The sequence below is a fragment of the Xenopus laevis genome, chromosome 9_10S (assembly GCF_017654675.1).
Source record: "Xenopus laevis strain J_2021 chromosome 9_10S, Xenopus_laevis_v10.1, whole genome shotgun sequence".
In the NCBI taxonomy this organism is placed as follows: Eukaryota; Metazoa; Chordata; class Amphibia; order Anura; family Pipidae; genus Xenopus; species Xenopus laevis.
In genome coordinates, this window is record NC_054388.1 from 81,198,975 (window position 1) to 81,343,153 (window position 144,179).

The 144,179-nt window shown below is 37.1% G+C and overlaps 3 protein-coding genes and 1 pseudogene across 6 annotated transcripts; 2 read left to right on the forward strand and 2 right to left on the reverse strand.

Moving 5' to 3' along the window:
• Positions 1 to 4,127: 4,127 nt before the first annotated feature.
• cryga.3.S (crystallin gamma a gene 3 S homeolog) lies at positions 4,128 to 26,183 on the reverse strand. The gene is made up of 3 exons (XM_018239022.2): positions 26,139 to 26,183; positions 6,445 to 6,687; positions 4,128 to 4,455 (listed from the first exon to the last, which is right to left on the reverse strand). The coding sequence occupies exons 1-3, from the start codon at positions 26,142 to 26,144 to the stop codon at positions 4,180 to 4,182; spliced, it is 525 nt and encodes a 174-aa protein (XP_018094511.2). The 5' UTR covers positions 26,145 to 26,183; the 3' UTR covers positions 4,128 to 4,179.
• Positions 24,974 to 41,554, forward strand: sgo2.S (shugoshin 2 S homeolog). 3 transcript variants are annotated; one of them, XM_018239021.2, is made up of 9 exons: positions 24,974 to 25,106; positions 28,062 to 28,225; positions 29,036 to 29,211; positions 30,007 to 30,081; positions 30,772 to 30,863; positions 31,679 to 31,857; positions 32,309 to 34,474; positions 37,218 to 37,365; positions 41,194 to 41,554. In XM_018239021.2, the coding sequence occupies exons 2-9, from the start codon at positions 28,090 to 28,092 to the stop codon at positions 41,297 to 41,299; spliced, it is 3,078 nt and encodes a 1,025-aa protein (XP_018094510.1). In that variant the 5' UTR covers positions 24,974 to 25,106; positions 28,062 to 28,089; the 3' UTR covers positions 41,300 to 41,554. The 3 variants fall into 3 exon arrangements, with proteins under 3 accessions (XP_018094510.1, XP_041434355.1, XP_041434356.1); XM_041578421.1 differs by lacking the exon at positions 24,974 to 25,106 and having other exon boundaries at positions 28,087 to 28,225; positions 28,932 to 29,211; XM_041578422.1 differs by lacking the exons at positions 24,974 to 25,106; positions 29,036 to 29,211 and having other exon boundaries at positions 28,089 to 28,225.
• Positions 41,555 to 45,238: 3,684 nt separating this feature from the next.
• Positions 45,239 to 62,106, reverse strand: idh1.S (isocitrate dehydrogenase 1 (NADP+) S homeolog). Of its 2 annotated transcripts, XM_018239024.2 has the most exons (10): positions 61,949 to 62,072; positions 59,946 to 59,982; positions 59,474 to 59,596; positions 55,580 to 55,871; positions 53,889 to 53,994; positions 51,500 to 51,677; positions 49,687 to 49,838; positions 48,783 to 48,923; positions 48,040 to 48,202; positions 45,239 to 47,949 (listed from the first exon to the last, which is right to left on the reverse strand). In XM_018239024.2, exons 3-10 carry the CDS (start codon positions 59,593 to 59,595, stop codon positions 47,856 to 47,858), a joined length of 1,248 nt encoding a protein of 415 aa, XP_018094513.1. In that variant the 5' UTR covers position 59,596; positions 59,946 to 59,982; positions 61,949 to 62,072; the 3' UTR covers positions 45,239 to 47,855. The 2 variants fall into 2 exon arrangements, with proteins under 2 accessions (XP_018094513.1, XP_018094512.1); XM_018239023.2 differs by lacking the exon at positions 59,946 to 59,982 and having other exon boundaries at positions 61,949 to 62,106.
• Positions 62,107 to 70,275: 8,169 nt separating this feature from the next.
• On the forward strand, positions 70,276 to 129,017 carry LOC108702294 (annotated as a pseudogene).
• Positions 129,018 to 144,179: the final 15,162 nt, after the last annotated feature.

Below are 144,179 nucleotides of genomic sequence, written 5' to 3' on the forward strand. Positions count from 1 at the left end.
AAAAAGGTCCCCTGCCATTTGTCTATAATGTCCTCTAATGTACTTGTAAAGTGTAATCATGTCCCCTCGCAAGCGCCTTTTTTCCAGAGAAAACAACCCCAACCTTGACAGTCTCCCCTCATAATTTAAGTCTTCCATCCCTCTAACCAGTTTAGTTGCACTTAGTCTCTGCACTCTCTCCAGCTCATTTATATCCCTCTTAAGGACTGGAGTCCAAAACTGCACTGCATACTCCAGATGAGGCCTCACCAGGGACCTATAAAGAGACATAATTATGTTTTCATCCCTTAAGTTTATGCCCTTTTTTTATGCAAGACAGAACTTTATTTGCTTTAGTAGCCACAGAATGACACTACCCAGAATAAGACAATTTGTTTTCCACCAAATTCCCCAGATCCTTCTCAATTAAGGAAACTCCCAACACACTGCCATTTAACGTATATTATTTATACAAAAGTGCATAATCTTGCATTTATCAACATTGAGCCTCGGCTCTATAAATTGTTCACCCAGATCTTCTACCATGGCATTTACTCCAAAAGCTAGGTGCTAGTGCCAACACCACAGATTTATGAACAGATGTTTGTGAACATACAGTATTTGGTGTAATATGGATATATACCTTTTAAATTATAGCCATAAGAATAGAACAAACCTTCTGTTGGCACTAAGACCCACAGTGTAATGACATTGAAAGATCTGTCAGTGTAATCACTTCAGATGAAATGTGCTTATTGCCATCATACTGTGCACAGTGTAACAATAGACGGCTCTACAAAGCTAACAACGTTTTAGTTGAGCAAAATGTATTGATTCCAGATAAAATGATTAACAGTTATTTAAAGTAATAATCAAAACTTTCCTGTAGCTACTAAATCAGGTCTGTTTTAGCTGGTATAAGATTTCTACTTTGCAAGTTGAACTTTTTCTGAAATGCAACTAATGTTAATAACATTTCGGCACATTAGATGAAAAAAACACACACACCTCAGATATAAGTGCATAATTGATATTAGACTACCAGTAATGAATTTAGGTAGTAAGGAACAAATCGCTCACACCTGGAGCTGACAAATTTTACTGGTCGAAAAAGCTCTAAGGCCCTAATGGTAAAGTAAAAGAGTTGAAGGAGTGAACATTTTTGAAAAATATCCCCTTTGTCCTCCATCACAGTCCTCAGCCCTGCAATTTTAAAAGAGAATCCAGATCTGTCTAGAAAGGCTTAGTGCACTTACCACAAATATGGTGGGACTTACTAAGTAAATGTATTTAATCAAGCATGGAGCAGCTACAAAGGAATTTTAAAGACTTAAAACAAAACAGCACATGATGGAGCAACTTTTTCTTTTCTTGCCTTCCTATCATAGGCTTCTATTGAATTCTTTGCTAAAAAACAAAAGCATTTTATTATATTAAAATTCTTCCTTAGTCTTTGTTCCCTTTTTTTCTATAAAAGAGATTTTAAAAGTTTCTCCAGGATCCATTAAGAGATTGTATATCTTTGCCAGACCTTTTGTAATGTTCAAGTTGTGTTTGACTTTGTACAAAATTAGATAATGGTCTTATCTTTGCTAATGGAAGAGACATTAAATAGTTCCGTATTTGCAAGTATTTGTAAAAATGTTCCTCGTTTAGTTTTATTTCTTCTCTGAGACATGTATATGATTTGAGTTGGTCATTATCATATAGGTCTATGAGTCTTAATAAACCTTTCTTATTCCATGATTTAAGGTTTATGTTTAATATGGGTTCCAGATTTGTGATTGGTGCCACTGCAGAAGGAAAAGGAGAATTCATTAATTTCTCTATTAAGTCTCTCCAGATTTGTATTGATGTTCTTACAGTAGCAGGTAAGTTTGCAATAAGTTGTATTTTTTTTGATGGTATTGTAATTTTGTTTCCTGCTAAATGTACCCACACGGTGGTGCTATTATCTGTTAAGTCTGACTGTAGCTGTGGATAAAGAGCTGTTGCCCTTGATGTAAAATAACGGTTTTTCATTTAAATGGAGTGCTGCATGACAACAATGCCTGAACAGAGCTAAGCATGCAAGGCGGCCGAGAAGTAGGCAAACATGGCTTTGGCAAATGAAGCACCTTGTTTAGGGATTGCATATTTCACCAACCCATTTGTTATGTTTTTGGTAGCTGACGATGAGTAGGGATAACAGTGCTTTATTAGAAGGTTCATGCAGTTATTACACCTTAACTGGAACTTCAACACACTTAGGGGCAGATGTATGAAGGGTCGAATATTGAGGGTTAATTAACCCTCGATATTCGACTAGGAACTAAAATCCTTCGACTTCGAATATCGAAGTCGAAGGATTTAGCGCAAATCCTACGATCGAACGATCGTAGGATTATTCCTTCGATCGAACGATTAAATCCTTCGAATCGAACGATTCGAAGGATTTTAATCCAACGATCGAAGGAATATGCTTCGATCAAAAAAACATAGGCAAGCCTATGGGGACCTTCCCCATAGGCTAACATTGACTTCGGTAGCTTTTAGCTGCCGAAGTAGGGGGTCGAAGTTTTTTTTAAAGAGACAGTACTTCGATTATCGAATGGTCGAATAGTCGAACGATTTTTAGTTTGAATCGTTCGATTCGTAGTCGAAGTCGTAGTCGAATGGTCAAAGTAGCCCAAAAAACACTTCGAAATTCAAAGTTTTTTCAATTCGAATCCTTCACTCGAGCTTCATGAATCGGCCCCTAAGCAATATAGCAAGTACTATGAATACACAGTATAATTCTTGGACACAGTGACATCTACAGGTTATTTGTAAGCACTACACCATTACATTTGTGGGGACATTCTATAGGTGTTTTAAGTGCATGTTTCTTTCCACATCTGGTCTCTGGCTTCCACAGAAAGCTACTGTGTAACATATGATCTTAAAGCTTGTTTAAAGCAATTTTAGTGCTGCCTGAAAACTTTGCCCAATAGGACAAATAAAGCAACGTGTGATTCCTAATTGATACATTTGATCAAGTTACATTTTTTTACAAACACTTAGGGGCAGATTTATCAAGGGGTCGAAGTGAATTCGAGGGAATTTTCGAAGTAAAAAAATTCAAAATATTTTTTTGGATACTCCATCGAATAGGATACTACGACTTTGAATTCGATTAGAAGTAAAATAGTTCATATATTCGACCATTCGATAATCAAAGTACTGTCTCTTTAAAAAAACTTCGACTTCAATAACTGCCAAAGTGCTATGTTAGCTTATGGGGTAAGTTTTTTGAAGTCAAAGTAAAATCGATCGTACGATAAAATCATTCGAATCGTTCGATTCGAAGGATTTAATCGTTCGATCAAGCGATTTTACTTCGACCGCAGAATACCCAAATTCGATGGAAAAAGTTCAAATTCGATATTCGAAGTATTTCAATTCGATGGTCGAATTTCGAAGTATTTTTTGATTCGAAATTCGACCCTTGATAAATCTGCCCCATACAGTAAAGTAGTGTTACACAATCACTCTCACCGCTCAACAGAACTCATATATGTGTAACAACACATTTATGTTATTTGAATGTCAACCATGATCATCATAGCACTGTGAGCTTAGATCTAAATTTAAGTTAAAAGGGACTGCCCATGAACCTGAACTTAATGAGCCCTTCTGCCTCCCTTGCATCCATCTTTATTCCAGTTGTAAGAGGAGTATCTGTACCTGATAAGAGTGGGAACATGGAGCTATACAATTTTTAAAGGTGTTAATGGTCTTGCAAAATACATGACTCCCCATTTTGCCTTTATATTACTTCATATTGTAATAAATAGCATAGGTTCATAGGGTGCTGCTTTAGTAGTATCACAGCATTATATATGCATAACTACAGATTTTCAAAGTGATCTGTGCCTTTTGTTTAAAAAAAAAACAAGTTACATTATTTTATACATAAAACCATAAAATATTATTCTTTGAGTGGTGCGTGTTGGCTGTGCCTTTCTTTTTACATCTTCTTACATTCTTTTTCTGGTAATAGTTTCAGTATAGCTTATCCAAAAGAATACTGTATGTATTCTGCAAAGCAGTCAATGAGGCAGACGAGTATCACAGAGGAGGAATTATGAAATAAATACAACCCAAGCACTATACATTGATTTATGCACTTTAATTTTCAGTAGGAGCAACTGACATTGTTTAATATACAGTAGGAATATTTTAATAAAAGTCCATAATTCTTTTTAAAGAACCAACTCTGGAATTCAGTGACCCCCATTCGCTGAATTTCCTGTATTCCCCTGGCCTTAGAAAGTACTGATTTCCTTGGAAACCAGGATTTTCATAGAAGATCCAGTAACCCTCCAGAACATTACAGGAAAGGATATCACTGACATGGAAGCTCTTGTTGATGTTAGAGCAATCATTAATATACTCCTTCATTTGGCCATGGAAATCCTCTCTATCATAGAGCCTGATTCGGTAGGAGCCATGGTGCTGAAAGTAAAAATAAAAAGTAATTGTGTGAGATATTCTTGCAACCATATAATAATAATAATATAATGTATAACAGTGATGAATGGAATTTTTTCGTGTCCTTCATGATTAGCCCAGACACTCTCTACATTCTATATTTCATATTTGTACGAAATTACTGTGCAGTTAAGTATCTACACATTCGCAGTAGTATGAAATAACCGACTTTTTAGTTAAAGATCGGCTTTTTATTCTACTTTGCATGTGCAGCCACATTTAGAAAGAAGTCGATGGAAGAGGATCGCTCTGTGGTGCTCACTGGTATAACCCCGGGCTGGTGCAGTTTTCTGCTGATAGGAGCACCTGCCGGGGTTTCAGGTAAGTCAATACAATCACTTGGGGGTGCCTAACATTTTGGGCAGGATGAGGCAGCACACAGACCATCACAAAATGGTGGCTCAAGGCAAGAGATGTAAAAGGGCAATATTTACTTAAATATATATTCCAGTTTGATAAGCATCTTTAATATGCCACTTAATCTGTTGCTTAAATATTCATTTAGGGGGTAAAGTTTTCCTTAAAGGCTAGATTGTATTGGTTTCATTGGCAAAGGTTCAGTTGTAAACATGTATCATTTGCGCAGCAGATTCTTTGCCAAGTGTAACAATGTATAAACATTAGCACTTCTACATTTACCAAAAAGTTGATAAATGCATCTGTCCAAGTTTCAACATTTATCACAGTACATAAAAAGCATACAATTCAAATTGAACATGCATACACCTATTCCTGGATATAAACCCATGTTTGTGGTAGGATGTTAAATCACCATTACAGTTCAAAGTTATTCCTCAAAAAGATTGTAATGTACAGATGCTAATGCCACCAGTTGGGCATAGTAGACTTGATAGTGTCTGAAAAGGTAACCCCCTCATTACCATATGAACTTGTGGTCTCTCTAAATAAAGTAAAAATAAATACATAAATAAATTAATATGTAACTCATAGTCCTCATAAAATATAAGGAGTTTATTCAAAGCATCATATGATAAAGTTTACATACAGACCCCATGGTATTCCACCTCAAAAGAATATTTTTTGGTTTTGAGGGCTCTTTCTGTACTCTTTGGGTTTTTGGCAAACAAAACGCCACTTATAATTTTGTTTGGGTATCTCTAAATAATACTAACACTGGCTGTAAAAATACTTAGTGCCTAAAACATCTTACAACGATCCTATCCCATTTTCCAAACTTTCTGAAGCAAAGGAAAAGCCGAGGCTTTCTTACCAAAAATGCAAAAAACTTTTTATCCCACAGGTAAATCAATTATCTCCAGTATTGGTGGATCTGTCATGGGGGTCCACCAATACGTAGAGAGTTGTTTGCATCCTTTTTTTTTGTACTCTTTCCCTTGCAGGGCACAAGATATGTTCTGAGATGGTTAGTTAATGCTGGGCCAGAGATTGTGCTCCAGGCATTAAGGGGCATTTATCAAAGGTCGAATTTCGAAGTTATGTGAATTTTTTTAACTCTAATAAATTTAGGAAAAAACTTAAACGTCTAACATTCGATCGAATAGGAACAACCCAAAAATTCAAATCGATTTTGAATCAAGTTTTCCTCTGAATGTCAGGAACGCTATTAATATCTTTAAATGGTTCAACAGACCTCTGCCATTGACTTCTACATGAATTTGGCAGGTTTCAGGTGGCGAAGTATCGAATTAAAACTGTTTTCATGGTCAAGGTGCAATAAATCTGACATTGGAATTCAAACTCGAGTTGGTGCTTTTGAATTTCGAAATTGTATGGCATTCATAAACTTTTCAGTTGATATGAACAGCACATTGCAGCATGATAAAAGAAGCTTTTAGAAAAGCTTGGAAACATTACACCACAGTGCTGCGCTATATGTTGGCGCTCTATATATACATGTTAATAATAAATACATCAGCTCAGACAGTGCTTCCTAGAAAAAGGACTGTGTAAAGGTTCAGATTGCTTACATACATGAGGAATTGAGTGACATGATCTAATGGAGTCATTAAAACCGGACCAGCTTTGATAATTAGGGTATTCACCACTCTTCAGGTAGTACTGATGCCCCATGTAGTTTGGGCGTTCATAGACCACCCAGCAGCCATTTTCAACCCGAATGGAGTTACAGCAAGTAAGGTGGGAATGTAGATCAGCACAATCTCCTGAACTCTCATGGAACTTCCCCTGAAAATTGCTGTCCTCATAAAAAATAATCTGCAGAGATAAAAAGAATTTTAATTTACTAGTAGTAATCTGATCTATACTTACAGTACATCTTTAATATACATTAAATTGAGGATGATAGACGATAGAGCTGTGATGAAAAGAAACAATTTTAATATGTTAAATTTAACGCAAATCCCAAGCATTAAGAGGGTTATTTACTAAAATCTAAAAATGTCTCAATATTTTCTTAAAACCGATTAGACTAAACTCCCTTCCACATTTTTACCGTATGAATCAATAAATTATCTTGAAAAAATATGGCGTGGGAAAAGACTCGATATAATCATGAAAAAATCCGAATTGCGCGATTTGACCCCTGAAAACTCAGATTTTTCGGATTATCGTACGACAGCCAGAGCAGATTGTGATATCTTTCAATTGTAAAGGGACATCTGCCATTGAGCTCGGCAGGTTTGAGATAGAGTCGCTTTTTACTGGAACTTTTAACAGCATTTGGGATTAATAAATTACAAAACATTTGAGTTTTTTCCTAAGAAAAAATTTTGCTTTTCCCTTTAAAAACCTATTAATTCGATCAAATTTGATTCGAGTTTTTTTACACCAAAAAAAAATATATATATTTTTCAAAGTCCACCAAATGACTCCTAATTGGATGTAGGAGGTCCCCCATAGGCTAAAACACAAATTCAGCAGGTTTTAGATGGCGAATAGTCAAATTCAAATTCTTAAAGAGACAGTACATGATAAATTTAGAAACTCTAATTTCGAATTTGTTTTAACTATGAATCGAATTTGGACTATTCCCTAGTCGAATTAAACTAAAATAAACTCGAAATTTGAATTTGAAAATTCAAATTTTCAATTTGACCCTTAATAAATCTGCCCCTTAATATCCTGTGAACTGAATTTCTCTAGCTATTTTGTTTGAGAAACTGGCAAAACAAAGCATCATACACAACTGACTTTCCCCTTCTGCCTGGCTCTGGGAAAGGAACATTTGGTACTAGAAGAACATTAGAACACATTTTTAATGAAATATATATTTTATGGATTAACATGTTTGAGTTTAATTAATGTTGTTGACGTGTATTGCTCCTATTGATGGGCTTTCATTGGAACATATCAAACCACATTAACTATTGTCTTCGATTCAATTTTGATTGCTGGAAATATGATAATGTGCAATAATGAACTTTTCGAAGGCTTCACTTTTTTTTTTTTTTTTTAAAGTTTTAGAATTTTAGAATTTGTTAGCATAATTAAGGAAGCACATATAGTGAGCTGATTAATGAGCATAGGTGCTAAATTTTTTCACATCCTTGATAAACAGGGGATGTTACTATCATTCCCTAGCATGAAAAAGTAGCCATACATAATTATTTATGAGTATATTTTAAAAATCCCTTAAACTTTTCTTACATTCATTCAAAATATTGTTTTGTTTAGAAAATCTTTTTTACCTTTCCCATACTGACGAGCCTTGCCAATGTCACAGTTCTGGCTTGACAGTGACAGGGTGAGTCCTTCCCTTATATAATGTAAAGCTTGTGTGCACTTTGCATAAGCCATACAAAAGAATATTTTTACCCAATGGCAAGAAAACAGCATTCCATGTGCTCATGTGTTCTATTGTGTCTTTTGTGTCATGCTTTGTCACGTTTTTTTTTATTTGAAGACCAGTAAAAATCTGGCTTGCAGCAGGGTTAAGCACTTGCAGGGTTCCTATTTTGACAGAAGGAAATTAGTTTAATTACTTACAGCAAGATATAGGCAAATAAAAGTAATGTTAGCTGCTGCCTGTTAAATTAGGATATCAGCCCTGTTACATATGTTGTTATGGTAATTCATGATAGGGCTCACTTGCAATGATCCACACCGGGCACAAAGTACAAGAAAAGGCAGCATATGGGCATGCAAATAGCCGCAAGCAGGCCTGCGCCCGTTAGGAAATTGGCAAAGTTCCTGAGGGCGGTAACACTAGCGAATTGACTCTAGCGTTAGCCACTTCGCCCTTTAGGGAATCTGCCCCCAGGAGTGCAGAAACCAGTGGAATGTGTCTTAAATTGAGTGCTACCTGCGTTAGACGTAAGGAACTGAATGTCAGGAGGTGCAGCTCGTAAGCACCTTACAGTAAGAACAGGGCTAGATTCACCTCCTCTTCTATTAGAATTTTCATCTAGTGTTCAGTGCAAAGAGCAGCAGGCACATGCACTCCTTAGTTCTCTTGCACTTGCTCCCTCCAGAGTCATAAATGACCCCTTACGTTGTAATTCATAAACTATATGAGCCTATGAGGACATGCCCCGATGGGCACGAAACACATTAGGCTGTTTTTGTCCTAATAACTTATTTTCTAATTTGTTATTTACTTTCATTACTGTTTCTAATTTTGATGGTTCTCACACTTTAGCTGTTGTTAGTCACTACCGGTAACATACAGACTGGGGTTCTGTTATTTAACCATCAACTCTTTATTCACTGAACATCTTTAACTGGAACTTTTTTCCATATATTGGAGGGCCTATACACTCCGTTCACTGTTACTGAGTTCATAAACTATAGCCAATAAACTATGGATAGTGGATATTTTATAATCCTTGAGTCTGGTGGCACAAAAACTCTTTTTAAAGGGTACAATATACCCCCTGCTGCATATGACAAGGATGTTATAAAGTCATCGAGGAGCTTCATGACCATATATACTTATATGTATACATAGATGAAACACTGGCTATCCTGGATGATTTCATGGTTCCCAAATAGTTAGATCTTTTAAACTATATTTTCCCGAGGACTTAATATTATAAAACAGTTCATAATATTTTAACATATTTCATAAGCTTATATCTGATTAACCCCTGTAAACCCAGCTTAGAACCATCTAGGACAGGGGTCCTCAAACTTTTTTTACCCATGAGCCACATTCAACTGTAAATATAGAGTTGGGGAGCAACACAAGCATGAAAAAAGGTGCCAAATTAGGGCTATGATTAACCACTTGGTAGCCCCTATTTGGAATGGCAGAAAGCAGGAGACTCAGTTTAGCAGTAAAGCAAAGCTTGCCCCAAGGCAGGAATTCAAAAATAACAACACCTGGGAGCAACATGTTTCTGAGAAGCTAATGGTTGGGGACCACTGATCTCGGATATCCCAGTAAGAAATTCAGAATTGGCTATGCTCCACTCGGCAGGCTTGGTTTTTTTTTACAGGTGACTAATCATATCCTCTAATTTAATGTAGAGGATGTATTGATTCTTATAGTAAACAAATTAGACATGTAACATCAAATACGGATGAAATAACCCTGCTGTAATATATCATGATATTACTGGTTCATATACTAAATGCAAAAAATGTTTGGCAGTGCTGTATTCATGAGGGGCGAGTGTATTCAAATGGTGAACTGTAAAGTTTAACCACATATGAATAAGCTTCTAAAAAAATAAAGTTTTTTTTTTACGAAAATTTCTCATTATTTTAGCTAAACCACTTGAAACAAACTCCCATCCACATTTTTAACTTATTTATCAATAAATGAACTTGAAAAAAAATCTGGTGAGGGAAATGACTCAATAAAACTGAAAAAATCTTTTAATTTAATGCCTGAAAACTCTTCAGATTTAGACTTTTTCAGATTATCGCCTGAAAATCACGATTCCTACGAAACACAGTGCATATCATGATATCTTCCATTGTAAAAAAGGGACATTTGCCATTGACTTCTATGTGACCTTGGCAGGTTTGAGATGGAGTACTTTTTTATTAGGACTTCAAAAAAATGTAGGTGTTTTTTTTCTACAAACATAATTGTGTTTTCGCCTTTAAAACTCTGACTCAAACCAATCAGACTTTAGTAAATAACCCCCTTAATCTAACACTTGATATTTCTGCCACTAAATTTGTCAAGAATGCCTTATGTTCCTCCCCACCATCAGCCCCTTATTTGAATCCTATCATTAACAAAATATAAATACGTATACACCTGGTAAATTGTTAGTTACACAATAAATTTCCTTTAGAATATACATTTATGGACTTTTTCAGAGAGCATTAAATGCAGTCCTAGATTTGACCCATTGTCTATTAAATACAGAGCTTCACTAATCTGGACCAGCATGCTTGTTTTTATTAATCCATATCAATTGTTTACATAGTAGAAAAGGGTATGTCAGCTCTGTTATTGTGATATTATGTAAGAGAACATTCTAGTTCAATAAAGGGTTCCCAGCTGCATTTGAAACAATGCACTAATGGGCATATCAACAAAGTTAATGCAAAAAAAAAAATCATGTAAAACATTACTTAAAATAAGAGAAGTGCACTCATTGAAAATGCATTATAAATTGGTGGGACCACAAATGTAAAAAAAATGTAAAATGTAAAATTGAGGTTTCACTGTATATTTCCTATGTTAAGCGTTTTTCTTAAGTTTGTGTGAACTAACTTCTTCTACACTTTTATAAAAACATAAATGGTTCTGAATACAGTACATAAAGAAAAAAAAGCACAAAACAAAAATATTACACAAATTCCTATTACCAAGGTTCGTGTCATATTTGGCGAAAAATCGAAATAAAGAGTTTTATAAACAGGGTTTACTGACTGGTAATATTGATATGTCTTTGAGTTGTGGTCTTCGGGTGCTTTTGATACTGGCTTTTGTGCGACAATACGATAAAATCGTAGCCATCTTGTGACAAGTTGCTGAAAATGCATTAAGCTTAAAAAATGCTAGCGACTTTTTACAGTGAGCTCATGTGTAGGTTGCTGTTGACAAGTCGCCCTTTAGTAAATCTTTCCCATGGGAGATGGCCTTCCCATAACTCAGAGCTTTCTGGAGAACAGGTTTCTGGATAAGTGATCCCATACTTGTAGCAACAGAAAACAAACAATGAACGAAGTGCATGCAGAACCTACTTTTGCTGTTTTGTGAGAACATTTTTTTTTAACTTTCACCTGACATCCAGTATTTTTGGCGACATTGAGCTATTGTGTCACACTACTTTTTATTCCAGCAACGAGAAAGCTGATCAGAAAATCCGGCATGATAATCCGGCATGTTGAGGTTGCATATAAGTCAATGGGAGAAGTCCCAATGATTTTTTGATGTGAGCTGTGTTTCGTGCAATACCCAGAAGATTTCTCAGTTTTTGGGAAAAAAAGCATACAAAATCTGAGTCTTCGGATGAAAAATCAGAAAAAATGGGGGCAGCCATTCAAAGCTGAAAAAGGAGAAAGGCACAGTTTACAAAGCAGATAGCAGATACCCTTGTCTACCATACAATGGGATTCTACAGAACGTATCTGTTATTTACTGTGTCCTGTGCTTGAATGGCTGTCCCCATGGCTGTCTTTATATAAACTTTAATAATGTTTCTAAAGCAAACTCACCAGTTTTACCAGTGCATGGCAACTGTATATTATATTGTGATTCTTTTAAAATGCTCTAATTTTTTGGCATTATTGTTCCTTTAACAATGATGCAATGGTTTCAACTCCAGACGCAAATTTATTTTGTAGATTTATTTCTATACGCTTACTGTTTCCACGATGTCCTGCATCTCTTCATGAGTGTCTGAATTTTGAAGCCTTGTAGAACAGCTGGCATTTTTATGGCTTGACTTTTGCAATTTTGCACCTACCATGCAAAATTTAAATAAACATATCATGCTCCATCAAGTTAAATTATTAAACGTATTAAAACAATGAAAAATTGAATAACAGAGATACAGTAACACCCTCACTCGTAATTATTTTGGGTCTGCCCCATGTTCTTTTCATGGTTCTGAAATTGGTGGGACATCCCATCTAGAGATACTGCAACAGACAAATGCACAGAAGTGCATGTTATGAGCTCCCCTTGGTGATGCCCAAAATCAATTTCTGAACTGACTATAAACTGACTATAAAAAAGACCTTGGAGCAGACTTTGTCTGGAGATCTCTCTATAAGTGAGCACTAATTGCTGCCTTGCATGTAACTAATTGAGAAATCAGGAACAAGTAAGAAACAATACTGGAGCCAGTAACCTCTTAGAGGACAAACATATCTGTTGACATATGTTACATAGTTAAATTGGGTTGAAAAAAGAACAAAGTCCATCAGGTTCAATTCAGTGTATGCATTCATACATACACACACTGACACTGATCATTCTATACACCTACATAAACTATAAACTGTACACCCATATCTATACTAACTGTAGATTTTAGTATCACAATATTCTTGGATATTATGTCTGTCCAAGAAATCATCCAAACCACTCTTAAAAGCATTAACAGAATCAGCCATCAGAACAACATCTTGTCGGGCATTACACAACCTCACTGCCCTCACTGTGAAGAACCACCTACGCTGCTTCAAATGAAAGTACTTTTTCTCTAGTTTGAAGAGGTGGCCTCTGGTATGGTGATCCTCTTTATGGGTAAAAAGGTCCCCTCATATTTGTCTATAATGCCCTCTAATGTCATGTAATTATGTCTCCTTGCAAGTGCATTTTTTCCAGAGAAAACAACCCCAACCTTGACAGTCCCTCTACCCTCATAATTTAAGTCTTCCGTCCCTCTAACCAGTTTAGTTGCACGTCTCTGCACTCTCTCCAGCTCATTAAATACCAAAACTGCACTCCATACTCCAGGTAAGGCCTTACCAGGGACCTATAAAAAGACATAATTATGTTTTCATCCCTTGAGTTTATGGCCTTTTTTATGCAAGACAGAACTTTATTTGCTTTAGTGGCCACAGTCGCAGACACTGCCAACTTGTTATCCACAAAAAAACCCTAGATCCTTCTCAGTTAAGGAAACACCCAACACACTGACATTTAGGGGCACATTTACTTAGCTTGAGTCAAGGAATAGAATAAAAAAATACTTCGAATTTCAAAGTGTTTTTTTTTGGCTACTTCGACTACATCGAATTGGCTACTTCGAGTACTGTCTCTTTAAAAAAAAACTTTGACCTCCTACTTCGCCACTTAAAACCTACCGAGCATCAATGTTAGCCTATGGGGAAGGTCCCCATATGCTTTCTAGCCAATTTCTGATCGAAGGAAAATCTTTCGATCGATGGATTAAAATGAACGAATAGCGCTAAATCCTTCAACTTCGATATTCAAAGTCGAAGGATTTAACTTTGAGGGTTGAATATCGAGGGTTAATTAACCCTCGATATTCGACCATTAGTAAATGTGCCCCTTAGTGTAGAACTTGCATTTATATTATTTTTGCCAAAGTGCATAATCTTGCATTTATCAACATTGAACCTCATTTTCCAGTTTGCTGCCCAAAGTGAAAGCATCCTGCATGGAACCTATAGTTCTGCACAATTTTGTATCATGAGCAAAAATATAAATAGTACATTCAAAACCTACCTCCTAGGGGTCTCACATCTCATTAATCCTCCATGGAAGCATAGCACTAATCACAAACCAGCTACTTTGACTTTTCCTCTGACGTTGAGTGGCCTAATTAAGATTGCTTGAGCCTACAGCCAAACTTTACCTCATGCAGAAAAAAATTAAAATTTTCAAGATTATGGGGCCCTCGTCCAAGTTCTATTAATTCCTATGGGAGTTTTAGAAGCGTATGTAACAAATAGTGAACTCTAACATTTCACTCATTGATAAATACAATTCTATTAATTATTATTATAATCTATCAATACAATTATCTATTATTACAATTCTATTAATTAATTCTAGGAATTAATAGAAAGTGGGTGAGTTTTTGATAAATCTCACATTTTGATAACCACACCTTAAAGGTCATCAAAATGTTCCTCCCTATCTAAATGGAAATACATTTAAGGCACACTTTACATTATAAACTGAATTTATTTTCCCCTTAACAAGCACTGGGTTCTGGCTTTATCCTGCCAAGCCACAACATGAGAAAATGTATTGATAAATGGCCTACTTCTCTAGAGGATCCAGAAATCCTTGCAATACTTTAAAAAGTACTTTTAATTTAGAGAGGTAATCATGCACCTGTAATTGTGTTTCCTCTGGATATATTTCTGACTGGTTGACTATATTACTTTTATTTTCACTTTATTGGGTAATGAGCAAACATTACTCCTAATCCAAGTATAGTTAATAAAGGCTTGGCTGCATGCAGAGTCTGTAATAGACCTGTCATGAAGAAAAATATGGTTTTATAATCTGGCAGATGAGCAAACAACTCAAAGACATTGTATGCCTGTGTAAGAAAGGCAGTTGACAGCACCTGTATTAAGAAAACTACTCATCAAAGTATATATAATATATATAATAATTCCTTATTCATGACAGGTGGTAAAAGTTAGAAAATCTGCAGGCTTTTAGTATTTTCACAGTATTTATGTTATAATGTAGTTTGTATCTTCCTTTGACTGTTCGGATAGCCATCTTGGGCCCCCCCCCCCAAATTGGAGAGACTTCAGATTATTTTTTTATCTTCCTTTGGATCAGCTAGCAGCAAGGCAGGCTTCATTTAGACCAAAAAATTGGTGCAGTTTATTTTGGTGTACTTACAATGTTTACAAGCATGTTCTGAAGCTTTTGGAGTAGATAACATTGCAAATGGATGTAAGGAAAAATTTAAGGGATGTGTCCAGTGATCCTAAAATCAAATTGTATATGATTATGATAGAACCATATCACATTATGTTAGTATAAACACACTAAACAGATGCCACAGTTGTTTCAACTGTAGGACTGTGAATGGAATAGACAATTAATTTTTTTCTTAATGATATGTTAAAAAGTTAATCTCTGACAATTCACTCAAAAATTTGGATGCACAGAACAAAGTGTTCTACAACTAGACCACTATTGGATATTTTAAGACACTTCCATTTGCTGACTTGTATGTATAGCCCATTCTTTAGTTTGATAGAAAAACAAATATTATGACGTATGAGATCAATTTCTTCTTATCAAATTAAATCTGGTCCAGGACATGGAAATTAAACAATTAGAATTAATATTCAACTGTAATGTTCCATCAACCTGCACCTCCATGCTTTGGCAAAACAAAGCATGGAGGTGCAACAAAACTCGAATGAAAATAAATCTGAAAATAAATCTGAATGTTATGAAAAAATAATTCTGACCTTGGTGAATTTAGTCATGTATTAAAAATGACTGTTTTATGTAGGCCTTTACTGTTAAGATTAACTACATGTATGCTAATTTACATTGCAAGACCACAATAGTTTAAGCGGAAAACATGCTTACATTGCAACAAACTGCTATTCACACGTACAAACTAAATCTGCTGACATTGTATATGATGCTTGACATTCTCCTATTGTTTTTATAACCCTACCAAGCGGATTTTGCCTAAGTGTGAATAGTGGAAAAAAATCTCCAATAATGTGTGAGAGTCTGTGTCTCTGAATTGTTTATGTCTTTGTTGCTGAGTCAACAACTTTTTGTGCCCACCCTTGGTCTCATAGAGGACTATATAAGAGATCTCAAAGTTCCCAAACATTGTTTACCGAAGCTTCTGCTGAAAGCAGAACAGATAAGATGGGAAAGGTAATGCGCCGTGGGCAGTGAATTACCGGCTTGTGTTACTAATCAGAGGGTAATATAAAACAATATATTTATATAAATATAAATATATTTCCCTGTAATATATTTCCCTGCAATATAAACTATGTGAAAAATGAACATGTATAATGTACCACTTAATTCCACACTGCATTATAGCGGAGGGAAATATAATTAACAAAAGCAGATACTGATTAATAAACCACACATAAACTACACATAAAAATGGATATTGTATCTGTGGTATTTAGTCCCTGTCAAATGTATAAATGTAATTACTATTACTATTCCAGTTCACTGTAGGGTCCGTTAAATATAAGATAGATGCTTTTTTTTCCCAGTGGTTAAAACCATGATGTGCTAATACTTACCTACAGAAGTATTATTTAATACTTCCTACCTTTTTTTATTGTAACGAAAGAGAAAGAAAATCACCTTTATTGTCTGTTCTTGAAGTGCTAATGGTCTTTTGCAATTTTGTCTTTAATTCCACCAGACAAATAAATGGACCACAATGCATACATCTGACTGTTCACTATGCAGAATGAACTTGTTGGTATCCATCATTTTGGAATCCACTGAATCCATCATTTTTGGATTTATCTGTTTCAGTGAAGATTTGGCTGAATCTAAACTCAAACTTTTATATTCACATTTGAGCCCCCCAAAAATAACATCATTTGAAAATAAATTACTGCCTTTAGTTTATAGTGCTTCAATGTCATATGGTTTCTGGCTTAGTGTTAAGGTTTGGGCTAAATTTGAATCCTAGTGCTGAGATTCAGATGAATCTTGGAATTAATTCTGGATTTGGTGCATCCATAGTTTTCAGGCTACTACAAAAATGGAATGCTAACAAATAGCCCTGTGTGCCTTTACCATCAAATTGTGCAGTAAGATAGTAAAATAAAATGGTACTCCTCTTCTTCAAAAACGGGCAACCTCAAGCACAGTACCAAATGTTTTACAAAACTTGCCAAAGGGAAGTTCCAAAGGTAATTGCTGAAGAGAAGCCCGGGAGAAGAAAGAAGATATTGCACAAAGCTTTGCAAACAGGGCATTTTTTGAAAATGAGGAGCACAAGCCCTTGTTAACAGGCAAATGGCTACAATTTGTCCACTATCAATTGCTTGTCTGTTCAGTAGTTGTTTTACTAGCACATCATTAAAAAAACTAAACAGTTTATTGTCTGGTCAAATTAAAGAAAAAATTGTATAATTTGAATAACACTTGGAAAGTAAAAAACAGCACCATATATATTAATGGACAAAGATCTGTAATCACCTAAAATGTTCTTGATTTTGATACATCATAGCACAGTATTAATGATTTATAGATACGGCAGTTATATAAAATTACTATGTCATAACATTTTATTTCATGTAACTGTTTATTCATCAAGCTTTACATTCAACAACAAATTCTCCATTTATCAGTGTTTGAAGACATTCAGGGGACATTTTAAAGACCTGTAACTCTTCCCAGATGTGCAACTGGCCTATAGGGCATTTTTCTCTGACCATACAGTGAAGCTCTTCCTACAGGAGCTCAATGGGGTTGAGGTCTAGTGACCACAGGGGATGGTCGCTAGACCTTAACCCCATTGTTGATGTTCTTGTAAAAAAGATTTAATCATCGACTACTAAAAAAGATTTAAGCATCCACTACTAGGAGCATTTTTATATCATAGATGGCCATTTCTGAGTTGGATGAAACTTACCATGGATAGAATGTTTATGCTAGCCCATCTTCATTTGCCCCTGTCTCCCAAGTATGCTGGTTAAAAGCTTTGGCAATCAGGTTTATGGCAGGAATATTGACGATTATTATATAGTCTGCATCTCCCTTTCCAAGCAAAGTCAAATGTTTAGCTTGGCAAGAATGGCACTTGTGCAGACTTTCTGTCCTAAACAATGTGTGGATTGGTTACACAGGACTTGGAAGGGAGGGGGAGTAGGTGCTTACAAAAATAAATAACAACAATAGCCTGCACAGAATGTTATGGATTGAAGACTGCATCTGAATTTGGTTTGTAATGTACTTTACATCATGGGGCAGATTTATCAAGGGTCGAATTTCAAAGTTAAAAATACTTATTCTTATTAAAATACTTCAAATATCAACGTTTTTTTCAGCGAATTTGGGTATCCTGCAGTCAAAGTAAAATTGTTTGATTGAACGATTTAATCCTTCTAATTGAACAATTCGAAGGATTTTAGCGATCGATCAAATGATTTTACTTCGACTTCCAAAAACTCACTCTAGAAGGTCCCCATAGGCTAACATAGCACTTCGGCAGGTTTAATTTGCCGAAGTATTGATATCGAAGTTGTTTTAAAGAGACAGTACTTTGATTATCGAATGGGTGAATATTCAAACTATTTTACTTCGAAATCGAAGTCGAAGTATCCTATTCGATGGTCGAAGTATCCAAAAAATTACTTTGAATTTCGAATTTTTTTACTTAGAAAATTCCCTCGAATTCACTTCGACCCTTGATAAATCTGCCCCTATGTGTATGTGAGACTCTTTAAAAAATTCTGGTGCTACCAACTGTATCTAGAAATTCTACAATTGAGTAAATGACTACATTAAGATGTCAAAGTGGGCTTTTAGAAATAATCTTGTGAAATGTAAAATGAATCACACATTTAAGTGTTTGGCTGGGATTTAAAATACTTTTCATCTCTGAAACTCAGATTATTATTATTAACTATTCAGGCCATCAGTATTTTCTGAAGAGAGGAGAATACCCTGACTTTCAGCAGTGGTATGGCTTCAATGACTCCATCAGATCTTGCCGTATTATTCCTCAGGTATTGCCACAATTTTAATTGATTAGCAAGAAACCCTTACCATTTCATGTTTTATATGTTTTAAGAGGCTTTCTTAGGTTTAATGTCACATATTAAAATACAATTTAAAGGAATAGTTCAGTGTAAAAATAAAGATTGGGTAAATAGTTAGTATGTGAAAAATAAATGTTTCTAATATAATTAATTAACCAAAAATTCAGTTAGTTTGCTTTTGACCGTTAGCATGCAGGTCAGATTCAAAAGCAAACATTTATGACCCATATGTCCCTCTTCAAGTCACTGATTGGTTACTGACTGGTAACCAATCAGTGGAAACCAAACGAGCTGCAAAGCAGGAAGGTGGGTTCTGCCTATTATGTTAGACATCTGGTCACTGCAGCCTTTATAGATTACATTTTTGGCTAACTAACTATATTGAAACCATTTTTTATTTTGCACAATCTTTCTGTTTACCCAGTTTTTATTTTTATACTTAACAATTACTTTCAAGAGAAAATGTAACTATAATGTATGATGCTAAGTTTATACACTGTATTGTAAATTTGAGGGTAATATGTAGCAAACAGAAACTTAAAGAACAAGAAGTAGCTTGTGGCTTTTAATTTTAAGGTTACTTTAAGCTATACCGCAAAATATCAATAGTATGCATTCATTAATAGGCTATTAGACAAACAGAATTTACTTAGACAGTAATAATATAAATATATTTTAAATAATATTGCATCACAAATTGAAAGAGTTACAAACTAAGCAAATATCCACACAAACTGCAAAATAAATCATTACTTACAAGGTTTAGAGTATACATTGATAAATCCTATGTATACCTTATTATCTTGTGGGGAACTGAATTATCAATGATCCCTTACAGAATGTTTATCTTTTAGAAATGTTCTGAAAATGTAACTAACAACAAATTAAACTAACAATTTGCTTGATGTACACTGATACTTTAAGATAATTTTTTGCTGGTCTTGAATTTATTTGTGGTTTTTAGTTAACATTATCTTCTAGTGCTCTTCAGTTTGGAGTTGACACTGTTATGTACTTGCTTGGGTTCCAGTCACCCTAGCAGCTAGGACAGGGTGTAAAAAAATATACCATATGAAAGATACAAGATGATGCTGGCAACTAGATAGGATTTTAAAATTCAAGCTGGAGAGAGGCATAATAAAAAGGCATACAGTTTAAACACAAATATATAAATAATAATGACCACTAGAAAATTGTCTCAGAATATCAACTTAAAAACATACATATAAGATAAATTCGTTCTATGCTTGATATTTCTAACCAAGCTTTAAAATAATATTGAGCATTTATGTAGTTTGGTCAAAATGATTAATCCTCACTTGCAATTTGCATCGGGCATTAAGGATTCGATTGTTTTAGAGCTCAACTGCTGCATTGAGCTCTAACACCCCATATAACAGAATGATGTTCAACAGTTAAAAGCAAATGTAATTGCAAATATATTGTAATTCTTTTTCAATATAATCTATTTTATAATCTATTTTTATTGTCCTCCAGCAACGAGGAGCCTATAAAATAAAAATCTTTGAGAGAGAAGATTTTAGAGGAGACAGCATGGAGTTCACCGATGACTGCACATCTGTTCATGAGCATTTTAAATACAATGACATAAACTCTTGCAATATTTATGATGGCCAATGGATATTCTATGAGCTGCCAAACTACAGAGGGCATCAGTACTACCTGATACCAAGACAGTACAAGCGATACAGTGATTGGGGAGCTATGAATGCAAGAGTTGGCTCCTTCAGATGTGTCAGAGACTCTTATTGAGTCAAAAAGCTGTAAGCATGAATGCGATAGCTTTAAAATAAAAATCTCACTATTTAAAAAAGATTCTCCTAATTATTTCTTAATTCTATATTTATTAAAACAGTGTCATTTCATTATTATTCAAATATTGTTTGGTATTAAAAGTATGATTTATTGTGATAGTTCAAATTAAATTAACCTGCTTGGGCAATAAATGGGAGTTATTCATTTGTTTGCTGTCACTATTTGCCATGAGCAAAGTTTCCATGCTATCTGGTATTTATACTTCTTTAGGCCATGCCAGCAATGAAATCGCACACACCAGCTCTAAGTGCTAGTCTGTGTCTCCAAACTGGACAGTGAAAAGTTTACTGCATATGATCTATGGTGGCCATATAAGGCCAACCTGCCTATTACCTGAAAAATCAGCCTTCAAGCCATTTAGTTTGATACTGTCTTGGAAGTGGTCATGGCTCACATTAACAGAGCTGAGCAGAAGTGAGAATGAGTTGCACCATGCACTGATTTTCACTATAGACAGATCAACTTCAGTTCAACTCAATTCAGCCAACCTGATTAAGGGGCAGATTTATCAAAACGTGGGATTAGAACGCACTGCAGAAAAACTCACCCATGTTCTATTCATTCCTATGGGATTTTGAGAAACATATTTGTCAGTGGAGTTCGCTTTTCAATTTGATCCCTCAGTGTTTCAGCCATGGCAAGAGGGGGAGCACCATTTGGTGGACCCTTACCTGATACATATTATTCACATACCTACGCTGTCAATAGCATTCTTCTCTGCCTGCAACCAGAACAATCGTATCGACCTGGGTGCAGGCACGCAAGGCAAATTTCAGAGCGAGAATACAAACTCCTTTCTTTGCCAAAATCAGCTGTCCGTGTATGCACCCAGGCCATCACAATCCTCTGTCAGTGGAAATGTACATTGTGCACAAAATGAAATTCTACAAAGAATAATGTGTATGATACAATGGTTAACATAATCAGGCAACGTATTGGCTCCAGGTGTTGGGAGATGTGAAGGCTGATATGAGCGTAGGGGCTAATTAAATGCAGGCAGAGAATCAGCCCAGTGTGACCATAGATTTAGGCACACATTGTGTTAACAACATAAAGAATAAAAGCTTTCTTTGCATTTAAAGGATTTAAGGTCTCATTTGTTATGCCCCACAAGTGTAAAAGAATGAGACATACTGCATAGAAAGGTTCTTTACTTTAATACTTAAAGCCATACTGGGAGGGCTCCTCATGGTGATAGTAATCATTCACATTTCCCGACAGACCCCCAACGACTCAATGAAATCTGGATAAAAATGGTTCATATGAGGAACCTTCCAGTTATGTGGATGGGAGATTTTCAAAAAACATTGCCCTGGCAAGGGGGATGAGGCAGGAGTGTCTCCTCTGACTCCTGTTGTTAGCCCTTGCCACTGATCCACTGGGCAAAAGATTAGGGCTACAAAAGGGCTATCGACAGAAAAAAATCTCAATATACGTGGATCATACCTTGGTGTATCTCAATGACCCACAAGATTCCCTATCTGCACTTCTGAGAACGGTAGAGGAGCCTGGCTGCTTCTCGGGACTGCAGATAAGTCAGCCATTTTCCCCACAGATACCCAGTTGGGACAGGTTCCTATCTATAGGATCCAAACTAGGGACAATATTAAGTGCCATATGTACTGTGAAGGTGAAAACTTTAGCCACAGCCACTTTTTAGCCACACCCTGAAAATACCATGCCCAGTAAACGCACCGCTTTTTACATACCTGGAACAACATACACACTCTGACTCCCAAATGTAGTTACCATAATTCTCTTGAGGAAGATGTGTTTCCCCATAGAGGCTAGAGTATAATGCACAGCCAGTGGCAACTAAACCTAGGGCAAACTCTCCTTCTCTACATGCCCAAAGAAGTCTTTCTACCTAAGTCACCTGGCTCTAGTTTGGATGAAAACGCTATACTTTTTGGTCAAATTGGGAGAAGAAGCTCTGATGGTGGCAGGTCCTGTTGGCAACCAGGAAAAAATGTCTGGGAGCCTCTGAAGCTACCATAAATAAGAGATTACAATCTATAGATTACTATTTGGTTTCCATTAGATTCTCCAAAATTAGCCCATATGTTATCTTCACATACTCATGGGTAACCTTGAGTGACAGTCAGCGTGGTTTAACTCCCACATGAAATAGGGGAAACTCCTGCAGCACTAGTCTTCATGGACACCCTTTGGGGACCTGGAATTTTTTGCTGTAGAACTTACAGAAAACATTCAGTTAGTTAAAACTAGTAAAAACAGAGCAAAATATTACTTTTGGTTAATTTCAACCATTGACTTCTCTTAAATGAGCCCTTTTCTGTCCATGAATTGTGAAAATCTGCCTCATGTTTTGGGACCCTCAAAGTACAAAAATACCAAAAAGATGACAATTTCAAATGGCCCTAGTCAGGTGAATCTCTTTCCTTTTTGGTCAAATTTGGAAAAGGGACTCTGATGGTGCCAGGTATTGTTGGCAACTTAGAAAAAATTCTGGGAGCTTCTGATGCCACCCAGGGTCACTTCTGCCATGAGACAAGGTGAGAACCTTGCCTCAGGTGGTAGTGAGTGGCCAGTTACCAAGAGCAGCAAAAAGCCACCTTTTGTAACTTTAGGAAGCAAATTTCCGGTTTTCAAACTGTAATTTCAACTCCACTAGTGCAGAGTGCTATAGTACTCATTGCACTAACGATGCAGCCCCCCTTTGACATGCTCTGATGCTAAAGTTTTGAGCGCAGATTGCAGCAGCCCCAGGATCGCCCCTGATGCCACTGTAAAAAAAAGAGCCTAAAATATAAAGATTACTGTTGGTTCTCATTAGATTTCCTTAATATAGACCATGTGTTGTCCTTTAACTGTAAAAAAAAAATATTGTACTAGTCTTCAAATGACACACCAGTGTCGGATTGGCCCACTGGAATACCAGGAAAACGCCAGGTGCGCCCAGGTGTCAGTGGGCCCTCTTGATGTGGTGGGGGTGGTGCGCGTGGTGATTGGCCGATCGCCGCATCAATCATAGGGAATCCTGCCCGGTGTTCCTAATTTGTAACACCGGGCAGGTAGCTTTGACCCGGACAACCGTTAAAAAAAAAAAAAAAGTGCTGTCAGGGTCTAAACCAGACAGGTGGCAACCCTACATGGTTGCAAGGGTAATTGCAAGCTGAAATTGCAAACAGTTGAACGTCTGAAAAGATAAATAACTTAAAAACCACAAATAAAAACCAATTGCAAGTCGTCTCAGAATATCACTCTCTACATCAGGGAACCTTTTGAAGCCCTGAGTAACATTCAGAAGTGGAGCATGAAAAATGTTCTTGTGCAGAAGCCACATAAGTGCTGTGATTGGCCATTTAGTAGCCCTTATGTGGATTGTCAACCTACATTAAGGTTCTGTTTGGCAGTACATCTGGTTTTTATGAAAGCAAAACTTGCAGATATAAGCACCTGCTTTGAAACATTGAAGGGGTTGGAGAGCAACATGTTTCTCTTGAGCTACTGGTTGGGGGATCACTGTTCTACTTTATACTAAAAGTTAATTTAAAGGCAAACAACACCATGAATGTATCCCTTGTGCAGTCCACGGATTATAAAAAAGATTTAAAAAAAATTCTGCCCCTTGTTTGGAACTTCGAATTCCACCATTAAAGAGAGGCCTCAAACACGCAAAGGTTACTTTTACCGAATTTCACCCATTGCCTAAATTAGCCATTGTGTGAAAAATCTAGCCTTTATTTACACAACCGTGGGACCCTCAAATGACACAAAAATACCTACAAATTTTAACTTTTTACAAAAGTGTGTTGCACTAGGGCAAAGACTGACTCTTTAATTGGCGGCACAACTTGGATTATACTTCAGAATCCATGGGCAAGACCAGGAAGTATTGAACCAATGGTGCAAACAACTCTTTGTTGTGTGGTCGAATGAACCAGGCAACATGCGAGCTTTCAGTTGCCTGGAGCTAAGGGGAGCCCTAAGCAGATGACATAGAAGCAGCCAACCAAGTCAAAAGTAAAATATTTGTCTTTTATTTATTTTTGCGAGCAAAGGAAAAACAGATTGAGAGCGAACGACCACCAATACTAGCCGCTCCCTATACTGTAATACAGAGTAACGCATACTCAGCGGCTACGTATTGCGTCACTGCGTTGACGTGAAGTCTTGACGCCACAGTCTCGCGTGATGAGAGTTGTGGCGTCGGGGAAATTTTTGAAACACGGGCGCTAAGGAGTTTGCAATTCACAGCTGTAAGTAGCCATCTGGGACTGCGGGTTGTGTTTGTGCCTCGCGAAATGTGGGGCAGTTAAGCGACCCTGCCATTGCCCAGTCCCCACAAAACAATATTTGCTAGTGAGCTTTGCGACACAAATGCGCCTTTATATTGGTCCCCAGAGGAACGAGTGCATTTCTGATAGTAAGTTAGTAACACCGCCCACCAGATATGCACACAGCCAGATAAGCCCACTCATTAGGATATTGTGAAAGCCCTACTATTTCTATTGCTGCCCTGGGTAAATTGTGTCTTGATTGGAATAGTAATATGACCACATAAGTACTGTATCCTTTAGGGCATAAACCATTTGACTTGTAGTGCTGGTGGGGCCAGTCAGGCATAGCTGTCACTAGGTCCTGCAGGGTTCTGGATGTTTATCTTGGGGAAATGGTGGGTACAAACATGGCTAGCATAACAATAGAAATGGCATCCAACCTGTGTCGGACTGGCCCACCAGGATACCAGGAAAAGTCCTGGTGGGCCAAGGTGTCAGTGGACCCCTCATGCCGCTAAACATTTGGCCTATTTCATGGTCATTCCCTATTTCTATGAGGACAAAGAGGCTAAATAGATGGAATAATAGATTATAGTGTGTAAAGAAAAGAGACAAGAAGAATAGAGGTATTACTGAGAGTGGGCCCCTGGTCTAAGGTTTTTTGGTGGCCCCTGGTGTCCCAGTCCGACACTGCAGCCAACAAGATAATACTTCTCTATCATAAATTGCGTGCCAAGTGTTAGTACTGGTGCTGATTGCCTGGAAACGCACGCCAATGCTGCTCCACAATGCTATTTCACTGGGGTCAGTTCTAGTCCTATGGAGGGGCTGTTATAGGTGTGTTTTCAGGCTACTAAGAACAGTGGGCTTTTTCCCTTAAAGTTTAAAGTGACAGCTGTTACACTTAAAGAAGAATGATCGGTACAAAAGTGGTGTTATTGCTATATTGAGAGGGTGAATGGTGTCTTAACATTAATAATCATTCATATAAAATCATAAAAAAAAATGTACCATCATCTTGCCTTCCCTCCTTGTCACTTCCTTATGCCTGCAACACATTCTGCACAGGCTGCATTTGTTCCTCCCACTGGCATGATATTGCATAGTAAATATATTGGGGTGCTCTGGGACACCAAAACACTTAGGAGAAATTTACAAAAGCGGAGGAAGCATTTTTCTTGTCTCAAAACTACATTTTAATGACATTTTATCCAATAGGTTTATAAACAAAAAAACAGTGTATATATATATATATATATATATATATATATATATATATATATATATATATATATTATTCACAGTCCATGAAAGCACTCACAGCGAACGCCATCCAGCGTGTATCAAAAGGTTATTTATTGGTGCACGGTGTATCAACGCGTTTCGGCTCACCTGGAGCCGTCGTCAGGATAACGACAGGAAGTGTAGTACATCATTATATCATCCCCTCAACCAATCAGAGTCAATCCCTCATTACAATTTCACATATGTGTGAACCATTCATATATCCAAAAGTGCATCTTTAAAGTGGCAGTGCTCATCTCAAATATATACTGTGATTGAAATATCTAGGCCTCTATCGAAAATCTGTGTGTTAGGCCATCAAGTGAGAATCTATAAATACATATAATAGTACATATAAAAATGTGTAAAAATTTTTTAAAAGATTTTATCTAATAAACTTTTCTTAAAAACACACATTGACATCCACAGTGTCTCATAGAAATGTATCAAAAAGCTTATCTATTGAGCAATCAACATTGCCAGCAAGATCTTAGAAAATGTAACAAAATACAACTCTTAATATTATTATCTAAGTCAATATATCTAGACACATTGTAGAAAAAGAGTAGAAATAGGGGGAAAGAAACCACAGAACTAAACACTGGCAGGATTAAGTAAATCTCTATATCGACTGTGGTAGTCCATATATACCCATTAATGGCATTTACTACCACCCCATCAAAGGTATGCCAATCCTATAGGGCTAAGAGGGCATTACCGCTTCACTATCCATGTGAATAATAAGTATTGATTGGTTAGCACCCAGCAACTGGCTAAGTGAATGGTGAGTGCCGATTATCTCTACGTATATATATATATATATATAGTTCCTGATGATGGTCCTCTGTGGACCGAAAACGTGTAGACATGTGGTCGGAGGAATAAAGGTCTTTTAACTATTTATGAAGATTATGCCGTGAGTGCTGTCTACTTGTGTACAAACAGTATGAGGCAAATGTACAGCTGAGAGTCACCTAATGACAGACTGACAGGTTCAGGAACTGCTTAAGACAAATTCACTGATACGGATACCGTTTAAAGGAGAAGGATAACTTAAACTAAGTAAGCCTTATCCGAAAGGTCCGCCTAAATATATCCGTAAACCCTCAAAGTAGTGCTACTGTGAGTCCTCTGTCAAAAGAAACACTGCATTTGCTTCCTTCTATTGTGTACACATGGACTTCCTGCCTTCACCTTAAACCTCCTTGCCCCGGGCGTGAGCATGCTCAGTTTGCTCCTCTTCCCCCTCCCTCTCTTCCTTAATCTGAGCCCAGAGCTATAAGTGAGCAGGGAGAGACTCGGGCAGGAAGTGATGTCACACCAAGCTAATACTGCAGCTGCTATCCTAAACTATGCTATCCTAAACAAACCGAGAGCTTTTAGAGCTTTTTACTCGGGTATGGTAAATCATTCTACAGAATAAATATAGCATTGTGGCTTGCAATTGCAGCTAATCTTTTGGCAATAAAATGCCTCAGTAGCTTTCCTTCTCCTTTAAAGCTTACACAAGGTAAGAAATCACAGCAGGCAAACTTGCATGGGGGGCCGCTAGCTGGACAGCCCTGATCTATACTATTTGTCTGTTAATTATTGATTCTGAAGGTATAGTTTTTTTTTAGTAATGAATGTTTAATCTTTTTTTTTTTCCAGTTTCTATGCATTCTGTGTTCATTTTATCATGGCTTTACAACCAAGTTCATCACTTGTTACCCTGCAGACCGTCAAGGAACGAATGCGAGAAAAGAAACACGGATCCTTGAAAACTGTAAAGCTGAATACTACTCTTGCAGCAAAAATTAAAACAAAAACCTTAAGTAAGTTTCAAAAAAGAAAACTGAAGAAATTTGTTAATTCTTCATCACATTTCCCTTTATGTCCTGTTTGTCTGCATTACTGGACTAGTTGCTTGTAGAAAATAGCACTCCCTCTATCCCCATCCTCATTCTTTGCCTCCTCCTCTTTTAGCTTTTCCACAAACTTGGTGGTCATTTACCTTGCAGCACTTTAATTCTAAATTACTATAAAAACACGTAATAGGAATCACATAGAGCTTTAATGGAATATTTGCCAGTCCATATTCGTCATATCCCTTCCTACAATGAAAAAGAAAAAATGATATATGTACAGTACAAAAGGAATATATACGTTTATCATCTGACATCATCTAAATTGTGTCCGAACCACAAGGTGAAAACAAATGCTGCTTTCAGTTGGTTACATTTACAAAAAATTTTAACCAATAATTATATGGCATGCAGTATTTCAGAACAGGATCAGTTGTCCTAATTCTCCACTGAGCTACTTAATGTTTAGTGTGGTATAAACTTGTAGAATTGGGTCATAAGCCAAAATTTACTAGATTAGTCTTGGTGATTTTGATGTGCAAAAACACGCAACTCTTTTATTAATACGTGCCAGGAGAACTTGCATGGTCTTCATTTTCACAAGGAAACTTTTTAATGAAATATGGATGTAATCATTAGGTTGATCAATAAAAGCAAACTTTTATGCATTTTTCAGACACAACAGTACCGAAAAAGAACCCGATGAACCTGAAAAAGACATTTTATGCTGCAGATCTGGCTACTTCCAATTTAAATTACGTTTTCCTTTTAATTTTATAGATAACTCCTCTATTCTAAAGATTTCATTAAAGCACAACAATAAAGCTTTGGCTTGTGCACTAACTGCTGAAAAAGAGAAAGCAAGGAGACTGGAGAATGATAAAATGTTTTTACAGAAAGAAGTAAAGATGCTACATTTCCAAAATGCGCTACTCAGGCAAAACCTAAACCTTTTGGTAAGTTTCTGAGGGTAGGCTAGACAAGGGCAAATCAGTAATTCTAATGTAAACCAGAATGGGTAAAGTTCAACTGCCCATTTATTTTTTTTTGCACAAACTAAAGACAGTTTTTCTTGCCTGCTGATTCAAGTTAAAAAAGTAGTTGCTAACATTCCCCATTGAGACTATGTAACCAGGTGGCTGGATAATCAGTCCTATGCCTAAAATAATGTATTCACAGGTGAAAGACTGTGCCAGATATAACAACCATAGCTACCAATTCGATGTTTATTTCAAACAACAGGGCAGTGAATGCTGTCTATGTTTGTTGTGGTTTACTGAATCTGAAGAAAAACAAACATTGTCATCGTTATTACATTATCCCCAGTTGTACAAGGTGTGGTCTCTAACGGTTATAACGCATGGCAGCAAAACCATGGATATAGGGGCATCAAAAATTGCTGGAAATAATAATAACAAGATAAGAAATACAAGGCTATTGGTATAATTTTTTAGTATAATGTTGATCCGTGGGTTGGTCTTTGCTTTCTTCTAGGCTAGGAGCTAGTTAGGAAATATTTGCTCAAATGTTAGATTGTATAAGTAGCACTACAAAAATAAGTATACATACAAACATTTAATTATTCATGTAATCGAGGAATAAGTTATTTTGAATTTTAATTGCCACATTTTAATCTTCCTTAATTCATAATATCCTAGGCACAACTGTAATTTATGTTATATTGCTCAGTGGAAGATGCGGATAATGTCACCTAATTTTCACTAAATAATTGCATGTCTGTTTTTTCATAGAACAAGATGCTAAAGGACATTGATCTTTTCATGAACATTAACTTGCCTGCTGCTATTGAAATCAGCAATATGGAGGTAAACATAGAGCAAATAATATGGACAAACAATGGAATAACATATAGTTTGTATAGCTGAGGAAATTGCATTTAACAGGAGATAGTGAAAAAGGGTTTTACAACCCTACAAGACATGTTGTATGAGCAGTAAAGTACTTACCAAGCAGTTTTGCTAATGTGCTGTCCTTATATTGTTTACTGTAAACCATAAGAGCGTGATTTGCATTAAAGTGCAGCTTGGAAGCCCACCCTAAACAGCTTAGGGCTGCATTGTATGAGGTAGATACGTAGGTTTTAAACCAAGTGAAAAGAATATTTCACAGATTTTCTGTAAAGAATGAATGTAAGTCAAATTAAGTAGTCGTGTTTGGTCTATATATAAGGTATAATAATATTTAAGCTTGTGTTTGCCAGCCTTTTTGGTTCCATGCTGTTTTGTCAGTAAACCCATGTGGCATTATAGATCAAAAAGAAACCGTAAAATAGAGTCTACAGTGCCGCACAGTTTTGTATTGGTGCCTTAGCTTTTATGTATTTAAAAACACATTTCATAGAAATGATCGAAATTATTGAATTGATAATACCCCACACCATACCTAATTGGGTAATGACTTGCATTCTGTTGCATAATAATGTTTAGTAAATATGAAAAATGTAACATCTTGAATTTGACATTTTCACACACATTTTCTTTTTTTTGTTGTTGAAGCATTCAACAGATGTTTCATCTTTAGAACCGAGAAAGAGTGAACGGTTTAGCCACCATAGTGTGTTTTCTTTGGATGATGATCAAGGGTTTAGGTAAGTTGGCACTGGTTTGATAACTGGAAAAAATATGTTGTATATTTCATACATGTTTATGGTGGGATGGATTCATGGAATCTAGGGAGCTACCCATTTGCGGAAATTGTTTATGAAACCGTGTTTGCAGACATAAATACTTTACCAGCAGCCTACAAAGGAAATGAATCCCTACTGATCACCATTCCCCATTACAACATGGAATCAACTGCTACATTTACCCAGAAGCAAGCATAAATCCTCATTTTTTGTCTAACTAATCATTCTTTTGAATGGTGTAGTTGAAAATTTGTATGTAATGCACATGGCCGCATGGAGTATCTGACCCACTACATATACAATTTACACCAAAGTAGGGCTTACAGTAGAATAGAAAAATTATGAGTAGACTTTATATTGGTAAGTTTTTTGAGGCAGGAGTATGCAAACTAGCACCAAATCCACTATTTTGGATTCGGCCGAACCCCCGAATCCTTCGCGAAAGATTTGGCCGAATCCTAATATGCATATGCAAATAGGGGTGGGAAGGGGAAAACCATTTTTATTTCCTTGTTTTCGGACAAAAAGTCAAGCAATTTCCCTCCTGCCCCTAATTTGGATATGCAAATTCGGAATCAGTTCAGCTGGGCAGAATGATTCGGCTGAATCCTGCTGAAAAAGGCAGAATCCCAAAGCGAATCCTGGATTCGGTGAATCCCTAGTTTGCAATGCTTTTCATCTTATTGCAATTTCCAATAAGGTATGTTACTATTCTTTACTTCCAGAACTGTGAATTAAGGTACAACTCATTAATTATTTGCATTTTGTCCTTTTAGAATGACAGGTATGGCTTTAAGGGTTCCTTCTAGCTCCATAGGTGACAAGAGAACCATTATACCAGCAGATCCAGTGGTTGAAGCACCAACAGATATTTCTATTCTCGCAAACTCAAGTTCTTTGAGAGAGAAATCACTCTATAAACCAACACCTGACAATCTAAATGTGCCATCCAAAGGTAACGAAATTACTCTGCATTTTGTTTAACTTTTTCTGTTGTTGTTACATGAAGCCAAGTGGTAGCCTGACAATCGCCTTTAGTATAAAATTTATATAGACAACAGCAAATTGACCTTTGAAATAAAAATTAGTTCTATAAGGGGCAGTTTGACATAGTATTTGCTTATTATTTTTGAATTCTTGGCTTAAAGGCAAGCTTGAGTTACATAAAAACCATGTGTGCTGCCAAACAGAGCCTCCTGTTGGCTGCAAGTCCACATAGGGGCTACCAATAGTCAATCACATTCCATATTTAGCACCCCAGGAACTTTTGTGTGCTTATGTTGCTCTCCAACATTTTGGTTGGGGACCCCTACTCTAAAGGAATTTTTCTGACCCTCCACAAATTTAAGTTTTTGGGTATTTATTTTGCTTTTAGTGTTTTAAATTTTTATAAATTTATTTTGCAGAAAGACTTGCAACATCTAATAATGTTATGCCAAACATACAAAGCATGGAATTAGTTCCCCGTGAGGAATTTAGAGTATCAGATGTTCTTAATTCAGATATTTGTGGATTTGTTACAATGAGAAAGAAACGATCAACAGCATCTCACTCAAGTATACAATCTAATAAATTGGACTTAAACCAAAATAAGTATTCAAGGCAAGAAAGCAGCAGTAGGGTTCAGTGTGAGCAGACCACTGATGGAAGCATTGCACCCAGGCTAAGTGATGAAACTCTAGCAGTTTCTGAATATGAATCACAAGTTGGTGGATATGAGCTGCAGGAGATTAAACGAGCAACCATGTCCTTTGAAAGCTCTTCAAACCTGAAAATAATTTCTAGCCAAAGTGAAGGCAGCTCAGATTTTGTTTTTGAGCAGCATGATGAATCTATCAATCTATTTCCTGCTGACCCCACCCATTCTGCAATAGCGACTGAAACAACTGAAGACAAAAATGTTGGACAGGAGAAAACTGTTTATGATGCTGATATGCAGCTAACCTCTAGTGACTCTGCTTCTATAATCACAGTCTCATCACTAAGCAGAACACATACGGAGAAAACGAAATCTGGTGTACCTGTTAAACAAGATGTGTCTTCATTAAGAAAGGTTAAACATGCCAGACGTGAAAAGGCACACAAAAGTAAATACAATGAAACGGTTGCTATTGATAAACCGTTTAAAGGCAAACGAAAAAAACCACTTGATTTAGAGCATAAACATCAGCATTCTGAACACATCTCTGATAACATTCAGGAAGATGATGACATGCTGTCTCAGACTAACACAAAATTAGCCCTTATTCCACAATCAACCAGAGAAACTCTTGATATTCGAAAAACTTACGTTTTAACACCGCCAATTAAGCAAGAGGAGGCTGAAATGAAATCTGAAACTGAAGAGATGCAAGTTCTGAAACACCACTATGAAGGAAAGCGAACAACTCCTTCAAACAACTGTATTTTGGATTGGGAACCTTCAAACAATATGCACATCTTGCATAGTGCACATACAGAAGTCCCTCTTTCCAAAGAAAATGTACTATTCAAGGAAATAAAGTGTGAGTCAGCGCATCTATTCATTAAACCGGGTCAAGTAAAAAACAGTGGTACCACTGTAAAGATTACGGAGATCGCCAAAAAGAGAGATACCAAGCCTGGCAAAAGAAAAACAAATTCAAAACAGCAGGAAATATGTTTAGAGATGAGAAAAGTAGAATTGAATACAAAAGCTGATGAGTTGGTTCATCTCGAGAAAACTAGGGACGTTTCAAGCAGTCTCCTTAATAACATGGCATGTAGCCAAACACACATTCGGAGGGAAACGTATTTTGTGAACACTGGATTAACTTCTGCTGTGGAGTTCATTCCTAAAGATGTGGTGCATTACCGAAGAGAAACGAATGTGATCAACAAACCAAGTGACATGGCAAATTTTCAGACTGGGACTTCTGTCCAGTCTCTTAGTCCTCTCGAATCTCCTGATACCATGGGCTTGTTTCAGAGCAATAAAATGAATAACTTTCATAATTTACACAAGACAAAGCCAAAAAATCAAAACCTGGAAAGTGCCATAGATGCACCAAATATTAAAGGCTATAAAAGTATGTTGGATAACACAACCTGTAAACCTGTACATGAGGACAGTACCTTACATTCTTTAAGTTCCTTTTCTCCAGTAGACAAACGGAAAACTCGTATTTTACCTGCAAAAGAAGATGTTGGTCATAAGCAAGGCACACTGGTCCAGGAAAGCTTGATAGACTTGGCAGTTACTCAACCATGTAAAAAGTCTAGATTCTTGAGTGGCAATTTGACAAATGATCAAGATTCTTTTATGCTTGATATGGTTAGTGACTCTATTCTTGATTCGGTGGTGGAAAGTAATCGTTTTCTTGAATTTCCATCTGCCAGAAACACCAAGGATGCTTCATTTAATATAGAAAAGCCTTTGAACAATAACCCAGAACTAACGACCTTTGAGGAGTGCAACCCCAAATGGATGCTTCAGCCTCCAGTGAACTTTAGTGTTTATAATGATAACAGCAAGACGCAGGAAATTTGTGAAGAACAACATAGTGAGCTACAGTGTGATGATCAAAACCAAAGTATTGATGGGCAAGGAACAGGTATGTTTTATGTTTGCATGTTTCCCCTTGCACACAATTCTGATTGTCAAGATGTTTTTGTTTGGTAAAGTGTTCAGTGCTATAATAGAATAAATATCTGCATTAATTAATTAATATAAAGGAACTTCTCAATTAATACACTTTTTAAAATGACAACTTTTTATTCTTGCCCAAAATAAATAATGGTAGTGTTTCGTAAATCAGCATATGGTGTTATAAAAAAAAAAGTCCGAAGCGAGCAGTGAATGAAAGTACCAATTCTCTACCATGAGTATGATGAAAGTGAACACTTAAATCAGAAAAATGTATCTTGTTTTTTTTGCAGAATATTCCCTCCACCGTTATTGGTAATGATCAGCAGGAATCATCTTTTCTTTGTCTGCAACAAGTCAGTTGTGGCATATACATCACTTTATCACTACAATGGGTCCATTTTTGGTTTAAGGGGTTGTTCACCTTGTTGTTGTGATGTAGATCAGGGGTCTCCAACCTTTTTTGGACCAGGGACCGGTGCCAAATTTTGTTGTTTTTTTTTGGGGGGTTGGCGGGGGTTGGCAAAAATTTGGATACGCCTGCATCCAGTTTTGGCTCGCCGGCGTTCAATTCAGGGCGCAGGCGTCTAATTCAGTGCACCATTTTTTTGCGCACTGGGCTCATCGGCCCAGTGCGGGAGTGTCCGCGGCCTGCTTCTGGGCCGCGGCCAGGCGGTTGGGGACCCCTGATGTAGATGGTCATATTTATTCTAAGACAATTTGCAATTGGTTTTAATTTTTTATTATTTGTAGATTTTGAGTATTTAGCTTTTTGTTCATCAGCTCTCCAGTTTGCAATTTCAGCAGTCTGGTTGCTAGCAACCATGCATTGATTTGAATTGGAGGCTGGAATATAAATAGGAAAGTTTTTTTTAGATGCAGTCAGTGACCCCCATTTGATATTTAAAAAAAAAATGTAAATGTAAATCAATTAAAACGATGCTTAGAATGGCCATTATATAACATACTAAAAGTTAAAGGAACGGTAACATCAAAAAATTTTATTTTTAAAGTAATGAAAAAAGTATTTTAAAGTAATAAAAATATAACTATGTTGACCTGCACTGGTAAAACTGCTGTGTATGCTTCAGAAACACTACTACTGTTTATAAGCTGCTTTGTAGCAGTGGGGGCAACCATTCAATGGATAAAAGACTTAAACAGCAGATAAGCTCTGTAGAACATAGTGTTATCTGCTATCCACTATTTAACCTGTGCCTCTGCTTTTGCTACACAGCTGCTTGTTTATATGAACTATAGTAGTGTTTCTGAAGCAAACACATCAGTTTTACCAGTGCAGGGCAACACTACATGATATTTTCATTACTTTAAAACACTTTCATTTTATGGTATAACTGTTCCTTTAACTTAAAGGTGAACTCCCCCTTAAATAATTGTGGAACATAGGCTACTCTATACCCTTGTATAACTCTTCCAGTTCATGTTCTGCTACTGTTCTGTAGCATTAAAGAGAAAATTGCTGGAATACTAGAAAATATACTTCCTGATTTAATCTTTAACAAAAAAACACATGCATTCAATTAATAAGACTTGTTCTGAATATTTTTTTAAAGTTACAGAATTACAAAGTTTTTTTTTTTTTATTCATTGAGCCAAACAAGGCAAATAAGGAAATTGAAGCTATTCCATATTTTGCCATTGCAAGCAGATTACAGTATTAAAGAATCTTACCAAACTGGAATATATATTTAAGTAAATATTGTCCTTTTACATCTCTTGCCTTGAACCACAATTTCATGATGGTCTCTGTGCTGCCTCAGAGATCACCTGACCAGAAATACTACAACTCCAAGGGGCATATTTATCAAGGGTCAAATTTAGAGTTTATGGGAGTTTATATAACTGATTTGACTTATGCTCCCCTGGTTAATATTCCCCATCAGTGAAGTATCCGAAATGCCATATGGAAAAGGTGATTTTTGGAGCTTTTCTACTGGCTGAAGTATACAGCAGAGTATGTACTGTGTGTGTGTCATTAGTTTATGTATTAGCATGTATCTTAGGAAGAAAAGACTGTGGACAAAATGTTTGTATGTAGGAAAGTATTTCTAGAAAAAAAGAGGCTTTCTATTTTATGGGAATTCCTGTAGGTTAAATGGGAGGTTAACTTTTTCATTAACTTTTAGTATTTTAGAGAGTGGCCCATTCTACTCAGTTTTTCAGTTGGTCTTCGTTATATTTTTGCCTTCTTCTGACGCTTTCCAGCTTTCAAATGGTGGTTACGACCCAAATGCTCTGTAAGGCTACAAAAGTATTATAATGATACTTTTTATCACTCCTCTTTTTATACAGACACTCTTCTATTCATATTCCAGTCTCTTATTCAAATGAAAGAATGGCTGCTTGGGTAGTTTAGACCCTAGCAACCAGATTTGTGAAATTGCAAACTGGAGAGCTGCTGAATAAGAAGCGAAATAACTCAAAGCCACAAATAATAAAAAATGATTAATAGCAAATTGTCTCAGAATATAATTTAAAGATGAACAACCCCTTTAATTCTCACTCATCTGAGTTGTGCAGTCAAGGTAGATGTTGGAAAGCAATTTCTGCCCCAAACAATTAGTAGAGATCAAAACAATATGCTGGCATATCTCTAATAACTGAAAGGAAACCATCATTAAATTGGATTCTATGGAGGTTTCAATAGATAACAGATTTTAAAGTCTTTACATTGTGTTTTTTTGTTTCAGCTGGTAAGCCATTGCAAGATCTGACAAATGCACCTCTTAATTCCTTTAAACAACCTCCAAAGCCTTGCTCAGTAGAGTATGATTGTTCAAAAACTTTTGGGAGGAGAAAACGAAACGCAGTTAACTACAAAGAACCAAGCCTAGGGTCGTAAGTACGATTTTATTGCTTATAGGTCTTTTTAAACTTGTGTTGTACATACCTTTCTTTACTTTCTTAAGAATGCTGGACAGAACAGGGAACATACTGCTGAGGTTATTTGCTACCATTTTAAAAGAATACTTTTTCTAAATGCATTTAGAAATATCCTTCATAGTAGGGAACTTTATCCTTATTTGCAAATGCAAATTAGAATAGTTTTTTGGGGGGCAGGAATGCATGCACAAAACAATTGCGGTTTTAGTTAAGTCTAGTTTAGTTTAGTTTAGTCACATGATCTAAATTAAATTGATGTTAATTTATGGGACCCGTCACCCAAAAAATTAATTACAAATCCTATCTTATCAAGCAAAATGAAGTTTGCTTTAATTACACTGTCTGGGTCTGGGAATTCATAATTATAGCAAGCAGGCAGTAGCCATTTTGTGGACACTGTTATTAAGGCAATTTTTGCATCATCTCAAAATCTTGTTTGTGCACTAAAGGTTAGGGTTTGGGCAAAACGAGCAAAAGAAAAAAAAAACATAGCCCTGTGTAAGTACTTTCAAGCTGCAGTTTAACAACAAGTTTAAGTGAGAGGGTGGAAGGTAGAGGGGATATTTAGTATGTTTGGGAAAGGGGAGAAAAGATTGGCACTTTGGCAAGGCAGAGTGATTACAGCTGTATAATCATTTTACACTACCTGTAGGGAGCATTGTACAACAGAGTTCATGCATCTCCATGCTACACACAGACCCATATTTTTTGGGTTTAGTATCTACACATTCTTCTGACAGTTAAAACTATGCTTTATCAGAAAGTTCTGTGTAAAAACACCCATAATCACTTAAAGTGCTGCTGTTCTGAGTCCTCTGTGAAAAGAGACACCACATTCCTTTCCTCCTATTCTTTAGGGTCAGGGCACACGCTCAGATTTGGGGATATTAGTCGCCCGGCCTCATATCTCCTCTTCTTCAGGGCGACTAATCTCCCAGAACTGCCTCCCGCTGGCTAAAATGTAAATGGCCAGGGGGTGGCACTCGGAGCACTTTGTTTTCCGAAGTTGCCTCGCAAGGAAAACTAAACCCTCCGAGTGCCATCCCGCTGGCAATTTACATCCTAGCCCCGAAGAAGAGGAGATTTGTCGCTAGGCGACTAATCTCCCCGAATCTGGGCAAGTTCCCTGACCCTTACACATGGGCTTTGGTATCAGATTTGCTTCTCTCAGCTCAAACCTCCCTGCCCTTGGCAAAAGCCTGTGCAGCTTCTCCTCCCTGTAATCTGAGCAAAGCCAGCAGCAAAGTCACACAGAACTGATATGGCAGCTGCTATCTTCTTAAGCAGAGAGCACTTTTATGGCTTTTTATTCAGGTGTGATAAAGCATTCTACAGAATAAATAAAGTGTTCTACCTTGCACTTATAGTGCTGCTCCAGCACTGAAATACAGTTTTCAAAAGAACAAATAAAAATAAAAAAATCTATTACATTTTGAAATCTGACATGAGGCTTGACAATGCTGTTAGTTTCTCCGGTATCCTCAGCAGTTTTCCCTCTGATTTTGTGCACACATTTTAAACTTTTTTGTGCACTAAAAACTGCATGCTCAGGTCAGAATTGATACAAAATTCTTTGTGCACACCACAATTTGTTGTGTGTGCACACCTTAAAGAGTCCCACTGTGACTCATCTTATTACATTTAGTAGGGGAAACTATAGCTGGCTCTATCTGAAAGCACATGACCAGGCAAAATTACATGAGATGGCTGCCTAAATTATGTTACTTGTAATATTACAACTAAAAAAAATACACTTCATAGCATTTTAAATACTAGAATGAATTATTTGTAATGTGAACAGTGTAATATAGAAATAAAAACTACACCATAAAATCCGTGACTAGCAGAGCTAGTTTTCCACATTCTAGCAATAAGTGTTTTGATTGCAGAAACTGTGGCTTGGAATAAAGCCTTCCCCTTTTTCCAGGTTGGAGGCACTCCCTATTTTATAGTGATACTATACTGACTGGAGACAGTGAAGCTGGGCAAACATGGTGGATAAAGAAGAAACTTATGCTTACAAGCCTTGTGCTGCAGTTGCTTGTATAACTGACAGTATAAATATATGCAAGAACAGGCACATAGCAGAAGGATAGGTACTTTAGGTTGCCTTTTCTTTACTTTAAAAATAAATACATTAGGTTGCTACATAGTATTGAATGAATTTATAGTTGATGAATTTGCATACACTCTTTGGGTTGTTATTCCTCTATGCCCTACCTTAGAGACAAATTAGCCCTGCACATACAGAGATTATTGTGCTATCCAAGATGCAAGTTGGAACAACCTAAAGGTGGCCATAGACATTACAATTACGATCAGTGTCAGACTGGCCCACCGGGATACCAGGAAAACTCCCAGTGGGCCCAGGTGTCAGTGAGCCCTCCTGCTTCCAAACATTTGTTTTATTTTATGGCAATTCCTTATTTCCTTAACAAAGAGGCTAAATAGATGTAATAATAGATTATAGTACGTAAGGAAAAGAAGAGAATAGAGGTTGAGTGAGAAGAGGCAGAAAATAGTACTGAGAGTGGGCCCCTGATCTAAGGTTTTTTGGTGGGAGCCTGGTGTCCCAGTGCAACACTGATTACGATCTTTCCTGGAAAAGATCTTTTCAAGAAAGATCATTTGTTTCAATACATACGTGTAGAGCTGACTCGTCAGGTATACGGGTAGAAACAATAGAATTGTACCTGTATCTGATGATGGCGATGTGCGGGTGCCTTCAAAGGCGCTGGATCAAAATTTTCCGATCGACGAGCCAACCGTTATCCAAGTCTTCTGCCGATCTCGGTCGGCTCGTCTCCCACCATACACGCACCGAATAACGTACAAAAATGTGTTTCATACAATATTATCTGTGTGTCTATGGCCAACTTTAATGAGTACAGTTGTATTCTCTAGAACTATATTCCTCTCTGTCTATTGGTCCATTTTCTGCCTAGTGAATAATAGAAGCTGTGTTTTGGAATTAAAAAAAGGCATTCATGTGACAGAGATACTATAACTACTGTATTGTAATTTCTTAATGACCTGGCTCTCATGTTAAGAATCCATCTATTTTTAATTTTAAATTGTGGTGACCAGGTATGTCCCACTTGGATCACTAAAGGATTGCTCTAATTATCGGTCTCAAGAAGACCACAGCCACTGAAAAAATGTTTGCTTAGCAGTTAAAATCATATTTATTGACCATCTTCCTGCGTGTGTTCATGTTACTGCTGTGCAGGCAAGAAATAATTGGAAACTCTGACTGTGTGAATTTTACACTATTATACAGCAGTCCAAAAAACTAGGTTTAAAGTAGAAAAAATAAATCCAAATTCTCTGTTTATGGGACATTCACTTGGGGACATATGTATACAGTATATTTGTGTTTTCATTGTGCTTGAGTGTGTATTTTTGAAAAATTATTGGAGAGAGGGAAAGACAGACCCAGGACAAGCACACTGCATGGTTTTACAGTTCTACTTTTAACAAATGTCATTGTATATTGACATTGTATTAACACTTAATAAAGGGCATAAAGTACTGTAATAGCAGCACAACACTGCTTGTCCTGGGTCTGGCTTCCACATTTTTCTGTTGATCGAACTAAGGTGCAAAATATGGATCTCAGGAATAGGCCAGGTTAATTATTTGCATGTTAAGGTCTAATAGCTGAAGGTTTAGTACAAATCTGTGATTCATTTTTTGGAGACTTTTTTTGTGATATGACATTAAATATCCTCCATGTTAAAGATGTAACTGATCCGTTTGTTTCCCTTTACTCTTTAATTACAGTAAACTGAGGCGAGGGGACACTAATACTAGTACAGAATTCTTGCATTCACCTGTTGACAAGGAAAAGAAGAAACGCCGGAAGATAAAAGTGAAGTCGGAGAAATGATAAACTTCTAAAACCAGTGGAGTGCTGTATTATATTGATGGGAAAGTATTATTTATATTGTAAATCATAAGAATAATGCAGAATGTGATGCAATTGGCCAAGATACATATCACTCTTCCCTGTGACCTGCCCCTTTTTTTTCCTCCTGTATATTTCATTTAACTCACAGTTAAGCATTCTAGCATTGGTCAAAAAGACATGGAACATGGGTCATTTTAAATTTCCGTAGGAAACAAGTCAATTTAGGCAACTGGGCTAAAAGGGTATTTGCGTGTTTTTGAGGGCTTTAAGTGATGCTTTTGGTTACCATTGCTGGGAAACAATTTCAGCAAATGGCAATGCCACCCACATGCAAATTCCTCAGGTTTACTGAAAAAAACTTTCTTTGATATAGAAATGATTCTGCTGCAACAAATTTTATGGGCAGAGACAGACAAGAAGATTTGGGGCGATTTAGTCGCCCGGCGACAAACTGCCTCCCTGTCAGTTAGAATCGAAATCACTGGCGGGGTGGCACTCGGAGCGCTTTGTTTTCCAAAGTCGCCTAAATCGTCGGCGGGATGGCACTCTGAGTACTCCATTTTCCAAAGTCGCCTGAAGTTTCTTCAGATTCCAATTCTGCCAGCGATTTAGATTCTAGCCGGCGTGTAGGCAGTTTGGTGAGATTAGTAGCTACAGCTACTGCTCAAAGAAATTACTTGTAAGTGCTGACTACTTTACAAAGATCCATACACTCACTCCATAATTGTACATATATACAGACTACAGCACCACTATGTATTTATTCATGGTTAGATTTACCTGTCAATTTCACACCACAAGACAAGGGAAGTAAGCAGGTATCTCAACCTAAGCATGTTTGGATACTAAAGCTGTCCATAGATGTTGAGATTTTTAAAAGATCCGATCCTCATTGTGAGACAAAGTTTTTCTCGGAACAATCGTACGATCATACAAATTGACCATCAACTAAAAAGACCAATTTGGCAGGAAAACAAAGGGGAGCTGCCTGCTTGGCCCTGCAAACATAGATAGATTGCACTGGGACCGACAAAGATTTTTTGACCTGGCCGATCAATTTCCTGACAGATGTCGGCCGAAAAATCGTAAAATGTACGATCGTTCCAATCCCACTAACCGCACGATAATTTTGAAGGATTGGTCGGACTTCCCTAAAATCGTTCGGTCGGCAAGAAGAATCGTCGCGTCTAAGGGGAGCTTAAGCGTGGTTTGGGGCATTAATGGGCCTAAATCCAGTTGGTTGTAGGTAGTTGCTCATGTCAAGCAGGTTCCTTCACTTCTCTATGTGGCCTTCCTTACAGAATTGGTGGGAATTGCTTTTTGTTTTCAGTTTAGAATTGATACACGTTCAAATCTTATCTTAATAATGAGAAACCGTTTCAATTAACTGTATGGTTTTGGAATCTCTCTGAATGTTGCAAGTAAGCAGTGGCCTTTGGAAGCTTAACAAGAGCATGGCAATCATGTGAAACATTTTACAACTGTTCCCCTGAAAGGGAAGGCCATGTTGTGTTACTTTACATACATGATAAATGAATATTCTACTTAAAGTTGTAGTACCTCTGTGTGAACACTGTTTAAAGCAAAAAGTGTCTTGTGGCGGCCACAAGCTGTAAAATTCTTGGAGCAAAGATAAATCCAAATTAACCTCTTTCTCTTATATGACTGATAAACCACTTCGTTTCAGATGATAGACAGCACCAATCGCAGATGTCTTTTCTTAAAATGCCTTTATTAAGACATGGGCTATGACACGGATAATCCAGATTATGGGTCATAGCTCATGTTTTAATAAAGACGTTTTAAGAAAAGACATCTGCGATTCATCATCTGAAATTCTAGTAATTAGTTGGAGGTGGAAACTGTGACTTGCACCAGACAAAAAAGCAATGAGGGGGTATGAGTGCTGCCTAAATCCTTGCTGATAAACCACTTAGTACCATGCATAGTTTCATTTATATAATGTAACCTTGCATCATATCCTTTCACTGAAAAGCAATTTATATGTTTTTTCATTGCTGTTAAGGGCAATCATGGGTAATAGTAGCTCCTGCGGGAGACAGCCCAAAAATATATTTCTAGACAAATCCAATGGGGAATCTCTTGGCTGATAATAGTATCTTATTCCCCTTCTGCAACACACACAGAGAATATAATTTGCAAAATCATCAAGGTCACCATCAGTGGTGTAACTTGGCATCAGCATAGCCCACATTAAGAACGATTAGTATCAGCGTTGGTATCACAGGTACAATTTGTCTGAGGACTGCAGGAATATATTGCTCAACATCTGTTCCTGGACCATCAATATGACCAGACCCGGCCTCATTACCTATTGAGTGTTTGATGATGTTCATACCATTAGCTATTCTAAAGCAAACACCTATTTTTTTTCATAGCTACTTAAAGTGGACCTGTCATCCAGACATACAAAGCTGTATAATAAAAGTCCTTTTCAAATTAAACAAGAAACCCAAACTTTTGTTTTTTATTAAAACATCCATACCTGTCATAAATACATTTAAAGATTTAAATATATTGCCTGCCCTTCCTATATGCCTAAGGTATAGTGGTGGGGCAGGCCATTACTTTAACTTTCCATTTTGCATTTCCTACATGTCACTGCCCTCCTCCCATTTCCCCTGCCTGCTCACACTATAATTGTCTCCCATTCTGGCACATAAACAAGATTTTAACGGTGTTACAAAGCTTATCTTAAATGTCCACAAAATGGCTGCTGCCTGCTTGCTGTGGTTGTGAATTCCAAGGCAGGTGGCAACAAAGATTTAAATAATTAATATGATGTAAGAAAAGTTTATTTTGCTTTACAAACACAATAAATAAGAATTTGGAATTATTTTAGGGTGACAGGTCCCCTTTAAAACAGGCCGTGTTCTCTCTTAGAGCAGTAAACCCCCCTTCTTTTCAACATGAGTTGAATGCATTGGACTTATTTAAACATACCTTTTGTTTTAATACATTTTTGAGCTAAATGGACAAAAAGAAACTGACATTTTCTAGCTTTTCGAGCACCAGTAATTTAACTGCCTTCTCCTATTACAGATACTACTTTACTTAATTCCCTTCTGCTGATCTGTGAGATAAAACAGACACAACAAAAAGGAAGGTATACAAAGCTTATTATGTCACTTTAAACTTGCTCAGCTTGATTAGTGAGGATAAGTAATTAGTGATCCTTTTGAATGAAATATTCAGCAGAAGTTCTATTTATTTTGATGATATTGAAAACAGGTGTGTGTTTATACCACTATATCTTCTATCAAAGCAATTTTCCTGCTTGGTGGTTGGGTAGGTCAAACTACTGGGAATACACAGGTTTTTATTGTATTTGAGACTTTTCAAGATTTCAATGTCCATTTTTTCAAGTGGGGTTTGTTACATTTACAAAATGCTGCGACGTAGCGAGGAACTGTGTTATTCAAAAGCTTTCAGTTGTAGCATAACCTGTTAGCCACACCTGCATCAAGCATTCGTTTATTGCCAATACTACTTCTTTAGTATATTTAATGTATTTGTATATATTTATTTCCTGTATTTGAGTTTTAATAAAGTTTTTTGTAAAATACGTGGCATGGAGGTTTGTTTAATTAAAAGGACTATTTACTTGAAAATGATTTTCCGTGTGCTATAGTTTTAATCATCCAAATATTTTACTACTTGTTTTAACACTTTGCCTGCTAATCTTATATCTAATACATTCTTTAGCTGTGCCATTTCATTCAGTCACACTACTTAAAGTCTATACACATGCATACACCCTTTAAAAAAAACAAGTTAAACGTTCATTTTACCATTGTCTTTTGTTTTTCACCTAAATCACGTGTAGCATGCACACACTTATTGAGGTTTCAAACAAATTATACAATATGGTTGTTGTAAAGATAAGGCCACACAGAATTACTGCATAAAAAAATTATTTATTAGTATGAAAAATTAGTAAGTGTTTATTATGTCAAAGGCCTACTTTTCAATACATGTGCGTAAAAAAATTAGACCTTTACTGACAATCAGGCTGATACCATATTGTAACTTAATGATTCTGTACAGATAAATGATATGTAATTTCAATAAAGCTAAACATGTGAAATATACTTCGAAAATGTACTTACACACTATTGGCTGACTGGAAACCTTAACAATGGTCTCTAAAAAACTGACATACCTGAGCCAAAACAGCTTTGTTTATTTTGTTTATGCCAGTAAAACAATAGCCTGCATTATTTAGGAACAATTTTATGCATCTCGCCCACAGTGATTAGTAGCTTGAGAATATGATCAGAACCCCTAAAATCACACCCACATTCCCTTGTATAGTAATTGCTTGCAAGGAAGTTGTTGCATTATGGAAGTCTGCTGTAATAAGCAACATTTGCCTGGAGATACATAAGTCAATGGGGGTGATTAGGATAACGAGGAGAAGATAAAATGCTTCAACTCTTTGCCTTGTCAACATAATGTTTGAAATTGGCCTTAACTATACGAACAGTCGTAAAAAAATGTACTGTTTACCCAGAATGGATTAGAGCCAGTCTGTCTTGTTGGATTAATAAATAGCAAAATGGCTCCACGTGTGACATGCAGGGAGCCCCTAGAATGATATTCACCACATCTCTGTTGGAGCTAAATGCCTTGCAGTGCCAGGTTAATTACGACAACATTTAACAGTGATAAAAATATTCACAATGGCACATTCCTGATCAGTCTGTTTATGTACTTTGTACAACATAAATACATTGTAGGTTATTGGAGCAGCATTCATAAAAGTAATGAATTTTATGGACTTTTTTTTTTTCCAGGTTTACATCACAACTATGCACCAGATCACAGTTATTTTATACCAATTTCCATATATAGCATTTTTTTTTTGTTTCTTGCTACATAAAGGCACACTAAGGTGTAGATTTATCAAGGGTTGAATTTTGAGTTTATGGGAGTTTTATAAAATCCCCATAAACTCAAAATTGGACCAATTGGAATTTTATAAATTTAATTTTTACATTTCGGGTGAATAAGATCGACCTGCAAACTCAATGTCCAGAAGGCTGCAAACAACTCCAAATTGATCCCAGGCTGTCTTATATAGGCTAAAACAGCAATTCGGCAGGTTTTAGGTGGGGTATAGTAGAATTTGAGTTCATCAAGGGCCAGTGTATGATAAAATTCGAAAATTAAAATTTAAAAAAAAAAAAACGAATTTGACAGTTTTGGCCATAAAAAAAAAATTCAAATTCGAAATTACAATTTTCACTTTGACTCTTGATAAATCCGCATTTTAATGTTTTACTCAATTGTGCATAGTACAGGGGAATTAACAATTTATAGGCAAAGTTGTACTGTTTTCTCTGTAAAAGCTACGAGTATGAAGTTGTGTCTGATAACCATTAGCGTTCTCTCTGCCATGTTTGGCCCTAACCATGCCTCTGATTGAAGCAGACAATACCTCCACATACTGGCCATGCACTCCTACAGATTTGTGACAGGATTAGCATATTTGTTTTAGGGCAGAGACAAACGAGAAGATTCAGGAAGGTTTAATCTCCCGCAAACTGCCTCCCCGCCGGCTAGAATCTAAATTGCCGGCGGAATGTCACTCGCATCGTTTCGTTTTCCGAAGCTGCCTCACGAGGCTGACAGGAAGAGATTTTTGGAGAAGATAAGAGGTAAACATAAGGTATATTATGCAGAGGTAAAAATAGTTTGAAACAAGTTTAGAGAAGCAAATCTCTGACAAACATCATTATACATTAATCTCTTAAAGTGATACTGACACTAAAAAAAGAATTTTAGCATATGAATGTACATTAAATGTTACCTATAGGTCATGTTGATCATTTGATGCTGAGAGGTTTGTTTTTGTATATAATTGTTAGTTGAAGTTCCTAAGCCTGACTCTCTGACACTGACTGACTTTGCCAACCTGACTGTCCCATCTCAGCCTGTTAGTTACAGTTTCTAATGGCAGCCCCCTCATACAGGAACATGGGGGATCAGACAGGTAATGTAAAAGCATCATGTAAATACTTTATGGCAAAGTTAGAAGTAGCTTGCAAAGCCAATATTATAATAGATGTAAAAAAAAGTTTAATTTCAGGTGTCAGTATCTCTTTAATGTTTCCTTCATGCAAAAACTAAACCAAACTTTTGCCAGAGCACTAAGAACACTCTCAGTCACATCTTTTAAGAAAATTGGGAGGCTATTTGCTTGCACAAAGGTATGCCAAAAATTATGGGAATGCAACTGGTTTCCCCTGATTTATTCTTATTTATGGCTGCAGTGGTCCCATTATGTATAAAAACAGAGATGGACGTTTATTAACTTATCGTGGTTCTGAATTACCAACACAATAATTTAAATGAATACCTTCTGTTACAATTAAATGATTGCAAGTAAACCTGACGTTCAAGTTTTTGCACCTAGGGACGGACGTATTACATTCTATTGAGGAGATAATGCTTCGGGGGTTGTAAACCAAGTGCAGTGTAGGACAGCTCTGTTTTCCCAGTAAGATCTCTGTTAAAGCTTAGGATGGACAGCAAGTTTCAGCTGCAGATTTTCAGCTAGCTTGTCCATAAATTCAAAGGTATTCAAGTAGTCAGAACGCTGCACACTAAAAACAAACAAAAAAATACATAATAAATATGTGCATGGTTTAAAGTGTATTGTGTATGAAATGGCATTGGAAGAAGTTAAAACCTACTTTGGTAAACCTTTAATGCAAGCAGCAAGGTCCTTAGTCATATATCCAGCCTCAATGGTTTCGATGCAGACTTCTTCTAAGGCTGTGGCAAAGTTCTTAAGTTCTTGGTTATTATCCAGTGTTGCTCTATGATCCAGGCCTCTTGACCATGCAAAGATAGAAGCTGTCAACAGAAATAGAGAAAACGTAAAATATACCATCTGCAGACTGTCCATAGCTCTGGTAGAGGAACTTTTTTTTTTGGGAGGGGGGGAGAGGTGTTATTAAAGGAGAAGGAGAGGCTTTGTACACTTGGAGTGACAAATGTTAGGCACCCCGCCCCAAGTGATTGTTTTGACTTACCTGAAACCCCAGGCCGGTGTTCCTATGAGCAGAAAACTGCACTGACTTGGGGTTATACCAATATGTACCACAGAACAATCCTCTTCCGGCTTCTTCTTGCGGCTGCGAATGTACACTAGAATGAAAATCCGAACTTTAACTAAAAAGTTGGCTATTTCGTTCAACTGCGTTTGCGCCAGGAAATTTGAAGCAAGAAGACACCAGAAGAGGATCACTCTGTGGTGCTCACTGGTATAACCCTGGGCCGGTGCAGTTTTCTGCTGATAGGAGCACCGGCCCGGGGTTTCAGGTAAGTCAATACAATCACTTGGGGGTGCCTAATATTTGGCACCCCCAAATGTGCAAAGTCTTTCCTTCTCCTTTAAAGAATAACTAACAAAATAAAGCAAGTGTTGGCTCACCAATAGGGTTGGTTGAGGTTTCTTGTCCTTTTTGATGCATTCTATAATGTCGAGTTACTGTCCCATGGGCTGCTTCTGCCTCCACTGTCTTCCCATCAGGACATATCAACACACTTGTCATCATGCCAAGAGAGCCATATCCTTACCAAAAAATAATATTATATATATAAAAACCGTTGTGCATAAACTGACCATGCTGTATCACTATACATCTAAAGCAGGAAGATGCAAATTTACAAAGTTGGTGTGTAGGGGGACAAGCCAAATAGATTGTGACTTTTCAGATCAGCTAAATATGAACCATAATGTGTTTTGAGTAGAACATGCTTCCTACATGCTTGTTAATTAGAAGCATTTTAATAGTGTGTCCACACTGCCTATAAATAAATTAGACCAATTTATTTGTATGCATTAGTTTTAGGTACTTTCAATAGTTATGTCCATAAATATATGGGTTCCCTGAAATAGCTACTAGTTCATAACCTAGTTATGTGCAGACCAGTGTGTTAACTCCTGGAGTAAGAAATCCATTTAAAGGGGTTGTTCACCTTTGAGTTAACTTTTAGCATTATGATGTATTCTGGTTTTTATTTTTTGTGGTTTTTGCGTTATTTAGCAGCTCTCCAGTTTGCAAGTTCAGTAATCTTGTTGCTATGGTCCAAGTCTATGGGCGTCATTTTTTTCGCGAAACAAGGCGAAAAAATTCGCCCATCCCTAGTTCTGAACAACAGTCTCCCTAAAAGCATGGCTTGCCTGTGCTAAGAGCACTTGACTCTGTATGCTAAAAAGGTACATGGGATTGAGGGGGGGGGGGGCGCAACACTACTTGGCCCAGCTCTGTAAAAATAGAGAACACATAGATTGCTGTATATTGCAACGTTAAAGGCTGGCATATGTTTCCAACCTTGAGCAACAGAATCTGATTGCACATCCCCATCATAGTTTTTGCAGGCCCAGATGAAACCTCCTTCAGATTTCATTGCTTGTGCCACCATGTCATCAATAAGTCGGTGTTCATACCAGATTTTTTGCTCTTCAAACTGGGATTTGTATTCCCTGCAAACACAATACATAAAATTATCATCTGAACAAGTCTTGTACAAAGATCACAGGAGCCATTTCTCAGCAGACATATTACCATAACAAATGCCTCCATCACTTCACATTACAGGAGGACAGAGAAATGATGAGGGATAGTAAGACAATACGAAAAGAAGTTTGCAGGTGCCATATACATAGACATAATACTGGGTACTGCAAAGGAGAAAGGGGGATATTTTATTACAATATTCTTTTGAAAGAAAACGAAACCCCCCAAACAATGTAGGTCTCTATAAAAAGGCATTGCATAAAATAGCTCAGGTGTAAAACCCTGCTTCATGTAAATAAACCATTTTCATAATAATATACTTTTTTTAGTAGTATGTGCCATTGTGTAATCATTAATAGAAAATTACCATTTTAAAAAATTAGGACAGCCCCCTGGGATCGTATGATTCACATGCAAAAGTGCAAAATAAGCACACAAAAAACAGCCATCTGTTGCCATAGCAAAGTGATGGACCTTTTATACAGGTATGAGATCCGTTATCTGGAAATCCATTACCCAGAAAGCCCTATATTAAAATAATTAAAATTTATACAGATGATTTTCTCTTTTTGTGTATGGATATGGGATCCATTATCCTGAAACCTGTTATTGAGAAAGTCTGAATTACTGGAAAAGCCATTTCCCATAGACACCATTTCATCCAAATAAAACAATTTTATAAAAAGTATTTCATTTTTCTTATATTGCTCCAACATATCGTGTTTTATTGTAAATTCTGATCTTAGTTGCACTGGTTTCTGTGCTGCCATGTAGTAATTGTCTCTATTACCGGTAATTACTGATCAGCCTTATATTGTGACATTTCTATTCTATGTGTACTGTATATTGTAAGTGGGTCCCTAAGCTCAGTTAGTGACAGCAGCACAGAGCATGTGCAGTGAATCAGCAGAAAAGAAGATGGGGAGCTACTGGGGCATCTTTGGAGACACAGATCTTTACTGCTAAAGGGCTATGGTTGCCTTGGGCTGGTACAGAAGCCCAAAACATAATTTACAACATTTCTAGCCTACTTTTTTAGTTAGGCTTTAGTTCTCCTTTAAACCTGAAATTTTAAATGCTGTATAATTATTTAGATCCATAATTTAGCTTTATGTCATGATTTATCTCCAAGCTCATACAATAGCCACATGAAAAAGTTTACTAAATATAGTTTTCAAAAGAATATAAAAATGCTATAAATCAGTACAGGTATGGGACCAGTTATCCAGAATGTTCAGGACCTGGGGTTTTCAAGGTAATGGATCTCTCCTTAATTTAATAGAATAATAGAAAATTGTGCAATCATTAAATAAACCCAATAGGCTGGTTGTGATTTTAATAAGGATTAGTTGGAATCAAGTCCAAGCTACTGTTTTATTATTACAGAGAAAAAGGGAATAATTTGTAAAAGTTTGGATTATTAGGATTAATTGAGTTTATGGGAGATCGACTTTCCGTAATTTGGAGCAAACATGAATATTTATATACATTTGTGCCTCTATTATAATCACATAAGACTAGTTATTTATTTAAAACAAAAAGTGATAGAGCACTCACAAATGAAAAGAATAAAACAAAGATTACTCTACAAATGGCATGTCTTATCAGCAAGGAAAACGTAATTTACTTCTCATATATTTCCTGGAATATATCTTTAAATCGCCCATCATATCTCTTGAGAATGGTGTTTTTGGTGCTCATATACAGGGGCCAGCTTTTAGACAGAGCCATCTGGAAAGAACTGTGTGCAAAGTCTTTAATGGACTGATCGGTGTTGTACATTCCAAGAGCAACCCCTCCGCAGTCTGGAAGAGACAGAAGCAAAAAAAAAAAAAATTAATGAAATAGATAAATGTTTTTTTTTTTCTTTAAGGGTCTGGGCACACGCTCAAATTCAGGAGGGAGATTAGCCACCCGGTGACAAAGCTCCTCTTCTTTGGGGCGACTAATCTCCCTGAATTGCCTCCCACCAGCTAGAATGTAAATCGCCGGTAGGGTGGCACTTCAGAAAACAAAGCGCTCCTTGTGCCATCCCGCCGGCGATTTACATCTAGCCGGTGGGAAGCAGTTTGCTGAGATTAGTCAACCCGAAGAAGAGGAGATTTTTTTGCCGGGCATGTGCCCTGACCCTAAGGCTAATAACAGAAGACCACAGAGACCATTTGGAGACACATGTGCCAATAGGCAAATTTGATTCTTGCACAACAGGAATTCAAATTTGTCTGATAGATATCTGACCATTTTTCTGTTAGGCCCTTCAGATTAAGTTGGTAGCCTCTTAGCCAATGTATGATAGTAAAGAGAGATCCTTGGTCACTAATATTTATCCCCTTTTTCTAAAGGTGGCCATACACTACAAGATCTTTCCCCCCAATATGCTCACCTAAAGTGGATGATATTGAGTTTTAATCCAACTGTTTGCCCTAGGACTAATCAGATTACAACTGCAGGAACGTGAGCCATCAGAACGAGGTCTGCAGTCCCCAATCCCACAGGAAAATCAAACCAGCCCGATCGGCATCTGGCCAAATTGTCAGAGGTCCCAATAATCGAGAAAATAAATTGCTGAATCAATCTAAAGGGCCCTTTATTATGTGTAAAGAAAGCAAACGCTATTTAGAGGAAGACACCATGGCTCCTTCAGTTACCATTTGAAAAGAGGTAGAAACGACCTGCCCTGGAATATGTTTATACAGCAAATGGCTTCCTTCACAAGTTCAGCTTAATTTACAATAACTGTAACCCTGTTTGTAATTACACTTTGTAAAGCATTGAATACATGGTGATATATAAATACACAAAAATGACCTTTGTACTTAACTTACCAAAGGCACATGACAATCATCCTATCTAGTTCCTTCACTATTTACCTCAATTGAATATTTTTATAAAACATTAACCAAATTCCTCATTCTCTCCACAGGCTCCTTCCACTTAAAGGAATTGTTAAGTGTAAAAATAGGCTGTGCAAAATAAAAAATGTTTCTAATATAGTTAGTTAGCCAAAAATGTAATGTATAAAGGCTCTCTAACTCTGACTTGAAGGGGGGCCACATGGGACATAACTGTTCAGTGAGTTTGTAATTGACCCTCAGCATTCAGCTCAGATTTATTCAAATGTATAAAGGCTGGAGTGACTGGATGTCTAACATAGAATAGAACCCAACTTCTTGCTTTGCAGCTCTCTTGGTTTCCACAAATTGGTTACCAGGCAGTAACTTGAGGGGAGGCCTCATGGATAATATCTGTTGCTTTTGAATCTGAGCTGAATGCGGAGGATCAATTGCAAACTCACTGAACAGTTATGTCCCATGTGACCCCTCTTCAAGTCGCTGACTAACTCAGAGTTAGAGAGCCTTTATAGATTACATTTTTGGCTAACTATATTAGAAACATTTTTTATTTTGCACAGCCTATTTATTTACCAAGTTTTTATTTTACACTGAACTGTTCCTTTAAATCATCTCTTTATTACCATTTCTGTTATTTGCTGTGATGGACCTTGACAATTACAATTGAATACAAAACTACAGAAAGTAATTCAGTTTCTTCTATGCTGCCTGAGGGTCATTTGATTTAAAATAAGTAAAACAAAATAAATGCTGTGTGTTCATAGACAGGTGTATGTTACTTTTGTCAGTGCATACAGACAACAGGGTAGACTGGAGCAGACTGGTGTTAGCGAAAGCACCTCATGTGAGAAAATCCTTAAAGGAACCTTTCAGAAACGTTAGGCTTCCTTTACCAACATTGGGCAAATTTCCAGCTAAATGTTACCTGGACTAGGGCTTCTTTTAGAGAATAAATGCATTCTCAGAGGGGGGGAAAAAAAGTAGCACCGCAATAATGACAACTAACATCAGTACACATTATATATTACCATCAAGCGATATCCTGGCACTAGGCCCTTCAGTATTGCCCTGTATCTTGCAAGAGTATGGTTATCCTGAATTTCTCGGTTGCTTGTCAGCAATAAATTAGAGATTTATACAGAGACATAGCAAATATACACGTACCTTCAAAATTATGGATAACATACTTAATGGCCTCCCCTCCATCCTTGGGTGTGAATGATATTTCCACTTTGCCTGGCCCAGGGACCACAAAGTCAGTTGCTCTATACTGAGAGAGAAATACCAGGTGGCTAATATCAAAAATGAGTTTTAAAATCAAGCACAGCAAATGCATTCCTAAACTTCCTTTGCATGTGACATACATGGGTAATTACACTACAAATATGCCCATTTCTACAAGTATAGGACCTATTGACCAGGATGCTCGGGACCTGAGTGTTTCCGAATAAGGGGTATTTCTGTAATTTAGATCTCCATACCTAAAGTCAGCTAAAAAATTATTTGAACATTAAATAAACCAAACAGGATTGTTTTGCCTCCAACGAGGAGTAATTACTGGTATATCTTAGTTCAAGTACAAGCTACTGCTTTATTATTGCTGGAGGCTCAGAGAAGTTTGATGTTCCGGTTTTATAAAGTACACAGTAAAAGGAGACAATTTATGTACCAGTGTATTATACTCCTCTAAATACTGAAGGATTGTGATTTAAAAAGTAGTGTTTTGGGCTAATTTATTGAGTATTTCCGCAAAAACCCTACTAATGCCACCCATCTATTTAGCTTCCTGCTGCCTCCTTTCCCAGGCTGTTCAGGGGAGTCGGCGGCACTCAGCACACTGCACTGTTGGATAGGAACCAATCAGCAGCTAGGCTGAACTGAAGCCTGTCTGTGCTTGTGTGACTGCAGGGCTTTGATTGGCTATTCCCCCCTTGTACTGTGCTTCTGGCAGGGACCATTAGGACATGCCCACCCCACATATGAAACACGGACAGGGACCATAGCAGATCTATAGGGAGCTCCAACAAAGAGGGAATTTTTGAAGGCAAGAATCATTTTTAGCTCCAAGTAAAATCAGTGCCATATAGTATTCATTTTTGCCTACAAAATTAGGGTTTTATTTACATATCCTATTAATGGGTATGTAAGGATAGCTTTATAGAAGGTTCAGGATAAAGTTCCAATGCGTCCTTTCAAAATTATTTAACAAACCTGGTATACTTAACTGCTTTTTGAAAAAAAAAAAAAAACAACGTGACAGGAGCATTTTTACATCTGCAATAGCAGCTCAGCCAAATAAAAGCTGCAACAATAAGCAGCTCACACCATTTTTTGGATGTTTTCAATGTTAAAATAAAAAAAAGCCCAATAAAAAATATTGTCTTGGTTATATAGTACAGAGTAGGTAAAAGTGTTGGTTTAGAGCTTTGGCCTTATTTATCAAAAATCAAATTTGTGATGTTTTAGAGTTTTTTCTAATAACTTACAAATTAAAAAAATTGTTTGTCTATTAAAAAAAATCAGACTATAAAAACCTTGAATGAATACAATCATGGAAGAAAAGAAAAAAAATTGAATTTACAAACTCAAAAATCTCGAATTAAAAATAGCTTGAATTTTGCCTAGGACAACGACCATTAACCTCTACATGAATGTGCAAGCTTTTAGAAGTTATATATGCAAGTCTAGTTTTTTGTGCTTAATAAACACCAAACATTGGATTTTTTGAAAATATAATTCAAATTTGTCAGTATTTGTACAAAAAAAATATTTAAATTGTAAATTAAATGTATGCTTTGTGGCCAGCCACATTTAATAATGAGTAGGCTTCTACAGAACAGCATGTTTTATTTTACCTGGTCACCATAAGCATGACGGCCAATGATAATAGGTTTGACCCATCCTGAAACCAGCCTTGGGATGTTCTTGCAGATGATGGCCTCTCTGAACACTGTGCCTCCAAGAATATTCCTGATAGTTCCATTTGGAGATTTCCACATTTGTTTCAAATTAAACTCTTCTACCCTCTTCTCATCAGGTGTAATAGTGGCACATTTGATGCCAACGTTGTACTTTTTAATTGCTTCTGCAGCATCCACTGTAACTTGATCGTCTGTGGCATCACGGTTCTCCATGCCCAGATCATAGCTGTAGAAGAATAAATAGACATTATCAGGGTAGATAAAATACAAATTTCTTATAAAAAGCTGCCTGCAGTGTACTAGTAATTTATCTGACTAATAGAACTCACTCTTTGTAGGGAAAGGCTTGAGCCAGAGATTGTAAAGGACACAGGGATAGGTTTATCAAACTAGTGGGGGGGGGGGGGTTATACATTTTTCCTTATTTTTCATTTATAGATCTTTGGAAAATTAAAGTTTTATTAATCTGGGTTATCATACATAAATACCTACACTTGGACGGAATGTTTGATCACCGGATTTCATTAATTAGATGCCTACATGGGCTCTACAAGGGCTTGCTGATTTGCTCTTGAAGCTGGTTCCACTTTTAATGTAATCATGTAGATTGTTATAATGTACTGAGCAGTCACCAGTAGGCAGAGTGATCACATTGTATGATGGGAAGGAGGAGCAGTGACTCAATATTTTATACTGGTGGCCAGTGACCTCCAACACAAACTGATAGGAGTCATCAGCCTCTGGCCACCTGTGACCTTAGTATCTGATGGTAATCTTTCTAAATTGTCATTCTAAAAACAAAGAACTGCAATAGCGATGAAGTTTAAAATGTAATGACGGTAACTGCTTGAAAATATTTCTCTCGTTATGGGCAGTTTTAATTTGCACTAAGGAACAATAACAGAGAAAGATATTCAGTTTCATCACACTCTCAGGAAAGATTTTGCAACAGATAATGCAACAACAGCTTGTTACGGTTTTTAAAACCCTAAGGCTAAGGCCACACTAGGCGATAGCGCGGCGATTTGACTCGCGGCGACTTTTCGCGGCGACTTTTAAGCCACAATCGCTGTGGAAACTTTTGCGCTGGCGTCTATGGGGAATCGCGAAAAATCGCCAGCGTAAAAACACAAGCGGTGATCTTTTTTCTATTGTCGCTCGAAATCGCCTAGCGAGGCAATTTCGAGCGACAGTAGAGAAAAGATCGCCGCGTGTGTTTTTACGCTGGCGATTTTTCGCGATTCCCCCTAGACGCCAGCGCAAAAGTTTCCACAGCGATTGCGGCTTAAAAGTCGCGGCGAAAAGTCGCCGCGAGTCAAATCGCCGCGCTATCGCCTAGTGTGGCCTTAGCCTAAAAAATAAGCATGCTAAGACTACAGACACAGCTATTTCTTGGATTTCTGAACAAAAATAGGGCTCACCTCCACTGCAAAATCCATGAAAGCTATCTGCACACAAGTAGTGATGGGCGAATCTGACCCATTACTCTTCAGCGAAAAGTCGCCGAAATACATTAAAGTAGGGATGTACCGAATCCAGGATTCGGTTCGGGATTTGGCCTTTTTCAGCAGGATTCGGATTCGGCCGAATCCATCTGCCCGGCCGAACCAAATCCGAATCCTAATTTGCATATGCAAATTAGGGGTGGGAAGGGAAATTGCGTGATTTTTTGTCAGAAAACAAGGAAGTAACAAATGTTTTCCCCTTCCCACCCCTAATTTGCATTTGCAAATTAGGGTTGGGGTTCGGTATTCGGCCAAATCTTTCACACAGGATTCGGGGGTTCGGCCGAATCCAAAAAAGTGGATTCGGTGCATCCCTACATTAAAGTCTATGGATGGTAAACTGTTTTTTGACACACAAAATATTGCGCAACAAATTTTTGATGTGCAACTTCTATAGGCGTCATTTTCGCAGTGAAACTTTGCTCATCCCTACATACAGGCTGATGCATTGTCTGTCAATGCAGACACAGGAGAAGTTAATAACTGGTTTTCCGACTTGCTATGAAATAGCCCAGGGTCTGTTGCTTTAAGATTAACAAGAAGTATAAATAAGGGCACAGCTTTGTAAACTGTAATTCTCAGTTCAGCTACAAACATATATTTGTGTATAATCACAGAGCAACACAGAGCATCAGTACATGGGTAATTTTCATGTGGTACTAATTGATCAAGCAAGTAGATATTTTAAATCTTGGCTTAGCCTGGTTTAGGCTAGACCACACAAGAGATTTTGAGGGCCAGAATTTATGTGATCTTACCACACAACAGCACGAGATGAGGTCAGATGGTGTGGTTTGTTCATGTATCTACATCCAACATTCAATGTATTTCAATGAAGAAGAAAAAAGATTGGTCAGACAGCATCAGATTTAGGGTGATAGCCAACAGGGAGATTTGCCACCCGTAATGCATACTTCAGGCAACACATCTCCCAAATATGCTTCTTCACTGGAATAATCAAAATCACATGTGGTAAAACCTACCCATGGCTTTGTTCTTCCGAAGTCACCCAAATTTGCCTCTGGATGAAACACTTTGATCTAATTCTAATCAATCCACCCAGAGGTATCAGATGCAAATTAAAACAGCTAGTGGGTGATACACAGTTTAGTACAAGGCTGAAAACGGGAAACTGATGTACTTGTTTCCAAGTATAGATAACTTGCATTAGCACCAGACAGTTGCTGCTAAAGTACCATTATCACAAAATGCAGGAGTGCAGGAGTTCAATGGTGTATGCAGAAGGCCAGAAGCAATGATGCAGAGAGGATCCAACAACCACAGGGCTGAGGCTAAGAAGAGGAAAGAAGCAGCAACAGCTGGACACATTGAAAGCAGATGCATCCGCAGCCAAGGGCAAGTAAACAGCCACATTGTTAATCATTGCCTTTTAGATTTGATCATAGTATAGTATCTTGCATCTATATGTACAGCCAATCATGCAATAACTGCCAGGGGCGGGACTGATGACATGACGATCAGCGATTGGCTGATCGCTGTGTCATTCACTTCAATGTCCTGTCTGGATTTCCTAATTCCTTCCAAAACCCAGGCTGTCCGGGTGAAATCCGGACAGGTCGCAACCCTAGCAAGGACGCTCTGGCCTACAGGCGGCCACATTAAAAATCCAGGTCTGCATTTAATGGACTAATAGTATAACATTAATCTTAACAAACATTTTTTCCTTCACAGGTAAAAGTCTCACTTTATGTTGAATTATTAGCACAGAGTTTCCATTTTAATATCCAACCTGAGCCAGTATGATGAAGGTATTAAAATGTCTAGTCTGGTGTTTTATAAGTTTCACTAACGCTTATCTGGATTCAGATATTTTGTGGTGCTGAATGATGACTTGAGTTTTTGCAGTGAAGCTTTTATACACGACTGGCATACAACTCACTAAAACTGGAAAGAGCAACCATCAAACCAGTTGTAAGGGTGGAACGTGGAGACAAGTGGGGACAGGTGGATTCAGCACTCTGACCTTTATCCTTATATGCTCAGGCTATGGAGCTAATGCAGTCTGTCAAGGAAAGCTAGTTATTTACTCTGTTCAAAGTAACAGTTGAAAAAACAAGCCCAGAAGGAAAACAAAGGTCAAGTAGTAGCAAAAGACAAAACAAATACTTAAGTGATACACAATTGCTTATTGGCTAGTTACAACTATAATAATAAAGTGGCAGGTACACTTATCTAGGTTATAAGGGAAACCAAAGTGTAGAACAGAGCAAATAAAATGGATACAGAACCACAATTATTGACCAATTAATATTAAAACAAAAAAAGTAGAAGCTGATTTGTATGTGCCATTTATATGTCTTACCTGTGCAAATCCAACTGCACATAGGGCAAAATCAGCTTCTCTTTAATCAGATCCCATATAACTCTAGTCATCTCATCTCCTTGCATTTCTACCACAGAACCACCATTAATTTTCTTGGACATCCTACAAAAGAAAAATAGAAGTCTACATTAGCAAATAGATTTCTGACTTGTAATACAATATAGTTTAGTTGATTTACAAAATATCCCTTTTAAAGGCAAAATCTGACAGCTGGCCAAACAACTATAAGGCAGGATAGACATTTATATGTTCAGTTAGTGATCAGGTAAGGTTGCCTGCAAACTGGGTCGAACATGGAGTAGCAACAAAACACCAGAGTCAAATCGCATGCAAGGGAAATAAGGTAAGTAATGTAAATGTCGGATGAATTTGCAGCGTGCTGCACCTGCATCCGATAGTCGTATCGCATCGGATCAAAGCTGCGACACCATCCGACAATGCATTCACTTACCTTATTTCCACACGATTTGTGCCGGCGTTTTGTTGCGCTAGCATTAAAAAGAAAAAAGTAGCAATAACTATACATTTCCAGCTTTACAGAGCATATGTTTTTGAGATGGGGTCAGTGACAGTGTCAGTGAGTGAAAAAAGTCAGAAGAAGGCAGCTAATAGTTCAAAAACTATAAAAAAAAAAAAAAAGCAAAAATGCAGGCCAAATTAAAAGTTGCTTAGAATTAGCCATTCTAGAACATACTAATTAACAAAGGTTAACCATCCCTTTAAAATCAACTGACATTGTGACAATTGTGTGCAGAAGGCCATGTGGTTTAAACCGTGTGGTTTTAGTATTTAGGTGATGGTTATCGCTCCCCCTGCTTAATGCTGGTACGATTGGGAATCAGCTTGATTTGTCCGTGTCCCCACAGATAATGGTTACATTATCCCTCTCATCTTTATGTTTTTATGTGGACAAATTTAGCCTGCCTTCATAGTAAAGCTACTCTTGGACTTTTCAAATGTGGTATAGATGGACCGTGCTGATTTCTATTTTTTTATATTCGTGTTGATTCAATATATTAACTATGCTAAACAATTATGGATTTCATACATTTTGAAATATGCAATCTATACGGCAAATTATTTGTTATGTATAAAATACAAATATAGACACTACCTCCACTAAAACCATCCTTCCAAGCACAAACAAGAATGTGTTTCTATGAAGGATTACATTCATTCAGTTCATTAAATTCAGTACCTAGTAGTGTGACGTCTGAGCAACAAGACTTGTCCTGTAATGGTGAAACATTTTCTGAGTTCAGTCTTTCTATACTTAGCACTACAAAATACTATAGGCATGGTAGCCATGTGCTAGCACTCAGTAAACTAACTTTTTATTATAATCGACTAGACAATAGTCCAAATTTGATTTGAGACAAAAAAAAAATCGAATTTTGAAATTTATCATGTACTGTCCCTTTAAGAATTCGAATTTGAATATTCGCCAAATAATTTTGGAGTCCTTTGGTGGACTTTTGGGGGGAAAAAAGTTTTTTTGATGTAAAATTTTCATCGATACGAACTTGATTTGAGTTCGCAGGTCGATCCTATTCACCCAAATATAAAAAAAAAAAAATTTTAAATACATTTTGATCGGTTTTTTTTCGAATTTCAGAGTTTATGGGAGTTTTTATAAACTCCCATAAACTCGAAATTTGACTCTTGGTTTCTAGGGCCCAAATTACCCTAGCAACCATGAATTGATTTGAATAAAAAACTGGAATGTAGATAGGAGAGGGTCTGATTAGAAAGATGAATGATGAAAAGTTGCAATAACTATCCATTTGTAGCATTTGTTTTTATATGGGGTCAGTGACCCCCCCCCCCATTTGAAAGCTGGAAAGATTCAGAAGAGGAAAGCAAGTAATTCAAAATCAAAAACAAATAACGAGGATCAGTTGAAAAGTTGCTTAGAATAGGCCATCATATAACATACAAAAAGTTCATTTATAGGTGAACCTTTAAGACTTGGACAAAAGAAAATGATTAGTTTGCAGCCCACAGATAGGCTGAAAATGTGATCCTATTCCATTTTTTGTGAGTAAGAACATTACTGGTTCAAATATAAAGCTATAGAGCAATTGTGTATAAATTTGTGGTGGCGAATCTGTGGCTGAATAATTCACGAAATTCCCGTGAAATTTGCTGAATGGCGAAAAATTCGAGAAATGTCGCCGGCGTCTCATTTTAGACGCCGGCGTCCATTTTTTTGAACGCTGGCGCACATTTGCGAATTTTCGCAGCAGTTCCACATATTTATTCGCCGAGAATTCGCGCCTGCTGAATAAATTCACCCACCACTATGTATAATGCATAAGCCTGTATGTACAAGGTTTCTGTAACATGTTAAACACAACTGAATAAAGCTGCAGGAACAGAATTCATTGAACTTAAACAAAAACAACCCTTTAGTACAAAATAGAAAAGCCCATATCAAATAAACCATATCTTTACCTGGTGTTTTAAAGGAGCAAACAAGAAGCAAAATCTGCAGAATCACTCTCAGGTCTTCCCAGGGCCAGCAAGAGCTTTACACTACAGCCACTTCCCAGCCCCAGCCGCTCACCACGCCCCTCTCCCAGCTGATCCTGTTTTGACAAATGGTAATCGACTCAATGGCAGATCTAGCCAATCAGAGAGCAATGCGTCATATGGCACCAAGCTGCACAAGGAATATCTTCTTCCGCCCAAGTGACGTCGGGTGTGGTTGATGGGCGGGGTTACAGCGCTGGGCGTGCCCCACTCGCAATTAGTGGAGATAAAGTAGGAGAAAAGTTGACATTCTTGTTTATCCCCATTCTCGAGGTAGCTGTAAATCTGTGGATAGTATTTGTTACAGTTCCCTGGTTTTACTTTTAATATTTGCATATTTAACCTATTGTCTCGTTCGATATAATTGAATAAGATCTATGAGGGCTCGTCAGAATGGACTTGTTTTATTTAACATTAGAGGCGCAGGCAGAAGGATGAAGTTCAATGGCAGCAGCAGCAGCGCATCTTTTTCATTGCTGGTTTTTTGTAAATGTGATGCGAGCGAGCAATTTAAAAGCCGCAGTATGTTCCATAAACCATAATAAATGTCGCTACAAGAGTGGTGCTGCCCCAGACAAGTTCTGCAAATGGCCTGCAGCTTTTGTGCCGAGTTATACAAATTCTGATCTATTACCATTGCAGCGGTGCCAGATCAGCAATAAACTTGAATTCCTTGCTGGTGACACTACATACACACAGTAACAAAGTGCCACAAGCCAGGTTGCCATGAGCCATTATTACATTTGTAATCAGGGCCAGATTTACACAGAGGCACCCCTAAACCTGCTGTCGTAAGTCGCCCCCGTCCCCTTCCTTTTATTCGCTCAAATTTTCAGCGTCGGGACCGGATCAATGGGGATTGGCGCTAAAGTTTTTTTTTTAGCCTGATGGAGACCAGGCAGGGGGCTGGACCGTGGGTACGGGGCAAAGACAAAAAGGGGATAGGCAGTGGCATCAGGGGTGTTGCAATGACGCGGCATTCGGCTTGTCAATCGTAGGGAATACCTCACGGTTTTCCTAATTTGGAAAACGGGGCAGGATGTTTTGACCAGGAAGCCCTTCAAAATACCAGACTGTCCTGGTCAACAGGCCCGGATTTGTGGAAAGTAGGGTTGCCACCTGGCCAGTATTTTACAGGCCTGCCCGTTAAATATGATGGTTGATCCCAATGTTATTAATAGGGAAAAAAGGTAAATATATAGGAAGGCCGGTATTTTTTTCTGGAAAAGGTGGCAACCCTAGTGGAAAGGCCACCAAGTCCTGGGCCTAACAATACCCACATTGGTTCAGAAACACTGGTGATGCTCAGGAGATACAATCTTTTTTTAAATTTCCTGTGCGCCAACCCCCATTGCTCCAGTTCCAATGATGAAAACTTGGGCAAATAAAAGGGATTGGACGGTGGCGACCCTGCGGGTCAAAACCGGACAGGTGGCAACCCTAATTGGCACATGGAAGATATATCTCCTGCTCATCCCCAGTGTTTCTGAACCAATGTGGGTGTGGTTGGGCAGCATGCTGCCCCCTAAAATTCTGCCGCCCTAGGCCCAGCCTTGGTGGCCTCTCCACAAACCGGGCCTGTTTGTATTGAAATCATGGGTTTGGCACCCCACGGCTTAGTTTCCTACTGTACATAGGTGATCTCTTCATTCATTCATCCTGTATAATAGGGGCCCCAACCTTTTTAAAGGAGTGGTTCACCTTTAAGTTAACATTTAGGGGCCGATTCATCAAGGGTCGAATATCGAGGGTTAATTAACCCTCGATATTCGACTAGGAATTGAAATCCTTCGACTTCGAATATCGAAGTCGAAGGATTTAGCGCAGAAAATTCGATCGTACGATCGAAGGATTATTCCTTCGATCGAACGATTAAATCCTTTGAATCGAAGGAATATCCTTCGATCAAAAAAACTTAGGCAAGCCTATGGGGACCTTCCCCATAGGCTAACATTGACTTCGGTAGCTTTTAGCTGCCGAACTAGGGGGTCGAAGTTTTTTTTAAAGAGACAGTACTTCGACTATCGAATGGTCGAATAGTCGAACGATTTTTAGTAGAAGTAGCCCAAAAAATACTTGGAAATTCAAAGTTTTTTTACTTCGAATCCTTCACTCGAGCTTGATAAATCGGCCCCTTAGTATGTTATAGAATGGCTAATTCTAAGAAACTTTTCAATTGATTTTTTTTTAAATAGTTTTTGAATTATTTGCCTTCTTCTGACTAATTAAAACTTTTACATGGGGGTCACTGACCCCATCTAAAAAAACAAATGCCCTGTAAGGCTACAATTTTATTATTATTGCTACTTACTATTACTCATCTTTCTGTTCAGGCCATCTCTTATTCATATTCCAGTCTCTTGTTCAAATTAGTGTATAGTTTCTAGGGTATGTAGGATCGCACCAACCGATTGTTGAAACTGCAAAATGGAGAGCTGCTGAATAAAAAGCTAAATAACTCACAAAGCACATATAAATAATCAACTTGAAAAAAGGCTGTGCAAGGCCTGAATCGAGCTGAGCCAAGATACCAATAAAGGCTTTTTAATATTGATCTATGGATGGTGCTGTGAATTCACTTTACGAGTATCCAAATGAGTTGGAGTGGACAACTTTACGCAAGCACCATAAGGGTTTGGGTGAGTGCTGATTAATTGCATCACAGTATTTCAGATCCTAGCAACCAGATTGTTGAAACTGGAGAGCTGCTGAATAAAAAGCAAAATAACTCAAAAAGCAAAAATAAATAAAAAATGAAAAACCAATTACAAATTGTCTCGAGTATTTCAGATCATAGCAACCAGATTGTTGAAACTGCAAATTGGAGAGCTGCTGAATAAAAAGCAAAATAACTCAAAAAGCACAAGTAAATAAAAAATGAAAAACCAATTACAAATTGTCTCCTAATATCGCTCTCAGCGTCAGACTGGCTGGTCTGAGGCTCACAGGGGCTTCCACCACAGGGCAGGGGGACCCAGGGGCCCATTGATGGCTGGGGCTCACTCTCTATGTCGTACTAAAAGTTAATTTAAAAACCCTTGAGCTACATTCAACTCTAAACAGAGTTGGGGATCAACCATGTATGAAACATGTTCCTGGGGGGTACCACATAGGGCTGTGATTTGCGATTTGTTAGCTCCTATGTGAATTGACAGCCTACAGGAGGCTCTTTTTGGCAGTACACAAGGTTTTTATGCAACAAAAACTTGCCTCCAAGCCAGGAATTCAAAAATGAGCACCTGCTTTGAGGCCACTGGGAGCAACATTCACAGTCACTGGTTGGGGGCCAATGCTGTACAGCAGGGGTGTCCAACCTTTTGGCTTCCATGGGCCACATTGGAAGAAGAAAAATGTTCTGGGGCACACGCGAAATAAACACTAAGGCTAACTTTTGATTTATTTTATTGTAAAAGTAAAAGAAAGGAGGGTATCATAAACCTAGTAGGATTTTTGACATTGTGTTTTTAGAAACTAATGTATCAATAACTGGTTGAATGGAAGTAATTGCAATTCTCAGTGAATTCTCAAGGTGCTCATCAGATAATTTGGTTCTAATTTTACTCTTAGGGCTCTTACCAGGGCCGCCATCAGGGGGGACAAGCGTACCGGGCCGGGCATGAAGGGGGGCCCAGCAGCGCTGCATTTTTTGAAGATCCGGGCCCCCCTAACGAGCGCCCGAGCCGTACGTCTTCCCTCTGCGTTGCCGAATGCGGAAGTGCCGAGAAGCTGATGCGCCGAAAAGACCCGAAGTCACGAAAAAAGCCGAAGTCCCGAAGCGCTGAAAAGACCCGAAGTCACGAAGCGCCGAAAAGACCTGAAGTCACGAAAACAGCCGAAGCCGAAGTCCTGAAGCGGCGCAAAGACCCGAAGTACTGAAGCCATCAGTTCAATTCTACTGAACACCAGTTTGTGTATTTTTTTTTTTAATCCCCTGGCCACCAATGTATTATTTTAATATTCTATAGGCCCCTGCCACCAATCTTTTTGTAAAACATTTTTTTTTGGGGCCCCAATTTTTTTTTAACTTGTACTGGGTCCCTTGCCACCAATGTTTTTTTTTTTTTAATTTTTTTTAAAAAAAAAAAAATTTTTTGGGGCCCCAATTTTTTTTAACTTGTAAGGGGGCCCCTGCCACTTCTTTTTTTCAAAAAACATTTTATATTTTAAATTTTTTTTGGGGCCCCAATTTGTTTTTAACTTATAAGGGGGCCCCTGCCACCAATGTTTTTATTTATTTATTTTTTTTACATTTTTTTTGTTGGGGCCCCAAGTTTTTTTTAACTTATAAGGGGGCCCCTGCCACCAATGTTTTTTTTTTTAAAAAAAAAAAAACTTTTTTTTAAAAAAAAAACAAAAACATTTTTTGTAAAAAAACAAACATTTTTTAAAAAAAACTTTTTTTTAATTTTTAAAAAAAAACATTTTTTTTTAAATTTTTTGGGGGCCCCAATTTGTTTTTAACTTATAAGGGGGCCCCTGCCACCAATGTTTTTTTTTTTTTAGTTTTTTTGTTACATTTTTTTTGTTGGGGCCCCAAGTTTTTTTTAACTTATAAGGGGGCCCCTGCCACCAATGTTTTTTCAAAAAAAACATTTTTTTTTTTCATTTTTTCCCCCCAATTTTTTATAAGGGGGCCCTGACCATCAATAGCTTTTTATAACTTTTGTGGGGGGGGTTACTTTTTTAGCGCTGATGTCTGTGTGGTCTGCGATGTGGAGTGGGCGGCATATGGGGTGGAGCTTGGTCTACAGTGTGGGCGGGGGCCAGGGGGCCCCAAAAATTTTGTTGTACAGGGCCCCGTGATTTCTAATGGCGGCCCTGGCTCTTACTGACGAGCGGTTGTAGCTGCACTCCCCTGCGTTCCGTTTTTCTGCGTTCAGCCGCAGGGGAGCGCAGGAATAGACGCATTTAGCTTTTTCCAATGGGGCTGTACTCACACAGGCGCGTATAGGCGCCGAACGCAGGAAAAATGCAGCATGTTGCGTCTCAACCTGCGTTTGGCGCCTACACGCAGGGCCGCCATCAGGGGGGGACAGGGGGGACAAGCGTACCGGGCCCGGGCATGAAGGGGGGCCCGGCAGCGCTGCATTTTTTTGAAGATCCGGGCCCCCCTTACGAGCGCCCGAGCCGTACGTCATTCCTCTTCAGTGCCGAATGCGGAAGTGCCGAAAAGCCGAAGCCGATGCGCCGAAAAGACCCGAAGTCACGGAAAAAGCCGAAGTCACGAAGCGCCGAAAAGACCCGAAGTCACGAAAACAGCCGAAGCCGAAGTCCTGAAGCAGCGCAAAGACCCGAAGTCACGAAAACAGCCGAAATTGAAGTCCTGAAGCGGTGAAAAGACCCGAAGTCACGAAAGGAGGCGAAGTTGAAGTACTGAAGCCATGAGTTCAATTCTACTGAACACCAGTTTGTGTTTTTTTTTTTTTAATCCCCTGGCCACCAATGTATTATTTTAATATTCTATAGGCCCCTGCCACCAATCTTTTTTTTAAAACTTTTGTTTTTGGGGCCCCAATTTTTTTTTTAACTCGTAAGGGGCCCCTTGCCACCATTGTTTTTTTTTGGTTTTTTTTTTTAAAAAAAATTAATTTTCTTTTTGGTGGCCCCAAATTTTTTTAACTTGTAAGGGGGCCCCTGCCACCAGTTTTTTTTTTTTTCCAAAAAAAATTTTTTTTTTTTTAAATTTTTTTTTGGGGCCCCAATTTGTTTTTAACTTGTAAGGGGGCCCCTGCCACCAGTTTTTTTTTTTTCAAAAAAAATTTTTTTTTCCAAATTTTTTTTTGGGGCCCCAATTTGTTTTTAACTTATAAGGGGGCCCCTGCCGCCAATGTTTTTTTTTTTTTCAAAAAAAAATTAATTTTTTTTCAAATTTTTTTTGGGGCCCCAATTTGTTTTTAACTTATAAGGGGGCCCCTGCCACCAATGTTTGTTTATTTTTTAGTTTTTTTTACATTGTATTTGTTGGGGCCCCAAGTTTTTTTTAACTTATAAGGGGGCCCCTGCCACCAATGTTTTTTAAAAAAAAAAAAAAATTAAAAATTTTTTTTTTTTGGGGCCCCAATTTTTTTTATAAGCGGGCCCTGACCATCAATAGCTTTTTACAACTTGTGGGGGGGGGGTTACTTTTTTAGCGCTGATGTCTGTGTGGTCTTTTAACTGCGATGTGGGCGGGATATGGGGCGGAGCTTGGTCGTCAGTGTGGGCGGGGCCCAGGGGGCCCCAAAAATTTTGTTGTACGGGGCCCCGTGATTTCTAATGGCGGCCCTGCCTACACGCGCCTGTGTGAGTACAGCCCCATTGGAAAAAATTTAATGCGTCTATTCCTGTGCTCCCCTGCGGCTGAACGCAGAAAAACGGAACGCAGGGGAGCACAGCTACAACTGCTCGTCAGTAAGAGCCCTTAGTGTGTTCATTCTTGAAAAAAGTTGCTCACAAATGTAGGCGCTGCATATATACCAAGCATAGCGAGCGATGCCGCTGAAGAATGCTTACCTGCCTTTGTAAGTAACGCTCACTTGTTAACTCCTTTTCTGCTCTAGGAAGCCACACCGCACACCCCATGTAAAATTTAAACCACACATGCACACAATTAGCGACCGCATACATACGTTACATTGCCCCCCATTCTGTTTGGTACATGATCAGTAGGCTTACACTGATTTTCCTTTCACCCCATGGTTTGCACAGGATTGTCCTAACAATCTAGGGGTACAGGCAGGCGCAGCGGATTTCTGTACTTACATGCAAACTTACATTTTAGAGCTGAAACCTGCGACATCTACCTGTACCCAGGTAGAGGTAATGTATCCAGCTGCAGGCACTGTTCCAGGAGGTTGATGAAAAGCATTAATAAAGCACAATATTGTTGGCATTGCTAGCTGTGCCAGTTTTGATCAAGCTTCATATGACACTGAAACAAAGTCTGTTAAGAAACCTCATGTGTCAGCAGCTTTTATTGGGCTGTTCTGACCCGGGAAAACATGTTTTTTTTTTTTCAAAATCAATCAGTTGATCTGTTCTAGACATATTGTCAGTTTCCCAAGTGTGCTCTGATAAACTTCAGTAACTCTTTACTGATGCACTGTAAGTTCGAGTTTTTGGCAGATTTACAGCTTTGCCATACTCTTTCGCCTTTTTTAATGGAGTGTTTCTTTGTCTTCATAGTGTAGGTTAGCAACAATACTGACTAACTAGAAATGAGATGTTCCAGATACAGGTGTTTTTTTTCCTACAATCACTTGAAACCCATTACATGCAAATGATCTCCATTTTACAAATGTTGTGACTTTGCAAAAGAATTGGCTGCACCAGTGATGATTTAAGTTTGTCATTAGTGATGGGCGAATTTGCGCCATTTCGTCTTGCCGAAAAATTAGCGAATTTCCCACAAAATTTGTGAAACGGCACCGGCGTCCGTTTTTTCCGACGCCGGCGATGAATTTTCATGGGCGTTTTGTGAATTTATTAGCTGGCTGCGAAACGCGCAAATTTGCCGCGAATTTGCTCCTGGCGAATAAATTCACCCATCACTATTTGTCATATTCAAGGAGGGGATTATAAACCCGTATTTTGTCATTTTTTTGGTAATTAACTGAAATCACATTTTTCATTTAACAAGGATTAATTGTATCTTTGTTTGGATCAAGCACAAGTTACTGCTTTATTATTACAAAGGAAAAGGAAATGATTTTTTAAAATGTGATTATTTGGATATAGTGGAGTCTATGGGAGACGGTCTTTCCGTAATTTAGAACTTTCCAAAAAAGGGATCCCATCCCTGTATTATCCTTTTCATACTTACCCAAGAAATTACTGTGTTACAGCATTCAGTTATTTTGCTGCTATTAGAAACCTGACTCTCATATGACTGAAGGCAGATTGAAATTTGTAATCTCTACCATCAGAAAAAATATACCTCTAAGTTCCCCATATCTGTACTTTCTATTTGTAGTAGATTGAAAAGAAATGAAATAATATATGTTTCCTACATATGCACCAATGTTGCTGTAATATGTAGCTTAGTATAATATGTAATATTGCGACCTACCTGTGTTCACTTGTTGCTGTGCATTTCAATATCAGCTGCTAACAATGCAGTTTCTACATTTATGAGCTGGTCATTTTGCTACCACCAGAATAGGATCAGTGTTATTTGGACTACTATGTATGGCCACACCAGATCTTCTTATTCAGTATTTATGCCTTTCTTATTAAATTGCATTTATTATTGTTTTCTCAGCTCCCATGAGATGGCCACAGATGATAAATCTTCACCCACACTAGAATGTGCCAGCGAATTGCCAAGATCTTCAAGCAACCCATCACACCTTATACATTTTAAACCACTGAGTTCACCAGATAAAGATGATCCTCCATTTAAATCTGTTTATAGCTTCTTTGTAAGTCTTTTTCTTTTCAGAAAAGGTATGTTTTAGCGTCTAATGGAGCATTATTGCTAATTTTCCATATATACAGTTATTATATGCATATCACATGCACTTAAAATGTATTTTAATAAATTGAAAATGTTTTGCAATTTGCATTTTGATTTGCAAATAAGCCTGACAATTGGAGAACAATTGTCCTATACCATAGAATGAATTGACTTGAGTACAAGTGATTTTGGTCATACACATCACCTACCCTAAAGTTCACTGTGGCAATGCCCTACTTCTACTTGCAAGGGGGTTTTATGCATCTTTGGAATGTTTCAAATCTGAGGTGAAATACTATTTGCACCCAATTGTTTTTGTGATACACTGTCTATTTGCCTTTTACCCCCCACATATGAAGTCAGAGCTGCAACAACATTTGATAAAAGAGAACATGGAACTAGTGACCCAGTTCTGAGAGGTGCCTGGTCCAGTCCACATCATTCCTCTAGTTTGCATTCCATCAAGTCTCCAGTGCAGTACAAGAAGCAGTCATTCATATAGAGAAGAGGCTCAGCTACCTCAGGTGTGAAAACTATACTCTCTCTGTTCAACTATATACTGAAAAAAGTATAAACAATTTACCATTATTTTTATGGCTCACTGCAGTTTTAGCCTTTTATGCTACTCCCAATTTCATAAGTTTTTGCAAATCTGTTAGAAACAAACCATATAAATGAACACCATTTCATGAGAAAGCAGGTAACTAAAAGAAACAGTTGTTATTGTTTTATCCACTTAGAGAAGAGAGCAGCTTGATTTACTACTCTGCATGGGCAATAGGTGTTTATGTGTTGCAGAGCAAAACAATAACAATCCAAACAGGTAACCATTAAATTCTAAATTAAAAAAAATTGCTGTGGAAGGGGTTGAGGGCTAAACAAACATATCAATATATTTTGCTCACATACAAAGGCATTATTATTAATTTAGTTTCCATTTGCTGCTCTAACAGCCTGTGCTCTTCTGGTAAGGCTTTCCAATATATATTGAACATTGCTGGTAAGATTTGCCTCCATTTATCCCAGATATTGGCCAATAGTTTTTGCACCCCAAGGCAATAGTACTTGGCCAAGCACATTGCCTCTATGCACATCAACTGCATGTCTCTTGGTTCTCATTCACATGCCTTTGGTCTCCACTTACTGTATTCTTCACCGCTTTCCCTTTGCTTACACCCTACTGTTGTGCACAAGGTACGTGCCTTTCCTGCCTATCCTTAGTTCAATAATAAACCAGTTGAATTAAGAAAGCTATACTTACCATATTGGTAGGTGGGTCCAGGTGCACATGCCCCAGACTTTCAACTGATGGAGTATCCATTTAAATTTAAATAAAAGGCAGGCTGGCACTAACTATGCCAAAGCAGAAAAGATGATTTTATTTTTAAACTATCCTCATCCTTACAATGTGCAGAAAATAAGCCTTACATATTCATGCCCATAGGGGGCAAATAATCATAGACAAATGAAACATATTTTTAAATGAACATTGGCTAGTCAAATTAGCTTTACAAAATATCAAATAAAAAATATATACATTAGTTAATCATAATTACAAAGTATGCATTGCATTTTAAAACTAAGTTGCTATCCTGTTTAGTGTTACAGGATATATCAAATTCCAGATTTATTCCATTGGGTTGTCTACTGTATAAATACCAAAATTCACTACCTTTCTAAGTGACCCTGTGGTTAGATTGCACACTCTAGGATTAGGAACTACCGTTTCTCTATTAGTTTCTGTAAAATAAGAAAGTGATCTATTGTTACATTTAGCAAAGTGCTTGGAAACCTGCGTTTGGCATTTTTGACTACATATGTTTAAAATATGCTCCCTGATGCTTTTTTATAAGTGTAAGTTTAGAATCTGCAATATATTGTTTATTACACTTGCCACAAGAGCTTGTGTGCTTATTTAAAGGTGACAGCAGGTAGGTTACATTTAAAGCAAATACAGACTGCAAGGCTATGTTTGGATTATTTTTCACCTGCATTAAAATTAAAAAGGTAATGAAATATGCCATATATGACATGAGCCAATGATTACTCTTCAACTAAGTCTTAACTTCACAGTATTGACACTACTTTATCAATAAATAATATATTATTTGTATATAATTTATCTTACAGTGATTAATGATCAGTAGCTAAAGAAATATAATTGACTGTCTTATATGTATATGGTACAATAACTCAATGTAACTTCTATTTTGCCTTGTGCAATACAGTGTTCAGGGCAGCCATCAGCGGGGGACAGGGAGGGAGAGTTGTAGGGGGGCAGCGAGGGTAAGGGGGGCCCTGGCCATGCCACACTTACTTGATTAGCCGGGCCCCCCCATCTTTCTGAGAGCTGCTGACTTCGGGAAGGCATGGACGTTTAAGAGGCCCTGGCCACCAGTTTTCTTATAATGTGGGGGGGGGTTGGCCACCAATTTTTTTTTTCTCATGTGGGGTCCTAGCCACCAATATTTTTTAATGGGGGGGCACTGGCCACAAATGTTTTTTTATGGGGGGCCCTGACCACCAATATCTTTTTATTTTTTATGAACATGTGGGAACCCTAGCCACCAATATTTTTTTTGTTTTTTTACTGTGTGGTGGGGGGCGGACCTGTGGGGTGGGGAGGGTGGACCTGTAGGTGGGGCTTGCGGTGGGCGCAGCCCAGGGGGCCCAGGAAATGTTGTCGTATGGGGCCCTGTGATTTCTGATGGCGGCCCTGACAGTGCTCACATTGAAGCTGGCAATTTTCTAAAAACAATACTTTCTATTCTACCCTTTCTGATATTTAAGTCTCAAGTTTTAATTCTTTACCCTTCCCACCCATCAACCCCCCTCTGTTGCTTCTACTTTCACCCTTTTCTTTTCAGAAGTAAATGGATAAAAAATTTTACATAGTTTTGGTTAAAAGCTCTTTCTTTGCCCGTGTCTAATAAAAATAGAAAAAATACACAGATTTCTTAGTTGATCTGAAAAGCCAGCAATACTGATGGAGCAGTACAACTATTTATTTAATTGTCACATGGTATGATTGTCTGTGTTTTTTCTCTGAGACTTTTCTCTTGAAATATAAAAATATAAAGGTTTATCAGGAGTTGATTTTAAAATTAAAGGAAGTATGCAACACAAAAAAAACTTTTAAGCATTTTGTCTAATCTGTAGGTGCTAAAAATGTATTGTTAAATATAGGACCACTGCTTTCAATTGAATTTTATTCTTAGAAACACACAGAAAAGCAAAACCACCTCTCAGGCATGACCCTCGCACTGACCATAGTACTACAGCGGCTGATGGAAAAAGTCCGGTATGAAATAAAAATGAACATTAGACTCTAGGAAGAATGTTTTTATTTAAGCTTGTAGTGATGTTTCTTTTTTTTCTAATTTTGCACGATACAAATACACCAACATCAGAATGAAATTGCATTATTATTATAGTAATGTGTTTATTTGTTTTACATCTTAATGTGTTTTTGTAGGACAGTGATTTGAAGCAGTATTGGTGCAAAGAATGTTATGATTGTAGTGAGAAATTCACAACTTTTCGAAGGAGACACCACTGTCTGACTTTGCTGGCAAATTTTCAGCAGTCACTGTTGCAACCAGGAGATTTCAGAAAAGTTTATGGGGTATACAGGTTAGTTGGGGCATGAATTTAGACCCTGTATAATAGTGGGAAGACACAACTTTCTTCATTTGTCAATACTTTTTTTCTTTTTTCATAAAGTTACTTCTATATCTGGAGTATCCAAGCCAAGTTTGCTAAAATTTGGTATGCCAGGTTCACTTCTCCATAATCTGTTGTAATCAAGGAAGGCATCTGGCCTATTAACTTGTTTCAATTTATGATGTTTTTTTTTTTAAATTTGTGATCATACTATACCTGTATATCTGTAAAAGTCATAGATGGGTTATGACAGTTTGGGCTGGGGAACAGTTTTCTCCTATTGTAATGAACAATTTTATTTCTCTTAAAGGGATACTGTCATGGAAAAACGTGTTTTTTTCCAAAACACATCAGTTAATTGTGCTGCTCCAGTAGAATTCTGCACTGAAATCCATTTCTCAAAAGAGCAATATTCAATTTTGAAATCTGACATGGGGCTAGACATTTTGTCAGTTTCCCAGCTGCCCCAGTCATGTGACTTGTGCCTGCACTTTAGGATGGAATTACTTTCTGGCAGGCTGTTATTTCTCCTACTTAGGGTTAGTTCACAGGAGGAGATTCGGGGAGATTTTGTTGCCTGGCGACTAATCGCCTCTTCTTCTAGGCAACAATCTCCCCGAACTGCCTCCTGGTGTTTTCCCATCCGCTATAATGAGGGAACTTCGGCGACTCCTGAAAACGCATCGCTCTGTGTGCTTTAGCGCAGGCGACTTATCATAAAAGCGGATGGGAAAACACGAGGAGGCAGTTTGGGGAGATTGTCGCCCAGAAGAAGAGGCGATTAGTCGCCAGGCAACAAAAACTCCCTGAATCTCCTTGTGTGAACTAACCTTAATGTAACTGAATCAGTCTCAGTGGGACTTGGCTTTTACTATTGAGTGCTGTTCTTTGATCTTACTTTGAAAGCTCAGCCAAGGATAAACAAAACTCCAAAGAATTAAGAGGGGTTCCCAAACGTTTTCATATAACTGTAATAAAATATAATGGTACAGGATTCCTTATTCAGAAACTCATTATACAGAAATCTTCAAATTATGGGAAAGCCATCTCCCATAGTTTATTTTAAAGCGATACTGTCATGGAAAAAACGTGTTTTTTTCCATAACACATCAGTTAATAGTGCTGCTCCAGCAGAATTCTGCACTGAAATCCATTTTTCAAAAGAGCAAACAGATTTTTTTATATTCAGTTTTGAAATCTGACATGGGGCTAGACATTTTGTCACTTTCCCAGCTGCCCCAGTCATGTGACTTGTGCCTGCACTTTAGGATGGAATTACTTTCTGGCAGGCTGTTATTTCTCCTACTTAATGTAACTGAATCAGTCTCAGTGGGACTTGGCTTTTACTATTAAGTGCTGTTCTTAGATCTTCCAAGGAGCTGTTATCTTGTGTTAGGGAGCTGCTATCTCATTACCTTCCCATTGTTCTGTTGTTAGGCTGCTGGGAGGGGTGATATCACTCCAACTTGCAGTACAGCAGTAAAGAGTGATTGAAGTTTATCAGAGCACACGTAACATGACTGGATGCAGCTGGGAAATTGCCAATATGTCTAGCCCCATGTCAGATTTCAAAAATGAATATAACAAAATCTGTTTGCTCTTTTAAAAAAATGGATTTCAGTACAGAATTCTGCTGGAGCAGCACTATTAACTGATACATTTGAAAAAAAAACATGTTTTCCCATGACAGTATACCTTTAACTTTTATCCTTCTTTCTGGAAAGGACTCTGTGCTGTCCATCTGTGTTTTTCACCCCCCCCAATGTTTCTTTTGTTTCTTTCCCTTTTTCTCCTAATCCTTTTTTACCCCCATTCTTAGCCGAAGAAGGGTGTAGGAGTGGTGTGGGGGCAAATCACCTGATATGCTTTCCCTCCAGCAATAAAATAAATCGCAGGTAGAAATTGTTTAAAAGGAATATGCACAAGGAATAATGCAATATATAGCAGTTATATCAAAAATACACTTCACTGCCTCTCACTGCTCCCTTATTCTAATGTCATATCCCGGTTGATATCCAAATTCTCAATCTGTTCCTTCTGTATTTTCTTTTTCTGGGTTTGAGCTTTCCCTTTCAGCTGGAATACTTCTGGAATATGTACTTGAACCTCGAATATTCTAAAATCGATTTCTAAATGTCAGTTGCTTTTTGATTATTATGACATCCAGCCATGCATCGCTTGAATGCTCTTACTCTCTGGTGACTGGTATTGTAATCTTCCAGCTGTCTGAATTTCCACTTCGGATAATTAACAGAAGAACTTTACACTGGCTCAAAGCTTTTTATATTTTGGAATATGCTCTGGATAAGCCCTTTTATTTTTTAAATCATATCATTATTTCAGATCTCCGTGCTTGTACATACTGCTGTAAGATTGCAATAAACTTTGCACGCTCTTCTGATAGCAACACCATCTGATTCCACTTGTTCTATTGCTCTGCTGGATCCAGGAGAGCCACGCACACCGGTTGGAGGGAGAAAATATCTTCTTGAAGGAGGATTTAACTTGGCAGAGGTATTATATGTTTAGGTTTTTCTTTTTGTGCATTAGTTTCCAATTTTATTATGTAATAAGAACAACCACACATACCTTGGGCAGGAGGGGTTGATTGGGCATTAACTTATTACTAACAAGAACCCAATCTTTTCTAGCAGAGTCTCTTATGGTCACAATTTTTTCCTAATTATTTGCAGAATATGACAATTTGCAACACAAACTAATAAATTCTAAGTTAATGACTACTATTTGTATACTTTCTTTTTAGGTAGTAAAATTAAAAAAGTAGTTGTTAAGGGTACATTTTCCAAGATGTATCCGGTAGAAAACTATTTTTATAAAATTGTTTGGGAATCCACCAAAGGTAGATGCGATAGTAGTGTGTTGAACGCAGAAAATAACCCTTCCAGTAGATGATGCAGCAGCAGCATTCTGTAATCCCATGTAGAAACAAATAGAATTAATGAAGTATATATCTGCAGTTACATCTTTCAGACCGGCTATTGCCTTGACTAGAGTGATTAAAGTTTTTAATCACCTAGCGGGTTATTTATCAAAATCCGATATATTTTCTCACTATTTTCTGAAAACCACTCTGGCCAAATCTGCATGAACTTTTCCACCCTATTATCAATACATTTTCACAAAAATTTCTTGTGCGAGAAAAGAATCGTGAAAAAATCCGAATCGTACAATTTTTTTCAGGATTTGTCTACGAAAACTGCAACTTTTTTAGATTTGACACCCGAAACTACAAAATCTTTGGATTATTGATTGAAACCCAGTGCAGATCATGATATCTTCTTATTGTACAAGGGACATCTTCCATTGACTTCTACGTGACCTCAGCAGGTTTGAGATGGAGTACGTTGTTATTCGTACTTTTAACACCATCGGTGTTTAATAAATTTCGAAAAATGTGAGTTTTCGAAAATATTGTATTTTTTCCCTTTAAAAGTCTGAACAGAAAAAATCGGACTTTAATAAATAACACCTTTAATATTGAAGAAGCTTTAGATGTACTATTTGATTGAACACTAGCAGTAGATTTCACGGCAGGAACATGGTTGCATCAAAAGTATAAGCCTTCTGCAATAATATGCAGATCATAAGTTCAAAATATTTTGTTCTTGGTAGCCTAGCACATTCCAGGCACACAAAATCTCCCAGCAGACTTTCAAAATCCCTGCTAACAGAGACTGAATCCTTCTACATTCCCGAGTAGTATGCCAGAAATAAATTTAAGAGCAACAATGCAAAATCTCAAAACTTCTCCAGAGTGCCTCTCTTGTCTTCAAGAGGGTTGGATGCCCTTTTACAGAACTAGAGCAAGACCTTTTCATTCACCCAATATGTTAGGAGGAGAAACTAGATCAACAGGGGTCTTCAGTAAAACATAATTCCTTTCTGGTCTAGGCACCCCTGGTGCTCCTTGCTGCATCAGCTGGCAGAATAGCAACCAATGAAGCTATATGTCATATTCTTATCAGCACACATTTTCTTATGGTCTTTAGTGGTGCCTTGTTTCCCTAGATGCCTGGGTGAACACCACCAGGTACCAGAATGCTAAGACACTTGACGATTAGCTGTTAAAGGGAGATTCTTGGTATTAAATGACAAGGCAATCCCCATATAAATATATGTGTATGAAAAGATAATCCTACTTGTACTGAATTCAGAAGCACCCTTGATTCATCTCAGTAATGCAAGCTTTCTCTGTAGAACTTTGATCAACTAGAAAAGTTTGTTGTATTATGCCAGTTTGCCATAACTTTTCAGTCTATACTCAGACCAAGACCTTGTTACTATGCACAAACAAAATAAACAGCAGTGCAATGAAGGATGCAGCTCGTAGTATTGATAGTAAAGTAAGCACCTACATTAAAATAAATGAGGGGATAAGGAGACTTCAAGGTAGAGGATTATAGTTTCCAGGAGTTGCATGGTCCTTTAAGGTAAATTATATAAAACAATAGAATATGTTCTCTGTTAATATCATTTGTCCAGTTAAAATTGGATCTGAAAAAAACACTTTATAGTTGTTTACATTTGTAAAGTGTGCCACTTGGTAAATTAATCTCCAAATGCAATAACCTGTCACAAACTAAACCACTTTTTAATCTGGATAAGATTGGAGGCTATATTTGTGGCATATACACAGATCAAAACAGTCCCCAAAGTGTCCTGCAGATTTACTCAGAAAAAATTGGACATTGGAAGGGTTTCATTCAAACCTTTAGGAGCCAAAGTGTCCAATTTGTAAATCCACATAGACTCCTTTTGCATTAGTAATAAATCTCTGTTGCCACTTCGGAGTTGTACGGGGACATGGTCAATAAGCATGTGTCGGAACTGTGGGAGAGTGTGCCTGTATTTAAGCCAGTGTTTGGGCACAGACTGGTCTGCTTTACCTGTGGAAACCCTTCCAATGTCCCATTTTTTCTGAGTAATTTTTTTCTCTAACAATTAGGGTTCATGAGACTAAGCTGGCAAACCCCTATTGTCGTGTGGACTAGTCAAGTGAACAGCCCCGTACCTTACATCAGGAGTGACGAAGGATCTGTGTGCAACAATTTTTTCAGAGTTTTTTTTTTATTTTGTCAGTGTTTATATATAATGTTTTGCCTTATTCTCCAGTATTTGGTTGAACATTTTACTTGTCCCTCGCAATACTGATGTTGGTCTGCCCTAGGACAATCACAGCTGTCTTTTGGAATCATATACCATATGACATTTACTATGACTATTAATTGTTTGCATGTGCAGACACAAATGGCTCTACTAAATGACCAAAACCTCTATTGTGCAAATCAGACATAAGATATTCTATTGATACATTTTATTGGTGATACTTCATAACACTGTGGTTGACTAACGAGTAAGTTTTTGTGTTTCCATTTTTCAGGATAACTCTTTCCCCGCTGGGAGTTCCAGTACAGCTATGAATGAAGGCCGGCCCCACACAGGGTTTGGACTATCCAGTAACTGCAGACAAAATGTAGACAAAAATGGCAACGTTTCGGGCCTCACAGGGCCCTTTATCAAGCCCAACACAGGGTTTGGGTGACGTTCAGCAGTACCTGCAAGTACATAACATTGTTATTATAGAGCAATTGATACCGTTATATTGAAGCACGAGAACTGAGTACGGTTGGTACCGATTTGCCTGTATTTGGCCAAAGCTCACACACGCGAATTGAGTTGATTGTATAATTGCTGCAGATAGCCCAATAGTACCAACTTGATAGACTGAAGTATCATGTAATTCTCCCTTGGGTTAGCCAATATAGGAACAGCATTGTGGCTAAGCAGCTGAGAGCTAGCAAGTGAGTAGAAGTCATACATGTTGCTGTGCAGCAGGTGGGCGACACTCACGATGTACTAGTTGGGACCTGGCCACTCCAGCATAATGGGTGTAGATTACCGGTACGCATTTGGATCACACTGAGCTGGTCTTCCTATTAGCGTGTTACGTGAGTGGCAGCACGGTAAGGTCCAGTTATGTGCTTGTCATGCATAAGTGTTTGCATTTAGGAGGTGGCTCACGAAAGGCGCAGGTTGGACGCAGGTTCTGCTCTTTATTACGTGACCGTACCTGGATTGGAGGCAAAATACCACATTTCAATAATAGCTGTCGGATCTACTTATCGGTGGTATTAAGAAGGCATTACCCCTGATCACATCAAACCATGTGGGTACCCTTCTTGCAGTTCTCTTTTTTTTAATGCTCACCCAGTTATGATATTATTTTTCGCTATCACCTATGCACTGAATAATCAGCTGTCTACACACTATCCAATGGATAGCTTATCACGGGTTAGTATCACACTATACACAATTGAGTGACTTTCACTGATGATGTTAACCACTTGATCGCGCCCACTACTAGCGTCATTGTCGGGCTTTGGCGCTCTTTTCTCAATATTGATGTGTATAAATTACTAGGTTTGTGTGTGGCCTGCACCCCTTGATGATGGCTCGCGTTTAGGAGCCGAAACATTGAAAAATCCACTTTCTTTTTGCTTCACAAAGACCTATGAGTTCAGACTTTTTGTAGTTTATGATTATGTCTCTATGTTCCAGCACCTAGGCATTTACAGGTATTCTGAGTGCACCTGTCCTTTTGTGTAATATATATATATATATATATATATATATATGTAAAGCAGGAGAACCGGCACTCACGAAATGGAGGTTTAGCTTGCCTGGGTGCAGTCCTGGTTCAGTGAACATCTATTAGGCAAAGTAGAGATCGCACTCACAGGACTTACTCATAATAAAGTAGCTTTATTGTGGACAGGTGCTGACGTTTCGACTGAGACAACAGAAAGGCTGTTGTCTCAGCCGAAACGTCAGCACCTGTCCACAATAAAGCTACTTTATTATGAGTAAGTCCTGTGAGTGCGATCTCTACTTTGCCATATATATATATATATATATATATACTTTGAAAGCAGCTAGCAAGTTGCAGGTAAAACGTATTCGTCCCTTTTATAAAATGTATAATTAAACCATAGAATTCTTAATGAATCAGATGAAAATTGAGCATAGGACTGGCCAGATATGGGATGACTTTGACGTAGTTGGCCAGCTTAAATATATTGCAATATATGGACAAACAATCCCTGTTTTGTTTAAAGGGTAAGGCATTTTTCAGTAGCAGTATGCACAAAATGTCGCTGTCTTAAATATATTGATAATGGGTTGAGTGCAGAGGAATCTTGTATTTGTCTATATGTTTTTTGTGGTCACACCCTCATTGCACCCCCGCCTAATGATTTTAAAAACTAGTGGTGAGCACAACTTTCCCTTGTTTGTTATAGTTATACAGAAGCAGTGACCAGCTCCATGTTGTAGCTCCCACCCCCTCCAACTATAGTCAGGTGATCCCACTGGTGTCTAATAAAAGGGCAGCCAAGTTTGGGAGTTTTACTTTGAAAGCAGCTAGCAAGTTGCAGGTAAAACGTATTCGTCCCTTTTATAAAATGTATAATTAAACCATAGAATTCTTAATGAATCAGATGAAAATTGAGCATAGGACTGGCCAGATATGGGATGACTTTGACGTAGTTGGCCAGCTTAAATATATTGCAATATATGGACAAACAATCCCTGTTTTGTTTAAAGGGTAAGGCATTTTTCAGTAGCAGTATGCACAAAATGTCGCTGTCTTAAATATATTGATAATGGGTTGAGTGCAGAGGAATCTTGTATTTGTCTATATATATATATATAGAAACTATTGGAGGCCAGCACAACACGTAAGTAGGTAAATGTTGCCTGGGTGCGATAAGCCCAAAAAGTAGAACAACAGCGTCGAGGAAGGTACGCACTCACAGGTCTTATGAAGAAAAAATGGTGTTTATTATTCAAAGCAAAGACTGACGTTTCGGCTAGCACTCTAGCCTTTGAGAAAGGCTAGAGTGCTAGCCGAAACGTCAGTCTTTGCTTTGAATAATAAACACCATTTTTTCTTCATAAGACCTGTGAGTGCGTACCTTCCTCGACGCTGTTATATATATATATATATATATATATATATATATATATATATATATATATATATATATATATACTGTATAACTAAGAAGGATTAATGGCCCTATAGGGTAAGTAATGTGTAATATTTTTCTTCTAGTGGCCTGATTGCTTTCATAAATTTGTGTTGTCAGTTCTTTGTTCAGAGTTAAACCTGAGCACTTTTTCTAACCACAGATCTGCAAACCACAATCACATAATGTGTCTGCTGCAGCAACTACTGTACAATTAGTCCCTCTCGCTCTCCTGGAAAGACATCATTGTGCAACTTGTGTGCCGAGTTGTACAGACTGTACGTCTTGATGTAAAAAATTATGATGACATGTATATATGGCAGTTCGTTCACATAAAAAAAGTATGTCAAAATTAGTGCGTATGTTTTGTATTTGAATCATGTTTTTGTCCTTTTTTAATTGTCTGCTTTAGGCATAGCACTGATTAACTATTATTTATAATTAAAATCTGCACATAAATATGTTTATGAATCAGTGGAGGAAACACAAAGCACTGAAAAAAAGATTTTAAGCCTTTTCCTTATGTTTATTTGATTGTATGTTAGAATGAAGCACACTTTATATTCACTTCTGACACATACTGCTACAACATGTTTATGTGAAACATTAATGAGAATGCAGGGGAGTTGGTGAACAAACTAACCTGCATGTCATTTGCATGAAAAGTATGCTCATTTCTACTGAGACTGGTTATCATTCAAAAAAAAACCGACCAATGTTGTTCAATGTAAAATAAAGACTTTATATGCTCTTAGAAAATAAGTCACTTACTCATTTACATTAAAAGCCAATACATTCTCACTGTGCAGTGGGTAAATATGTGTAATGGAATCCTATAGCTCAATGCTAAAGTATCTAAATGGCAGCATTGTATAGTTTCATAATGTATAAACTTGCACAAAAGAAATTCATTGATACAAAAAATAAGGAAACTAAAAACATTTTCTTGAATCTAGTCAATCATGATCTGATCCTTATTTTCTTTTGAAGTGATTTTGTTGGAACTATTATTACTTTAGTCCAAAGAGTAAAAATATATAATTTAAAGAAATACCACCAGATATATTTATATATTTTGTCTATTATTTACAACAGATCCTTGGAGAAAAGAAATTTGATTCTGTAGTAGTTAATGGCTTTGTTTGCACTAAGAATATTGCACATAAGAAGGTAATTCTTGATGTAAACTAGTGGTGTAAAACATTTAATGGAAATCTATACCATATAATAGTGGGCAATACAAACAATTATAAGAAAGTCTGTGGGGTAATGCATATCCTCTGGTTGGACACACAGGGACTGGTCTATTAATTTCCCTTCAAGGAAATGGCTTTTTTTTTTAATTTAAATAAATGTAACCTAAAGGCTGGCAAGCTTTTTATTTTTTTTAAAAAAATAAGGTCAAACAATAAAAAGGAACAGAATAACCACGGAAAAAAAAGGCCATATTTGAGCCATATTTAACACTTTTTTATACCATGGTACAAAAATGAATGGGTTGACCCTTGAGACTTAGGTTTGGCTAAAATCATATGCTCTCTGTAGCAGTGTCTATATTTCCTGCAGTACAGAGCCACAGTTTATATATTCTCCATTAATTTAAAAATGAAGAGTTATTTAAGGGACATGAGTTCAATGAATAGGGGGTGTGCTGAACATACCATATTTGAAAGTACACAAACCAACAAAAGGTAATGTCACACCAGGCATTTTTTTCTGCCCATTGTTAATGCTTTCCTCCTGTTAGTGACCACTGACCATGAAAAAATGCCACCAGAAAAAAATGGTGTGGCATTATCCTGATACATTATTTTTCACATTTTCATTTAGTTAAAGCAAACAATGTTTATCTCTACAGCTGTGTATATTATAATTTTCTGGATTATACTGTAAAACCAGTACTTAAGTATGCTTGTTTAAATAGAAGGTAAAGCCTGGCCCACATGAAGTTACAGTCTGGAGTAGGGGTACCTAAGCTGTGGTGCTGGTTTTCCAATGGGGTTGCCAATGCCACTGATGGGACAAGGCTCATCTTGAAGGCCAAGTAGAGTGAAATATGGGGCAAATGCTCATTTTACTTCCCCTGAAGGCTGGTTAGAGAAGGAGTTTGGCATGAACACATCTTAGATGTCTTAGCTGTTCTAAACATTCTTTTAGTTGTAGCAGGATGCTGGACACAATGTGTTTTCATGTTTATGCCATCTTGCTATGAAGTTAGGGGTCATTGAGTGTTCAATAAGCCATTTAATAAGCTCATTTTTACCTGTTGTAAAATGCAGTGCTGATGACAGCTAATATTTTGACACAGATGAATGCAAGTATTAAAACTCCCAAGATACTACTGCTGAAGTGCTCCATTAAATTACAATGCTGAATTTACAATGCTGTTCTAGCATCTGTACCCCGGCGGTTTCAGAACACTTCACACATCCATTCATGCAACTCTCTCTTTCTAGAAGTTGCATGACACATTGGATAATCCTATGTGAATTTCTTCAAATGTCACCTCTTTGAAGAGTTACAATGTGCCATTGTGATTGGATTAGTGGAAGAGTTTATATGCCGAGAACTTCCCACACCAGTCAGTTGAACTGAAGAAGCTGCTCGGATGAGTAGTGAAACATCTTCATTGATTACTCAGCAAGTCCAGTTGTTTTTAGATTTACATATACTAGATATACCATGACCCGGATGAATGAAAATCTTCTTAGTCATATTGCCATTCATTTTGAAGAGAATACTCTAAAACTGGTTCGGGAATATGAACAGCAAGAAAAGTGGCAGACTATCGAAACCAACTACGCTTTAATCTCAGATGCCAACATCAGGGACTCACCCCTTGTAGTCTACGCCTGAGTTCCACCATAAAAAGTCACAGAGCCAACAAGATTTTACAAAAAGCCCCAAAACATCTACTAAATGAACGGATCAGACAGATCAACTTTACCATTGATGTCCTTAAGCAGAAAGTTGAACATCTGAAACTGAGTCTGGCAAAAGAACTGCCTGATGGAACTCTGGAAAGGGTGGTTGTGTTTGTTGAACATGCACAGATTGCCCAACACATTAAGAATAAGGAGCGACAAATAAGCAAATTCACCATGTTACTGTCACAACGCAGCAGTTGGAAAAGGGCTGAAGAACTAACCTGGGGGCAGAAAGATGAGACACCAAAGAACACCAAAGACACATGGGTTAGGAACCTATCAGATAGGGTATTAACTCAGTCGGAAAAGGACATGCTAGCCTAGGGGTTAAACTATGCAGTGACACCACAACACATCCCAGTAGTTGAACTTATCACTTCAAGAGCTCATCAGTTCAAGAGCTGTTTACTCAAGTATGGTAAAACATTCTGCAGTATAAATATAGTGTTATAGCTTGCACTATTGTGGCTATAGACTGGGTTGAAAAGCTAGCAGTACAAATAAAGCTGATGATCCTGACAGACAGAGCTGATGTAAAATTAGGCAGGTAGGACTAGAATACAGGACTTACCCTTTTAAATTAAGCAGGAAAGTGACAAATAATTAAATATTGAGCTGGCTATTGCACCTTCAAGACAACATAGTGCAGTTGGACTCAAACAGGGAGCATGGAGTGATTGCAGAGAGTGGACTTCCATACAGTAGTGTGCAACCTGCCAGTGTAGTACGGGGCAGATCCAGAAACCACAGAAGAAAATGCTGCACGTTACTCATATAGTAGAGTGTAAAGCCTGAAAACCACCAGTAATTGTAATGTTTCCCAGTTCCAGTTTAAATAAAAAATGCTGATAAGGAAAGTTTCATTGTTGTCTGGAGCTTTCTTTCTGTTATGCTTTCAGCCAAAATGTAACTGTTTCACTATTTTTCCTCATGCATGAAAAAATTGAATATGGACCCTTTTTTCCCCTCAATTATTCTTTCTTTCCAGTGGAACGGCTGGTAAATTTAATGAAAGCGCAAAAACTGGTGTTCTTAAAGGTACAGGTAAAGGATCCGTTATCCAGAAGTCTCAGCATTACAGGAAGGCTGTCTTACATAATCTCTATTTCATCCCAATAATTGCAATTTTTAAAAATGATTTCCTTTTTCTCAGTAATAATAAAACAGTACTTGATCCCAACCAAGATATAATTAATCCTTACTGGAAGCAAAACCAGCCTATTGGGTTTAATTAAGGTTTAAATGATTTTTAGTTGACTTAAAGAATGGAGATCCAAATTATGGAAAGATCTGTTATTCAGAAAACCCCAGGTCCTGAGCATTCTGCATAACAGGTCCCATACCTGTATTATTCCTATTAAAATCAATAGTTTGTCTCAGTCACAATATGTAAATTGTAGATGTCAAACATCTATGTACTATTAACTGTATTTATAAAGCTCTACCATTTGATATAATGTTGAGCTTCAGTTCTGTGTATATTGTATGCTTTCCTATATTGCATGCTTTACTATATGACATGCTTACAGAATTTTACTTATATCTCATACCACTTGAAAGAAATAAAAAAAAAAACAAGACAAAACTAAGCAAAAGCTTCAGGTAGAAATCCACCTCGAATGTGGAAACCAGTTACTGCACAAATGGAGCAGTAGAGGGCAGTATTGTAGTTTTCTCTGCCAGCAGAGAAAACCGTGTTTGCCATTAATCTATAGGCTAAAGGATAAGCAGCTGCCACTGAAATGTTAAACTATAAATGTAGCCGATATGAACCCTTAGTATGACAGAATGTAACACTCACACACAACACAAAATTGATTCCCACTGTGACAGAAAATATTAAAAGGATTATAGAACAACACGTAGTTATAGAAATCCCCTTTTATTTTATACAAAAAAAATAAAGCAAAAATTGTGATAAATAACTACAGTTTTTTTTTTTAAAGATGTAGCATTAAGGTCAGTTCCCCTTTTGCAGAAATTCGGTGTGGAAGGTCTGCCATGCCTATTTCACAGTGTGCACACCACATTTATACAATGCAGTAGACATTTTAAGGTTCATTGAAATCAACAAGAAGAAAAAAGCAAAACCTAGAAAACTAAAAGTGTTTCCCCTGTTTTGCTTATTCTTCCATTTCTACTCAAGTTTTCTACATCAGGATAGGCCAGAGATTTAGAGCTTTATACCTTCACTGCTGTGCTGCCTTTAGAATATGGCCCCATATGTTGTTATAATAAAAGCCATGAATAACTGTGTAATTGTAGTATTTAGCAACAGATGTAACCTTTACTGTATTTGCCATGGAAAATCAAACTGTATTTATATTGTGTGACTTGGGACTCTCCAGACTATACTATATCAGATACTTATCTTGAGATTAATGTTGTTTTCTTATTATCTTAAAGGATTGTAAGAATGAAATTTTATGGGAAAAATGACCCGACTCTTGGGGGCAAATTTACTTAAGGTTGAATATCGTTCGTTAATTAACCCTCGATATTCGACTGCCGAATGGAAATCCTTCGACTTCGAATATCGAAGTCGAAGGATTTACCGCAACGATTTTTCTTCGCCCAAAAAAAGATAGCAAAAGATAGGCTAACATTAACTTCGGTAGGTTTTAGGTGGCGAACTAGGGGGTCGAAGTTTAATTTTAAAGAGATAGTACTTCGACTATCGAATAGTCGAACGATTTTTAGTTCGATTCGAAGTCGTAGTCGAAGGTCGAAGTAGCCAAAAAAAACATTCGAAAATCAAAGTTTTTTTTCCTCTATTCCTTCACTCGAGCTAAGTAAATGGGCCCCTTGGGGTTTTTCTAGAAAGATACTGTTTCAGGTGAGTGTTCTTTTGATTTTTAACATTCAAATTTGCATTCTAATAAAGGGAAAGTATTACAGAGCAAAAAGTAAGACTTCAGATATTAGAAGGAAAATTGCCAATACAAGCCTGACAGGTTGCTGCCGCCTTTAAGTTTTTAAAGGAACTGTTCAGTGTACAAATAAAAACTGGGCAAATAGATTGTATGTGCAAAATAAAAAATGTTTCTAATATAGTTAGTTAACCAAAAATGTAATCTATAAAGTCTGGAGTGATTGGATGTCTAACATAATAGCAAAACCCAACTTCCTGCTTTTCAGCTCTCTAACTCTGAGTTAGTCAGTGACTTGAAGGGGGGCCACATGGGACATGACTGTTCAGTGAGTTTGCAATTGATCCTCAGCATTCAGCTCAGATTCAAAAGCAACAGTTATGACCCATATGGCCCCCCCTCAAGTCACTGATTGGTTACTGCTCGGTAACCAATCAGTGGAAACCAAGAGAGCTGCAAAGCAGGAAGTAGTGTTTTGTTATGTTAGACATCCAGCCATTCCAGCCTTTATACATTACGTTTTTGGCTAACTAACTATATTAGAATTTTTTTTTTATTTTGCACATACGATCTATTTGCCCAGTTTTTATTTTTACCTTGAACAATTCCTTTAAAGGGAAACTATCGAGAAAATGAAAATTTTGTATGAGCTTCATCATACTGAAACAAGTAACTTTGTAAAAGCAATCAATTAAATATTCTGTATGGGTTTTTAAAATAATAAAGTTTATGTTCACTATTCCTTTCTAAGCATCTGTTTCTCTACATTCTGTCTTCATGCAGCAGTTGGGTGTCAGATAGTCATTGACAGTTAGATCCAAATATCTTATAGGGGGGGCTCCCTAGCAGATGAATTAGAGCTCATTCAAATAACTGATTCCAGTACAAACAAACAAAATAACTGCCTTTTGCATAAATTCTTCATGTAGAGAGACAGGATATCTGGTGATTTTAGTAGAGTGAGCTCTAATACATCTTGTAGGCAAAAGGATAAGATATATTGGATCATTCATCTGACAACCAACTCCTGCATGAAGAAAGAATCAGGAGAAACAGATACTGAGAGAGCAGAATTTTTAATTGATTGTATTCAGAAAGTTTCTTATTTCAGTATGCTGAAGCGTAGATTAAATATTAATTTTTGCGATAGTTCCCCTTTAAGCTAGAGTAAACTGGTCTGTATAAAAGTGTCAGTAAAGAAAATTTAGGGAAAGAAAAGTTATATTTCTTAGACCGTGGGGCTGAAATTGAAGCATTTAAAAATAATATTTTGTTATCTGAAGACACTATGGGGCAGATTTACTAAAGGGTGAAGTGACTAACGTTAGCGAAAAGTCGCCAGCGTGACGTTATTTCGTTACTTTGCCGATTTACTAACAGTAACTGGCATAACTTCGCTAGCAAGGGAGATTGACCTTACGCCTGGCAAAGTTGCGCTCTGGCGAATGGATGTAACTACACAAATTCACTAAGATGCGGATTTTACTGAATGTTACCTCTTGCGCCAGACTTGCCTTTGCCACCTCAGACCAGGCGAAGTGCAATAGAGTAGATATGACTTCCTCAAAAAATATTTGAAAATCTTTATAAGTCCCAAAAAACGCTGGCGACTAATCATTTTTCAGGGTGATAGGCTGCAAAAGATCATTTTTTCTGGGGTACACGGCTTCCCCCTACATTTCTTAACATATGGCACATAAACTATACACTGGGCTCATGAGTAGGGCAATATAACAACTTTATTTTATTAAGTTTTCCCGGGCTTGTGTATTGTAATGTATTTGCTGCAACATATACGTCCATTCAACTTTAACTTCCCGCCGTATGCAAATTAGCCAACGATAGCGCAACTTCGCTTGCCGCAGTAACGCTAGCGCTAGTGTTGCAATGTGAGCGAAGCCGTCGCTGGTGAATTTACGGAGGTTAGTGAATTTGCCCCCATGTGTTAACGATTATTATATATATTATAATAATAGTAGTATTAAAATATTTTGGGTACACTTGCAGGCTTCTGTGGTTCTTTATGAACCTATAGCAAAATAAAATGTTATAGTGTTGTTTTTTTATTGAGACACAGAGAGACACATAATTCTGTTTATTGTTTCCATAGATCTTCGTATCAATGCCCAAGTGTATTCTGTGACACTCCAATGGTGCATCACATTCAACGCTTTATACATGGAAATGGCTGTGTACAGATTGGATTCTGCATTCTCCAGTTCCTGGATACCAACAGACTATCCTCACATACTCCTGGTGCAGAATATGTCAGCAGGTAGTTTTAAGTTCTAGAATTTGCAACCTTTTGCCATTGTGGTTGCATAATACATGTACAATCATAGAGTGAGCCACAAACCCTTAACTTGCAGATTTATATTAATCTGACCAGCAATGGTTTAGTCATCTTTATGTATTTTCCTTAATAAGCAAGCCTCACTTTGAAAATAAACTGTTCAATATGAATCAGCCACTTTGTCCTGTAGATGCAGTTATAAGGATGCATTTAGTATTCCTGATTCATTTTTGCAGCTTTTGAATTATTTAAATTTTTTGAAGTCATTCATTTTTTTAATTAATTTGCTATCAGGTTGATGACCTGAGCGAAACACAATAGTTTTTATAGTAACATAAGAGTAATTAGTGTATGCTCGTACTGGAAATATTGCTTACAATTTCATTTGCATGTTACTTTGGTGAACAATAAAAGTAGTGATGCACCAAATCCAGGATTCAGTACGGGATTCGGCCAAGATTTTTTGAATCAAAATGCCTGGCCAAATCCAATCCAAAAAATCAAATCAAATCTTTCCAAAGGTTTCGGGGTTAGACTAAATCCTAAAATAGTAAATTTACTGCATCCCTAAATAGAAGAATAGAAAAAAAACAAGTCTACAAGTCTACATCATAGCACAAGGTGAACCTTACAATTGAAATAATCCAAAAGCATTTCCCAAGTATAGATGCATTCAAAAAAAAAGTCATGTTAAGAAAAAAGAAATGTCTGGTGAAATTGCAGTTTTGTGCTAAATACTGTTTTGTAGTAATTTTTTAGCACAAGTAACTACTGTATGTTCTTTCAGTGCCTCTTTTATACATTCCATGAACTGATTTTGGATTAATTCTCTTCATTTCATGCAATTTCAGTTGTACCTCTGTCCAATGACTCCTGGTCTATATTGTTTGCAAAATATTTAGAGTTGCGTTTTTATGGATACCAGTACATCTGACGAGCTAATGCAGAACCCTGTGGACACACCATTCACCATAACTACCACCACTACTTTTCCTACAATCAGATGGTTGCATCCTTTAGGTATTGTGTATATTGACAAGGTACACTATATGTTCATATGATAATTAGTGACATTTATTTTGAAGGTGCTGAGCAACAAAAAGCATTTGCAGTGGACTTGGACTTACCAAAGAACTTGCTCACTTTTAACATGACACTGTCATAGGATGACACCTATTGCCCAAATCAGTTGTAAGTGAAGTGTCTGTGAAGTGGGAATGTCTAGGAATGGAAAATACACAGACGGTAGTTGAGTGCAAAAGTAGGAAATGCATACGAATTTCATGTCATTAACTGGAATACTTAACTGCCATGTTTGAAACTTGCTCTAGAAACAAGGCCTCCACAATAACTTTTTGGTGGCAGCTTAACAAGATGGGCTTGTGTGGGTGTGCAGCTGCAGAGAAGTCCCACATGACTCGCCATGTGCAATAGGCTAGGAGTATTTGCAGATGAGGTTATTTAAAGGGCATTGCCATTGGTTCTCCTTCTCTCTCTCTCTGACTGGGAAGACCCCAAAAATGTGCCTGCTGCCCATGCCTGATTGATTTCCATTGGAGCAGAGGTAGGGGACATGCACAGGAGACTCCTTTTTGAGGTCTTCACAGTCAGAAAGAGACAGCTTAGATAGAAAAAGGGGGCAGAGCTTCTCTCTAGACAAGGAATTAATTATTACAGTTGAGCTGGATGTAATGGAGAAACAAAATAAAACTTAGTGCAGAGAAAATGGTATGTTATCCTGCTTCTTCTTCTGAACCAAATGCAAGTGCTTCTATTACACAGGGGAATGACTGGAGCTGCAGCTAACCTTGGCATGGTATAATTTGCACTTGAGTTTGTACTTTGCACTGTATTTTGCATCTTTGTATCACCTTATTTCTTGCTTGCATTTTTCCTTTGAACTGAGAGCTTCATTTATATTTTTTTTGGAGTTACTCCCCAATCAGACTTCTTGCAGTATGCATACCAACTCCAAAGATACACATCAAACAACAAAGCCCAGCAAAAGTTTCAATCCTTCAAGACTTAAAGGATTTCTCCCAAAAGTGAACTCTTCCAGCTTGTTACCCAATTCCCTCTCTTGAATTTTTGTGTGTTTGTGTAGGAGAACTCTGTGAAGCATTTTGGACACTTTATTGCAGAGTTTAAAACATCATAACAAAGTTACTTGGGTGGCCTTTCTGTTGAGCACCCGCTATACAGCAGCTATCATTTTTCACAGGTTGTTCTCTTATGTTAGGCATTGTTTTAACACTAAAGGAAGCCAATTTGATTAGGATCTCTGCCAGTTTCCTAAATAACCATATACTTATTATCATTTATCATTCTGTCAGTGTGGTCGTTTTTTTTTTTTTTTATTGGTGGCACCAATCCAGGAATACGTATATTGCACATCATTTTTAACCCCAAAGTCAAATTTTAATCAGGGCTTTCTTTTCTGGCCCACTCCACTCTCCCTAAACACAGCAAAGAAACTCCCCTATGGCAGCCCTTTTCCCAGAACTGATACTGGAAATGCGGATTTGAGCAGCAGGGTTGGTGGTCTCCATGACAGGCCACTTGTCCTCTTCTCTCTTGCAGTGATCTAGCATGGTCACTTTCTTTCCATACATTTAAGGATGTCAGGTAACCATTTGAAAAGGAATTACAATAATCCCATAGTCCAAAATTGTCAAAAGTCACAAATATTTTCATATATATATATATATATATATATATATATATATATATATATAATCTCAACCCGTTTCACTGAACACATGCAAACTGAATTATGTAGAAATGTGAAAGTAACTGATGGAAACACACTTCTTGACTTCAGGCAAGAATCCAACAATTTTACACGAACTCAAAGAGTTGAGATATTTATTTACAATTTATAGTTAAGTGATTAACTTAATTATCAGGTGCAAAAGGCATTTAACTTGGTAGAAAATGTAAAACATTCATAGTCCATGAAATAATCTCAAAATTGATGATTTCCTAATAAATAGTCCAGTGTTCAGTGACAAAGATAAATTGTAACAAAATAATTAGTGTCCAATTTGTTGCAAAAGTGAAGTACCTAAAAAAGCATACATAATAAACATAAATAGTTACAAAAGTTACAAACGTTAAAAGGTTTATCTTACCCTATATATAAAAGGGAATAATCAAGAAAGAATACCTGTCCCTGTGCTGGAATTACAAAAATTTTTCAATTTTTCATCTGCAAGAGAAATAAAGACCAATCAATATTTTATAAAAAACAAGACATATTGAATTCCTCATTAAGACCCTTTGGATACCTCGATTGTAAAAGCCAAATCCAAAAGCATTCTCTCTGTGATAATAATCTTTTTTTATCTTGCCCTTGTCCGCCTATGTCCACTCTTAAGGGCAATGACAGATGGGACATTTTGTCGCCTCCCATTAATCTCCAGTACAGCGGGCAACAAAACCTATTTTGTTTTTTTCTCCTGCTGATGACAAGGAAGCAAGTGCTTCTTTATAAAAGGGTTGTTCTGCATAAACAAAGACTTTTTTCAATTGCTTTCCATTATTTATGTTTTACCGTTTCCCCAAAATTTAAATAGAAATTTAGTGTTCCTGTCTCTAGTGTTTCAGTCTGGCAGCTCAGTGATCCAGGAGCATTCTGAACTGTTACAATTTGCTACATTTAGTTGATAAAATTAGCTAACATTACATTTCTCAGCAATATCTGTGGAATATTAACAACTATTGTATCAGTTCTAACAGCTGCTTTTAATGAAACTCAGGAATTCTGCTCAACAGGGACAAAGATAAAATATGTATCAACTGAATGTATCAATTTAGGTTAAAGAGTCGGCAAACTTCCCTCCTGAGATACTTTAGAAGGGGAAACACAAAACTTTACACTTCAATATTAGAAAAAACGGTCAAATGCAGAAAATAGAAAGTCATTGGAAAAAGTCTTTATTTCTGGTGGACCAACTGAACTGAAAAGTGTTTTAAGGTGAACAACCCCTTTAAATTATTGGCTTGGAGGCAAGTTTTGGTTGCATAAATACCAGGTGTACTGCCAAACAGAGCCTGTTGTAGGCTGCCAGTCCACATAGGGGATACTAAATAGCCAATTACAGCCCTTATTTGGCAAAACCTGGAAACATTTTTCATGCTTGCTTTGCACCTCTTCTTTTTCTACATGTGAATGTTGCTCACAGGTATTAAAGGTTGGGTTCCCCCACCCCAAAGTTATCAAAGGGCATGCACCCTTACTGACAGAGCATGGTGCGTAAAATATTAAGGGTCCTAATTTCTCCATACAAAATTGGTTTCCTACAGAATATAAGGATAACTGATGAATCTGACTTAAATGGTTTGTCGACCACTGAGTTAACTTTTAGTATGACATATAGGGGCACATTTACTATGGGTCGAATATCGAGGGTTAATTAACCCTCGATCTTCGACCATCGAAGTTAAATCCTTCGACTTCGAATATCGAAGTCTAAGGATTTACCGTAATTCGTTTGATTGAACGATCGAAGGAAAAATTGTTCGATCGAATGATTAAATCCTTCGAAGGATTTTAATCCATCAATCAAATGATTTTTCTTCAATCAGATATTGCTAGGAAAGCCTATGGGGACCTTCCCCATAGTCTAACATTGGTGCTCGGTAGGTTTTAGGTGGCGAAGTAGGTGGTCGAAGCTTATATTAAAGAGACAGTACTTCAACTATCGAATGGTCGAATAGTCAAACGATTTTTAGTTCGAAACATTCGATTCGAAGTCGTAGTCGAAGGTCGAAGTAGCCAATTCGATGGTCGATAGCGAATAATGTGAAATTATGACAATTACAATTTGTTTTCATGTTTTATTTTTTTTGGTTTTTTAATTATTTTGCTTTTTAATCATCAGCTCTCCAGTTTCAGCAATCTGGTTGCTATGGTACACAATACCATACCAACCATGCATTGATTTGAATAAAAGGCTGGAATATGAATATGAGAGGGCCTGAACAGAAAGATGCGAAATAAAGAAATGTGTAGCTTTACAGAGCATTTGCTTTTTAGATTTTCAGTGACCCCCCATTTGAAAGCTGAAAAGAGTCAGAAGAAGGCAAATGATTAAAAAAACTACAAGAACTAAATAATGAAGACCAACTGAAAAGTTGGCCATTCAGTGACATACTAAAAGATAACTTAAAGGTGAACAATCCCTTTAAGCCATGTTATTCAAGAAAGATAGAGAATTATTTTCTAATGCTAGGCGTGTGTGTGGGTGTGTGTGTGTGTGTAAGCAGTGTAGTTTGTTCTGGTGCATGTTTAATTTAGCAAAATGTCTTTAGTTGAAGCACAAGAATGGACCATGACTTTTTCAGTTCATGTTAATATTACATTTATGTTTTCATTCTGATATGCCAACTTTTCTTACTATGTAAATGTTATTTCTCATCAGAGTTACCCAGGTGTATGTTGCAGTAGATGAGCGACTTACCTCCCTCAAAACAGACACATTTAGCAGAACAAGAGAAGAAAAAGATGGAAGACCTTTTTGCACAAAAAGAGGTAAATGTACTTTTTAATAGCTGAGCCTGACCATTTGCAGTATCAGGTAGCCTATGAAAACTTCCTCCTACATTCTGATTTAGTTTACAAAAGCACTTCCCCCCATCATGCTACTCTTACAAAATATTTTTAGAGTAAAACAAAACTGCTGCTAGTCAACCGCTTTTTGTGAACGTTTCCCAATGCTCACCTCCTTTTAATTCTGTGTAATAAAATAAAATAATAATTTAGGCCAATTTATTTATATATATATATATATATATATATATATATATATATATAGATATATATATATATATATGTGTGTGTGTGTATATATATATATATATATATATATATATATATATATTTTTTTTTTATTTTATTTTTTTTCATAGCTGCTACTTACCTAAAGGTTATTAAATCTGTTTATTGCTTTGAAATATTCCATAAAATACTCAACAAATTGCTTCAAATACGCAAATCTTTTTTAGACTGCATTTTAATAATTTTACCTTTTTCAGAAGGTCAATAACGTTGACTCTGTCCTTTGTTCATCTCATGTCCAGTTGCTGTCCTGAACTGCATAAAGTCACCGTTTTATATTTGCTGGTGCACTTGCCCACTAAAATCCCATTTTATTACAAATTAGCAAAAATCATTACTAACCTGCTTCTCTGTATGTTTATAAAGCAATTAGAATTCCACACTTAAGCATGTCTCCTTTCTCCTTTTCCCTGATGTCATATTTTCATTATAATTAATTGTAAAGTGTTCACATCAAAACTACTTTCCATTATTTCCTCCTATTCCTAGATATTCTGTCAGATTAATACATACATTACACTGCTCACGCATAGTTCCTGTCTATAATATTACCACATTGTGCCTTTCATGATTAATTAAAGTGGATCTAAAGTCAATTATATAATTAAAGTGCATTTGACTTTCATTTTTTATTTCAGTTGGATGGAAGTTTCTATTTTTGTTTTTCAAAAGCTGCGCATAAGTAGAAATAGTGCTACAATAAAGCATAGCATAGATTTAAGGTGGAAATTTATATAAGGTTGTGTAATAAAAGTGATAATTTCTCCCAATCAGAATTTCACCTACAGTATATGTTCCTACAAGAACATTTACATATACAAATAATCATTTGGACTGATCTGTCTGTTATTTTGAACAAGTACAAATCAAGTGCAAATTCTAAAAGAAAAGTGGCTTTTTAAATCATATACAGTAGAGTTTTAAAGAGCTTAATAAAACCCAGGTTCTCAGATCAAATTTTTATTACAGTTTTTAATACTTATACTCTGTTACTTTCTCAGATGGAGGAGGTAGAGCTCCGGAACGGGATTGAGAAGCTTCAGGCAAGATTTCTTTCCTCTAATATGGACACGAAACAGCAGCTACAGTCCATCTTTGAGTCAATGATTGCCAAGAAGCAGTCACTGTGTGAGATGCTTCAAGCATGGAACAACAGGTTATTTTGATCCTATTATGAAGCATGCATTTGAGCTTTTAAGATACTGAGAGGACTCAGTAGGATGTGAAGCAGTAACAGGTAGAGACTAAATTGCCCTTGCATCTAAACCATTGTGTGGATAAGCTGTCCATTTGAGAACAAACATGCCAGCATTCACTCATACTCAAGGGAAATTCTGCCTTTTAGAGCAGGGGAAAGGTCAATCCTTTCGAGGCTTCTGTTCACAGTATTACATATCTGAAAAATATGTTAGGTTTCATTAATGACGTGGAACATTTTATAGTCAGTCAGTCAGTGCCCATTGTAATATTAAACACAATGGGAGAAATTAAATATTATTACATCTACCTGCAACTGTATGGAGCTAATGTCTCTGAACTGGATTTATTATACTAGGTTGCTAAGCAATAACTGGTAGCTTTCAAAGAGAACACTATAATGACTTCTCCGTGGGTCTGGTAGAACAGATATGAAGAAAAAAAAAAGTTTGAAATCTTCCCACTTGTCCGTTATTTCTTTGCTGCACCCAATCGTGCTGTCACATTCTCTTGTTTCTTTTCTGCTGTTGAGTTGGAATGCCTCCCCCACTTTATTCCTCTAGCTATCCATCTCTCCTTGTGCTTCTAATCTTTTATTCATAAATGCCAGGATATCCTGTAATGCTGTGCAGCATGATGTGGTTGCAAAATTACAGTGACAGCAGTCACAAATATCACAGCAGGCTGAAGCAAAACACAGTGAGTCTTCTAAATCCATGAACTCTTGATGAATTAGATTTGATCACTTATGTGTCTCTAATACTATATTAAATTATCTGGTGTGCTCATGAAGCTGTGCACGTTCATTACATTAGTTAATCATAGTTCTCTTAATATTTTACTGAAATATCTTTATGCTTATTTGCTAAATATTCAGTCCACATATACATCAGTTTTTTGACTTGAATTAGCTTCAGACTTTAGAGGCAGCAACACATTTCAAGGACATGAAAATGTTCCCTCACGAAAGTTTATAATTATTTCTATGAGATATTCAGTCAGAGGAAGATCTCTGTCTCGTGTTATAGATGGAACTGCCCTAAACCACTTTACAGCTGGTCATGTTTAATTGTTTATGGTTTTAAGATTAGCCTTTCTATTCTGCTTCTGGCCCACAACTGAAATTCCCTGTCTACAGTTAATTCTGCAGCAAACTAACACTTTGGGGCAGATTTACATAGGGTCGAATATCGAGGGTTAATTAACCCTCGATATCCGACTGCAAAACGTAAATCCTTCGACTTTAAATATCGAAGTCCAAGGATTTACTGCAATTAGTTTGATCGAAGGATTTTAATCAATCGACCAAAAAAACCTTAGAAAGCCAATGGGGACCTTCCCCATAGGCTAACATTGAGGTTCGGTAGGTTTTAGGTGGCGAAGTAGGGGGTCAAAGTTTTTTTTAAAGAGACAGTACTTCGACTATCGAATGGTCAAATATTCGAGCGATTTTCAGTTTGAATTGTTCGATTCAAAGTCGTAGTCGAAGGTCAAAGTAGCCAATTCGATTGTTGAAGTAGCCAAAAAAACATTCAAAATTTGAAGTTTTTTTTATTCTATTCCTTCACTCGAGCTAAGTAAATGGGCCCCTTTATTAATACCAGTAAGACATGACTATGAAGATTTTCATTCATCCAGGTCATGGTATATCTAGTATAGGTCAATCTAAAAACAACTGGACTTGCTGAGTAATCAATGACCAGTAAGACAGCAGCAAAATGTATTTTTCGTTGATATTGTACATAGCCTTTTTTTTTTATTTTTTCATTTAGTCTGCAAAATACATTTTACAAACAACAGTTGCATACAGTTTAGTTAATCAAACCTTTGAAAAAAATAAAGACCTCCAACTGTGCAGAACAGTGGGATTCAAAGTACTGAGTATTAGAGTATACTTACATTTTATTTGTTCCATCAAAACGATTGTGGGAGTAGTAAAACTGAAACAAAGGCAACATGTGTGGGAAAATAGCAGGGCTATTTAATATAAAAATCATATCCTTTATTTACAAACTTCACAATGATGCCCTTTTTTAAGATGGTGTTTTTAATCTTAATTCCAGAGACCATTTGATGTTCTGATTTTAATATTCAAAACTACATGCCAGCATTTGTAGATATGTCTTAATGATTATGTTCCCTAGCTTTTATGCATTGCATTTTAAGATTAAACTTTTCTCTGCAGGTTGCAAGATCTTTTTCAGCATGAAAAAGGTCTTTAAATGCCCTTTGAGTGCCTGCTAGTCCTGGAAGAATGAGACAGGGGAAGAAAATAAGGTAATGACTCCATAGCATGTCTGTCTTGCAGCGCTGAGGTTCTAAATTTAATTCCAGCTTGGGCTATGTGCAAAAAGTTTTTTTTTATGTTCTCCCCATGTCTGCACTGGTTTCCTATGTGTACTACGGCTTCATGCTATACTCCAAACATATCAGGTTCATCCCACAACCCAAAAACATAGAGGCAAGTTAAGTGGCTGCTGCTTAAATTGACCCTACTGTTTGTGAATGTGTCAGGGACCTTCAAATGCCCCTAACTTTTTACTTACCCCTCGGTGCAGATTCTGTCCTCGGGAGTTCACAGACGCCATGTTCTTTTCTTCGTTAAACTTCAAAAGCAGACTGCCGTTTTCGGCACATGTGCAGTTGGAGTAATATTCCGGTCCCAAACCGAAAGTCATGAAAATTTCTGAAAATTTTACGTGAAATTTTTTGTGACTTTCGGAAATTTTTGTGACTTTTGACACATGCGCAGTTGCAGCGAAAACAATGGTCTGCTTCTGAAGTTTAACGAAGAAAAGAAGATGGTGGCCGTGAACTCCCGAGGACAGAATCTGCAACGAAGAGTAAGTAAAAAGTTAGGTGCATTTGCCCCGGGTACCAGATAGGCTGTGGGGGGAGAAGGGAGGGGGTCTACATAGGGTAGGGGGTTTTATGTTACAGGTTGAATTCTCCTTTAAGACTGTAAACTTCACTAGGGCAGGGACTGATGTGAATGTATTATCCCTGTAAAGGGCTGTGCAAAAATGTGGAATTGCAGCCAGGATAAAGGTAATGCTTTTACGGTTTAGTTCCAGCTTGAGCTTTTAATGAAAATTACTATGTATGAAATACCCATGTTTTTTGTGCTATTTTCATCTCTAAATAAGAAAACGTAACCAGTTTCATTTTAGCAATTCTTGGTCCTGAAGAGCAGAAGAAGAGCAGATATAACTAATTACCTTACTGAAAAGCCCCTGATACTGACGCGCTCAGAGGCTGGAGTTCAGGAAGGGAGGCGATTTAATTGTTCAAAGGAAGATAACGAGCTCTGAACCAATTGCTTTGTTTATAAAGGGAGATGTGGAAGAAGTTTAGTTAAAAAGTTACTTTAATATATAATATATTATATAGATATATATTATGCTCATTTTAGGTATCTTAGGTTTAAACTTCTACTTTAAGTCTAAAACATGCTGATGACTAAATTTCCTCTTGGATTTTGTGTTTGTACATCAGATCTACTCAAGGGAAAACAGTAACCGAATAAGCTGGTAGCTGCATGAAATCTAGTTATCCATGCTTGTCAGTAAAGTTGCCATTGTTTGTCTCTAGGTATTTCAAATGACAGCAGAAACCCTTGTAATTCTGTTTTTGCAGACAAACGTTCCCATTAGTTTCTCGTGCTAATGTTGTACAGTTCCTGCTGATGCAGCACAGCTGTTGCTGAACAGTTTGTTTGTATCAAATCTCTGTGGCAGGTGTATATGCTACTGGCAACTCTAGAACATCTGGTCTTCTTTTAACATGTCATAATAAGTGGAATAATAGTAAAGTAAATACATCGGAGAAGGATTCTATCTCCAACTGTCACCTACAAGAGACACCATCGCCAGCAGCTAATGCTGACACCTGGAGGGCTGTAGATTCTTTTATTCCTGGATGTATATGTCTATAACTAAAAGGGGACATATTTAAGAAAGTTTGGGAAATGAAAAATACAGGAAATAAATCTAAAACAACAAAATATATGAGCACACAGTATAAATCGCACTATTCCTAATAGTTAAGTACTGTAGTCTGAGTTGGAGTTCATACCTGACCTGTAAAACTCTTCCACAATTATTTTCCATTTTTCACATTTAATGGAAGGTGTAATGGAGCCCTGTAATTTATACCTCCCTTCATTTATTCAGAGGTTCTCCTTACTTGTGGCAGTAGAATCGAGCGCAAGCATGGCATGCCCCAATATGCTGCTGACATTCATAAACTTGTGCCACATTTATAAAACATCCTGTTTTGTGTTCTCATTGAAAAATCTCCCATAAACTGGATGCTGTGCAGTTTTCTGGGAAGTTACCCTGGTGATTACCATTCTGATAAAATACTGATCTATTGACCAGAAACCCATAATCCAGAAAGTTCCAGATTAAAAGAAGGCAATCTTCCATATACTCCATTTTAAATAAATACTTTAAATTTTTTTTAAAGGTGTTGTTCACCTTTGAGTTAACTTTTAGTATGATGTAGAGAGTGATATTCTGCGATTTTCTATTGGTTTTCATTTTTTATTATTTGTGGTTTTTTAATTATTTAGCTTTTAATTCAACAGCTTTCCAGTTTGCAATTTCAGCAATTTGGTTGCTAGGGTCCGCATTACCCTAGCAACCATGCATTGTTTTGAATAAGATACTGGAATATGAATAGGAGAGGCCTGAATAGAAAGATGAGTAATAAAAAGTAGCAGTAACAATACATTTGTAGCCTTACAGAGCATTTGTTATTTAGATGGGGTCAGTGACCCCCCATTTGAAAGTGGGAAAGAGTCAGAAGAAGAAGAAAGGAAGTAATTAAAACTATAAAAATGAAGACCATTTGAAAAGATGCTTAGAATTAGCCATTCTATAACATACTAAAAGTTTACTTAAAGGTGAACCACCCCTTTAAATGATTTAGTTTTTCTCTGTAATAAAACAGTCAGTACCTTATACATGATCCAAACTAGGTTATTAAGATATACATTTTCCTCCTTGTTGATGGGAAAAACAATCCTACTGGGTTTATTTAATGTTTAAATGTTTTAAATTGACTTAAGATATGGAGATCCAAATTACGGGAAGATCCCAGAAACAACTAAGGTCCTAGTACACACACACACCACACACACACACCACACACACACACACATTTTTTTTTTATTTGACGTGAGGCTAGATGTCATAATTTCCCAAGTGCCCTTAGCCATGTGACTTGTGCTCTGATAAACTTTAGTTTACTGCTGCAACTGCAAGTTGGATTTATGTCACAACTCTTCTCCCCCCGCCCCAGCAGCCTATCAACAGAAGAATGGGCAGGTAAGAATAGATCAGCTTTTCATGAAGTATTCAGCTACCAGAACTGACAGCACCTCTATGTTTCTATGTTGCTGCCACTTCTCTGAAGTGGGATAATAGCACTGCTGATAATAGAAACTGCCCCTTTGGGAAATGGGCAAAGCTGGCAATACTGTCTCCCATTCACTTTATGATGAAGAGGAAATAAATTATTTGCAATGCACACAGTGTGATATAGTGATAAAAACGACACCATATAAATCATGATAATTCTTTTTAATCCACTACAGAATATAAAATAGGAATCTAGAAGCTTTCAGATGCTGAATGTTTTTCTCTGATAATGCCATTCCCAAATACGACCAAATGAAAAATTAGGTAATTGCTGGCCAAGCTCTAGTCTCTTTCACACCTTCCAAAATACGTAGCTGTCACTTGAAATGTGGCTATTAAACAATGGAACTCAAGTTCTTTCTAAATTTCCATTGTAACTCTGGTATGCACACTTTTATAAACAGTGCACCCACAGCACTGTCCCAGCTGCTCTCTTTTTCTTGGAAACTCAGAATGTTTTATATATATAAAAAAAAAAAAAAATGCCATACACTTTATATGTCCTGTAGTGTTGGTGATCAAACAGAAAAGTAGGCAGTTAAAGAGCAGGGACACTACTCAGATGTGTATATCAAAAAATCACATACTCGTATCCTAGGATGACGTGCTCTTTCATGCATGGAAAGCAGAAGGCTTTCTCTTTTTCTTTTTTTTGGGAGAGGAAGGGGTTAGGCAATTCCTGTAAATAAAATTTTTAATGTGAACATCTCAGTAGCTAGGCTGCTACTATTGGATGTTAAAGATATATTCCATTTGCTAATGATTTGGGGCATGTGCACTCCATGTTCTATTCAGTGAGTTGTTTTTCTCATACTGGTTAATGCTTACTTCATGATGTTATCCATAGTGTTCTTGCCCCACATTTAAGAACATAAAATTGCCTAGATAAATTGTTATTTTTTAGAATTATGTTCCTTTAAACAAAAAAATGTTTCCCCCTTTATATCCTTTGAAAATGTAATTATACTAAAGTGGTTGTATGTAGGGCTTAAGGTTTTCTACAAAATGATCTAACCACATGAGTATTGGTTGAAATGGATCCTCCACAGCTTTGAACCAACACAAAGTATATTCTATCATCTTCATTATGCCTTTGAAATTTCAATGTGGGAGTATTATCTGTTCAAACCTGGACATCCTTTTTTGAAAGTTATGAGCCACAAAGCAGGGTCAAAGGCAATCGTTCACATGTCAGAAGTGATATTTCACATCTTGAACATGGCATTTATTTTCTCTTCTCAATCTGCTTTTAGAGATGCCTAGGTCAGTCACATAATGTAACAGGCACTTTTCGTCTGATAACTTCGAAATTCAACCCTTGATAAATCTGCCCCTAAGGGTCATCATGAGCTTACCTAACTTTGGCTTCACCAAGATGTGTAACTGTGTAAGACTCTGTAGTGGCAAATGAAGAATTCAGGCTGCTCCCAGTGACCTCAAAGTAGGTGCTTATTTTTGAATTCCTCATTTGGAGGAAGTTTTGGTTGTATAAAAAAGAACTGCCTGTAGTCTCCAGTCTGCATAGGGTCTACCAGTAGCCAATTCCAGTCCTTATTTGACACCCCTAGGAATGTTTTTTTATACTTGTGTTGCTTACCTACTCTTTTTGTATTTGAATGTGGCTCATGGGTAAAAAAACTTTGGGGATCTAGAGGAAGGCTAAAAAAAGCCATATGAAGCTTCTACAATTGCCTCATAGGAGGAAAAAAAATCATAATTCTGGATCCTAGGGTTTCTTCTCTTAGCAATTAGATAAAGACAGGTATTTTAAAAGGTATTAAAATATCGATATCTACATCTTACTAAAAGTTATAGTTAATTATTATAGTTAAAATGGCAAATGTTGTTTAGGACTTTTTTTTCTTCCATGCTTTTTAAATTGTGATTAAATAAATTCCATGACATTCACAGTTTAAGAGTTTAGTTGTCATTTCAAAAACCTCTAAAACCACTAAAATGAGAATGTTGATAAAGGCCTTCACCTGTAGATCACAGTAGCCTTGAATATTATGTTTGATTAAGAAATCATCTAAGCCATTTAAAGGTATTAATAGCATTCATATCCTAACATCAACAAACAGGGCATTCCACAATATTATTGCTCTCACCATAAAGAATCTCCTTCATTCAATTTCTCAAGTTTATAGGGGTGGCCTCTTGTTTTTTGATATTTTTCAGGGGAAAAATATCCCCCACTCTCTGACTATAATTTTCTGTAAGGTACTTGTAAAGAGTAATCATGCCTTTTCTCCAGAGTAAACAACACCAACCTTGACAGTCTTTCCTTATTAATTCTTTAATTCCTCTTACCAGTATAATTGCATACCTCTGCAGTCTCTCCAGCTCATTAAGAGGTGGCCTTACCATGGACATATAAAAAGGCAAAATTACATTTTCATCCCTCAATGATGCCTTTTATTTATGCAAAACAGTATTTTTTATGCTCTTTAGTAGCCACTGAGAGTTACATAGTTTATTGTCCACAAAATCCCCAAATCTTACTTAGTTAAGGAAACCTCCAACACACTGCCATTTAGTGTTTAACTGACATTTATATTATTTCTACCAAAGTGCATAACCTTGCATTAATTAGCATTGAACTTAATTTGGCAGCTTGCTGCCCACCTCTTAAATTTTGGCAAATCTCAAACGTTTTACATTATATGCTTGTTTTAAACCCCTTCTGTTTTAAACGCTGGTGTTTTTAATTCCATTTTAAGCACCCCATTTTATTAGCACAAACATACAAAGTAGCTGTCCAAATAAATTAGAAAACTAACTTCTCCTTTACGGCAGTGTAAACATTGAAATTCCAAGTACTTTGTCTCCTGAGCAATATCCAGAGGTGACTTAACTAGTGCATTTTAAATTACTGTTGCCTCCAATTCCCACATTACTGATTTCTGTGGCATTTTTCACCTACCCATCACCAAGCTGCACAATGATTGGATGACAGAACACCCTGATTTGCCTTATTACTCAGTACCTTTAAAGGAAAACTATACCCCCCAAACAGTGTAGGTCTCTATAAAAATATATTGCATAAAACAGCTCATATGCAAAACGCTGCTTCATGTAATTAAACCATTTTCATAATAATATACTATTTTAGTATTATGAGCGATGGGGTAATCATAAATAGAAAATTGCCATTTTAAAAAATAAGGGCCGCCCCCTGGGATCCTACAATTCACTGTGCACACAAACAAACCGACAAACTATACTTGTTAGGTCACATGAGCCAATTAACAGACAGAGTTCTGTCTTTTGATCTCTGAGGCAGCACACAGACCATCACGAAATGGTGGCTCAAGGCAAGAGATGTAAAAGGGCAAGATTTACTTAAATATATATTCCAGTTTGGTAAGATTCTTTAATATGCCACTTAATATGATGTAAACTATCTGTTGCTTAAGTGTTCATTTGGGGGTATAGTTTTCCTTTAAGAGTAGAAATCTGTTAATGTTGCTGCCTGTAACCTGTAAGTGGTTGAGAGGGAGAACTGAAACATAACTGTTTTGTTATTATCATTACCCCCTTTTAGAGAAGTATTTATATAGCAGAGGTTCAGCAGAAAATGCCCCTACAAATTACTTTTGTATCTCGATAACCGTATTGAGGTTGTGACTACAAATCATTGTCAGGTATGTGCAATTAATACATGTATGTGCAGTTCATGTATAAATGTAAAGCACACTAAGCAACTTGGTATGAAATCCCATTACAATCAAGTGGTTAAATCTGAGCGTACAAAATGTCCTTTCATTGTTTTATTGTCCTTGGAACAAACTATTCCCAAGAGGCTTTTTTACTCGCACTTATCTTAATACTTGTGTCATCTGTTTCCTAACTCAATCACAATTTATTTTCTTACAGTCTCCAGTTCTCTGTTTGTTATTGCCATTACTGTCTCAGATTTTTTTTCAAGATTAGATGTTTCCCTCATTTTTCATATTTAAATACACAATTCCTGTATCATGACGGTGACCCCCCTCTTCAGTAAACTGCTCCTTGCTTAAGCAGTGAAGCGGTTAACGTTTTAATTGGCATGGACCCTGGAGCGCATTGCAGTATATTACTGGCCTATGCAGACACAGCTTATTACAGTCTTGAGTTTCTTCAGTAAGTAAAATGGTTTCAAGTCTGCCCTTATTGATATTAGTTCCATCATACACTTGCCATTATGTTCCATCATATATAAAGTATTGATAAACCAAAGTACCAGCAACATAAAGATACTTACCTTGTCAAACTTCACTTCTATCAGTTTGTGCCCTGGCAGAATCTCTAGGACATTTTGCAGCAATCTTGACATACCTGATACTCAACTTTATTTTCTGATATGTAACAAGGTTGTCACATTTAATAGCTTCCTTAGTTTCTTTGTAAAAAGAAAAACACAAAGGGGTAGAATAGATGCAATAGGAAGATGAAAGCTCAAAATAAAGTTTCAGTCACAGGATGCTACTTGATACATCTCAGAATTCAAAAATGCATTTGATCCTTTCATGGATATGGCAGAATGTTACAGTGCTAGATACTTTTGATGAGTGTATATACAGTATGTGCTAGAACAGACCTTGTTTTTTCCAGGATAAAACTAGAATCACAATGAATGAAACTGAGATACAGAGAGCAGTGATCGGGAATCTGATGGGAGTTAAAGTACAGATTCTCATATTTGCTCTATTCCATGAATACTATATATTTGTGAAACTATTACATGGTGTTGGTTTATTTGCAGGTTATGATAGTAATTATACTGTACTATAAAAGTATATGCTATAGAATTTATGTAGCCTTCTTATATCTGTTATATTGTGTTGGACGTGGATTATAATGCATAATTCACAGTATTCTATTTCAAGAAGCATTTAACTAAATGTTGGTTCTCCTGTAAGGAAAGGATTATTGGCAGTTTGATGTTTGGCACTTACGGTGTTTGATGTTCAATATCTTCTCTGATACTGGAAATAGATGGCAGTTTGATGGCAGATACCACTTGTTGATGGAATTTGTGTTCACAGTCAAAATATATGTAAAGGGTAGGCATAGCAGGCATCGTTTACAGTGCTTATTATTACAGGTAAGTTAATCAGCTTTCTTTGCTGGGCCACAGAATCTGCCATTGAAGTTTACAGACAGAGTTCCTTAAAGGAGAAGGAAATTTACTTACCCGACACCCTGGGCGGTGCTCCATTCCGCAGAAACCTGCACCGGACTGCGGTTCTGCCAACGAGCACAATGGAGTGATTGTCCTGCTTCTTCTGTCTTCTCATGGCTGCACATGCAAAGTGATTTGTAAAAGAGTAGCTACCTACTCGAGATGGTGTCCCATCGCCTGCTAGAGAAGGGAGAGGACCATGGGGTTCTCAGTGTAGGGAATAGGGTATGCTTTCATAGGGGTGTTCATATAGTAATAGTCTATAGCCTCAATCCATTCTCCCCATACCTTGTCATATTTATGGGGGCACCCCCTTGCAGTGTATAGGTGAGTTGTATCAGCTGAAATGAAAATCGCCTGGGGGAAGGCACACGCAAGGCAAAATTCTGGCGACTTCGGAAAACGAAGAGCCGCATGTGCCTTCCCTCAGTCGATTTTCATTTTATCCAGTGGAGGGCAGGGGGAACACAGTTCAGGGTGATTGTCTCCCAGAAGAACAGGAGATTTGTCGCTGGGGCAACTAATCCCCCCGAATCTGCTTGTGTGGGCTAACCCTAAGTAGGTTGAACCATCTGGTGGGTGTTGGGGGAGAATGTAACATCCATTGAAGGAGGATTCCTTTCCTAGCATAAAACAATAAGGTTCGGGTAAGGACAAGTGTTGCGGATTCAAAGACAATTTCATCCACAATGCCAAATAGGCATACCTTGGGTATAAGTATTTTAGGCAAGTATTTTAAAAATAGTTTTCCCAGTGCAAAGGAAGTAAATGTATCTTTAAAACAGTTCATCTCAAAGGGTAGCTAGCTAACAATGGCTTAGGGATTGTGTTTTAGGTTAACAGGAAATGCTAAAAAAAATTATTTTGAGTAAGTGACAGTGTGTCAGTGGCAGGTGCAACTCACTTGGGGTCAGTGCATTATGGGAACCTGTTTTGCCCTTGTGTGTTTTGTGTGAAAGAGAAACATTGATTGGCACACCACAAATACATTTTTGTTTATTAGTATGGGATCTGTTATTTAAGAAACCAGTTAACCAGGAAGCTCTAGAATTACAGAAAGGCCATTTCCCATAGACTCCATTTCAGTCAAATAATATATTTAGAAATTAATTCCTTTTTCTCTGTAATAATAAACCAGTACTTTGTACTATACTTCATCCTTACTAAGTCGCATGAATCCATATTTGTGAAAAATCAATCCTATTTGGTTGTTTTAATGCTTAAATTATTTTTAGTAGACTTAGGAGTCTGTTTAAAAACTTGAGCAGTAAAATTTGAGGTTTAATATAGTTCAAATCAAATTTTTTGAGGAAGATTTTTTTTTAGATATGTATTATGCTCTGAAGCTGCTAAAAATCCAAATCTGAAAATACTCCAGCTAAAACCTGTTGAAATCATGTAGAAGTCGATGGAAGATGGTACCTTTAACTATTGTAACATGTTTTTTTTTAAAGTTACACAATTTGAATTGACACACTTTTTTTTTTTGCAATTATTTTTAGGAGATTTATTGGTAAATTAAGGGGATTCCGGTTTGGTAGTTGGGACGTTTTATCTTTTTAAATTATACAAAAAAAAAATGCATTTTAGTAAATACCCCCCCCATGGAGATCCAAATTACGGAAAGATCCCTTATTCAGAAAACCCCAGATCCCAAGATTTCTGGCATAAAAGTCCCATACCTTACAGTGTGGCTACAATAGTGATCCCTTTGTCTTTAGCCTATAATTTGTTAAAATTTTCCATATTTTTAGGTACCTATTTATGACTTCTTTTGAATGTGTACATTTTTAGCAAAACATTTGCTCCTTGGTTGTTCATTTCAAAATGCATCAGTTAATAGTGGTGCTCCAGCAGGCTTCTGCACTGAAATCTGTTTTTCAATAGAACAAACAGATACAGTATATTTCATATTTAATTTTGAAGTCTGACATGGGGTTAGATGTATTGTCTGTTTCTCAGATGCCCCCAGTCATGTGACTTGTGCTCTGCTAAACTTCAGTCACTCTTTACTGCTGCACTGCCTTCCTTCTTCCTCCCCCCTCCAGCAGCCCATCAGCAGAACAATGGGAAGGTAACCAGACAACAGCTCCCTGGTAGATATAAGAACAGCACTCAATAGTAAAAATCCATGTCCCACTGCGACTCCTTTAACATTGAGTAGGAGAAACAACAGCCTGCCAGAAAGCAGTTCCATCCTGAGGTGCTGGCCCTTTCTGAAAGCACATGACCAGGCAAATTGACCTGAGAAGGGCTGCCTACACACCAATATTACAACTAAAAAAAATACACTTGTTGGGTGCAGTGTAATTAGCAATAAAAATCATGACAGAATTTGGGAGGTGCCCTGGGGATATCAACAATAGTAGCATACTTGTATTTTCAATAATTCCTGTTGACCTATGAAATATTCTTATATTTTGAAAATAATTCAACTTAAGTTTGAGGTTTATGGCCTGTGCATTCATCAGTGCATTAAAGGTACTTGTGTTTTTCCCTTGTTTCATTTTAATTGTCCTAATATGTTTTTTTTTGGGGGGGATAAACTTGTTTAAAAAGAAATCTGACCCCGTTACTGTATATAATGCTGTTTTTTGTGTTTGACAGAAGATCACTTTATGACAACCTTATCTCAGAGCTCCACAGGCTCCTCCCACCCCGAGATACAAAGCCCTCCTGATCTTGCCTCTGATCAGTCGTAGCTGGTACCTTTGAAGCACTGAGCACCACTGAAATGGACACCACCAGCAGCTGTGAAGGTTTTTATTTTTCAGCTATTTCTTCATCTAAGAGTTTTTCTGGCTTTTGAGGAAGCACTTAACTGCACAATTTGTTTGTCTTTTAAATCAATATCTTAATACTCTATGGAAGCCATTGTCCATTTTCAATGCAGGCATTTATTATGCATTCTTGAGATTAAAGAATTGATGAAAACATAGTGATGTTTTGTGAATCATAAGAGGCCTATATTCTTGGATATCTGTTTTGTGTGTGTGTATTGTATAGTTATTGTATGTATATACATATTTTTAATGATTAGCAATAAGAAAAATTAGTTATCTATGAAATTATTACAAGAAACTGAAACTAAAAGTAAATATAACAAGATACAAGTATGGGATCCCTTAGCCCTTATCTCCCTTAGACTACATTTTAATCAAATAATTCTAATTTTTAAATAAAAATGATTTCCTTTTTCCTCCATTATAATATAACAGTACCTTTTATTTGATGCTAACTAAATTGCATGAATCCATATTGCAGGCAAAATTTAGCAGAAAAGTTATTACAGAAAGATCCCTTTTCCAGAAAACCCCAGGTTCCAAGCATTCTAGATAATAGATCCTATACACATATATATAGTTTTAGTGTGGATTTAGAAGAGACATTTCTTTATATTACCTGATGCTTCTTTCAATTTAAAATGAAAACACAATTGGGCAGTTTCACTACAACATATTAATCACATTACAGTATGCTGCTGTTGGATTAATGTGTGATTTATTTGTTAACCTTCCTGCTGTCATGAATATATTCTTGAAATGTTATCATGCAACATGTCCTATTGATCAGTACACATTTTGTTTATAGATTATATTCAAGCCACTTTAGCAAAGGATATCCATGGATAGATATGGATGGTCATGTTGAAAGAAATAATGCCAGGAAAGAATAGCATTTAGAGTTACTGCATTTTAAGCTATAGATCTTTTTTTGTTAGCATGCAGTTATTTCAGCAAGTCTGTTGGCCTTTCTAATAGGTAAAATATATTCGGGTTTTCTTAGTTTATTGTCTTTCATGCATTTTTCTTCAAAAGAAAAAAATGTTAATTGTTAAATACATGATCATAACTTATAATGTGTACAGAGTGTAGTTTCTGTACGTATAATTATTCATATATATGAGTGGGTGTTGCCATTATTCATATATATGTGGGTGTTGCCATGCTTTATGACATGCAGTGGTAAGGGTCAGTCACACCAAAAATGATTAATCATTTGAATCCCAATTTCTGTTGCAGTATAATTGCTGTAATATTTTATCTGCTGTCTAAAGAAAATCCCACCTGATCCACTGTATGCAATGGAGCATTGTGGAATTCATGTTTGTGTCCTGTCCTCTAAAGATACAGCTAATTTAAGTTAAAGGAACACCAAGGAACACACAAATACACTATTTCCTGGCAACAATTTTCCTGTCCAGAAAGCTCAAGATTCTACAGTGCATAGCAGAGCTGTGAAGGTTATTTGACTCCCATGTATTCTACACAGCTAATATGTTATCTGTTAAATGTGTGTGCCTGTAGCCCATTTTCAGCTTTAATGGCTTCCCTTATGACTAGATAGAAGGTAATTTATATAAACTGTAGTAATATGTTTAAAGCAAATACACAGATTCAACCATTGCAGAGAAACTGACATTTAATTGCAGAACCTTTTCATTTTTGGTATTACTGGTCTTGGAAAAAGCTTAATTTTCTTTGGTGGATTTTGCCTGTCAAGAAGCATTTTTTTTAGTTTTTTTCTCATTTTTGGCTCGTTGTTGCTTGAATTTTCTTAAGTGCTGATGAGCACAGAATACGGGTTACATTGACATTAATGGTAAAGCAACTTGAGAATTTTGGATTAAGTTTTATTCAAACAAGTTGTCATCTGTCCGCTCATGATTTTTGTAGTCAGTTTTATACCAGTGTATACTCAGCCTTTGCTGAATCTTTCTTTAAGTCATATTCTAGGACTTGTTTTCTAATGCCTGGTGGAAGTGGAGTATAGCACAAGCGGGTTCAAATTTGTGGGCAGGCATTTTAAGAAGCAGCATGCCGGAAATTGGGAGATTCAAATTGCTGTCAAGTCTCTTACATGGCCAGTTAGAGCTAAAGCAGCTCTGTGAGGGGGGGGGGGTCACTGACTCTTTAAAGGAATAGTTCAGTATAAAAATAAAAACTGGGTAAATAGATAGGCTGTGCAAAATGAAAAATATTTCTAATATAGTTAGGCAAAAATGTAATGTATAAAGACTGGAGTAACATAACGCAACACAACTTGTTTTCCACTGACTGGTTACCCTGGTGACCAAGCAGTTACCAATCAGTGACTTGAGTGGGGAAACATGGAGCTGAATGCTGAGGATCAATTGCAAACTCACTGAACAGTTATGTCCCATGTGGCCCCCCTTCAAGTCGCTGACTAACTCAGAGTTAGAGAGCTGAAAGTTGAGTGCTGTTATGTTAAAGTAGAAGGAAAGGCATCCTGCACTTCATGGTGTCAAATGTTAGGCACCCCCAAGTGATTGTATTGACTTACCTGAAACCCCGGGCCAGTGCTCCTATCAGCAGAAAACTGCACCAGCCCAGGGTTATACCAGTGAGCACCATGGAGCAATCCTCTTCTGGTGTCTTCTTGCTTCAAATTTCTCGGGGCAAACGCATGCGCAGTTGAACGAAATAGCCGACTTTTTAGTTAAAGTTCAGATTTTAGTTCTACTGCGCATGTGCAGCCGTGCAAAGAAAGTGGTAGATGGAAGAGAAGCTCTCCGTGGTGCTCACTGGTATAACCCCGGGTCAGGTATGTCAATACAATCACTTGTTGGTGCCTAATATTTGACACCATGAAGTGCAGGATGACTTTCCTTCTACTTTAACATAACAGCACCCAACATTTGGCACCCCCAAGTGCAGGATGACTTTCCTTCTCCTTTAAACATCCAGTCACTCCAGCCTTTATACATTACATTTTTGCCTAACTAACTATATTAGAAACATTTTTTTATTTTGCACAGCCTATCTATTTATCCAGTTTTTATTTTTACTCTGCACTGTTCCTTTAACTGTTCTAAATGATAAATTAGCTGATACGTTCTTTATCTTTGTCCCTGCTGAGCAGAATCCCTGAGTTTCATTAAAGACAGCTGTTAGAATTGATATAATATTTAATATATAATTATAGTTATAATAACTAATATTCCACAGATGCTTCTGAGAAATGTAATTGTATCAAACGTAATTGTATCATGGTAACAGTTCAGAATGCTCCTGGATCACTGAGCTGCCAGACTCAAACACTAGAGACTGGAACATTCAACTTTAAACTTAAAGTTTGGTCAAATAATCACCATTTATTAAAGAATAAAACCACGAAAGGTCGCCAGAAAAAAACTCTGCAAGTAAAAAGTGGCAAGGTTCAATAGCCTATTACCAAGTAGGCCAGACTGGCAGAGAGGGTGCTGAAAGCCAAGCAACAGAATCACAAGGTTTTGTATCAAAAACAAGCCAACTCCTAGAGGCCCATTTATCAAAGGTCGAATTTCAAATTCATATGAGTCTTTTTTAAACTCTAATAAATTCAAATATACTCGAAAATTGATTGGGAGTTTATTTAAAGGAGTGGTTCACCTTCAAACAACTAGTTGGTTTCAGATAGATCACCAGAAATAATGACTTTTTCCAATGACTTTCTATTTTCTATGTGTGACGGTTTTTCGAATATTGAAGTGTAAAGTGTAATTTCTCTCCTTCTGAAGCAGCTCTGGGAGGGGGGGTCGCCGATTCTGTAAACTGTTCTAAATTGATACATTTAGCTGATACATTTCTTATTTGTCCCTGCTGAGCAGAATCTCTGGGTTTCATTACAGGCAGCTGTTAGAATTGATACAATAGTTGCTAATACTCCAGAGATGCTGCTGAGAAATGGATCAACTAAATGTAAAATTGTAACAGTTTAGAGTCTGCGCCTGAATTACTGAGCTGCCAGACTCAAACACCAGAGACACGAACATTCTACTTTAAATTTAGATTTTGGAAAAAACGTAAAAAATAAATAATGGAAAGTAATTGAAAAAAGTCTTTATTTCTGGGGAACAATCTAAAAACAACTGAATTGAAAAAAGTGTTTGGAAGGTGAACAACCCCTTTAAGAAGAAAATCGAATATCTAAAACTTGAACGAATATTACCGACCCGAAAACTCAAATCTAATTAAAATCGAATTAGAATAAACTCGAATGAAGTTGAATTAACATCTTCAAATGCATCACTGGACCTTGGCAGGTTTTAGGTGGTGAATAGTCGAATTCGAATTATCCCCAGGTTTGATAAATCACGAAATTCAAATAAAAATTTGAATCAAGTTTGGATAATTCACAATTTGACTGTTTTGACCAAAAGCCAAATTCGAATTTACTATTTGACCCTTTATAAATCTGCCCCTTAATGTGTCTTATTTAGTTTACTAAATAATCCGGAATGCAATGCTCTTCTGACCAAGAGCTGTCCTTATGTAGCGGGAGTTTTGTTTAATGCTGAACTTTGTGCCATTTGTATGACTGCAGCCTCAGATAAAACTGCTGAATTGGTTAACTTGGCCAGGCCAGGTGTACAGTACTTCAGTTCATTTCTTAATTGGCATGCTGAAGTGTGACCTCTTTGGTTGTTTTTAGTAGATTGAAAACAGGCACGGAATGCTTTTCTCATGCTAATCAGTATTTCATTCAGAGAGATACTGCAGGGGCACCCTTCTTCCTGGAGTCTTCTAAATTAATTTAAAATTAGTTGTTTAGCATTTGGGCAGGGACCTAATTCCAACTGTGTATTGAGACCTCTAGCTCTTAAGTAGTGATTCTGACTACTAATTAATAATTGTTTGTCCCCTCTTTGTGTTTATTCCCTATAAAAAGCACATTTTTTGTGGGCCGCAGTATATAAATAAATACAATTTTGTCACGCAATACAGTCTCTCCCCAATTATGGATCAATAAAAGTTTTATATAACAGATATAAAAAACAAACTGATGAATTTAAATGTATTTGTATACTACTACATTTAATTTAGTTAAGTTTAGGGTTTCATTTTTTATGTGCATTTTGCTCAAAATGCAACAAAATTCAATTTTCAGCAGTGCTGTTCAAGCAGCCTTTTTTTTTACCAGACAGATAATAACCTATAATATAAATAACAACTAATGTATAGATCAATTCTAGGATTGCTCTTTTCTCCTTTATATTGCAGTATTATAGAAATGTTTCATCTGCTTGTATTCAATTTAGAAAATCAATTTGGCTTTGATGGATTGTTCTTGCTCCTATGCCTAAGGTTTGATTAATGATACTAGTAATAACTATGGAGTAAGGGCTCCTGTTGTCAGAACAAGAACAAGTAACACAAATTTTGCAGCATATGTGACCATTTCAGACTGTTTTGCTTTCTAAATCTTTTCAGTAAAACAATACGATATTCAAAAAGACTCTGGCATGATTTTATGGTGTAGTTTTTGTTCCTAAATTTACATTGCAAATATTTCACTCTACCATGTAAAATTTCATTCCTAACCAGAAAGAGCTAGCACTTTAGGATGAAACTGCTTTCAGGCAGGCTATTGTTTCTCATACTCAATGTAACTGAAGGAGTCACAGTGGGACATGGATTTTTACTATTGAGTGCTGTTCTTATATCTACCAGGGAGTTGTTATCTGATTACCTTCCCATTGTTCTGCTGATGGGCTGTTGGGGGGTGGTGATATCACTCCAACTTGCAATGCAGCGGTAAAGAGTGACTGAAGTTTATCAGAGCACACGTCACATGACTGGGGGCACCTGGGAAACTGACAGTATGTCTAGCCCCATGTCAGATTTCAAAATGAAATATAAAAAAATTAGTTTGCTCTTTTGAAAAACAGATTTCAGTGCAGAAGTCTGCTGGAGCAGCACTATTAAAAAAGGCATTTGGGAAAAAAACATGTTTTCCCAGGACAGTATCCCTTTAACTTCACAACCACTTTTTAGGGTTCATTTTTTTATTTCATACCTGATAGGTTCATATGAAATCTGAAACTTCTTTTGATTCCATTGATCCTGTATGTAATATTGACACTTTATATAACCCTTAAAGTACCATGAAACTCTAAAACATAATTCGAATTAATGCAATAGGCAGTATGTGTACATGTCCTTGCCTTAACACTGCCTGACATCGACTTTGTACGTAAAACAGACTGCAATGAAAAATTATTGACAACATGCCTGAAAATACCCAACAGCCTTCACTTGAAAGAAAATTTGTTTATCAGAGCTCACACATTTGCATGTCCCCAAGCCCTGCACATGCGCAGTGTAGTTACTGCACTTCTGTGTTCATTGATGATGTTTGGGTCCACTATCTGCAGCTCCAACTGAAATGATTGCGTATAGTTTCCATAGAGATGTGATCTCTGCACCAAAGGATGATATTCAGTGCATGCACATTTTGGTTGACACAAAAAAGGGGAGTGACACATGGCTAATGAAGATGGCAGCTGCAAGCTCAAGCTTTATGTGAAAGATAAAGAGATTGTTTTTGTTTTGTCATTTCAGGGGGGTTCATAGTGATCATTTTGGCACATTCTTTTTATGCTGTTTTCGTTCTCCTTTAGGCATCTGAATTACTGGGCAAAAATCACACTTTCACAGATGTAAAAGGTTTCTTGAAACAAACTGGGGGTCTGTTTAGCAAAAGTTAGCACTGAACATCAGGGGCAAATTTCATAGTTCTCTATTTGCTTGTATAGGATTATATAGGGGGCATATTTATAAAAGAGTGAAAACTTGTGTTTATGTTTTGCAAGATATGTCTATAAAAATCATATATAAGTAAATAAAGAGCTGAAGAGTTCATGTATGATGAGCTGAGGAACCAGAAGCGTAGTGAAAGACACATGCCAGGGTCAAACCAATCAGTAACGCGGTACAAAGTCAGGATCCAGAGGAATGGTCAGTAATAGGCAAGGTCGGTGCAGGCAGCGAATCAGCAGAGGTCAGGGAAAGGCAAGGGTCAAGAACAAGAAACCAGACAATAAGAACATCCAGAGACTAACAATAACCCTACATTGGGTGATGGAAATTCGGTTGTGATGCCTTTAATTATTTGAATTTCACGGCATGCCCGATGACATCTGACAATGCTTGTGAATAAAAAGACTTGAGTATGAAACCAGAACGAACAGAAGCTAGGAAAAAGGCAGCAGATGTCCCCTCACGGGAAGCACCACGCGTCCCTGCCGCCCCACTAGACCGCCAGGTATCCTTACAGTATAACTTTTACAAATGTTTTCCAATAAATAGCTCTGTTGTGTAACAATTGCAAGCTCACATAGAGCACATGTAACTTTAAAAGCTAACTTTTTTTTTTTTAAAATAGGAAACTGGGCCATTCTTAGCTGTTTGCTGAAAAAAATACCAGTGCACGTTTTTAAACCTGCATCTTCTATTCTTCCTTAAGATGACACTGATGGAGTAGATAAGCAGAAGAAGCCGTTCGGCAATCCCCATTTGGAGCTACATGAGTATGGTTCTGCATCTATTTATGAACTTTACAAAATTTCAGAACTGGCAACATCAGATTTTCACTTAAAGGTTTCTAAGCCACCTTTTTCATATTCTTCTGCACTAACCTCAGGCCCAGATTTGTGTAAAGGCCACCAAGGCCTAGGCTGAGGGTGGCAGGATTTTAGGGGGTGGCATGCTGCCTAACCACACCCACATTAGTTCAAAAACACTAGGGATCCGCAGGAGATACAATAGTTTGTTAAGTTTCCCCATTGCACCGGTCCCGATGATGAAAATTTGCATGAATAAAGGGGAGACAAACGGCAGTGGGCCTAGGGTTGCCCACTATATAAATCTGATTTCCCTGTTCTCTGTAATAATAAAACAGTGCCTTCTACTTGATCCCTACTAAAATAGATTTAAAATAGACCCAGGGCCAGTCCTATCAAATGTAGGGCCTAAATTGGGACCATTTTAGAGGTAGCCCAAATTAAGTTTGTGAATTTGCTTCTAGACCCAATAGCTGGACCCAGAATTGAACAACCCAAGTTCACATTATTAAAGGGAATCCAACCATTTAACAGCAAAAGAGAAAAAAACACCCAATCACTCCAATACATTTGGTGCAAGAAATACACCCTTGAGTTGCCAGAAGAGGACCTGAAGTGGCCTAAAAAAAAAGAGTTTTCTATCACTAGGAGAACCATTTTAAAACTTTTCTGTTTTTCACTCATCAGTGATAACTTGATGAGAAATGTACAGAAATGCAAATATGAGAATATTTTCTGAACAAAAAGCAATCATAAATGCTCATCTGAAGGGAAGCCAACAGGAAATATGCAGCTGAAAAGCGTTTAGTGGGACATTGTCCTAAGACAGTTCATAGTGCCCAATGTCATCAGTTCATTGAAAAATAATCCTGCTTGTTTTATAATGTTTAAAAGTTTTGGACACAAGTGTAAAGTGAATAACAGCCCCCCGCCCTCTACTTGCTAACAGCTGCGCATTGTAACAAAAATGTATCTTAAGAGTATACATGGCAACATCTCCCATATATAACAATGTATTTGTACAGTGTATATAAAGAACTACATATGAAATGCACGTAACCTGGCCAATAAACACCTACAAAAATAAATAAGGATCAAAGTCTTCATTAAGTCCCTGTGGAGACAGGGTTTTTAATCTATCTATCCACTTGACTTCAGCCCTTTTCAGCGCCAAGACCCGATCACCCCCTCTTTTACATGGGGGGATAAATTGAATTAAGCCCCCCATAGACGCGACAATTCTTTTTGCCGAACGACCGATTGTAGGGAAGTCCGCCCAATCCATCGAAATTATCGTGCGGTTAGTGGGATACGAATGATCCAAACTTGTAAACTCATTCCCCGCAATTAATTGTTTCGTATGAAAGACTATTTTATAACTCAAAGGAGGTGCTCCACGTAGGCCCTGCTGCAAACAAAAAGCCTCCTCAAATTCCAAAAATTATAGAACATGGGCACACTCCACATAATGCTTCTGCAGACAATCTTTTGAAGAAAACTTCTTTTATTAATGAGATCCCAGCAAACGTTTCGGGGACATGCCCCCTTCATCCAGTGCACTGGATAAAGGGGCACGTCCCCGAAACGTTTGCTGGGATCTGATTAATAAAAGAAGTTTTCTTCAAAAGATTGTCTGCAGAAGCATTATGTGGAGTGTGCCCATGTTCTATACTTTTTGGGATACGAATGATCGTACATCTTACGATTTTTCGGCCGACATCTGTTAGGAAATTGATCGGCCAGGTCAAAAAATCTTTGTCAGTCCCAGTGCAATCTATCTATGTTTGCAGGGCCAAGCATGCAGCTCCCCTTTGTTTTCCTGGCGAATTGGTCTTTTTAGTCAATTTGTACGATCGTACCATCATTCCGAGAAAATCGTGGTCTCACGATGAGGATCAGATCTTTTAAAAATCTCATCTGTGAGTGCGGCCTCTTCAAGTGATATATATATATATATATATATATATATATATATATATATATATATATATATATATATATATAAATCATTTGAAGAGACCGCACTCACAGGAGTTGTTGGGGAACATTTTATGGAGTCTAGAAGTTGTATTGTACTACTTAGTCAATATCTTATAGTTAAGTTCTAGGATACTGCTACATCTACAACTTCCCATTAAATTCCATAGCATGTTAACTGCCTATTGAGTGAGGGTGACATTTAGGTCACTTCCCTTTATAATGTTTTTAGACTATATTACAACTATTTTTGCAGTATAATTATTTTTTTTCCTTTAAATGCATTTTAGAGACCTGCAGCTTTAGCTAAGATTCTAGGAGTGTAGAATTGGTTACAAGAATTCTCAAAACAATACAGAGAAAAAGTTGGATCTTCTGGTCATGGAAAATCTTTTTTATGGCAGAAAAATGGCTCAGGTAGGCAATAGTATTGCAAACACTAAAAAATGTCCAGTTGTGATTTATGTTCTGATGTCATCAAACTTTTTTCTGGTGTTGGATAAAACAAATAGCCTTTCTTTCTCCAGCTTCTATATGTATGCCTTGTTTGTTATTTTGAAACATGTGAATTTTCAAAATCCTTACTAAATTACATGCAATAATTAAACACCTTTTTTCTGGGCATGTGAATGGTACAATAATTCATAAGCTGTGTGACACTCCTAACTCCTCTCTTCTTACCGACATACCTTATAAGTGTTCAGGTTTATAGACTACATTAAAGTAAAGCTGACCTTGCACAAATAGATCTGCTTCTTTGGCAAGGTCATAGTAGCGGCTAATCTAAGCCCATCAGGAGAGGACTCTATCAATAGGCTGATGCAGTTCTCATGTGACCCAGATTCTTTTGTGTTAACCCTTATACAGGGTTCGATCAACTACTAAATTGGTTTGGAGGTCCAGATTGACCACTGATATGGCTATGTGTATGGCCAGTGATGTAGCAGTGACCAGTGTCTCGCCTAGCTAAATGCCAGAGCCAGATGCACTACTTGTTCCTTAAACAAAAAAACAGCAGTTCAAGCCATTTATCAATTCAAACAGAATGATAGAATGTGAGTCTTTGTTTTTGAATTGGTGCTGTGTCAAACCCTCTTCTGGATTATTGTTAGGGGAGTAGATAAGGACAATTGGGCAGAGATGGTGGAATTTTCTGTATAACTGTAAGAAAAGATGGTAGTTCTTTGATAGCTGAAAGGAAATAATGATCATTAAACTTTTAATAAAACACATACAAAGGAAACATTTATGATTTAAAGTGTCTCTTTAGTAATCCTCATGCATTGGTAAAGAACTAATAGCTTTTTTGTTGTGATGTGGAATTTTTCAAATCAAAAATTGAATGTGGCACTACACAGGGTCTTGTTATTTGGCCCATCTATTATTTCACTAATTAAATGAGACGTATCGATGTATAGCAGATAGATGCTACATTATTCTTACGTTTATGTTATTCTGTTCTAGGTATTTGACCTGAAGGATCGGATGTTAAAACAGACACTGGAAAGGAAAGCTGTGATGTGGTCTTGTTGGACGGAAACTTATTGAAAATGGTGCGGGACAGTCCATTGTATATAAAGTCATACTGTAAATCTGTCCTGAGAGCTTCCATACACAGCGGCTCTCACTTTCTCTCAAGCCACCTCATAATAGATTACTCTCTACTAGCGGGTTGTGATGGCACAACTGATGAGCTTGTTGTTGGAATTATTGGTGAGTCCCAGATTACTTTTTTTCCTGTTTCATAAAACAAATACATTAATTTGGCATTTTACTGACATGTGCCCAAATGAAGTGTATTTTTGGTATCTTATCATTGATATTCAAATCATCTACACAAAAAAAGGAGAGGCTTGAACTACCCAGCAGGGGAAAATCATAAAACAAACTGTGACCCTTGATACCAGATGGTTATTTAAAATAGACCGCTAGAAATGCTGTATTTTGTATGTAAACGTAATGTTCCAGCCCATGGATTCAGCATCCCAAATAACATATACTGTATCATTTCAGTAATAATCAAGTAATTGCCATATTTTTTTCATGTTGCAGTCAGTTATTTTGAAGCAGTTAGCTGTAATACATTGTCACGGTGAGTGTTTCCCAACCAGTTGCTCATGAGCAACATGTTGCTCTCCAACCCCTTGGGTGTTGCTCCCAGTGACCTCAAAGCAGTCCTTATTTTTGAATTCCTGGTCTGAAGGAAAGCTTTAGTTGCATAAAAACCATGTGTACTGCCAAACAGAGCTTCCTGTAGGCTGCCAGTCCACATAGAGGCTACCAAGTTGACAACTACAGCACAGGTTGGGGACCTCTGGTTGCAGGGCTCACCAAAGTATTTGATGTAACTGTCCACTAAAAATCTGAATGTATATTTTTTAACAGCACATACTGTATGTTCCATGTTCCCCGAAGAAAATAAAGGAGTAGGCATGTAAGATCTGTGGTTAATAAATAAAAGCAACCATTTTTTTTTTTGACTGATAAATTAAAAAAATAATTTTTTTCTAATGTTGTGTTGCTAAAACAGGTGAAATTGCTATCCCACAAACCTCACACTCTGTCAGCTCTAAGCAGTATAAATATTTATATGTTGAACACACACTGGTAATCACAGTAATGTGAATTAATTATTCAAGATTATTCAGATTTTATTATTGTGTATTATTGCTCTGATAAAAACCAAGGCTTATAGTGTTCCTTTCCATTGAATATTAAGAGCATACAACATGTACCTGACTAGAATCCCAGTAGATTAATGATTAATGAGACTCCTGCCATGAGTCATTAACTCCTCCCTGACTGAGACAAATAGACTTATGGGAGCCAAATTCAATTAGTCACCTCCAGGACATATACATGCAATGATGTATACACACAGCTATGTTCATGGTCAGGTCTTCATCTTCATTATATAATAATAATATACATTTAGATTGTAGTATATAAACCTTGACACACGTTGTTTATAAGGTCTAGTTTCCTTTTTGCTTCTGTGTCATATATGTAGCTTTTGCCTTTCGTGAGTCGTGCAAGATGGTGCATTATAATTGGATACAGAGGAATTTCCATGGGTAGCATTCAAGACAGTTAACTTAAAGATATAAACCAGGGGATGAAATATTCCTGAAAAGGACAGAATGTGATTATAATAACAAAACATTGTGAGAATCCAATCTCACTTCTGCTTCAGTAGGGCTTGATCAATATGGCCCCCAATGTATATTGGTATATGAGATTATCTCTTGGCCAGTAAACCAGTAAAATATCCTCTGTGGTATTCATGGAAATGACATACTACATATGCCAGTTTTTTTGAGACTCTTCACCTTGTCACATTGTTAATGTTCTGGATATGCTCCAATATCTGCTGTTTGAATTAATGTTCTGGATATGCTCCAATATCTGCTGTTTGAATTAATGTTCTGGATATGCTCCAATATCTGCTGTTTGAATTTATTTATCATCTTGCCACATAGTCGCAGGGGGCATTTAGTGAAATGTGATACCTTTTTGATTTGTAGTCCAATATTGTTTATTTTACCAAATCTATGATTAATCCTACCTAGCTTCTTGATTTTACAACACATTTTGAATTTCCCACATAAGGAGATACTTTCCTTCCCTTTGTGATTAACCATTGCCCCCAAATGTCCCCTTAGCAACACATCATTCAAAAAACTTTTTTTGATTGATTGATTTTTCAACTTTAATTTATAATGAATTTAATTCATTATAATGAACAGGCCCGGAATTGAAGGCCACCTAGGCCCGGGCCTAGGGCAGCAGGATTTTAAGGGGCGGCATGCTGCCCAACCACACCCACATTGGTTCAAAAACACTGAGCACAGGACATACAATCATTTTTTAAATTTCCCATGCGCCAATCCCTATTGCTTCAGTCCAGATAAAGAACATTTGCATGAATAAAGGGGAGGAGACAGGGGCGACGAATGGCAGTGGGCCTAGGGGCGTCCACTTTGTAAATCTTTGAAAGCTCTTAAGGGCAGACATATCAAAGTGTGAAATTAGAGCAACAACCACAGTAACATTCCACCTCCACCTAAACCTTTCTGTGAGACTTTTAAATGTGTTTTATGAATGACTAAAAATTAGAGGTCAGCATTTGATAAATACACCACTAAAAATTCTTTAGGAATGAAGATATATCTGGCCCTAATGCATTATAATGCATTGAGGGGCAGATTTATTAAAGTTCAAATGGAAAATTCGAATTTTCAAATTTTTCTGGTGTCAAAACTCACAAATTTGAATTTAATAGCACCTACTCGAATGTAAATTAGAATGGGAGATTTATCACACCTCGAAACAGTTCTAATTCGAATAATCGCCACCTTAAACCTGCCAAGTTCATGTAGAAGTCAATGGCAGAGGTCTGTTGAAAAATTTCAATAGGTTTATTGCCTTCCTGACATTCAAGCTTTTTTGGAGGAAAACTTGATTCGAATTTGATTCAGATTAAAATTTGGACTATTCGATCGAATATTAGACGTTCAAGTTTTCTCATAAATAGCCTCCCATTCGAGTTGTGAGCACATTCGAATTTATTAGATGAAAAAAAATTTGACCTTTGATAAATAACCCCCTAAATGCTAAAGTTGAAAAATCATTGGCTGGTTGTAAAATTTCTGTTTTTATATATTGGGGAGTATCCCAAGATAAGTTCACCAGCGTGTTCATCATATTTCCTTGTTCATATTTTTGTCTCTTCAGGGAGGAAGTGATTATTTAGTAGCAGTCATTCATTTCTGAGAGCCTCTTCAGCAGTTTACTTTACCTTAACATGGCAGTTTCATAATTGTTTTTGTTGCCCTCTGACATACGGATTACATACAGACCTTCACATGGGACTAAAAGCGTGAGATGGTGGTTAAATCAACTGGGATTTTAGGTGGTCAGGGTAAGCCCAAATGCAGCTGGACTTGTTTGGTTGATAAAATGCAATTAAAATATGAGGGGAGTTAGCCCATGTGTCAGAGGGTAATGTTTAGCTTACCAAGATTCAGTTTTGCACTGTAATTGAAACATCAGAGGGCAGATACATAGCACATTTCTTCTTAACCTAATGATGCCTATAAAAGAAAATGTTATAAGGTGCAATGGAAGGAGGTACAGTTCCTACTCGTGGCTTTGTCCATGGGATTTATAGTAAGTAATAGGAAAGCTGTACAAAGTGGAGCGAAATGTGCACAGAAAAGGACTGTTTTTTTTCTGCTCATAGGCTTATGATTTGTTACTATTTTTCACTGCTAAGGATCAGCCAGGATCAAAAGGAATGATGTTTGCTGATAGCAAAAAAATTAAATGTACATCTATATATAGCAAAATATGGGCAAAAATGTGAACCTCTAGTGCCCTTTTAGCACCGCTGATGTACATTAGCTATTTGGTGACTTTCTTTTTTATATAATTGCCTCTGGAAATTTGCCCAGCGTGACATTTGCCAATAACTGCAATTAAAAGGAAAACACATTTCATTTCAAATCTGTAGCTAAATGTTATAATCAAGTTACCACATCTAATTTTAACCTACCTGTGTGATTTTTGCAGTGATAAATGGGAACTCGGAGACAACCTCCAAGATCCAGCTGCCAGTAATTTACATAAAAAGCTTTTGTTTAAAAATAATAGAGAATGAAAGAATTCCTTGCGTATGCTTTGAAGCATATGATGGTAAATTAGCACTGAGCACCAATTGACGGCAATTTTGGTTTACTTGTAATGTCCTCATCACAGCAGCATCTGGCCGTAAGAGAAAATCGCTAACATAAAACATGAAGAGCTTGTATAAAAACAATTTACACTAAAAGCATATGCCTTTTAACTGTAGTTTAGTAAGATCCCCTCTCTATATGGTAGTGAATGTATAGATAAATAAATCCTGATATATTTAGAAATGCCGCATCAAGAGTTGACGTAAACACTGTCAGATATTATTAAAGCCTTCATTTCAAATATGCCTCAAAAGCTATATATATATTTATTTATGAATAACCTTGGTAAGCCATTATTATCATCTCATTCACTGTATGACTGTATAACAAACTAAAAACAAAAAATGATGCGTAGTTCATTGAAAAAGTCACAATATATTTGTCCTTAAAACAGGCTTTTTAGCTTAGATAAAAGCTGTGTGTGAATTGGGACGAGGCTTACAATAGTCTTATCCGTTATCTTAGTCGCATGCTGAGCCTTTGTCGGAAAGAACGCTGCTTAAAACTTCAAATATATTTACAACACAGGCCTGTTACTTCTTTTCTGTGTATTGTATTGTATACATAACTGAGCAATGTACATCAGGCAGGAAACGCTTCCAATATTTTACTCCCACTTGTGATTTTCTAGTCCCTTGTTCCCTTGAAACAAAAATGAACTACAAATTTATTTTTATGTTATTGTGCTACACAGATTATTGGCTTTCAAAATAAGATTGGCTAACCAGAATAATGCTTTTTTAAGTGCCACATTTAGTACTGCTAGCAATGTGAATCTGCCATCAAAAGTTCATCTGAATTAAAGGGCACCTATCATAGGAAGATTGTTTCCCACGGGAGGTGCCGTCTGAATCACACCAGGTTTAACTGCTATGATATTTCTTGTACGATTCTGTCCATGATTTAATGGCTGATTTTATCAATATCTTTTGTTTTTATAAGCAGTACGGATCCATACGGATCCATATGATTTATAAAATATACTGATATTTTTCCAATTTAACAATTCACTGTATAATAGTTAATCATTTCTGCCTGCATGCAGTTTGCATTAAAGAGCAAGGATTCGGAGAGGTGTTCATGCATTGCTGCTGCTGAGCACTGGCAAGTACTGAAAATTCATTTGTTCGGATGAAATCAAACACTTTTTAAAGGAGAACTATCGCAAAAATACAAATTTAATATTAGCTTCAGCATACTGAAATAAGAAGTTTTCTAAATCTAATTAATTAAACATGCGGTACTGTTTCTGAAATAATCAAGTTTATCTTCACTATCCCTCTCTCTGTTTCTCTTCATTCTCTTTTCATGCAGCAGTTGGGTGTCAGATAATCATTATACAAAATCTAGGGGTTGTGGAAGCACTCTTAAGGCTAAATCAAGGTATGTTTAAGTATAAGGGAAGTGCTACTTACAATGCACTTCCCTGGGCCCCTGTCTCATAAGCAATTCAGTATAAATGCAAGTGCATGTGTTTACAAAACAGGGGTTTTTAGTTACAAAATTATGATCATAAAGTTGAAAAGCCACCATACCACGTCAAGGTAAACCCCATATGGCGGTCCCTAACTTATTTATCTCAGGTCATAGTATAAAAAGACTTGGTTCTCTGCATAATAGCATTACCTGTATTCACTGTGTGTTGAACATTGGTTTCAGTCTGAAGGCTAAATCCTCCCCCGCCCATAAGGGCTTTTAAGAGAGAGAGATTGCCCAAACCAACGCCCATATTTAAAAGCATAGGACCACCATTAGTATGAGGAGGTGGGTATGGGGTGCTATTAAAAACCACAGGATAATCATTGACAGTTAGATCCAATATATCTTATAGGGGACTCCTTTTGCCTAGATGTATTAGAGCTCACTCTATTAAAATCACCAGACATCATGTCTCTCTACATGCAAGATTTGTGCAAAAGGTAGTTATTTTGTTAGATTTTGTTTGTACTGGAATCAGTTATTTAAGAGTTCTAATACATCTGCTAGGAAAGATAAGATATATTGGATCTAACTGTCAATGAATATCTGACATCCAACTGCTGCATGAAGACAGAATGAAAAGAAACAGATGCTGACAGAGGAATAGTGAATATAAACTTGATTATATCCGAAATGGTACCGAATATTTAATTAATTGTATTTAGAAAGTTTCTTATTTAAGTATGAGGAAGTTTCATTTTTGAGATAGTTCCCCTTTAACAAATTGACATGTATCTGCTTTGATAAATGTTCAACTAACACTTGCTATGAGGAAATTTTTCCCTGACCAGAATGTATTGAAAAAGTTAGTCTGAATTTCCTTGTTCTGTCTTTAATTACTTTACCCCTTTGAGGGTGATTTTTATATATATATATATATATATATATATATATATATATATATATATATATATATATATATATATACAGTCCAAATACTGGTGCACTCAAAACAAACGTTAATGCCTAGGTGCTGGTTATAACAGAACATGTATACAGCAAAAAAACCGCACACACAGGCCTTTTCAAAGGTGCAAAATCCAAAAATGATGTTTATTCCAACGTTTCGGCTATTCACTTAAGCCGTCATCAGGAATCATCCTGATGACGGCTTAAGTGAATAGCCGAAACGTTGGAATAAACATAATTTTTGGATTTTGCACCTTTGAAAAGGCCTGTGTGTGCGGTTTTTTTGCTGTATATATATATATATATATATATATATATATATATATATATATATATATATATATATATATATATATATAAAAAACCAGATGATGTTAGAATAAAGTGAAGGGTGTAGTACAACAAAAGAGAGTAAAAAATATTTAGGAATATATTTACCAATACTTATTGAGGTTGTGATATGGATAATTGACGACTGCTGCGTAGGACTTTAAAATTGGATCTAAAAAGTACTATTTTGTTTATTTTTATTATTTCTAAACAGGAAAAATGGCAACAGTAGTATCACCAGAACTCTACCGGACTCGCTTCTGTGAAGCAATGGATAAGTATTTCCTGATGGTTCCAGATCACTGGACAAGACTGGGTGGAAACTGCTAATGAGAAAACATAACAATGAAATCTGTTCTTAAGGCACAATAAAAGAATTTAAACCAACAAGTACCCTGTTCCTCACCAACTGAAGAGGATCTCAGGCGTGAAGTTTAAATTCTTCTCTTAAACTTTCCTAATCTACAGCAGAGTATTGAAGTACTGTAAGATGGGGACTGTATGTAATGTATATATTTAAAACAAAGAAATGTATTCAGCTGAATATACTTGTATCCCTATTTTAGACGTGCATATGCATTGAGACTCGGTTTTTTTTATGTTCATGAAATGCCAGACACAAGCAATTGTGTGTGACTGCTCTGCAGCCAGGACCCAAATTCCCCATTTACATTTTAGTTCATCGTGTGTCCATATTGGCAGATGGCAATAGCCTGTAGTAAGGGCATTTAAATATATGTTTCAGTGTGGTCTTTTTCAATCATCATCTGATAATCCTTAGGAAATGTTAATCAAAAAATACAGTTTTCAACTTTTCAACTCGTTTTTCTTTTTTTTAAGAAAGTATGCTTAATAGGAGGTCATTTATTAGTGTAGCCAACGGGCAATTATTATGCTATATTTCTACTAGTCTTAATATGACAAACGTTTTTATTAGGGATGCACCGAATCCACTATTTTAGATTCAGCCGAACCCCCGAATCCTTCGCAAAAGATTTAGCTGAATAGCGAACCGAATCCGAACTCTAATTTGCTTATGGGGAAGGGGAAAAATTTTTTTTACTTCCTTGTTTTGTGACAAAAAGTCACGGATTTCCCTCCCCTCCCCTAATTTGCATATACAAATTAGGATTCGGTTCGGCTGGGCAGAAGGATTCGGCCGAATCTGAATCCTACTGAAAAAGGCCGAATCCTGGATTCGGTGCATCCCTAGTTTTTATAGAGATCAAACCACTTCATTTTGGAATTGAGAACAATACCAAGGCAGCACTTAACAAATCCAGTTACCTCATTAATTATCTAGATCAAAAATAATTAAACCTGATTAAATGAGTGAACATCTGCTCAGTGTAAATTCTTGCACTCACAGGTAGCTGGATGCCTTAATTAGTACAGGTATGGGGCCTGTTATCCAGAATGCTCGGGACCTGGGGTTTTCTGGATAACGGATCTTTCCGTCATTTGGGTCTTCATGCCTTAAGTTTACTAGAAATTCATTTAAACATTAAATAAACCCAATAGGCTTGTTTTACTTCCAATAAGGATCAAATATATCTTAGTTTGAATCAAGTACAAGCTACTGTTTTATTATTACAGAGAAAAAGGAAATCATTTTTAAAAATTTGGATTATTTGGATAAAATGGAGTCTATGGGAGACAGCCATTCCGTAATTCGGAGCTTTCTGGATATCGGGTTTCCGGATAAGGGATCCTATACCTGTACTGTATACCCACATTTTCAATATCAGTGACTCTGCTCACAGTTTGTATATGATTTGAACATTTTGGGGCAGGTTTACATGTCGAATATCGAGGGTTAATTAACCCTCGATATTCAACTGCCGAATGTAAATACTTCGAATATCGAAGTCGAAGGATTTACCGCAAATAGTTCGATCGAACGATTGAATGAAAAATCGTTCGATCGAACGATTAAATCGTTCGATTCGAAGGATTTTAATCCATCCATCGAATGATTTTTCTTCGACCTAAAAATTGTTAGAAAGCCTATGGGGACCTTTTCCCTAGGCTAACATGGCACCTCGGTAGGTTTTAGGTGGCGAAGTAGGGGGTCAAAGATTTTTTTAAAGAGACAGTACTTCGACTATCGAATAGTCGAACGATTTTTAGTTAGAATCGTTCGATTCGTAGTCGAAGGTCGAGGAAGCCAATTCGATGGTTGAAGTAGCCAAAAAAACCATTCGAAATTCGAAGTTTTTTTTCTTCTATTCCCTCGAGCTAAGTAAATGGGCCCCTTTGTGTAGAAAAGTATAGATGGCAATGGTTGTTGATTTCAAAACTGTAGGTGCAGTAAGCTGAAAACCATAGCATAAAAAAAAGACAATACATTATTTAATACGAAACAGTCTGTATTTCCTTCCACCCTGTGGAATAATAACATTCAGTGCAAATTAATAGGAAATATAAAATTCAGTTGGGCTTACAGTATGTATAAAATATGCATAAACACTTTCTGAACTTCCAGAAATAAATATAATTTTATTACACAGACTAAAAGGAGATCATGTTACTCATACAGACAATTTCTAAACCCCACTTTAGGCTGACAGTGTCATGCAACCCTTCCTTCACCATGTTCCAAATGATGGATTCTGAGACTTGTAGTTCTTTGCTTTCCATAGTAAATGCTTCACAGTTTCTCGGAAAATCCCGGGGACTTCCAGGTCCTAGAATCAAATTGCAAGGGAACAAGGTGAGGGAGTGGTTGAATTACTGTGTGGTGCCCATGGGGGGGACCAGGTAGCTGTCTTTACTGAAATCTTCAAGCCAAGAAAAATATCAGGATTGCACACTCAATCTTTGTTAAAGAATCAAATATTATTTTATCATTAAACACTTACATAATAGCAGGTCGCCCTACCCTTTACTGAAATCTTCATCTGTAGAAATGGTTAAAGTAAAAAAAGAAAAAACTGAAAATGTGTGCTTGTCTATGATTTAATGGAATTTCTCAGCAGGCCTTGAATAAGTGACAAATGGGATGCCAGGTCCCCTTTGGATTAAGAGTGCATTAGAACTGACCTTTAAAGTGACTTGTTTTATAGCTAAAGAAAATGCTGTATTGTATTATAAAATATCCTTCTATTAACAGCTCCATTAGATATACTTCAGATAGAATATCCTACCCTTTATGTTTCTTCTCATACATTTTGCATACTTTACATTTTCTTAATCACAACAATTTACTTTTTTCTCATTTATAGTTATGATTTATGTTTCGTTTTTTGTTAATGGATTCAAATTCAGAAAAGCACAGCGGTGCATTAAAAAGAGCATTTACCCCTTTAGGTAAAAAAAAAAGACACTGTCTGCCTAGGTACAGTAACCATGGGGTTGGTAACTCGGAATGCACATATTCACCCCAGTAATATATAAAGACTCTGGACACGAGGTGAGGTGGTGAAAGGCCGCAGCTTATTTTATTCCAACACATATTATAACACTTCCACTTGCTATATACATAAGCATTATAAAGGATAGCTTTGAATTATTTCAATCAGACTGGCCAGCCTCTGCTTGCCTCAGCAGACTGCCTTACCAAATGTATTAACATAAGAACTGCCATTACCAGGCCAGAATTTAAATTGTGACTTGTAAATATAATTTCTCCTCCATGCAAGCTGCGACAACCACAGGTTTTTTTTTTTTAATTTAATTTATTTATTTATTTTATATGTAAATTTTAAATTCTGGGTGGGTGGGACAAGCACAGCCCGCCCTGCCTGCTCATCGCTCCTGCTTTTAACCCCTCGGCTGCTGCGCCGCCACTGAACCACCAATGATAATCTTCCTTAAGTGGCGACGCAGGCAGCCAGCCCATTGGAGAGGGGGGGCAGCTCAAACCAACCCCATGGGATCGCTGGGGGTATTAACTCCCTGCTCCCTACTGTACCAGCCAATAAGATGTTTGCTTGTAAACAGGTGACTACTAAATGCTACCTGCTTATTGGCTGCTATGGGTTACTGTCTGTGGGTAAACTTAGTAAGGGTCATTTACAAAACATAGCACAGTGTGCATTGCAGCTTTCTAGAATGATACAGACAATTTGGTTTTCATATTTTGATGGATTTTATTTGTTCCTCATTACCTAGCAACCAGGTAGTGGTTTGGAGGTTAAAAGGAAAGATAGGAGAGAGACTCTATGCATATAACTATGATGTCCCACAGAAATGCAGTTTCAAAAAAACAGGCACATTTATAACATACATAATAGTAATAACAAGAAACCCATCTATATGTGTGCGAGTCACTGCTGAGGGTCCTGAATAGGCTCCAAATTAAATAATCAAATCTAGCAGTTTCCCATATAAATACATATACTGGACACAAGCAGTTCCTAATACAGTTTTATATTATATAAAATGAATGCCACATCAAACGTAAGTGAGTTATGACCCACAATTGTATAGTTCAGTTAGGGGTCCATAAACAGAAAATCCATTAAGTTGTGCAAAGTTTGCAGCACCTGTGATAGACACATACATATGACAGAGATATTTCTGGTGGGTATGGCCAGCTTGTGCACGGTGACAAACATTTAGGGGCAGATTTATCAAGGATCGAATTTCGAGTTTATTTTAAACTCCCATTAACTTGCAATCTGAATAAAAAAAGACCAACCGAAATTTATTATAAAAATAGAATATTTAAACTGTGTGTGAATAGGCATTATTCGAAACGTTCTTCGAACAAATTCAAATCGAAGGATTTGCCCCAAAAAACTTTTCAAAATCCACCAAATGATTCCATTCTAGGAGGTCCCCCATAGGCCAAAACAGCAATTCGGCAGGTTTTACATGGTGAATGGTCGAAAGTCGAAGTTTTAAAGAGACAGTACATGATAAATTTCGATGTGAATAGTCACATTTTTTTCAAATTCCTTGCTACATTTGGAACTGTAGGTATTGTATAACCATTTGTGCGTCCAACTTATCAGTCTAGGAACAGCAATGCAAAATCTGAATGTAGATGCTAGCCCACCACCACAAATCTATATGCCTGCATACAATAAAACAAAAATCTAGTTATATTGTGCAAAGACTTATATGTACTGCACATAAGATCCTCAGGCATTATTTGTAGTTTCATGTAATAAAAAGTAGAAGATACTGCTCAGCCATGTTCTGTTTGTATTGCAGGTCAGCTGAATACTGTAAACCTGCTATGTGCAAGAAAATATGTGCAAGAAAATAAAAAGACTCATCCAAAATAATATAGATAAAGCAGGAGAGAAGGCAGTGTAAGCACAATTGGCTTTCTTTTTATTTAGAGATGCATAGCACTACATGTTTCAGATAACTAGGATCCTTCCTTTGGTGCAGTATACAGAACAACTGTGGCTTTATAAACCGTTGTTTATATAATCTATAGCAGTGTTTCAGAAGAACACACCAATTTTACCAGTGCAGGACAATAGAACTTTATATTGTAATTCCTTTAAAACACTTTTATTTTTAGATTTTGCTGTTCTTATAAGAAGTAAGTGCTATGTTCTTGCTTTCAGTATAAAAGCCTGCCATATTGATACTGCTATGATACCTGCAGTTTATAAAACTTCACAATGTTTATACTGCTGGCAACATGACATAACTGCCTATGGATACCTATAATAGAAGAATAAAATGTTCAAGATGTATCATAGCGTGGCCAGATGTCATGTACTACCCTTTGGGGCCTGTCTATAAAAAATGATAACACTTCTTACTTATACTACAACAGAGGGAACTGAAGGCCACAATATTATCTTATATTATCTTGATATAATTTGATGCAGTTGCTGTTGGCACAACCACATGCAGAACCGCAGCGTACGTATGAGATGACTCAAGCTATCAATCAACTACACATTACAGCAGAGGTCCCCAACCCTTTTTTACCCATGAGCCACATTCAAATGTAGAAAGTGTTGGGGAGCAACACAAGCATGAAAAAAGCCCCTAATAATGCCAAAAGAAGAGCTGTGATTGGCTATTTGATAGCCCCTACGTGTACTGGCAACTTAAGGGAGGCTCTATTTGGCAGCACACCTGCTGTTAAATGGTGTTTGGCCAATAGCCACTTCAGTCTAGGTGAATGCTACTCGGTTTTTAATTTGGATAACCGGGCAGGCAGTTTTTACCCCGGCATCCCTTCCGAAAACCAGCCTATATGGGTCAATATTGGACAGGTAGCAACTCTGCTAAGCTGGTTATTCTGCAGAAAGTCGCAGTGTGAAAGACTTGAGTAACAAAGTACTAAAATTTGGTAATTGCATAAAGAGCAGTGAAATGCATAAAAACAAGCTTTAACTTATATCCTTTTTGTATCCAATCTCTATATGTTCAGAGTATACACCCATTTATTGTACAATGCTGTAGAATATGCGGCTGATTTAAAAATATGAGTTAATAATAAGCAATGGTGGGCTCATTTTAAGACTTACTAAATAAAACTGGTAATTTTAGATAAAACTAGTATACAGACTCCTGACAGCAACCTATTGGGGCACGATTTCATGTACAAAAAAAGTCAAGAGTACCAGGTTTTGTGTTGGCCACTGGGTTATGTGTGGCGGGCAAGGAGCAAAAGTATGCATAGGATAATCAGCCATGATTTACTCCAATTACCAGAAGTATGTGCTTAGCATTGATGAGGTACAGTTTCCTGAAAAATGTAAACTGAATATTAGGTGAGACTTTATTCCAGGTATAGCTGGCAACTGTATGCAAGCAACCTTTGAGTAAATCTCCTTCTTATTTAGGATGAATATTGGCACATAAGTGATGACAACATCTAGCTGCACATTTTTCTTGGCAGCTAAGGTTGAAACTGCGGGTTCACTAGTACTGCTGCGCCTGGTACTTGCTTGTGATTTGTGCGTCTGCTGTTGGGTAACAGTTGATCACTGAGGGAGTTGATCACTTGAGTGGAGTCTTTAACATTCCAGCCATCATGAGAGCCAAGGTACGGTAATCATGCATCATGTAAAAGTGACAGGTAACAATGAACAACACTTCTGTACACTGCACTTACAAGTAAGCACCCAAGACTGTTAAAAATAGTGAATTATCTTATGTAATAAAACATTAATATAGCATTTCTGATTTTTATTTTTTACAGTGGCGCAAGAAGTGCATGCGCAGGTACTTATGTGATAGAGATCTGTTAAGTGACTGTGAGAAAATAGTGAAAACAGCAGTATAATGGCTTGTTCTGAACTAAGAGTCACACACTACACAAACACACACCCCTAGACTCACCTAGATTGATGTGGGAATTGGTCCACATGGGATCCTGACCACTTAAGTCCTAAGGCTAAGGAAGGATAAATATGTGCCTGAAATGCAGGCAGTGCTGTATTCATTGGGCCAGCTGCATGTGCCTGTGCTCTGTAGATTGTTGCCTTCCATATTTAATGAGTCCTAGTATGTTGGCTCAGTAATTGACTGGGGACTGAATGAAGCAGTTCAGCATACATGCATTTCTGTAAAACCCCATGCCCTTCCAGTAACGGGGATAGGGGGAGGGGTCATTTTTTTCCGCCTGTGGTTTAGGAAGAGGGCAAGCCGACACATTTGCTGACAGTTAGATGATTGCTTTTAAAAGCAACTTAGCAGACATCACATGCCAGCAGCACAACTGCACTGCTGTTCACATTTTATTTTGCACTGCTGATTTTAAGTGGCTGCTTTGATGTATTCTGTGCGTTAGTGAGCTTTGTTACATGCAATTGAAAAGGCTGATGTGTTAACTTTCCCTGTGTAAGAAGCTGGAATTACAACCAGAATTGAATAGGCCTCGATACAATAAAGTACAGTAGTTTTAAAGTTTAAAAAATGTACTTGCTTTAATTAAATAACCCCCTTTTGTCCACTAGCTACTTGGAATGCTATTCTGAAATCTCCAGCTGCAATTCCTGATTACTGTTCCTTCACTAATGAACAGCGTATTTGCATATAAACAAACCAGTATAGTTAAATCCACTGTAATAATGGTATGCAGACAACTTAAGCATGACATTATATGAGAGCTAGTGAGTCTAAATTACTCATTGTACAGGGCCAATGTATGCGTTACATTTTTAACCAACTCTTAGCAGCTATGCTTCTCTTAATCTCACTAATAAAGTGGGAGGTGAGAAAGTGCTCTTTCCGACTTTATTCTTGTATTGCTATATCATAAAAATGATGATAAAAATAATACAAGGAGTAGGTTTAAACTGTTTGTATTTTATTCAGGCTGAAGTGTAAAAGAATAAAGATGAGGCAGAGGTCCAAGTAAAGACCTGTGGTACAGCTGGTGCTGGACATAATGTTTTATGGAAATCTTCAGAATAAAAAGAATCTTTGCAGCTTTCACGTCTGTGCCTTTATCTCTTGGATAGTGTGGTGTTTATACAAATGGCCTGTAGATGTCACTGTGCTCAAGACTTATACTGTGCATACTTTCTATACATCTTGTGGTGTTAGAGTTGCTTACTGTTGTGTAATGTCTGCATGAACCTGCTAATGAAGCACTGTTATACTCTACTCATCCTCGGCTACCAAAACATAAAATATAGTTCTTTGTTTAATGGGCAACACTGATCATCTAGTTAAGTAGTTGATCCCCTAGAATAAAAGGTGTTTCCCCAATCAGGCAATCATCTCCTCCACCCTCAAAAAAAGACAATTTCCACAAGAGATTGCTGTATTCCTCAAAAACCACAAGGTTTTGAGGGGGCATAAAACAGATAAAATATATATAGTGCAGTAATTCAAAATAAATTATGATATTTTTAGTGAACTTGTTATGTTCGAAAATAACCGCATGTGAATAAAAAATCATGCACCACCATCAGGAGTTTATATTTAACCAGTGTAAAAGTTTGTAACTTAAGTGGTGCTAGAGGTTTTTCGGTTATAGTCCCTATTTATATGTCCACGTTTTAACACCCATGATGTTTAGAGTTATAGTTGCACAGAAGCCCACACTCCAATCCTGTCAGTATTCCAGAGTTTTCATCTGCTTCTATCGTATGGTATTTTAATATGTTCCCTGGTGGCAATGGAGATGCGAAATGAACAGAACTGATACTGTTCCATGTCTGCTGTTATACTTCTGCTTTTAAGGTAGTGTGTTTGAGCTGAAGTCTTATTTGAATCATTAATTAGAGCTACGCTGCCATCTGCTTTTATGTTGCTGATTATCTGTAATTCACAGATTTCCCATTCAATTTTAGGCTGTTTAAAACACAAATATTTGATAAGTATGTTGTGAATTTTTAACATTTGCAGTCGACATAAGATAAATATGTCTGTATATGTCTTCTTTTTTTCTTCTCATATTCAGCTGTTTTGACACATATCTTACACTGTTCAGTACACAACCGATAGCAATAAAAGCCTTGAGTTAATGTAACACTTGGCTTTTTTTGTGCCCATATTTTCAACCTGAAAATGTTTTTATGTTGTTACTGCATCATTAGCTATAGACCATGTTCTGCTTTGTGACAAAACAATTTGACAGTTATGATTGTGATGTGCTTAGTAATATGAGAATTAAAATTAAGTCATTAAGTGAAGGAATTTTAAAAATTGCCATTACAATGAAGGTTTAAAAATATTTCCAAAGCTAAAACTACAATTTGCATTACAATTTTTATTTACATTAAAATGTACTTTTTAAAGGGCACCTGTTGGGTAAAAATGTAGCTGGGGATAAGAGTAGTTTTTTTTTTAAAACAAATGCCGCCACCAGCGCAACGCTAGCCACACTGGGAGGGAGCTCCTAGTGCGAGCAGCCATGTTGTGTCACTTGCATGCGCATAACGGATATGGCTGCTCTTACCGGGAGCTCCCTCCCAGTGCGGGTAGCGTAGTGTTGGCAGGAGGCATTTTAAAAAACAAAAACAAAACTACTGTTATACCCAATCGGAATGCGGGCTCTATTAGCCCGCACCTTTGGTTGGGGATAACATTTTTGCCCTTTAAGAGTTAGTTAGTTCACTTCTTGTTCAGCAGCTCTCCAGTTAGGATTTTCAGCAACTGTCTGTCTGGTATGGTCCAATTTACCATAGCAACCAGATGGTTGTAATAACTGATTGTAATAACAATAGTTATATGGCTACCTGGTTGGTGACTCAAAAAGTTGGAAAGAGGGAGGCAAATAAAAGATAAAGACAACAGACCCTCAAGTTTTAATAAATCAACCCCCAAAGAGCCCCCTATGTAATATGAAATGTAAAGTATTTCCTATTACAAATGAAAGAAACTAAATACATTAAAGAGATTCTGTAACTGTTTTTTTGGTGTACTTTTTATTTTTCTACATTACACTCTTTACATTGCAAATCACTCATTTAAAATGTTATTCTTGATCCAACAAGTGTAACAAACAACTGCCATTCACTATATCTGTTGAGGTATTGTTCATAGAAGTTAGTGTACCATTATTACAAGTGCATACATTGTGTATATACTGTATCAGATGTACTATACAAGCTAATTAAGGCTAATGGTACATGGTGTACTTTAGCTGGCAGTGAAATGCCTGAAGCCACCCTAAATTATTGGGAGGCAGTGTAGGCAGTAGAGCTGTTATTTGGTCACTTTACCATTGTTCTGCTGCTTGGTGGGGGACGTACAGTAGGAGGGTGATATCACTCCAACTTGTAAGGGGGTGAACGAGTTATGTATGCAATGTTTATCATAGAGTGTGTTTAGTTGTATAAAAATAATGAATGTTATGGGGAGTGAACATAAATGAGTGATATGTAAAAGGCGGTTAATTAATGTTAGAGTCTGTTTTTCAAAAAAAAAATCTTAAAGTGTAATGTAATAAAACAGCCACTAGATGGTGCACAAGGATATTAGACGTAGAGATGTAATACACTCCCACCACTAGAGGGAGTTGGTGAGTTTTAGAGGTATAAAAAGGGGCCACACCCTGGTTTTTATGTCTTTGATGGGAGGGAGCGGTCAAGATCAGAAGATTGGAAGGAAAGAGACCTGAAAAGGAAGAAAATAGAAGTAGGTTGAGAGTAGGTAAGGGGAAGTAGAGCAGGCACTAGGTGTCTGAGTTAGGACAACAAGCATGGGTCGCCTAATGCCCCATCGAGTAGGGTGGTGGGGAGAGTACCCCAGTGGAGTGGATATCCCCAGAGGAAGGGTTTAGGTCAGAATAGGGTATGATGGGCTTCGGGCCAGTGGTCTGCCAGTAGTAAAAAGCCTGGTCGGAATAGTAAAGGGGTGCCGCCGGACTACCGAATTACTGAGACAGGTGGTGAACGGGGATTCCCGGGAACTGGAGACAAGAGTGAGTACCCGTTTGGCCATCCATTTGAGACCCTTTGGCATAATGAAGGAAACCTAACAAGCCTGTGTGAATTTACAGAACATTGAATGTATGCTCTTGTGAAAGGCAGACCTATGTGTCATAAGTGCAGAGACTGTTCCCTTGGACTCTGTGTTTGTGTGGAAGAAAAAGTGTACAACAACTGGTTGCCCTCCTTGCAGTGCAGATTAGAAAAAATCCAGAAGCACACTTATAAGATTGCTCAGTGGAATGGGTTTTTTATTTAGCCCATAAGCATTCACAAAAAGGCAACGTTTTGGGCCCCTCCAGGCCCTTTATCAAGCCCTTTATCCAACTTGCAGTGCAGCAGTAAAGAATGACTGAAATTTATCAGAACACAAGTCACATGACTGAGGACATCTGGGAAACTAACATGTCTAGCCAATTTCAGATTTCAAAATTAATTTAAAAAAAAATCCTGTTTGCTCTTTTGAAAAATGTATTTCAACACAGAATTTTGCTGGAAAAGCACCATTAACTGCTGCAGTTTGAAGAAAACATGTTTTCCCATGACAGAATCCCTTTAACCCAACTACATAAATGATCTGTGCTTCTTAGCGTTAAACTTGATAATACTTAAAGGGGTTGTTCACTTTATAATTAACTTTTAGTATGATGTAGAAAACAATATTTTGAGACAATCTGCAATTGGTTTTCAATTTATATTATTTGTGTTTTTTTTAGTTATTTGTTTTAGCAGCTCTCTAGTTTGCAGTTTCTGCCATCTGGTTGCTAGGGCCCATGTACCCTAAAAACAATCAATAGCAATAACTATAAGTTTGCTGAACATTTGTTTTTAGATGGGGTCAGTGACCCCCATTTGAAAGATGGAAAGAGTTAGAAGAAAAAGGAAAATAATTCCCAAACTATAGGCTATAAATAATGAAGACCAATTGAAAAGTTGCTAGGAATTGTACATTCTAAAACATACTTACCAGTGGATAAATTGCAACACCAACATGGCTGGTCATTTGCATGAGAACATCCAATTTTCATAATTTAAACAGGCTTGTGCACAGGCCACCCAGACTCCCCGAACCCCACTCTGTGGTGAGCATCATCATCAAATAAAAGAAATATGCAGGATTGCAATGTTGTTCTGTAATACGCAATATTTAATTTTTTTTCTTGGTGGAATTTTGCTCTTTAATACAAATGGATCACAGGTTATTTAATTATTTTTGTGATAGATAGCTGAATGCAATTCTGATCAGTTTGTATCAATAACTCCAGCAGAAGATAACACAAGCAGTACATGATCACATGCTGCCAGCAGGGGGTGCTGTTAAACAATACTGTTATTACAACTGTAATATGTTTGAAATCATAACTATATATATATCTGTTCTGCAGCCAGTATATGAAATCTCAAATAAGACTCCAGTAAGTCACATGTATGACATGAAAGATATATACAGACAGCACAGTTAAACAGCAAATAGAAGCATACAATTTGTGGCAGAGTTTATTAGTAAAAGGTAACTTGGAGAGCACAATGAGACTTTAGGGCAGATGCTGTCTCACAGTGACATAATCTCAATGATAATGAGTTCCTTGCAGAGCTGGCTTTTATGCAGCAATGTGTAGCTTGGCAAAGGTCAGCTCTGAGCCTCTTGTGGCTCTATTCTTGATATTTAGTGTCAGGTGATTATTTCCTAGCTTTTACAATGAGTCATTGGCTAAGATGATTGTTTATTACACTGTTTCATAATTATTATATCTTTTCCCACAAGTCAGTGAAGATGACTTCATAAATAAGCATCTGAAAGCTAAAAGATATATATATATATCTATATATATATATATATATAGAGTATAAATAATAAATATGAACAATAATATATGTAAAATAAGTATATTTTCTAAACAATATAACAACTGGTCTTGAGCTTTCAGTATTTATCAACTCTATAAAATATCTTCCATACTACAGGTGTAGAATCTATTGTCCAGAATGCTGGAACCTGGGCCACTCCAGATAAGGAATCTTTCTATAATTTGGATCACCATAACTTCATAATTATTTATACAATAAATAAACCCAATAGAATTGTTTTGGCACCAACAAACAGAGATACTGAAGGAAATCATTTACATTTTTTAAAATGATTTGCTTAAAATAAACTATGGCAGATGGCTTTCCCATAATTCCAAGATTTCTGTATAATTAGTTTCCTAATAAGGGATCCTATACTGTATATTTTATTATAGTTAGTATGACTTTATGAAGGACAGGTCATGCAAAACAAATGTAACTGCTTTTGATGAAGAAGTAATCAGAAACATGGACAGTTGGCTGTAACGTAACTAGGTAGGGGTGGGCCCAGCATATGGAGGGGGGTGGGGGGACCCGGCTGCACGTCCCGTACCAGGGCTCACCCCCCAATAGTTACGCTACTGCTGTTCACATCTCGCTGACTGCTCCCCCGTCCTTTCCGCATACGTTTGGTTCCCTAGCCTGCTTAGAACTCTCTCCTTGATCATCTCACATTAAGACCTGGCGGCATCTGAGTAGCGGAGGGCTCCTCCTAATGCCAAAGGCAGCTGCTATGGGCAGAAGAGTGCGCCTTGACTAGGTCCTTGGACAGGGGCACTCCACCAATGAGGCGAGTTGAGTCACTCGCCTCAGGCGGCAGCGCTCCCTGGTTGCCAGGGGCAGAAAAAATGCAGCTCCTGACCCCCTCCAGCGCTGAAAAGGTGAGCGCCGTGAGGAGGAGTGGGGGCGGGAAAGGAAGGCCACCTCAGGCAGCAAAGAGGCAAGGATCTCCGCTGTTCTTGGAGTTAGTTCTTGGGATAGTTAGTTTGGGATACCTTATGTTACCGTTATTACCTAAACCATAAAATATCTCTGCCTACAAATATTTTGTAATCTCTCAAAGGGTTAAAAGCTAGAAGGAAAATAATATATTATGTATACTATATAATAGTTTTTTCCTGAGAACCCTCAAATAAAAGGAACCCATTGTTTGCCAATTGTATCTCCTGTGTGCATTCAAAGGCTTTCACTGCCAAGAATTGAGATGCTTAATTACAGTCCCCTGTGCTGCCCTTAAACTTCCTACTGTGTAAGACTCTGCTGATGAATACACAACACTGCTATCAATAGCTTTTCAGCTACAAACATGGTAAAGCACACATTTATACACACACACAAACATTTCACTTATATTAGCTGCATTTTTCTATGCACACTTGCATATACACAATAAAGCACAAACATACATATACAAAAAAACAAACACACATTTTTACCTAATTTTTAGTTCACATGACCATAGGATTAAATATTTTACCACTAATCATACTATAAGGTTGGTTATGTTCTTTTATTGATTATACTATATTATAAGAACCCTTAATGATTTTATTGTATCTTTGGTCTTGAATTATTTTTTGTTACTTGATTTTTTTTATAGTAAAGCATGGCAGTCTGAAAAGAATAGAAAACATATTTTTCCATGTGGTTTCCTTCTTGCCGAAAATATATTTTCTGGTATCTTCATACTGTTAGCAGGTGACCCATGCAAACCCATGCAATGTGCTTTATGTTCAGGAAATGAATTGCCTGCCAAGAAAATTCATATACTATTTTCATTTTGGGATCCCTACATGGCAGATAGTTTTGCAATCCTATACATATTGGGGATTAAACTGTTCAAAAGACTTTTGTGGTTCTTTTATGGGATATTGTGGGACAATTTTAAATATTTGAGGAGATTTTTTGAAATGGCATTAAGCTAAATCTAGCAACGCTTTGCAGTTTTGAAGTTGTAAGACATATTAACCCATTTTGGTTTCATCAGAAAGAGTACTTTCCAAATACAGTTGTGTTCAGAATAATAGCAGTTTGTTTTAAAAAGAGTGAATAAAGCTCAAAATCCTTATAATAACTTTTATTTTCATACTCGCAAATACATTGGGAACACTGCACATTCTATTCCAATTCAAAACATGAAAGTTATAAAAGTCGTGTTATTCCTTTACAGAAAATGAATAAAAGGGAATATTAGGTTGTTCCACAAAACAGCAGTGTCTGCATTCTTCTTTACAAACTCAAACATTCACTGTATAAACTGAAAAATATTTCAAGGTTTTGTTTTCCTTTGAATCACTGAACTAATATTTAGTTGTATAATCAGTGTTTCTGAGAACTGCTGCACATCTGTGTTACATGGAGTCCAACAA

Excerpts from the sequence above, each read along its gene's own strand:
- sgo2.S (XM_018239021.2), top strand. The coding sequence starts at position 28,090 with ATGGCTTTACAACCAAGTTCATCACTTGTTACCCTGCAGACCGTCAAG. Across the intron at positions 28,226-29,035 it reads AATTAAAACAAAAACCTTAA|ATAACTCCTCTATTCTAAAG; the intron begins GTAAGTTTCAAA and ends TTAATTTTATAG. Across the intron at positions 34,475-37,217 it reads TATTGATGGGCAAGGAACAG|CTGGTAAGCCATTGCAAGAT; the intron begins GTATGTTTTATG and ends TTTTTGTTTCAG.
- idh1.S (XM_018239023.2), bottom strand. The coding sequence starts at position 59,595 with ATGTCCAAGAAAATTAATGGTGGTTCTGTGGTAGAAATGCAAGGAGAT. Across the intron at positions 49,839-51,499 it reads TTCCAGGAAATATATGAGAA|GGAATACAAATCCCAGTTTG; the intron begins GTAAATTACGTT and ends TTGTGTTTGCAG. Across the intron at positions 47,950-48,039 it reads TGCATTAAAGGTTTACCAAA|TGTGCAGCGTTCTGACTACT; the intron begins GTAGGTTTTAAC and ends GTTTGTTTTTAG.
- cryga.3.S (XM_018239022.2), bottom strand. Across the intron at positions 4,456-6,444 it reads CATGTCACTCAATTCCTCAT|CACCATGGCTCCTACCGAAT; the intron begins GTATGTAAGCAA and ends TTTTACTTTCAG.